This window comes from Barbus barbus, assembly GCF_936440315.1.
Source record: "Barbus barbus genome assembly, chromosome: 37".
In the NCBI taxonomy this organism is placed as follows: domain Eukaryota; kingdom Metazoa; phylum Chordata; class Actinopteri; order Cypriniformes; family Cyprinidae; genus Barbus; species Barbus barbus.
The window spans coordinates 27064674-27208852 of record NC_136715.1 but is presented as its reverse complement, the minus strand read 5'-3'; the positions used below and the strand labels follow the sequence as shown (position 1 = coordinate 27208852).

The 144179-nt window shown below is 40.3% G+C and overlaps 1 protein-coding gene across 8 annotated transcripts; it reads left to right on the top strand.

Moving 5' to 3' along the window:
* Positions 1 to 42000: 42000 nt before the first annotated feature.
* LOC306856995 (plasma membrane calcium-transporting ATPase 2-like) lies at positions 42001 to 120462 on the top strand (the record flags this gene model as incomplete). Of its 8 annotated transcripts, XM_079396595.1 has the most annotated exons (23): positions 42001 to 42578; positions 71382 to 71579; positions 78465 to 78722; positions 81996 to 82121; positions 83061 to 83186; positions 84255 to 84287; positions 84918 to 85010; positions 87419 to 87460; positions 89424 to 89588; positions 89696 to 89910; positions 91724 to 91966; positions 97934 to 98175; positions 98430 to 98664; positions 101805 to 101984; positions 104463 to 104550; positions 105592 to 105698; positions 106898 to 107089; positions 108649 to 108862; positions 109687 to 109898; positions 111342 to 111449; positions 112318 to 112500; positions 114282 to 114368; positions 120154 to 120462. In XM_079396595.1, 23 exons carry the CDS (start codon positions 42380 to 42382, stop codon positions 120460 to 120462), a joined length of 3855 nt encoding a protein of 1284 aa, XP_079252721.1. The 8 variants fall into 8 exon arrangements, with proteins under 8 accessions (XP_079252721.1, XP_079252722.1, XP_079252723.1 ...); XM_079396596.1 differs by lacking the exon at positions 114282 to 114368; XM_079396597.1 differs by lacking the exons at positions 84255 to 84287; positions 84918 to 85010 and having other exon boundaries at positions 42380 to 42578.
* Between the last annotated feature and the right edge of the window lie 23717 nt (positions 120463 to 144179).

The window sequence follows — 144179 nt, the reverse complement described above, 5'->3', positions numbered from 1 at the left end:
AGTTTTCGACCTTGGATTGTTACCCGACTGTGATTCTCTGCTACCTGCCTTTGTGACCCGATCTCTGAACTGCTGTTTATTTCCCCTGTCTGCCGCCTGCCTCGACTCAAGCCTGGTTATCGTTTATGGATTCTGATCTATCTCTGACACCCCTGTCGCTGTTGAATGGTCCCTGCCTGTTTTCTCTTATTATTAAAGCTGCAAATGGATCCCCGTGCCTCAGACCCATCATTACAATACATGACAAAAGCTAGTAGATCCAGTGGTGTGATGTAAACTGAGGTTAAACTGAGGTGACTCTGTGTGGTTGCTGTCACTAGATCAGAACTGTAACACTGGACTGTCCAATCAGAGGACAGGAGCACACTTTACATGCCTCCTGATGGACAGTCTCAGTTTACTCGGTCAAGCAAAGGAAACAGTGATTCTGCATCAGCAGACATCCTTCACATGGATTTCCCTCAAAGATGATCTGTTATCACTTCGCTCAGGGCTTAATGAGGGACAAGGTAGTCTCACATGCTGATGAAATCATTAAATGAATGGACAGATACAGATTTCAGACTAAGTACTGACCAGGTAACAATGTCACATGTATAACTCTGTATATGGATATTTAAAAGTACTCATATTTGTCAGTGAAGTCTAAAGGCCATTGCACACTGAGTCAGAAATTTTTGCATGTTTAGAAATAAAAACGACCTCACATTTAATCACGTTTACACACTGCCTTCGAAACTTTCGTCCGTCATAAGTAAATTCGGATCGGGTTCGCTTTTCGAATTATAGCTCGGGATTGGATGGACGCAATATTTCCTTTCTTTTTCTCTTTTGAAGAAGTGAGAGGACAACAAAATCACCCTCACTGCTTGAAGACTCCATTTAGTAGTTTTCCGAATTTTTTTTCCGCAACGGATTAATTAATATGCATCAGAATCAGTGTGCAAGGTGTCTGTGCATTCAGAAATTTTGGACTCAGTGTGCAAGGACCTTAAGTATGATGACAGATGCTGTATTTAGAGCGTCACCTGCAGTGATGGCAGGAGCTCTTTATATCTATCTCTGCACTGCTGTTCTCCACTCAAACATGCCCAGATGCAGATGTACAGTATGCTTGTGCATGCGATTATTGGCTTGATGTTGTGCCGCTGTGAGAGTCCCGGTTGAAATCTTTTCTCGAGCCGTGCCATGAGCATCATTCACTGTGCCAGCCTGGACGGTTGCTTAGCAACTGGATGTAGTTTTTTCATGCTCTGAACCTTTTCACCAGTGGAAATGTGTCAAACCCATGAATATAAGTTGGATGAAAAGCCCGCTGAGGACATTAGCTGTACATCTGTTACATGCTACATCAGCACACCAACCTTCACAGTTTATTTGTGCGTGTACTTGTTGTTGCAAACTCAACTCTTACATTGACACATTTGACAGACACTTCCATCCAAAGCAGCTTGCAATGCATTCAATCTACACATTTTATCAGGGTGCCATAAACTTAAGCCTCTAAAAAAAGCCTATATGTTGAATCTGTGTCTTGTCTGACCAAATAACTCGTAAAAGTAGTCCAGTTATACAACTGCCACAAAGTTCATGCTTTCCCTGTAAATGAATCCCCATGGCTTTGGCATTACTAGTGTCATGCTTTACTATTTGAGCTACATGGTCTTATTGCTTTGTTAGAGATGTTAGAAGCACTGGAACTGTACCGATTCAGTTCAGCTTACATGCATGAATGCATGAAGTACTTTAAGTTGAAGTAGTTTATACAGTTAAGTGTAAATACAATATTAGGTCCCATCAGGATTTTCTTTTTCTAATCATCTTTTTGCTTTCTCTGGCTTATTTGAGATGGTCCTATGGAGTGGCAAATTAATTTTTTTAAGGTTTCCCATGTAGTTTATCATCGAGCTCTTAAATCTGTTTGCATAGACATGTCAGAAGAGTTAGCGTTATGCCATAATGCTGTTTAAAATAGTTTTAGATTTAGAGTTTAGCATATCACAATGCTGGCCATGTCAACCCATTCACATTCATATTTAAGTGATATGAAAACTGATACTGAAAATATAGTGTTGTGATATTTCAATGGTATTGTTATGAATGTGTGCTTATTTGAGCAGAAGGAATTATATTGCTGATGAGAACTGTAGTGAATCAATAGAAGTTTCTGGTTATTAAGTGAAGTGACATATTGCCAAGTATGGTGACCCATACTCGGAATTTGTGCTCTGCATTTAACCCATCCAACGTGCACACACACAGCAGTGAACACACACACACAGCAGTGAACACACACACACACACACACACACACACAGCAGTGAACACACACACACACACACACACACACAGCAGTGAACACACACACACACACACACACAGCAGTGAACACACACACCGTGAACATGCACCCGGAGCAGTGGGCAGCCATTTATGCTGCGGCGCCCGGGGAGCAGTTGGGGGTTCGGTGTCTTGCTCAAGGGCACCTCAGTCGTGGTATTGAGGGTGGAGAGAGCGCTGGACATTCACTCCCCCCACCTACAATTCCTGCCGGCCCGAGACTCGAACCCGCAACCTTTGGATTACGAGTCCGATTCTCTAACCATTAGGCCATGACTTTCCCTTTTAGCAGTGTGCAGTGTATTAGCAGTGTGACAATGATATAAAAGGTCACATCTTCCGTGTTGGGTTCAGTCATTTCAGAGGAGTTTGCTGAAATAATTTACCTGTTTAAAACTCATCTCATACTGTCACACCACAGATTTGCATGATCAGACTGATAAAAAGATTCCTTTACTATTCTACCCTACTAGAACTGATGCAGTTGAAAGCTGCCGAGTGTCATTTTGTGTGCCATTTGTGGCTCCAAATGAAACGGCATTCACAGAATTCACAGAAATGACACAGGCAGCTTTAAATCCGTCAGGATTGTGATGAATTGTGGGTGACCTCTGCTTGGGATTGACCCTGTGATCCCTGACATGTCAGGACCTTCTGCAGTTGCTACCACCATCACCACCGAATGCACAAGTGTGGAAGAGAAGCCCACATCACTGGATTTATCTCCGTACCCAACAGTGGTCTGTATGTTATATGTTCATGCTTGAGAATCACATTCATTAATGGGTGAGTCTATAACCATGGGTAAAAGTTTGGGTTTTCTTTTTGAATAGCTAAAGAATGCACTGGGCTTTAGTGCAATCTTTATTAATTGATTTTATTCTTTGTGCCATGTCACTTCAGTGTTTTTTTAATCCATTATAGATATCATAATTGCAGAAACATATGTGCCAATGTTGAAAGACATTCAGTTCACATAATTTAATTAAGCCAACTAGAAATTCTCAATGCAATATCGACATACAGTAGAGTTTTGACCTTCAAAAACTTTTTAAAGAGTTAATGAATTGTAGGAAACATTTAATCTAGCATGTGAGCCTTTTTTTCGCTGTCATAAGCAATGTGTCATTTCACTGGATCAATGTAGTGCCTAAATGTTTCTTAATCAATGGAAAGCAAAAGAGTTGACAGCAGATCAGTAGTTTTTCCATGTGACCTCAGTGTGGACCACACGTTCCCAACAGGAACAACAGCTGCTGGCTCCCAGAATTCCTGGAGTGTGTCACAGCGAGGGTTAAAACCAAACACACTCTCTGACCGGAGCCGCTTGCAGTGCCTGTCCGACTCAACCCTCTTTTTATGTCTCAGTCTAAATTACATACACGCTGGTGTTTTAGGAAGCTAAACGAATTATTGGTTATTGGCATCCTTCTGTCTTGTAAGACAATGGAATCTGTGCCATATAACAATGACAGTAATATATATTGTAAAATAATTTACTGTAAAATAAATTAAAATTAATATTTCATAGGTATATCATTGTAATTTCCCTACACTATTGTAGGGAAATTACAATTCTTTTTTCCTAATTTCTACACTTGAAAGAGATATTTTGAATTTGGACTTCATTTAAACTGCAATTAATACTGCACTTCAACGTCCAGAAATGTAGCAAGGAGATCGTATAATAATCCATGTGACATCAGGGGTTCAACCATAATTTTACAAAGCTACGAGAACACTTTACTGTTAACCCTTTAAGCCATATTGTGCTTTCGGTTTTAGTTTGTTTGACAGATACTGTGCCAAAGCATAATGACCAAAAACACAATTTTAAAGACCTTTTATGTTAGAATAAGAAGTTTAAATATATTTAAAAAAATACACTTTTTGCCCGGAAGACCTATTGTCTCATTTCGTCATGTGACCACGATAATATCGAGACTTATTATCGATTTTCTATCACGATATTGATAATATCATTACATCCCTAACAGGTGATACTAAACAGGTGATATCTCTGATCCTGCTGTATTGAAAAATGCAGCTTTGTTTAGTAAGCAACTGCTGATATAATCAAATGTAAAACCTTTCGAAATCTCACTTTGCCAAATGTGACTCTGGAGCACAAAAGCAGTCTGAAGTCGCTGGGGTATATTTGTAGCAATAGTCAAATACATTGTGTGGGTCAAAATTATAGATCTTTCTTTTATGCCAAAAATCATTAGGATATTAAGTAAAGATCATGTTCCATGAAGATATTTTGTAAATTTACTACCATAAATATATCAAAACTTAATTGTTGTTGAGTAATATGCATTGCTAAGAACTTCATTTGGACAACTTTAAAGGCGATTTTCTCAATATTTAGATTTTTTTTTGCACCAGCGTCTGGAGACAGTCCAGGCCAGTACGGGTGGGCTGACGGCAGTGTCTCTATCAACTGTGGCATGCAGCAGTATTAAGCGGATTATTTTTAGCATATTGTTTACCGTCTAGATCTAAATCTACCCTAAGTCTACCTCCACATTTCGCCGCTATCCTCTATGTAAAGCGATTGTCAGCATGTAGGCGTGCAAACATTTTATAGTTTTACCGTGTGATTAAGAAGTTCCTGTGCGTTTAGGCCGAGCAGGAGGGAGGCTGTTCTGGTCATTCGTCAGATACTGAATGTGACAATTAGATACTGAAGCTTCACAAATGCAACAGAATGTAATGCCTGTACTTTGGCTGCCAAGATGTACCCAGCCTTCTGCATTTTGATCATTACAAATAATAGGGTCTCCTCAGGGTGAAATTAGCCCCACTGACAGGTTTGCAGAGATCTTGGGAAATGAGGCGTGCTAAAAGACTAATAGGTAGACGTCCGTGAAGCTAAAACTCATTGTTCTTTGTCTCTTAAGCTGTAGTTTTTCTGTTTCTAGCAGTAGCCTAAACTATACAGGACAGACTGTGTTGTAGAGCATGTATAATTTCCAGTCTCGTGCACAGAATGGTGAGAACCGGCTTGCTTGATTATTAATGTAAGCACCGAGCAAACCGATCCACGGTAGTCATGACAGCACCGATCAGTACAGACATTTCGCTATCAGTCATCAGTCTCTATTAATAATGACTTGCTTTTTCTGCAGTTATTTCACTTGCACATGTTTTGCAAAGCACAAGCTGTTTGTTGGTGCTCCATGCCTCATTTGGTCTCACATGTAGCGTGAGTTGAGAGCGCTGGGTGGTCTCACGGTGTCGAGAAAAGACATGGGTCATTATTGCTTTGCAAGTGAACCGTATGTTGAGCAATAGCTATTAGCTTGATGCTGGCCATAAAGCAAATACACTGTTCAGGATGATGAGTGATCAACATGCATCCGTGACAATAAGCATGTTTCAGAGAACTAGTTTGTCTAGCTAACTACACAACTCTTCATTTACAGTAAGAGTGAAACGGTGACGCAGTCTGGTGGTACGACCGACCGACCTGCTCGTAATCCTCGAGTGTGAACAGATCCTTATGGATGCATCAAAGTTCACAGCCAATATTTGCTTTTGGTATGAATGTTTTATGGTGTGCTGAGTCACAAGTCATCAGAATGACATCTGAAGTGGTGAGATCACGATGAGACGCAGCGGGGGGAAGGTGTCCATGATTTGTCTGTGTCACACAGATCATGCCAAGATTCAGAGTGCTGCGCTGCTCTTTAGTAAGTCTGGCGTCTTTCCATAAATGTGAAAAGTCAGCCAAGATAGGTACAGCTTGTCCAATGATCTTGCACAATTCAGCATCCAAGAATGAGACCATCAGAGATGGACGGCACACATGTAAATGTCCAGACAGCTTCCAGTGTGTTCTTGACATACTGTATTTGTGATGATGTGAAGACCTCAACTAACAACTGCTTTATTATCAGTTCTTCTGTTGATTACTTCTGTCAAATAATTGGATATTTCACATCTTACCCAGCGCTCTCCTTCAAACTATATATGCAGTATATGCACAAAATTTGTAGGCAGAAAAATGCTAAATAAATACACATAATATAAAGTTAAAGTCAATATGAAGTGGTGACAGATCCTTTTTACATATTGTAACGTACATCTGAGTGAAGTTGAGTATCAAAAAAGAAAAAAAATGTAATGTGGGGCTTGGTTCAATCCATCATTGGTTGTTGAGATGAGGGTATGGCGATTGTCATTGTTTGTAAGAAAAGAGAACTAAATGATTGGAGAAGTCCTGCATACGTCACCAGAGAGAAGACTGACCCTTCACTGGAAGATCCAGTTAGATTTACAAGGTCAAAACCTTTTCAAACAATGAAACACTAGATGGACGAATTGTTAACAATTACATCTGTAACGTGCATTTAACAAAAAGTAGAGGTAGAATGATCTGTAATCACTGTGATAAAGTTTATATGAATTAAGTTATTTTAAGTGACTGAATTAGTGATATGGTTTCAAGATGGGTTTCATTATTTCAGTTTCATGTCATTTCATACCACTGAGTCATAAGATTTTATTAGTGAATGAATGAACTGTTCACGAGTGATAGCACTTCATAGCATGCTTAAATGCTCATAGAGTAAAGCAGCAAAAAAAATATATATATATATTTAGCTTAAGCAAAAGTGGTAACCCAACACAATTTAACATTAAACTCAATCAAGTATCAAAACAATTAAAGAACAAAATCAATATTCACGTTTTATCGTCTTGCTGAAAAATGCATGAAATGATACTTAATTTCAAAATTTTTGCTAATCCCTATGCTAAGCATATTGGGAACTACAATTTCAGTAATGACAACAGAGAAATGAGTATTTGATTAGACTACATCTGCATAATTTAATCTAGTAGAAAAGCAAGTTTAGCTGAGGAACACAATTTTGTTTTGTATATCAGACAACCAGTGTTTGTTTATTGAGTACAGTATCATAATTCAATTTGCATATTGGATAGCACATTTTGAATATGGTTCAATAAACACTTACATGGCAGGTTTAACACATTTTATTTGTATCTAGTATTTTGGAAATGCTCGCATTATAAAAATGTATCAGTAAAATATATAAAGTATTTTTTCAGTACTTTGAAGTGGCGTCACCGACTACATTTCAGAGATGTCAGTAATTCAGTGCCAGTTACTTTCATTATGGCATTGCTGAATGGATGTCACAGTCTCAGATGCACATTTCGATCTAATTCCTCAGAATGATAGTCCACAGTCTTCTAAGACCAGACAGAAGAAGCTTCTTAACGAGGACCCGCATGTCACTCAAAGATAAAAGCTAGCGACCCATCGCCATCTCATTGTTAGAAAGGATGATAGTTTGACTAGCATGTGAAGTTAGCAGACGTCTCTGTGATCTATCAAGATGAGCCTTCTGTCATTCGCCAGTGAAGATTTCTTTATCATTTGGCTGACAGCTTCCCTTGAGACGGCAGATAAAATGGGCAATAGCGGTGGCAATCAAGTGCTGCAGAGAGAGAGAGAGAGAGAGAGAGAGAGAGAGAGGACATAGGGTCATTACACATTGATCACTGTGCTGTTTGGCATAAGCAACGCACCTGCACCAAAAGCCTCCTGATATTTTTCTAATGCAGTACAGAACAGACTGTTTATTTGCCACAAGCCCAGGGCCGAGGGAAATAGTTTCCACGACTTACAGTTTCCGTACACTGTACCGTAAACAACACGTCACCATAGCACAACACCATCTTAAATTACCGGGACAGTCCCCGTGGTGTAATCTGAGGTTAAGTGTCTTACTCCAGGGCATGATGCTGAAAGCTGTCATAACATCCCGATTTCGGTCTTCCATAACAATAGCTGTGAAATTTCATGGTTCTCCACACAGACTTACAAATCTATGAGCAGTTTAATTAAAACAATGGTACATAGTCTTCTAGTACTGGTTATTGTTTTTCATGTAAATATAAGGAAACAGTCTTGTTGTTCTTGTCAAGTGCTAATATTAACGAGTCCAGTAGGTCCATCAGGCAGAGTTATTACCTGCATGGGTCAGACCAAGAAGTGCATTATATTAGTGGTTCTCAAAAGCAGTCCTGGGGCTCCACTGCTCTCCAAATTGTTGTGTGTCTCTCTTATCTGACACACATTTGGTTCGGTTCATGGAGCCTCTCATGATGAGCAGATGACATGAATCAGGTGTGTTAAATAAGGAAGACATAATAAATGTTCAGATCACTGTATTAGATGCATTAGGATGTGTATTCTTGCAAATTTACACGTGAGCGCTGAAAAACAGCCGTCTGTCAATCAGTGTGGCCATAAAACAACAACAAAAGTTTATGTGTGATTTGTACCCAAGACTCCTGACTCTGTACCGTTAGACTAGATAAGTCCTAAAAATCCCTCGCCGCTTTTTAAAGCAAAGTTAGTGTTGATAGTATTTTGTACCTATATATATATATATATATATATATATATATATATATATATATATATCTTACCTATATATGAACTTGATACCAGTGAAGATTTTGTTATCTCTAGTTGCCTCTTGCAGGGTTTGAACTTTCTGTTTTTTGCTTATCACCATAGAATATTGACCACTAGACAAATTAGTTTTTTTTTCAAAACCAGTTAAGCACAGATCCTCCCTGCAGCTGATTTAGTGGTTAGTGGCAACCAGCTCTGACATGACCAGTGAAATCTTTACAGTCAGCTGTAGGGCAGAGTTTGTGTGCAACCGATTTGGAAAAAACTGCCTACTTTGAATGCTCAGGTCCACTGTTATTTATGTACTCTGGGTACATTCAAGGTCAGGAGTCAATAGAGCTTTGTCAGGGTAGAGGCTATATTGAATTGTCTGTGGATCAAAACAGGGTTATGAGGGACAGATTTACAGATTTTATAATAGTTCTAGATTGCATTATTTTGACACAACAAATTGAATGCACAGTAGTTCTGTCCCTCACAGCCTTGTTTTCATTCCTGTCAGAAAGTAAATATGGTGCTACCCTGACTAAGGCAGGGGTCTCCAGTCCTGCTCCTGGAGAGCTACTGTACTTTCCATGTCTCCTTAATCAAACACGCCAGATTCAGACCATCAGCTCTATAGCAGAGACCACAAGACCAGACAAAGGAGACATGCAAAATGTGTGTTGGGGGTATAGGAACAGTTTTTTTTCTGTTCTAGGTGTATTCTGGGTACATTCTATTCCTTAATTTGATGCAATTCTAAAACCAGTGCTGTTGCTGCAGAAATCATTTAGTTTGATTACACTCTACTACAAGCAGCTGTATCGGTTTTCAATACAGTGATTCTTCTAGCAGTGGAGTTTACTAAGGTTTGAGTGTGAAATTTAGTGATCGTATTCTTTCCCAGAGTAGAGGTGTCTGTGTTTGAACTGTTTCCAAACAAAACGCAAGTAGATTTTGACAAAGCACTGTCAAGATCAGTTTTTTAACAAGTCCTCTGTTTCCAATGAGAGTCTGCTGTGTTTACCATTCACAATTGCATACATTTGCTTACCATCTTTTGGTACAATTTTAAAACACAGTCTTTAGGTTTCCATTAAAGAAATGCGGATTTCCTCAGTGAACATTGGTGTTACTCAGTGATATGTGGATGTTCTGATTGTAAAGGAGGTTCTTGACCTAAATAACACTGAATGCAGCTAAATCGGTTGCCTCTGGAAGTTGCAGTGGTGTGTGTGTTTTCCTCTCAAGGTCTTTACTGTGCTAAAGGTGAAATTACACTCATAATCTCTCTGGACGCCCGCCATGCTTACCCAACACACTGTATTACAGCCGGCCAACGCAACAACATTCATCTATTCTAAGATTTCTAAAATTCATGTTGCTCATTGATCAAATTAAGATTTGGAATTAATAGGAGACTCTTTAAAACTAGTTGTTTTATTGGGTTTTCATTGCTCAATCATTTGAAAGCCCAGTGAAACTTGAGTACAGCATGTCCACGAGCTCTAATGCAAAGCACTAATCCAGAGCCCAGGGGCACCAGAGATTAGCTCAGATTTACAGTTTTCATGAAGGCAAAAATTACATTATGAATAGAAATTCATTGGCTAGATCAGCGTGCCGAGGGAGGATGGTGCAGCTGCACTGTATTTATATATCCCTCGCTTTAATGTTTCGCTCTTTGATGAACATACAGACAGTCCTCTGTTTTTCTGTTTTGCCGATGTGACGTCGCTGAGAGTAAAGGTACACTCGCTCCTGTAAGCTCTTTAAAAATGCTGGAATTATGAAAGTATTAGAGCCAACTCCACAAAACAATGCGATGACATCTGTGCTGCACTTCATTAGATGAAGACAATAACCACACATTCATAACAGTGCCACTGCTGAATAACGTATCACACAAACCCAAGGCTCTACGTAGCTCGTAGTATGTGAGAGCGCTCAGTTCAGTCAAAGGTCATTTGTTCTGTAATTGCGGTGGCATTTATAACCTGTCCGTCTGTAACAACTGGCCAGAATTCAAGAGAACGCAGAACCATCTGAGGCCCAGAAGCATTGTTTAACAGAGGAAGCACCAAGAGTTTATAATGCTGTCACATGATGGCTATTACTTTAGACAAGCTGTTAAGCAAAATTGTTCAGTAAATCGGCCTTATGCAGTTCCTGGAAGCCCCAAAGGAGCAGACGCACTGAAAGTAGCTTTTGTACCTGCTCACAGTGTGATTAGAGGCATTTTTTCAGAGGTCAGATGTAAAAATACTTCCGTTATGTCATTGATGGCTGGAGTCTGTGACTAACACAAATACAGGAGCTCTTTAGCTCCTATTATATGAATAATCCTCTGAAGTTATGAGTTTGCACTTTCTAGCCATAGCACAATGACGTGATTAAAGCAATACTTACAATGTGCCATATTTACACATATAAAATACTTCACTTTATGTACACGCCACAGGGATATTCTGTTGGTTGATTGCATTAATAACCACCATAATTCCTTATTTTTACTGTTCATAGGAGGACCTTTATAAGTAATTATTGAAAGGACATATAGTATTCGAATATTTATTATATTATTTGATGACCCAAGTAAATAGGGCTTAAATACATTGTTTTACGACCCTGCGCAAACTAATCCTTCCTCCTGAGGAATCTCCCTCCTCTGCTTCAGTCATCTATCTCTTTCTTCTTGAGCATTCATACAAACCTTTATCTATTACTACTGTTTGGGCTAAGGATCTTAATTAGATTAGATTAGATTAGATTCAACTTTATTGTCATTTATGCAGAGTACAAGTACAGAGCTAATGAAATGCAGTTAGCATCTAACCAGAAGTGCAAGAATATAGTGTTTTATATACATATAAGTGCAGAGTAAATGAAGATATGATTTACAGAATGTACAGTGGAATTGCTATATACAGTATTGTACAGTATTGAGCAGAGTATATACAGAATATAAATAGGAATGCAATGTAGGGATTGTATGTACATTATGAACAGAGCAATGTAGGATTATATACATTATGAACAGCAGAAACGTGGGAACAGTGGTAATAAATAAATACAGCTGGATGAGTGTGCAAAATATTGATAGGACAATGTATTCTATGCAAAATAGCAGTAGTGCAATATTTTATAGAAATAGTTTACTGTGCTTTGTGTAGTAACAACTTTATACAGTTTATAGTGTGATAACTTGTACAGTCTGTGCAAAATATGAGTAGTGCAAATGCATGTGTGTAAAGTACTGTGACCAGTGCAGTAATAAGCAGGTGCAGGTTAGATTGGTGGTGTGGCGTTCAGAAGTGTCACAGCCTCGGGGAAGAAGCTCTTCCTGAGCCTACTAGTGCGAGAGCGTAGGCACCTGTAACGCCTGCCGGATGGAAGGAGGGTGAAAAGTCCATGGTTAGGGTGAGAGGCATCCTTGATGATGTTTCTTGCCCTGCCCAGACAGCGCTTATAATAAATGTTCTCAATGGAAGTTAACTGGGTGCCGGTGATCCGTTGAGCAGTTTTCACCACCCGCTGGAGTGCTTTGCGGTCAGATGCGGAGCAATTGCTGTACCATACTGAGATGCAGTTCGTGATGGTTTAATGAGGATGTGCATGTTTTATTTTCCGATCAGGTATGGGGTATGTTTCGATTGTCTTCTAAAAACCCTAATCACCAAATGATTCATTGGAAATTGCTGCATAGGGTTTACTTGACTCCAATGAAACGTTTTTATATGAATCTGTCGTCTTCTCTTAAGTATAATCTCTGTTCCCAAGGAGTTTTAGGCATGTTTTTGCATTTTTTTTTTTGGGAGTGCCCCTCTCTCTCACCTTTTTGGACTCAGCTCTCACAGGATCATATTTGTTGGGTACTGAGATATGTTTGACTCTGCACCATTTTTTCATGAATGACTTGTGGAACTTCACCTTGTCCGTCCAACAAAGATCTTTACTGATAGCTGCTCTCACAGCAGCAAAATAACTGCTACTCAACCGCTGGAATCCTCCTCACACAATGGACAGATGAACCTGAACTGTGTATTTGTTGGACATTATCTCAATGGAACTCTTTACTTCTCGTATACATGGATCTAACGTGAAAACTGTAAATTCATGGCATTCAGCTTTTAATGTTGTGTCTTCTTTTTTAAAATATTTGTAAAAATTATTTTATTGTTATTTGTTTAGCTATTGATATTAATTAATGTGTTTATTATTATTATTATTTATTTTGTTATTTATTTATTTTCTAAGTCAACAAAGGGGTGGGTTTTTAAATTTGTGCAGTTGCTTTTTGTTTTGTACTACTGTTCCAAAAAATAATAAACAGTTGTTAGCAAAATACATTGTTTTATGTAGTGTTATAATTAAAATTTTCTTTGAAATATGGTTAAAGTGTAATGAAATGTACTGATGAGAATTTATGATAAACTAAAATGTATGTTAATTGGATTTCTGTTTAAACTTGAAACATGTCATGGATTAAAATATATTTGTAATTACACATTTGTAATGATAAAATAGCAATTTACTACATTTAAATTGTACAACTTTAAATGTAATATCAAATAACACACGGCAGTTAGAAATGATAATCAAGTACATGTGCTTTATTTTGTCAGTCAACACATCAAAAGCATGAATTAAAACATGATTTAAAATATATTTTAAAGTAAAACTCTTAGTTTGACATGATTGCAAACTGCGCTTTCTAAACACACTTTTAAAGAGCACAGTTTGTAAAGAGATAAAGTGTCTCTCTTTAAGTCACTTAAGTTGCTTTATATTTCATTAATATTAAATTATTTGCAAGTAAAGTTTTTTATACTTTTAAGACACAGTAAGTACACTACGAGTGCACATTCAGTACCTCTTTTTCACTTCTTGACTTCTTCAATGTCATGGAAGAAAGTGTGGCATAGAGTTTTGAACAACATGAATGTGAGAATTATTTCTAACACTTAATAAACTCATAAGAGGTCTGAGGCTCTCATTCATTCACAAATGTTTTTTACATACTACATAGATGATGCTTTTGAGAAAAATACAATAGAAAGCTACTTATTTACTTGAGCTTTGAGATGCTGTTGTCTGCAGATATCTCCAGAAAGGGTCAAGGCAGCTGAATGAAGTAACACTGCATCTTAAACTGTCCTTGTGAGCTAAATGAAGCCATCCATCTTGCGGTCATGTCTCTGGAGTCCTTGAAAGCGGTATGGTGTTTCTCCAGTCTGAATTAGTATGGCCAGAGGTCAAGTGCTACCAAAGTAAATGCTTGAGATAATTTTGTGTTTACAAACCTGACCCTCATCAATGCTATTTATCACAGAAATAAAACTGTCCTCACAGCGCAGGAGCGTGAATTTTAATTACTTTTTAAAATCAGAGAGTGATAGAAACTCATATAGATGTTGATGTTTTGTCAACAGCAGGTATGTTGTAAGTACATTTTAAATAATCGGTGTTATAAATACATATTAATTGTAATATATATTGTCTTGTAATTGTGACGCTTCCCATTGCTGTTGTGCTAAATCGTGCAGAATTTCTGGATCACTAAATGGTTGACTTTATATTCCTGATGCCTCATTTTGTTATTAATAATTTGATCAGTAAAAGCGTAATTCAAGGGCTGTCTCAGTAGATTCTAGTGCTTAACGTGCAATCCTGTGTGTGGGCAGGTGGTACAGGGTTCAGGGAAAGGTAACCATCTTTAGGACCCTCTCCAATTAAAGCACACTGGTGCTGCATGTCATCACATAATGTACTCCAAAGATGTGGTTGAGTTTGTTGTGTGTAAAAGGTTAATGGCTGCTGGTCATGACCCTGTGTAGCGGCTCTTCCGCACTGGCGTGTTGATGTCTTTAGTGCAAGCTACTTCTGTGGAGCTCAAATGGATTCATTTTAATAGGAAACAGCATGTGATAGATCAGTGATCAATGACGATTCCGCATTCAGAATAATGTCCCTGTGTGTGTGTGTGTGACATACACTGGATGGAGAGGCATACAAGGATGAGTAAGGTAAGAGCTTCTTTATTAAACAAACTGAAGGCAACCTCAACAGGTAAGTGCAATAACTCAGATTTCAATGAAGCTCAATAAACTGAGGAATCAATCATCCTTATAGTAGAATCAACTGGAGGAAGACATCCACGGAAACACAGGAATCCAGCAGGTAAGTGATAAGACAGATGAAGAGCTTGTAACCTCAAGACCAGACAATGAGGGTATAGATTGAGTGGAGTCTAAGGCCCCGTCCACACGAAGACGGGTTTCTCTGTATACGCATACATTTTTTACTGTATAGGCGTTTCGTCCACACGAAACCGGCGTTTTCGAAGAGTGAAACCGATCATTTTTGAAACCGGGTCCCAGGGTGGATAAATTTGAATCGTGTGGACGGCGAATCCCTATATTTTCTGAAACGATGACGTCATCAGCCCACGTCTCGCCCCTAATCAGACACCGTTACGTCACATAACAGCGACAACAACAACAACAATGTCAGACTACGTGCCTGTGTTTGTGCTGCAGAACCTACTGAGCTCATTAGTTTTATTAAAGCAAAATCTTCTGCTTTGTGTGTTAGTTTATATTCAGCGCGCAAGGTTTACGCACATGGTCCAAGTCTTCTTCTCTGTTTTTTTGTGTATCTCTGTGGCAGAATTACAGCGCCACATATTGGTCTGGCATGTGTACTACATCGTTTTCAGTCGGTTTCAGTGATTCCGTGTGGACGCAGATATTTCCTAAGACGACTCCGTGTTTACGGAATTTGAGGCAAAAAAAAAGATTGGATACGGAGAAACCCGTCTTCGTGTGGACGTAGCCTTATAGGGAGCTTGATTAGTGGCAACAGGTGAGGAGGATTCCCTGATGGAGGTCAGGTATGAGTGATTACAGATGGAGTGCAGGTGAGTGGCAAGAGGGATGCTGGGAATTGTAGTGCAGTTCGACTGGTGACTGTGATAGTTACTCCCTCCTCGAAGGAGCGGCTTCCAGACGCTCCAACAGAGGCGGAGCATATAAGGAAACAGGAGGATGGAGTGCCCGGTCCATGCTATGGATATCCATGGAGGGAGATAGAGTAGGAATCCAGCCAGGGTGGAGCAGATGAAGCCGAAGCCCACCAGGGCGATGCATACGAAGCCAAACAAGGCGGAGCAGGGCGCAGCGGAAACATAGGCCACAGACAGATTACCAATGACTACTACGGCTGTGACAGGGTAGGCCATAGGTTCACCGATGACCTCCCTGGTCATGGCGGGACATTCCAGGGGTTCCTGAATGGCCTCTTTGGCCTTTAGGATTTAAGTTAGCATTAGCACGAACTCAAGCACTAGAACTGGTTCTGGAGCAGAGATCTTGGAATTCGAGACCTTCCCTGGGCCAGTCTTACGAACAGGATGGCGCTCTAGAAGAGCGAGCGCTTGAAAAGCGGCGCTGGCTGAGACCAGTGAAGATGGAGGATTGGAATGAGGATCAGGTGTCCTTCCTGGGCTCAACGGGGAACTGGATTCCCTGGAACTGGGAACGGCACTCCTGGCCGTGGTTTGAGAACTGGATTCTTCGAGACTGGGAATGGCACTCCTGGCCGTGACTTGAGAACTGAATTCTCGGGGACTGGGAACAGCACTCCTGGCCGTGATTAGAAGCCTGGGTTCTCTGGGATTGAGAATGGCCACACTCTCGGGGGTAAACTTAAAAACTGGAATCTCCTCTGGGTTAAACTGCAGAACTGGAACCCTCCGTTGGCTGGACTCGCTAATGGGGTGGTGCTTACATGGAGCAGGCACTGGGAGGCATTTGCAAGGAGCGGGCTCTGGAGGGCGCTGTCAAGGAGCGGGCTCTGGAGGCACAGGCATGACAAAGCTCCTTCGAGGGGCCGGCACCGGAGGGCGCTCTAGATTTGAGTCAGTGGTGGCCGGCGGGCTTGAGTTCACCGCAGCTGGCAAGAGAGGCAGTAGAGTGACCGGCAGGTGTGGCGGAGAAGTCACCTGTGGGCTTTGTTCTGAAATGGGTGCTTGGTCTGGAAGCAGTTCTTGAATGGACATCAAGACTAAAGGTAGCCTTAACAGGGATTCGCCACCGAACTGGAGGTTGGAGACTGAAGCAGATTTGGGAGCTAGAATGGATTAATTGTGTTGATTGAGTGTGGATTTTGAACATGTCGCAGAGTGGAATTCATAGTTCATAATTCATAGAAATCATAGTTATTGTTGAAGTTATGGTCTGGTCTTCTGTCACACACTGGATGGAGAGGCATAAAAGAATGAGAAAGGTAAGAGCTTCTTTATTAAACAAACTGAAGGCAACCTCAACAGGTATAATAATGCAATAATGCAGATTTCAATGAAGCTCAATAAACTGAGGAATCAATCGTCCTTATCTTTCCCTTTAATAGAATCAACTGGAGGAAGACAGCAACAGGAATCCAGCAGGTAAGTGATAAGACAGATGAAGAGCTTGTAACCTCAAGACCAGACAATGAGGGTATAGATTGAGTGGAGTCTTATAGGGAGCTTGATTAGTGGCAACAGGTGAGGAGGATTCCCTGATGGAGGTCAGGTGTGAGTGATTGCAGATGCAGTGCAGGTGAGTGGCAAGAGGGATGCTGGGAATTGTAGTGCAGTCGACTGGTGACTGTGACAGTGTGTGTGTTATGTGTAATGCTGCTCAAAGTTTCATAACATATGTTCTTACTAAAAGTGCTGGGCTACATTTGTAACATTTTTCATGCTTTAATTAAGGATTGCATGCTTCTGTGAACGTTTGAGTTTTGAACCAGTGAACTGAAGTATTTGTACATTCCATGCATTTCGTGCATGCATTATTATTATTATTATTATTATTATTATTACTATTATTAATATTTTCTCTAACAGTTATTGGAGTCAAATGTGAGTGGTATAGCAGTATTGTGTGTTTGTTAGGATGCTATCCTTGGAAAACAGCTATGTAGGATTTTATTTTATTGCATCATATCAGTAATCAATCACACAGCTCTCTTAAGATTAGCATCAGCCATTGTAAAACCCATATCTGCTAATTGTGTAGGGGTTAGTGGACTAGGACTAGTTGTCATCCAGTCTTTATCTCAGTAAAGTCCAGTCTAATGTCTGTGGGTAACAAGTGAATACAATAAAACAGCGCTGACATACACTGAGAGCACAAAGAGGCACAATATCTAGAAAATAGATTTGAACAGAACGGATGAACGTTTTTTGTTTCTTTATTTACTTACATAAATATCTCCTTTTTTGTAAACATGACATTTTATTTTTCAGGATTCTTTAATGAATAGAAAGTTCAAGAGAACATATTGTCACATTATAAATGTCTTTAATCTCACTTTTGATTTCATGCATCCTTGCTGAATAAAAGTATTAACTTCTGGGGGAAAAACAAAAATCTTACTGACCCCAAACTTTTGAACAGTAGTATTACCTTTTACACTTGTGCTTTTTCATGCATTGTTTTGGTGTTTAAATTTATCTGAAAAGCCTGTAATTATTGTTATATTATTATTGTCTGTTATAATCTAATTTAATAGTTCCAAATAACCCCATAGAAGTATAATGTGACAACATGCATGTTGGTGCAGTCACAAAAGGTCAATGCTTGGGCTGTAAACTGTTTGTAGCATAAACCCCTTGAGCATTTCCTGAAAATAAGTGCTGAGTATTTTTTGAGCATCGGTCGGGATCGTACTTGAGCACATCTGGCTTGCGAGTGACCTTGGATTGAGCGTTTCTTGTGTTCAGCTCACAGCACACATCTCTGAATCCTTCACATGTGGGTGTGTTGTACAGGAAGATGTGAAGCTGAGCTTCCTAATTTAGCCCAGCGCTGTATGATTCAGCTGAAATGCGTGCGGAGCATCGAGGAGCAGCTGAAATCAGGCTCACGGTAAATAAAATACACCTCGCTCTCCAATAATAGCCTGTGACATGAGCAATATGTCATTGCTGAAGCCAGAGGCCATGGAACAAAGATAATTTGGATTAGTGGCTTTATAATTATTTTCCTATTGTGCTGTCAGAGAGCTAAATGATTTAATGTTAATGCCATTAATAACCTGCATTTAACGTAACATAATTAGCTGAGTGATGTGTGCTAGCGGGTGAGGCGGCGGGGTGACTCACAGCGGGAAGAGATGTGTGGGATTGTGGGATGGAGATGATTGGGTGGGTGAATGGACCCTTGGGCTTGATGACATCACTGGACTGACATACAGTATGTGTGTGTGTGTGTGTGTGAGAGAAAGAGAATATCCTTCCAAACTCATACAGTATTGTTCTTTTGTACAAGCTGCTCTTTTTCATACAGTAAAAGATGTAGATGGTGATTTTCACTACATTATCCTTCCATCCATCCACAGACGTGTATGTGAGTAAATGTTGACTTCTCAATGTTGGGAACCTTTGCTTAGTGCTAAACACATGTACAGACGGATGAGCTGTGGTGCTGACACTAGAGACATGGGTTGGAGTCTGTCCTGTGGTCTCTGTGCTGTGGGGTTTGCTGCACTGCAGCCCTGTGGTGCAGCGCTGATATGCGGGGGCCGTCCGATTCACAGGCACACACTCCATCTGTCCTGCAGCAGAACTCACACACACACTCACGCTGATCCCGTAGGTGGTGAGGGGTCATGAGGACATGATCAATTTCTTATGATGCTTAGACACATATATTGCCTGTAGAGCATTGCATTCTAGAACTTGACCCGATAAAGGCTCTCTGAATGATGCGCTAGAGTACTGTCGATTGAAAAAATTGTTATTGACATGATTGCTAATGAATCTATCACATTTTTAGTAATTTGTATCATTCAATATATATTGAAGATTTTACAGATTTTTATAAAGAATTTCTAATGCTTTTGAAAGAAGTATTTTCTGCTCACAAAGGCTGCATTTATTTGATCAGAATACAGAAAACTGTAATATTGTAAGACATTAAACAACACAATATTAGGCTATACAATATAAAACAACTGATTTCTACTGTAATATATGCTGAAAAGCTGAATTTCCAGCATCATTACTCCAGTTTTTAGTGTCACATGATCCTTCAGAAATCTTCTTCATCGTTCCCCCCATTGTTTTCTGATAGAGGGAATGGAGATGTTACAGTATGTCGAATGACATTAGGGGACTCACTTGGGAGCCCCAATCACCTCTGAGTAGAACAAACACAGCCAATGAGAACTGGCGAGTGGAATTTGCTTGCCAAGCCACTCCCCCAGACATATGGCTATATAAGATAGCAACTCAACATGCAGTTGTGGCCCAATGGTTAGAGAGTCAAACTTGTAACCCAAAGGTCTCTCTTCCACCTTCAATACCACGAATGAGGAGAGACCCTTGAGCAAAGCATCGAACCCCCAACTGCTCCCTGGGCGCTGCAACAAAAATTGGCTGCGCACTGCTCCGGGTGTGTGTTTGTTCATTACTCACTGCTGTGTGTGTGTGTGCACTTGGATGGGTGACATGCAGAGCACAAATTCTGAGCAACTTTTGTGAAGATGCGGGGAGACAGGGACAACCTTTAGAGGTGGAACATGTGCAGATATGCCCTACTCTTGAAAGCAAACTGAAGACTCTTTCCTGTTCCATGGATCCCGCAAGAAAGCAAAGTGTCCTCAAAATGCAAGCTCTTGGCCTGTTACAAAAGGAGGGGATGGGGAAGGAAGCGAGGAGGCACAGCATTGCTCACTGCCAGATTACACCCAGTGTGACCCAAAGACTGAGGAAATTGCTCTTTCATTAAAAATTTGGGCACCACTGGCCATTGAGCCAGTGGAAGAATGGAAACAAATAGAAACAAATGATTCTCCACCTGGCCCTCCTCTGGGGGAAGAAGTGGTACTATCACCACCTTCTGATCAACATTAGCTTTCCTCCATTTCTGGGTTGCCTGTCTCAGGACCGCTTTGCTGTCCAATTGGCAGGTTTGGCAGCTGGCGCCATCTACTGTTGGGGTACTTGGACTCAGATTTGGACTCATTTGTCAAGTCCAAAATGTCATTTTGGACACAAAAGTTTCCAGAGTACAGACAATTCCATGTTATGTGTTATTTCACTCAATCTTAATTGGTTAAAAACAACTCGACTTGGACTCATCACTACATCTATCAGCATCCAGTCCCTCTTCCAGAGCCCCGAAATGCTAGGGCCACCATGCGACGGGCCCACAATGTCTCTCAGAAGCTCGATGGCACACGATGTGCTGGAGGAATGGGACATCCATGTGGATTGACCTGGTGAATGAACGAATCAGTGTTAATCAGACCAGTGTACCATTACCTCAGACACCTGTAATTGATTGTGCAGGACTGGCTCATGCAGCACTTGTGGCCTGTGAGGATACATGCATGTGTGCTCCAAAACATCTATGAGTATGAATGAACCTGTGTTTGTGTACCAGTTTAAATATATTTTAGGGACAAATATGTATCCAGAAGTGACCTAAATATCTGGCAAAACCTCCTTTTGGGGATGTAAAACAATATAAAAATATATGTACCCCCACCCCCCTCCTTCCTGTTAGGTTAGGTTTAGGTTTTACAGTAGTATTCATAACTAGGTAAAACCCCACTAGGAATGGCCCCATTTAGGGTGTTATATAGCGACAGATCAGAAGTGTGCTCTAGGTAAGTTTATCTGTTTAGAAAGGGTTAATTCAGGAGGCAATGATAGATAGTCTGAATGGAGTCTTGCTGCTGTTGTCTCTCTGTCTCCAGGGATGTGCACTGTCACCAGAGAGAGAGAGAGAGAGAGAGACAGTGAGGAAGGGGCTCAGAGCAGCAAGATATATACCTGTATCCCTCTTTAATTAACATGTAGTGTATCTACAGTATTTTGTTCTTATGTTTTTTAATTAAGGTGTCTTACTGCAGATCGATTTCCATCCACCTGTAATAAATAAAATAAAATAATAGTAATAATAAAATTAAAAATGATTAACATTTGGATAAAAATACATAATGCTCGAAGGATTGATGAGCTGCTGGGTTAATGAATATTAATAACATTTTCTGCATTTGCTTGAACTGATTTGCTGAAATCAAAACAGGGATGGTAGTTGGTAAGTGCCAGCCAATGAGATTGGTGTTTGTTTATAAGTTCCACCAACTGCTGAAGGAATCATTTTCATTCTACTAATAATACCATTTTATGAATAATTCTAAATGAACTGCTAAAATATATTTCTGCATACCATTTTGACAGAAATATACAACAGAAAATATTATTTACATTTAGTGCATCAATTCTGCATGGTATGTTAGAGTATAACTCTCTCGTTCCCTCTATCTAACAAGTGTGAGAGAAACACTGAACACTTTCAGCCAAGCAACAGCAAGACAGGTACCTTCACACTAGACTTTACAGTGCATCAAATATTCTGCACACCTTCTGATAAGAATTCAAAAAGTGTGCTTTAATCTCAAGTGCACAGTCAGAGTGTTCAGCGAGTGATAATATATCTGTTAAACTTATACTTAACCTCTAACTCACAAACTGGTGAGTGAAATCTAACAATTTTTTAGCCAGTGAGTAATGTTATACATTATTTAGTCACTCAGCATTAAAATTTTGTCACATATGCAAGTGATTTATTCACATTGTAGAGGGTTGCAGATGCGAGTTTTCATGACAATGCAGAATATACGTGAGAGATAAATTTACTACTAGAATATTTAAATACAGATGATGATTGGATGATAATGGCAAGAGTGAGATGGAGCGGTGTAAAGCATGCTTACAGTGGACTCTAGTGCAGTGGAAACCTGCTCTGTGGAGTCATGAATCATGCCTCTCTGTTAGGCTGGCCGCACACTAGAGGATTTTAAGGCTGATTTTAAGATCAATTTGCACCCCCGAACGATTGGGGGGTGTGGCCCGATTTGCGGCTTGTCGCAAGCATTTTTTTGTCCAAAAATCCTCTATTGTGTGGTGTCATTACGATTATTTATCTGCTCCCGAGCATCCCAAACTCAAAAACATGTTTGATATTTACGACTCTTGATCCGGCTGCCTCTGACAGGGATACCCGTGATAGCCAATGAGAGCGAGCAAGCGTCACCTACCGGATGTTGTGTGCTTCTATAGCTGAAACTTGGCAGCCACAAACATGCCGTGAAAGCAGAGAACATCACCCATATTCTTTTCTATACTTTGTTTTTCATTGTGAAACAGAACGTGTGCTAGGAGAGCCAGCTGATAATGTTGATTGTCCTCTATTTGTTTTTCTTCTCTAGTCACGATCTCGCGAGTGTCCATGAGATCCCGTGTCACTGTGAAATTGTTCCTACAATTGACAAGTGTGCGGTTTCGCGGTCTGCTCGATTAATCTAGTGTGCGCATTCAGAGGATTTTAAGGCTAAAAATCGGTTGAACTGTGTTCATGTCTGAGATCTCCCATGGTTTTAAAATTGGTTAAGATTTGAAAATCGTCTAGTGTGCATCTAAGACAGTCTGATTTGTGAGTCTGGGTTTTCTGGATACCAGGAGAACGTTACCTGCTTGACTGCATCCTGACAACTGTTTGGGGAAGTTTGGAGGAGGAGGAGGGATAATGGTATGGGGCTGTTTTTGACTGTGTTCCAGTGCACAAATCAAAGTCCATAAAGATGAGTTCTATGTGGAAGAGCCTGACTGGCCCACACAGAGCCCCAACACCTTTGGGATGAACTGGTACAGAGATTGCGACCCTCTCATCCAACATCAGTGTCTGACATCAAAAAAAAAAAAAATAAATACTGAACAAATGGACAAAAATATCTATCTATCTATCTATCTATCTATCTATCTATCTATCTATCTATCTATCTATCTATCTATCTATCTATCTATCTATCTATCTATCTATCTATCTATCTATCTATCTATCTATCTATCTAATCTTGTTCCCATCTCTACATGTCTCTCTCTCTGTGTTCTGCGGGGTTCACTCCCTCACTCCACCTCTCCCTCTCTCTCTCTCTCTCTCTCTCTCTCTCTCTCTCTCTCTCCCTCTCTGTCAGTGTGTTGTGTAGTCTGGTTGAGGCTGTGTGTGTGCGTGTCTCTCGGTACAGATGCTGAAGGGTGATTTCTCTTCTCTGTGACTCACAGTGTTGTTGATTTGACATGATCGTCTGGTTCAGTAAGTAAAACTCACCTATGCTACTAGTGGCGCATCATTTTAAGGTTAATACATGTTTGCGGTGGCGATCCTCAATGCGGCGTGCCGGAACGTGGAGCAGCTGTGCTGAAATGCATGTGTGTGTCTCTGTCCTTCAAATGCAGAAGGCTGGCATGCTGGCAGGTGGGGACACATTAGGTTTCGCCCCGTGTCTCAAATGAGCTGGAGCTCCTGACCAGAGTCACGGCTGTTTTTTTCTCTCTCTCTGGAAGCTCCAGTTACAATTGAATGGGATTATGTCAAAGCTCTCCTGCATGGGTGCCCTCAGATACGCCTGAGCGCAGACAGATTTTGCTGCCAAGCTGCGACGGAGACAGTTCCTGATGCTGTTGAGTTAAACCACTTCAGAGTAAGTCAGGTGGTGTAAAGTTTGTCGTGTGGATGTAGATTTTTTACACGAGCAGGGAAAGATCGTCTTCAGGGGGTGTATGGCGGTGACCTCCAGAGTAGTTGCTTCACTGCGACAAACAAGTTTTTTTGGAAGTGGTGGATGGGCTAGGTAAGAACACGAGGGGGATCTCATCCGTACCAATGTCAGTGATATTGACAGAAGTACTGTGGATCATTATGTACTAAAATCTTAGGTGAAATGTACTATTACAGCAAACTTGTTATGAAGATAACATGCATGTTAAAAAATGTACTTGAAAACATTATATTGAGTTTTTATACAGCAATGTAATATCTGAACCTATTAAGCTGATTTTATAAGTTGTAGACAACTGCATGCTCAGCATTTTAGTCGTTTATTAGGTGTCATACGCGCAAGTGCTTCAGCTGTAAATGTGTATCTTCTGTAATTACTGCAGAAATTGACTTCTGCTGCTGCTGCTGTGGCTCGTCCTTCATTATGCCCGGCAGCGGGAGGCTCGCTCATTACTCGTGCGTGTGGGGGTGTATGATTGTATCTGTAGGGGATCAGGTTAGTGCATGTTGCATTCTGATGCGTCATCTCCGTGCACATGTCTCATGAGCCCACAGCTGGGCTATGACAGACAGAAGTGCAGCCTGTGGTGCCGGATCGTCTATCACATGGAGTGAACGCGCCACGGATGAGGTCAAATGGTTTGTGTTATCCTGGAGGGATCTTTTTCTCTTTTATTCACAGCTTGTCTTTGTGTTTGTGCACAGAGTACAGTATTAATCATTAGCTTAGGGACTGCAGGGTTTTGAGTAGGTGGGGGGCAGCTTTGTGATCTACCGCCATTCAGTGCAAATAAACCTGGCTAAAGCATGTGTCATTATTACAGGCCCATAATGAATGGGTGTGTTGCATCAGTACAATGCTGATCATTATACATTGTTTGAATTGTAAATAGAAATAGCAGACATACAATAATGTAGCTTTGTCGCTATTAGTGTTACAACCCGAATTTCGGAAATGTTGGGGACATTTTTTTAAATTTGAATAAAATGAAACCTAAAAGACTTTCAAATCACATGAGCCAATATTTTATTTTATTTTATTAATGTGATTTGAAAGTCTTTTAGTTTTCATTTTATTCTAATTTAAAAAACGTCCCAACATTTCTGGAATTCGGGTTGTAAACTTCAGCGTGTGTCATCCTGGGACCCTAGAAACCAGAACATCTCAGAGACTTTCATGCTGGATAGATTGAAAACACTTAAGCCTGAAGTATACTTCGACCATCTGCTTTGCACATACAACAGCGCATGTGCAAAGTGACCGGCAATATGCACAGTTGTGTTATACTGTACATTAGTTTAAGAAGAGTGCGATACAAAACAAGGCATTCAAATAGAAGAAGAGAAACACATAGCATATCTTTTGCTTAATTTTTTGTTCTAAATTTGCATTAAATTGCAGATTCTCTATTTTTCTTTTTCTGTCCTTTAGAGTGAATGTCCTGTGAATTACATTACTCAGTTCTGCCCTCTGATGTCTGGGAGAGTATAAAAAGCCATTGTACTGCGCATGTGTTGCAGAATGCAGAAAATTAAGTATACCTGGACCTTTAGAAACCACCTTAACAACAGCTAGCAACTAAAAGACCCTCAGAGCATATAGCCACCACATAACAACATCCTGGCAATGTATGTCCTGCATTTTTAGTCACATACACATTTCAGGATTTAACGGCAGTCTTTTGCAAGTGTTATTTTCATATCACCTCATCACAGCACAGCAGCAGATGTTTGGCAGCTTCTCCCCTCACGCACATCCCAAGATGCTGTTCTTCACATATCATCAACCTCAGAATCACGTGTTCAGCTGCAAACCTACATACACAGGGTTCCTGCTGATGCGTTCAGCTCTGGTTTGACACATGCATGTCATGTAGTTGTTGGAGTCTCATAGGCTCTGTGCCAAATGTTGCACTTGATCATGCGCTGTTACAGTGAACATCATGTCCCAGCAGGTTGCTCATGAGCGCCCCCTCACGTATCCAAGATTCAAGATTTTTTATTTGTCACATACACAATCCCGTAGTCGAGCCCTACAGCGATCCACTACTCCACAGCTATTACATCACCAAAGCGTGGCCTCGGAGGAGGACTTGGGGCCCGAGGGTTTAGAGCATTTAATTTAGTTTAATGGCAATGAAACAGACAGACAAATTGGTTTGACTTCTGTGAGTAAACCTATAGCAGAACTATTCATGCACAACTGAAAAATCATTTACTCATCATTTACTAATTTACTCTAAATCCAGACTTTAGCCAGCAGTGATGAAAGTGCAATACTATGAAAATAGTCAGTGCTGTTTGTCTGCACACACTGATCAGTAGAGAGACTGCTAACTAGCTGCATTGCTCAGTAGTGTGAGTGTAGTGGCTGGTTTTTTGTGGTAACAGGTTTGTTTTTCCAGGGAATGGTGGTTTAACATGGCATTGTTTTTGTCACAGTGCAGCTTTACAGCCAAACAAACGGAGTCTATAAAAACAAGCTTTCTTAAACTGTTCTCTCATTGAAAGTCTGATTCAATATGCACAGACCATTCATTTGAGCAAACTTTTTCATAGATTATCTTGTGACTTAGTGAGATACGGGTTCAGAGCAGCTTCTCACATGTACATTATCAGTATCAGTATCAGTAGTTGTCATGTTAGTCTGTAAAAGAACTGCATTGCAGCGCTGGAAATGGGCTAATCTCTCTTAAACTGTCATAAATCATCATTTATCATTTATAGTACATGACTCACTGAATGAAATATGATTCATGCAGCTGTTGTATAATACTTTATTAATGGCATCTGAACAGCTGTCCTTATTGTTAAGTCATTCTGCAGTGAGATGAAATGAAGTTATTCGAGTCATTAGTTGTCTGAAACCTTTACATTGCAAAAATTGTGCTTGTTTGTAAGTAAACAACATTGACTTTTATGCATTTGACAGATGTTTTTTACAGCACTGCAAAAAAATGCTTTTCTTACTTAGATTTTTTGTCTCGTTTCCAGGCAAAATATTAAAACATTCTTAAATCAAGAAGGATTTTCCAGACAAGTAAAAATAATTGTCGTGTTTTCAGAAAAAAAAAGTCAAAATTAAGTGAGTTTTTGCTTGAAACAAGCAAAATAATCTGCCAATGGGGTAAGAAAAATAATCTTATGTCAAACAGAAAACAAGATTATTTTCTTACCCCATTGGCAGATTATTTTGTTTGGTTCAAGCAAAAACTCACTTAATTTTGGAAAAAAAAAAATTCTGAAAACAAGACAATTATTTTTGCTTGTCTAGAAGATCCTTCTTGATTTAAGAATTTTTTGATATTTTGGCTGGAAACGAGATGAAAAATCTAAGAAAAGATTTTTCATTTTTTGCAGTGAATGCATTCAAGGTGTACATAACCAGTATGATCATTGGGATTCAGTTCAACTGCTTTTTGACACAAGCAAAGGGTGAATGTTTGCGGCTATTTTATAACGGCTTCAAAGGCATAGTTCACCCAAAAATGAAAATGAAATCATCATTTAAAGGGTATACGTGCCGCATGTGCTTGTCCATTTATTGGCAGTATATATGGTGATTAGCATGAGGCTTAAAAAAAAAGATGCAAAATAGATATCCCATGCGATGCATGCCATATTCCAAGTGTTCTGCCAGTATATGATAGTGTTTGGTGAGAAACAAATTGAAATTTAACATATTATTTAACAAATATCTTGACTTGGCCATCATAAGACTATTAGCGCTGCAGTTCACTCCAACTCGCCAAGGAGCTTCAAGCTTGTGAAAAATAAAAATGTGACATGAAATACAATCCATATGCATTTTACACTCTCAGAAAAATTTTACCTTTAGAGGTACAACATCTTGTCACTGGGGCAGTTCCCTTAAACTGACCATCTTTACCTCTAAGGGGTGCATAATAGTACCACAAGAGTGCAAATTACTATCTTAAGGGTACACATTAATACTCTAAGATGCTAATATTCATCCTTCGGGGGGAAAAGAAGGTACAAAGTTGTTTCTTTTGAGGTAACTGCCCAGTGACAAGCTGTTAGTACCCCTGAAGGTTTTTCTGACAGTGAATTAACAATTTCATTCTAAATATTAAATGTTTCATTATACAAATCAATATAAATAACTATAAAATTAAAATACAATAGCAAATACACAAAGGTAAATGTAACAAATCTCTAGTAGTGCAGCTTCTGAACTAAATGTGCAGATTCATGGAGTTAAATAGCGTGAGAGGATGAATTCTGTGGACCAGCTTGGACAACATATTTAATATTTCATGTGTTTTTCAGATCTGTGTGCACACTTTGACACGTTACAGGACATGAGGCAGAGAGCACAGATGAGTTTGCATAGTCCTTCTGAAGCTCTTCTGCTGTAGAGACGCTGGATCAATACGTCGGTCTTCAGATGCCTCGTCATGCTTTCCTATCTCATGTATTCTCAACAATGGAAAACAGTTTGGAAACAGTGAAAATTTTTGCAGTTCTTCGAGAAGCATTGAGGTTGCACACTTTATCTTTAACCAAGGCTCAACTGGGAGGAGAACAACTGACAGATGATTATTGACAAGTCTTGCTCACTTACTAAAACACCAGCTTCATTAACCAAAGAGACTCTCTGGTACATTTGACTTATTTCACTGCATTACCTGTATCAGTAATGCAGTGATTGCAATGCAAGTACTGCTCTTTCGGCAGTACTTGACTTCATCCTAAACAAAAAAAAAAAAAAAAAACTTTCCCTCTATCTTTCTCTCCACCTACTAGCTTGTACTTATTTGAACAATGACTGAGACTTGGTGTTACGAACACTTCCTCTGTCTGACTGCCTCTTCAAGATGAATCGCTTTTTGTATTCCCCAATTGTAAGTCGCTTTGGATAAAAGCGTCTGCCAAATGACTAAATGTAAATGTAATGTAAATGTATCAGGCAGGAACATGTCCTTGATACTTGTGTACTGTCCCAAATCAAAAGAGCCCACCTGAAGTCTCGGCAGAGCACACTGCACAGAATATCCCACAATGCAATTCAGGCCGACTTGATCTATTTCCAGGCTAGAACATAAACCAGAAATCATGATGCATTCCATTTCGTAACCGTGACTTGAAGGGTCATTCCAGTGAAAAGTTCCAACTGGGATCTCAGAGATTCCGACTTCCAAGTACAAATAGTAACTATTCTATTCTATTTTATTCTGTTATCTTAACTATTCACTTTTGTTATTTGAAAAGATTTTAAAAAGACATTTTACACAAATGAAATTTGACACATGCAGTGTAATTATCGTAGCATACTACTGTTTGAAACATGTACAGTATCTTTACAGCAGTCCATGTTAGAAACAGGTTTCCATAGTAGGCTTTAAAAAAAGAAAAAGGTGATTGGGACAGTTTATATCTCACTATTGCGACTTTTCCTATCTATCTATCTGTTATGGGGCTGACGAGACGTGAGACGTGCGGATCCATGTGCAAAGCTTTATTGTAAAACATGGTCATACAGGCAGGGTCGGGAGACAGCAAACAGGTATGGCAGAGGCAAGACAGAGCAATCCGTGGAGCAAGCGTGGGTCGACGATCGGCGAACAGTATCCAAACAGGGCAAGGCAGAGAGAATAATCCGGGAACACGGGCAGGAATCAAAACACAGGAAATCTAACTCGGGAAACAGAACGCTTTGTAAAGAGACTAGGCTAACAATACTCGGCCGTGAGCAAGAGCAAGTCCCAGGCTTAAATAGTGAGTGGTGGTGATTGTGAAATGATGATCAGGTGTGGGCGAGATAGAGAACAGCTGTGCATGTCGTCAGTGCAATGGATTGTGGGAAATGGAGTCCAATGTGTGTGAGTGAAAATAGTCACTGTGGTGAACGGGTGACCTCTAGTGGTGGTTAACCGGGAGAGCATGGACCAGATTCGTGACAGAGCCGGAGCCCACCAGTGTGGCGTAGACTGGGCAGAGGATCTCCACAGTAGAGCGGACTGGTCAGGAAGCCATGGCAGGGTCAGGGATCTCGGGAGAACAGAGACAGACACAACAGGGAGAGCGGAGACACACAACACAGGGAGAGCCTTCGTGGTCTCAGGAGCCGTGGCAGGGCAGGACGGGACCAGAGCACACCTGGGCAGAGCAGGAGACCCCCAGAGCCAGACAGCTGACCACCACCGCAGAGCAGACAGAACCAGAGCCCACCAGTGTGGAGTAGACAGGGCAGAGAATCTCCACGGTAGAGCAGACTGCTCAGGAAGCCATGGCAGGATCAGGGATCTGGGGGAAACAGAGACTGTTCCCCTGACCTCAGTGCTTCCCGTTATGGCGGTCGCCATTTTGAGTGTGTGGGCTGCACACTGTGCTCCTGAGGCCTCTCCTGTCCACGAGTCTGTTCCTGAGGTCTCTCCTGTTCACGAGTCTGCTCCAGTGCCTCCAGAGGTGGCGGCTTCCGCTGCAGAACCTCCCGAAATGGTGGCACCTACACCCGTATCCCGAGAATCCAGTTCTCAAGTCACGGCCAGGAGTACCGATCCCGTATCCCGAGAATCCAGTTCTCAAGCAACGGCCAGGAGTGCCGATCCCGAATCCAGTTCTCCAGTCACGGCCAGGAGTGCCGTTCCTGGCCCTCAAGTGCCCGCTCCTCCAGAGCGCCCTCAAGTGCCCGCTCCTCCAGGGCGCCCTCAGGTGCCCGCTGCTCCAGGGCGCCCTCAGGTGCCTGTTCACGAGTCGGTTGTCTCGTGAACAGGCACCTGAGGGCACCTGTTGTCAGTCCCTGTGGTGAGAACAGAGACTGACAACACACAGAGAGTCCCCATGGTCCCAGGGGCCGTGACCGGGCAGGTAGAGAGTTCATGGACGGTCTCTATGGCTGTGGCAGGGCAGGAGGAGAATACGCAGACGGCCTCCTTAGCCGTGACAGGACAGGACGAGGATTCACGGACGGCCTCCATAGCCGTGACTGGGCAGGACGAGGATTCACGGACGGCCTCTTTGGCCGTGACAGGACAGGGCGTGAGTTCACAGACGGCCTCTTTGGCCGTGACAGGACAGGGCGTAAGTTCACAGACAGCCTCTTTGGCCGTGACAGGACAGGGCGTGACTCGCACCGACATCAGTGGTGGGTCCATCAAACTGGATATCAGAACTCGAAGGACTGACCTTGAATCTGTGGTAACAGCCTCTGGCAGTTCGGCGGAGACGTGGTGTGACTCTGGCTGGGGCGCTGAGACGCGGAGTGACTCTGGCTGAGGCGCTGAGACGCGGAGTGACTCTGGCTAAGGCGCTGAGACGCGGAGTGACTCTGGCTGAGGAGCTGAGACGCGGAGTGACTCTGGCTGAGGAGCTGAGACGCGAAGTGACTCTGGCTGAGGAGCTGAGACGCGAAGTGACTCTGGCTGAGGAGCTGAGACGCGGAGTGACTCTGGCTGAGGCGCTGAGACGCGAAGTGACTCTGGCTGAGGAGCTGAGACGCGAAGTGACTCTGGCTGAGGAACTGAGACGCGAAGTGACTCTGGCTCTTTGACATAGGCTGGGACTTGACTTGGCTCTTTGACATAGGCTGGGACTTGACTTGGCTCTTTACAAGCAGCAATGACGCTATGAGGTGGTGTTATGGTTGCCATTTTGTGAACGTGCTCTAGCGCAGCTGTAATCAAACAATTGGGTGCGGTGTCTTTTTCCTCCTCGACCCCCACAGTTACATATTCAATGATGTAACACTCTAGTGATCGTGTACCCTGCTTGAGGGCCAATAATAAGATCGCTGCATCCATACCTGACCGATGTTCTTTGGGAAAGCCGATGGAATTGGGCCGAGTATTCTATCTATCTATCTATCTATCTATCTATCTATCTATCTATCTATCTATCTATCTATCTATCTATCTATCTATCTATCTATCTATCTATCTATCTATCTATCTATCAACAAGATTCACTTACTACTTAACAATAAATAAAATAATTAGACAGTCTAGTGTATATTACATTGTATATGATATTTTGATGAACTGTATTGGCAATTTTTGCTACGCAGCTGAAGTAATGTGTTCAGTATGGACTACTGTTATAATGCTCTTATGATGCTTTGTGTCCGTTTTGTTGCATCGTAAGTAAATGGAAAAGAGCGGCAGGCACATTATCCAAAACCTCTTGGGTTTCACAGAAGAACGAAAGTCATGTGTGTTTGAGGGATTTTTGAGTAAACTATCCCTTTAAGATGTGGATGCTTCCTCTGATCAGAGATGTTGCAGCATTGCAGTAGTTTATTCAGATGTTGCTCAGGACTTAATGCTGAACAGATTTGGAATTACTTGTACTCAAATAGATCATCTGTTCTTCCCATTTACTTCAATGATGGAAATCAGTCCATGCCAGCTGTGTTTTAGATGCATTTCGCATGTCGAATTGATTTTTCTGGCAAAGCCGAGAGACATTTCGCCCCCTCACAACACTGTGAGCGTCCTCCCATGCAGCCGTATCTGCAAAGCAAAGGTGACATCCTCTGCGGTAGATCAATATGCACCGTCAGCAGATAATGGAGCCCTGGGGACTCGCAGCGGTGGACTGCACACGGTGGACCTGCAGACGTGACATCTGAGAGGGCTTTCACTGAGCGCAGCCGCCGGAGGTCCCCTTACAGAGAGACTGAGGGCAGCGGGGAGTCGTGTGTGTGTGGCCAGGAAGTGACATGTCATCTGCTCTCTCTGAAACAGATCCCTCCCATTGCATTAAAGGGCAGCGCGCCGCGGCTCCGCTCTCACATCATCGTCAGGATGATGCTCTTCAGCTCATTGGAGCGTGCATCTTTACGCATTTGCATTCATTCCTGGTCTGGATGCTTTTTAAATAAAACTTAAAAAGAATGTTTGCCACACAAGACAAACTATTTTGAATCCTGTGTCAGTCCTTGCAGGTTATTCTAGTTATATATAATTTGCCTCTGTACTCACAAGATTCAACATTAACGCTCTTTAAAAGTCATTTAATAATTCTCAAGGAGAGCAGGCCTGCTCATATTTCACCCCCAAATCAAAAGAAAGACACTGAGATTAAATATGGTGAAGAAGTCTATTTTTAGGACCGTTAAGATTTTTCACATTATCTTCATGAGCACCCAGCTCTCCTTTCTTACTAGTCATGAACAAGCCTGTTATTTAAAATGGAAAAACTTAATTATTACGTATTTTGAAATTTTGTTGTTGTTCATTGTTAATTCATGTTAGAGAAAGCTTTAATATTAAAAATCAGTAGTATGTGTATAAAAGAACATTAAACATGATAAATAACTGTTGTATTTTTATTTATTATTATACACTACTGTTTAAAAGTTTGGGGTCTAATAATATTTTATTTATTTATTTATTGACACTTTTATTGGGCAAGGACACATGGAATTAATCAAAAGTGACAGTGAAGATGTTGATAATGTTAGAAAAAGGTTTCTATATAGCTTTATTTAAAAAAATGATCACAGTTTTTACAAAAATAGTCGTTGCAGTCGTCCGTGAGGGGCTGCTGCTTAACTTTTGTGTTTATTTTATTTATTAAAGAGTCTTTGGTCACTCGATACAACCGATCTTTTAAAAACACAAAATAAAGTCCAGGCCTGGTCCTCTCTCGTCTTCCACTGTCGTCACTCCTCCTTTTATCCTTCCGGAGCTCCTCCATGGGACTCGAGACCGGTGAGTGGTGCAGGTGTCGCTCATTATCATTAACTATGGCAGCTATCATTTATAGCAGCTGTGTAGTGAGTGGTGCGGGGCGGGGCAGTAAAATCAAACCTCACTGATCTGTCCAGATTTTTAGCCAGAGTAAAAATAAAGTTGTTAGTAAAATGCCAGCAATTTAGTATCTTTCGACTGAGATGATATTGAGTGATAGGTTCAGATTCATCCCAGAGCTGTTCAGTGGGGTTCAGCTCAGAGTGCTTCTGAAATACTGCAATAGAACAGCAGCTTCCACAAATGGCTGCAGTGAAGTTAGAAGCACCAAGTTCTCTAGAACCTCATGTGTAGCATTAGGATTCGTTGGCACAGGACTTACTGTTATTTCAGACACGAGCAGAAATGTGATTCTGGCTCCTGGAGCAGTAAGATCAGTGCTCTGCCCACCTTCACATGTTTGGGCAGCTCTTTCACCAGCGCTGGCATTGAGAGACAGGATGCATTAAGGTCTTGGCGGCAACAAAGGGCGATCTCTCAAGCCGTGGTTTGCGTGCAGTCATGTGAGAGACATAGCGTGTAATATCCAGCACTCTCAGCAAAGGCCTGACAACCCCGGAGCGATCCACGGTGTCATTCTTCAAAAGACCCTCTCTCACCATGGACAAAGGAGGACTCTTGGGAAGAAAAGGCAGCGTGGCTCGCAATCTCTTTACCCTTTACACCAAAGTGACTTTCAGTGGCACCCTTTCATCCACAGCTATTTGTTTCAAAAATAGCCCCGTCTGTAGGGAGATCTTCACATTCACAAGATCGCAGCACAATTAGAACTTGCCACACAGACAAAGAAAACCTTGAATTGTGTTTATGGAAATACTCAAAGTGTGTCTGAGAGAATGTGGTAGTGTGCTCTTTGTATTGCTAAAGAAATCGTTGAGCCAAAAATTACAATTCTGCCATCATTTACTCGCCTTCGTGTCGTTCCATAACTGTGCGACTTACTTTCTTCTGTTGAACATAAAAGAAAAAACGGTGAAGATGCGCTTTTCTAATTTAATGCGATTACACAACCCAGGCTCGTGTAGATAGATACACGAGCGCTTCACGTCACAAGTGTAATGCTGCACCGGGTGTGTTATCGAGCAAGTTTACTACATCAGAAAAGCTGATTATGTGATGCAAATTAATAAATGTATTAGTTTGCAAATCATGCATTACACTAAAAGTGTTTTGAGCTCATAACATAATATTGTGTAAGGAACCATATGAAAATAATTATTTATTAATTGATAATCTGCTCCGTGAACGTTTTTTTTTTTTTAAAGAAAAAAAAAAAAGATTCTGCATTTGTTGTTAATTTCTGCAGTGAGTTGCATGTATAACTAAGTTTTTGGAGTTTTGCAGAAATATAGGTAGAGGCATATTTTTCTAGTGAGCCTGTTCTTCTTATGACTCATGCATTATGTTTCAAGTCTTTATATTCCAAACTGTCATATGTCAACATTCATTGTAAATGCATGATAAGCAGTGGTCAGTACGATTCTCCAAATGTTAATAATTTTGGGGTAAAATATTCCCTCCATGTTCAGGCAGGAAGTGAAAGGAGCAGAATGTTCTAGTTTCTGTATGTTGACAGTGCAGTGTTGAAGAGTGCGCTGTGCTCTGTCTGATTCCTCACTCCCCTCTCCACTCGTCATTACCGCCATCATTAATGTCTCTCCTCATTTCACATGGTGCAGGGTGGGTCCTCACCGTCTCACTCTTTCTGCAGATCAGCAGGGATCGATGATGCTCCCGCGTTCTTGAGCAGTTGATACTGTACTGTACTGTACTTTCACTATACTGTATATCACCAGACCCAACATCATGATAATTTCAGCTACAACTCATCTAACTACTAACACTGACATTGAAGCCATATATATATATATATATATATATATATATATATATAGTTGTAGCTGACATCATCACTATGTTATGTAGTTGGGTCTGGTGATATACGGTAGAGTGATATATACTGTATATATATATACAGTATATATTTGTCCAAACACTTTAGAACAGTATGATTAACATATTGTATTTTGATGCATTTATTTATATTTAAACATAGTAATGATCAACACAATTTATCTAAAAATTACACACACACACACACACACACACAAATGTAAAAAAAAAAGCTAAAAAAGGTAGTATTTCCCATTTATATGATTTAAATACCTGAACAAACCAGCTGCCCTTACGAAAAAGAAGTTTATTCAAGTGTGCTATTAGTATACTACTTTTAAATAAATAATAAAAAAACAAATTATGTACTTCTCAGAAATAAACTTAAAATTACATTTAAGTATACTTGACTTATACTTAGAAAAAGTCTAAATATATTTGAACTATACTTGTGCTCCTAGGATCCGTGTTTTTATTGTTATACGGTAGGGGGTGCTAATATACATCTTCTGTACAGAATTTCCCAAAAAACACAAGCGAAGAAGAAACCGAAACAACAGTTGCTTGCAATTCACATGTAATCTAACATGATCATTACATAAAACAGCATCAAAACTGTGTAAAGTTATGGAATAAAATGTCGACCAATGAAGAGGTAATAATGACTGTCAAGCTTTGGGTGTTGATCGACTCCATCTACGTTTGGATTATCATTCTGAATCCAATTCATGGTCTTTTTTCAGCTTTTTGTTCAAAATGTTGTTTATTTCTTTATTTTTTATTAATAAAACTTGGTGTTTAAAAAAGAATGCATGAAGCTAGAATGAAATATTTTTGTTTATAAGCAGATACCCTGTTATTTCTTTTGATGTTTTGTATGTTCAGATATTCATATAACAAAATATTTACAAATTAATACCTAAACAGGGACATAGTAGTATCGTTAAAGTATGATGTAAAGTTCACATAAAGAAAGCGTACGAGTATGCTTGCAGTTTAAACTACTAAACTAGACTATACTTCAAAATATACTAAAAATGTAACTACAAGTATTTAATTATTAAACTATCAGTATAACTATAAGTTCACTTTTAGTACAGTTGCAGTACAAGCTAAAAAAACTTTGATGTAAACTAGTTGTGTACTCAAAGTTTACTACTGTTATACTTAAAGTATACTTAAAAGTTTACTTTATATACTAGAAAGTGGGTCAATTTAGTCCCAATGAGTATTTAAATAGAACACTTACATGTATACTACTAGTACACTGATAGTTGTATACTTACTATATAAAGTATACTTAAAAATCTACTTGAACTTTACTTAAGTATACTTAAGAAAATAAACTTGAAGTATACTACCTTTTTGGTAAGGGTGACTATGAGTTGCAGAGATTTTAGGTAAGTGTGCTTGATATTGCCTCACTTTGCTCGGCTGTTAAACTGTGTGAGCATTTTGTAATGGTAAGCCACTACTCACTGGAAAACATAGCTTTTTGTTATTTGGAACTAGTCTCCTTACTGACAAATGCAGTTAAAATAGTGCCGTTGTCCAACGCTGCAAAGTGCACAGACATCATAATGTATTTAAACTAACAATTACATCTTCATTTACAATTAAACGTGTCTCATTAAATAATTACAGGTCTACATTAATAATGAAAATGCCTGCACTTCCTCAGATTGCTGTAGCATGTCAACTATTATAGTACTCGTTTAAGGATGCTTAGGAAAGAGCAGCTATAGAGAAGAGATACTGGTCAAAGAGAGGAACCGAAAAGCACAGAGTGCTCCATAGACCTTAGTCAGGATAGCACCATATTTCATTTTTGAAAGGAACGAAAGCAAGGCTTTGAAGGACGGAAGTACAATGTGTTCAGTGGATTGTACTGTTCATCTTCCCAAAAACTCTCCAAAGACACTTTCAAAAATCTAACTTAAAACAGTTGTAAAGTTGTATGTTTTGAGATGATATCAAGTGTCTATATCTCTCACAGCCATATTTTCATCTGTGCACAGTTCAATGCTATCCTGATGAGTCTGCAGTTGGAAGGATGCTACTGTAAAGGCTGATTTTGTCTGATAGTCGTTGCCTTTTGGACGCTGCATGGGCTTTGGGCTTTGTCCCACACACAGAAATGTGTTTCAGCTCCTCTGACAGTAATCAGCGCATATGATTATGAAACTTTACTGTTTTAGATGCGTAAATCAGGACATTTCATCAGTGTAAATAATCCCTGTTCTATTAATAATTACATATTAAAGGTGATATTTGATCTTCAGCAGTACACCCTGTGCCCAACATACAGATAATTGCATCTCTCATTAAACTATATTGCTTTTTCAAAAGAACTCATATATAGTAGACCAATATTATATTATGGAAGTCACCAGTATCAAATAATAAATGAATTGTAATTAATAAACATGCTGAGCTATGTTCAATCATTTCAACATGTCATAGTCGAGAACCAGATGGTTATTTGAATAACTGCTAATCAAGGTAGCTTTTGAACGTTTTGAATGTGCTTTTATGTGTGAGCTGAGCTATATATGATTAGACTGCCGTACAGGTTTCTGTTCAGTCACAGATTGTCACATTAGAAGCTGTGGAGGCCTGGAAGAATCTCCCTGTACTGCATATTATTCCTAATAAAGGAAATAAAGCAGTCCTGATAAGACAACTTAGGTTTCTAGTGACACTCCTCGCGTTGCTTTGAAATTTCTTGCATAGAGGACTTTCTAAAGGTCTGAAGTTTCAACTTGTAACTTGTTTTGTGCCATGTTTATGTTTTGAACACATCATTTGTCTTCGTCAGTCTTTTTCTTTGCTTTCATAAATCAAAACATAATTAGACTCGGAGTGCAGGTGCCCTTTGGGATGGTTTGTCACCTCATTTACAGCGATAGCATCTTGTGCTGAGAGCAATATCTTCCAGAAAGCATTGTTGAAATATTGCGCATGGAGTTGTAGTGCTGTTGCGTAGTCTGTTCAGATTATGCACAGTGTTGTTTCACAGTGATGATGTGAGAGGATCTGTCAAAGCATCCAGATAGGAGCAGCTGCACCTGTATTATTACCTGTAGTAACCTTCTGGAGGACTTCATTATGCCTCCCTGAGAGATGCTACGTTAACGATCATTGGCACAGCTGGTGTTGGGAACAGGAGTGGATATTGATCAGTCCTGAAGGCCCATGGAAAGCAGGCCCATCCCATACAGGGCCATTCGTTTCCACCGTGATTTCAGCAAGAAACATGTCCTGCTTGGCAAAATCATCCTAGAGAGCTTCACTAATAAATGTTAGGACCGAAATGATGGTGCTCCATTCATAGAGGTGCTGTGTTAGGACTGATGCGATGAGCCATCCCCTAGTAAAAAGTCATATATTTACAATACATTTATTTCATACTAAGTATAGTTCAAATCTATTGACATATTTACTGACATATCGCTCAAGACTTACTGATATAAAAATTATAAGTAAACTTGGAATACTACTTGTGGACAATGTACATTTCTTATTATTTTGCCTAAAATGGTTTAATGTCAGTACTGAAGAGGATTGTATGATCTTTGAATATTGGTCTTTAAATGCAAGATATTTAAAGTGTACCTGAAGTATACTTCTGCACAATACAGTGCACAAAATTTTAGTTGTTCCAATTTAGTCGACTTGAACTTCACCAGTTTAGTATAGTACAAGTTCAACTGCAGGGTAATTTTTATTAAGTACAGTACCAGCTAAAAGTTTTTGAACAGTGATATTTTTAATGTATTTTAAAGAAGTCTCTTCTGCTCACCAAGCCTGCATTTATTTGATCCAAAATACAGCAAAAACAGTAACATTTTTTTACTATTTAAAATAACTGTATTCTATCATTACTCCAGTCTTCAGTGTCACATGATCCACCAGAAATCATTCTTCTTCTTCTTCTTCTTCTTCTTCTTCTTCTTCTTCTTCTTATTATTATTATTATTATTATTATTATTATTATTATTATTATGTTGAAAACAGCTGAGTAAATTTTTTTTGAGAAGAAATAAAAAAATTTTGTCTTTATCATCACTTTTGATAAATTTAAAGCAACCTCGCTAAATAAAAGTAGTGCTGTCAAATGATTAATCGCAATTAATCGCACCCAAAATAAAAGGTTTTTGTTTACATAATGTATGTGTGTATACTGTTTATATTTATTATACAAACACATGCATGTATATATATTTAAGAAAAATATATTATGTTTATATATTAAATATATTTATATAAAATATCAAATGTAAGAATATGAATATAGAAATGTATATATATATTTCAAAATATATACTGTATGTGTGTGTGTATATATATATATATATATATATAATATATAATATATATATAAATAAATATACACAGTACACATACATATAAAATGTAAACAAAAACTTTCATTTTGGATGCGATTAATTGTGATTAATTGTTTGACAGCACTAAATAAGACTATTAATTTCTATAATTTCTATTATTTTCTATTTAATTCTTCAAAAATCATTAAAAATCTTACTGTTCAAAAACTTTTGACTGGTAGTGTACATAAATATATGTAAATGTATTTGTAGTATACTTAGCATGGAATAAATGTATTTCAAATACATTTTTAGTATATTTATTTTTCACTAGGGCTCACTCATAAACACATCAAGCTGGAGTCTGGAAATACAGGCAAAGTGTTCTGACAAATGTTAATTTGCTCCTGACAAAGACATTCTCTGAGAAAAATGCAAATGTTTGCTTATTTTCTGTCCCAGCTGTTTAGCCTTTCACATAGATTCAGTCAATAATCGTATGTTTTCTGATGAATTATGGTTGGTTTAGGTTGTGTTGTTATACAGCTAGTGTGAGCTGTGTTAGGAAGCTACTTTAAAATGAACTGTATAAACTATATTTAGTAGATAGTCTAAAACTGTACATAAAGATACTTTTTTGAAAACGTAGTACAAGATACTAAACAAAATAAGCAAATTACTTGGAAGCTATTAAAGAGCTGTTAAATGCATTTATCTTCATATAACAGATGATACTTTTTAACTGGGCAGTTACAGCATTAATTAAAACATGTCAGTTGGGATGAATTAAAAACTGAACTTCATTTTGACTCATGGAAAGAGGACAGAGGGGCTACAATCTTTTATGTAAGCTCAGCTTGCTCTGTGGTAAAGCTATCGGCACAACAATATGATTCAAAATGCAGAAATGTAGTGTCTTGTCATGCTACACCGTTTTTAAGTTGGAAACAGTAGCTTATTACTGGAAAAGTGACACTATTTTAAAAACCACTGAGCTACTGTTACACTGCTGAAAAATGTAGCAAGCAGCGTCACTGCCTTCAGATCACTACTCCCCAACCATGCTTAGAAATGCTGCCTTTTGCAATGCATTTAACAAGTATTTGTGGCTCTGAGTGATTTCAGAAAGTGATAAATGTCAGAATTGCCCTACAGGATGTAGCAGGTTAGTTAGCTGGTATTCAAATGGTGCTCTATGCAGCACAAATGCATTAGCATGGATGAATTATATAATTCTTTACCATCGCTAGCTCCCCTCCAGCTAACCTTGCTGCAGTGTGGGATGCATTGCCCACATTTCTTGATAGCGTCATGCCCTTTGATGCGCTCCGCAGTCTCGTTCAGATCACACGAGCGGTGTAAACTCTCACATGTCCCTCCAGTATTTACATGGCTTTGTATTTAGTCAGAGAGCGATCAAAGCGCAGCATGCCGCAGCTATGCTTGTGAGGAGGAGAATCACAGGAATAGATGGACACCCCCCACCTCTGTGTGCGAGCGAAACGCAGATGCGTTGACGACACAATGTGCTTTCCTAGCCCCTCTCTCACTTTTGTGCTGCTCGCACCTCTGAGAAACACTCATGCTTATCTCTCTCTCCCTCCCTCCCTCTCTCTCTCTCTCCTCCCTCCCCTTCTGTCCTCCTCTCTCTCTGTCTCTCTCTGTCTCTGAAGGAGTAATGGAGCGGATCACCATGTAGACAGCAGCCGTCGGGAAGCAGGTAGAATGGGAAACCACGTATGGAGAGCAGTCGGTCTGCAGCCGTGGTGAGCGCAGACGTCCTCAGGACCTCAGCCAGGATCTCGCGGATGGCTGTCGCGTCCCCGCTCGCGTAACGCAGAGGAGCCTCCCGTCAACTGCGGACAGCGGAAAGGATCTGTTTTCTCCTTCATCCTCCTCTCTCACCTCCTGTTCTCTCCTGAATTGATCTCGTTTTTTTTGTAGACACCTGTTCTCCGACCGCACCAGGGACTCCTTCTCTGCCCGTGTGGCGTTTTCTACATTTTTTCTCATCCGCTTTGAAGAAAAGCTACCAAGCAATACTCAGCCACCATGGGGGACATGACAAACAGCGATTTTTACACCAAGAACCAAAGAAATGACAGCAACCATGCGGAGGGATTTGGATGCTCGCTCATGGAGCTGCGTTCCCTCATGGAGCTCAGAGGAACAGAGGCGGTGGTCAAAATTCAGGAGGACTACGGAGGTGTCGAGGGACTGTGCCAGAGGCTGAATACCTCGCCGACAGAGGGTGAGTGTGCGCTGTCTCATGCCACCGTCACACAATCATCCCGCATGAACTCGCTCCTGAACCGTGACACTCTTTCACATGATAATCATTTCCATTCCTGTATGCTGTGAGATCTCTCAGACAGGTTCTTCCCCCTCAGACCTGCTGCTGATGCTGGTTGGCTGTCTTGCAGAGTTATTAACTAGGATGTGTCTCCCAGGCAACAGCACAGGGGTCAAACTAAATTTGCTACTTTGTACAATACTATGCGTTGCTGGGTAGAAGAAACCGTGCATGCATGTCCATATGGTTTTAATTAGAGATGCAACGACTTCAGGATCCATTCTTGCGCATTTTCTCGCATCGAAAATCAACCGCATCACATTTAGAGCAGGAAGGCGCTTGCCCGCGTCCGTCAGTAAAATGGTGTGATTGGCATCTTCATTGTAGCATGATTTGTTATGGAGGACAGCATAATCTTGCCTTCTCTGCAAACTATGTGGTTGGTGTGAGTGTTATGAACATGTTTAGGAGCAGGCTGTTGCTCTGCTCTGCTGGAGTGACTTGTGCTGACACCCCAAGTGTGACATGATAATGAAGACAAATGGTCACATCTAGTCTTGTTAATAAGCTGAGCAGTTATGCCTTCTCTCTCAGGACGCAGTCACCACTACCCAGCAATGACCATTTAGCACTATCATACAGCACCACCTAAGATTCTTCCTTCCATTTTCACAGGTTCAGCCCATTTTGAGTCCACCTATGAAGCACTATCATACGAAAGATGCTTTAGAAAGTAATGTTTAGCAGCTTAAACCACTCACAGACATACTCCCCTCCAGTTAGTTTTAAAAGTAATGCATTACAATATTGCGTTACTCCATAAAAAGGTAACTAATTGCGTTACTAAGTTACTTTTTATGGCAAGTAATGCATTACGTTACTTTTGCATTACTTTTTGTCACCTGGGCTGGGCTTGCTTATTTATTTTTAATAACAGAAAACTGTAAAGGCCCTTTCACTCCAAGGGCCAGTTGCATAAACATAGGAACTATGTTAAGACTGTGTGTCTTAAGAACTAGTTTGATTAATTAGCAGTTAGTCAAGAGGTAATTAGTTTTACTTTTCTCATTCAAATTGGGCCAATCTATCTTTATGTAACTGGGTTTAAAAAGATATGACCAGTTTGAACAAAAACAAATTAGATGACTAATTTTTAAGACTAGTCAAAGTAGTTTATGCAGCTGGCCCCAAGAGTGAAATTAATAAGCCTCAGGTTGAAGAAAATGCCTCTATCTCTGCACTTACTCCCAGTTTCTCTTAACACGGGGACAGGGAAGGTGTCAGTGAATAAATAAGAACACTAAGTAACTGGTGTTACTTATTTGAAATAGTAACTCTGATATTTTCTTGTTAATTTAAAAGTAACACGTTACTTTACTAGTTACTTGAAAAAAAGTAATCTGATTACGTAACTTACATTACTTATAATGCGTCACCCCCAACAATGCTCCCCTCAAATCTAAAAATAGAATTTTCCCTTAATAGTTTGTCAGTTTTATGATTTTCAACATGACATGCACCTCCGCCAAACAAAAAGTACAAATGACCAGGACATGCAAGTTAACCAGGTCCCCACCAAATGATCTACCAGTCCAACAAAGTTGACATTGGCCCCTTCGGCTGGTCATTTTTCTGGACCATCTTGAACCAAATTCTGTCCAGATTTGACCAACTGGGATCCATGTAACAGCAGGCAGTTGTAGCTGCACAGTATTTTTCCACAGGGCGAGAGGCATCCAAACAGTGAACACACTCCAGGCACTAATGTGTAACTTTATCCCTCTTCGATTCCTTCAAGCGCTTCCATCAATACTTGTGCCTTTAATCTATGCTTACCCTACTCATACTACAATCAATGATGAACCAGGGCTGATGGTCTGTTCATCTCTGCTGAGTAAAGAAATTGCTCTGTAAGGACAACACGAGTCTCCCTGGATCCCCCTGTATGCGATACTACTTTACATTACGTGGGTAGTATTGAAGGCCCACTTTTCCCAAAGTTGTGGGTGTTGGCCACTCTCACAGAGAGAGTTCCTGGCAGATGATAGCTGAGCGAAATATGGAGGAGCCTGGCGACCTCCCAAAAAAAGAGAAAGCATCTCCTTTAAGTCCGCTTGCTTCAGATAATACTGCCGCTAGCGACCGCATGCAGGACGGATGCCACACGCCATCTGAAAGCCTGCAGGTCGAGGTACAGGTAACGAGGATTAATCAGAACCGGGGAAATCTTTGAAGGACGAGGGAAGGATTGCTATTTTTATACAGTACAATGAGCAGGAATGAATGACTAAGTCCATGCGTTCAGACAGCGGGAAAGACACTTCTGTCTTCGCTGCAACCACGGTAAACTATTTGCCGTAGAGGTGGGATAGGGCTTGACAATGCCAAGCAGCTATTGTATGCTAATGGTCTCAGCCTGCTGTGCCCTAGCACCAGCTGCAAGCCGTCCAGAAGTGTCTGTTCGCTCACCGTGACTGTCCTCCCCCATGCCTCCCTCTGTTCTCATTTCTGTTTCAGTCTGATGGCCCATCTCACTTCGACGCAGTGCACATCCTTGCCTGAATTAGCCTGTTTAAAAGTAACCAACATTTAGACTGTCTCGCTAATCTCTCCGTTCATGTTTCACACATCCTGATGTGTCACCTGACTAATTCATAATGAAATGAGAGGTAAAATATCTCCTGAGCCTGGCCCAGTGCAGCGGAGGTGTATTAAAGGCACAAATGTGAAACTTTTAACCTTGGAGCTTAATCATGACGCGAATGCTTCTGCCGCTGAGGAGAAAATGCTAAATGCTGCTAATAGCCAATTTTTGCAGCAATTAAAATGGAAAGAAACAGAAGGGCTATGAATATTGGGGGTGAGACACTCTATGTAATCCGATGCCGCATTTAAAAGGTAATAGGCACTAAAGATCAAAGCGAGCTGGCAAAACATCCCAGAGCCAAGCTGTAAACACAACATGACCGCAGTTCACACAATGACCATCAGTGGGCCAGCTCCACTTATCAGAGCCATCGCTTCACCTGAGCAATCCCTGGTGACGCTTTGACATTGCGCTGAAGGACCCGGTTCTGGAGCGATAACAACGGCTGTTGGCTACCGGGTCACGTGGCTGCTTAAACACTGTCCCACCTGTGCCCTCGTCCCATGCCCTTGAACGGCACGCTAATCTAGTCTGCCGGTCCGCGTTCTCATTCCCCTCTGACAAACCTATTTAGTCTAGGGTCCCATCAGGAATTGCTCAGAAGGAGTACAATCTCCTCTAATAAGGACAGTAGTGCTGCCCTGATTCCAGCAGCCATTCTTAAAAGGAGAAAGCACTTCCCTCAGAGGACAGATTATAAATAAGAGACCAGGCCACATTTCTCCTCTTCTGAGAGACAGATGCTCCTGAATGGATGACCTTGTAGGGTAGTTCGGTGATGTTGGCACAGAAATGTATGTGACGCATGTAACATGATCAGGGGCTTAAGAGTGATCTGAAAAGGGTCGGGGACACATCGCAAACCTTATTATCCTGGCTCATGAATATTAAGTAGTAACGTCAGTCAGTAGTTGCAACTCATTTGCTGAAATACAGCGAGTGCTAGGCGTGTTAGGATTACTGTTCACACGTTCATTCGTTTGATGCAACTGGTTGGAGTTGACTTAAATTTGGTCTTAAAGAGTGACTTTGCCAATTGTATATGTAAACGTTATAATAATTTGGGTCTCACTTTATTTTAAGGTCCAATTCTTGATATTAACAAAACATATACAATGACGTTTGCCCCAATAAACTCCTAATTCGCTGCTTATTAAAGGTAGTTGTTAAATTCAGGTGTTGGGTAGGATTAAGGATGTAGAATATAGTCATGCAGAATATGTGCTTATATATTAAAAATAAGCATGCTATTAAGCAACTACAGTAGTTAATAGTGAGAATTGATCCCTATAGTAAAGTGTTACCATAATTTGCATTCTTTCTTCATGCTACCTGCACCAATGTATCCCTGGTTATGTCAGTCCAATATCTTTAGTCTGGATACATATTATCCAGATACATTTAGTCTGGATACACCGAGCTCCCTGACCTGCAGGAGATCTACAGCAAGCGGTGCCTGACCAGGGCCAGGAAGATAGTGAAGGACCTCAGCCATCCCAACAATGGACTCTTTTCTCTGCTGCGTTCAGGGAGACGCTTCCGCTCCATGAAGGCAAACACAGAGAGAATGAGGAGGAGCTTCTTCCCGCAGGCCATTCGGAGTCTTAACCACTCTCCACTCTAAGCACATCACCCCACACTTCCACTTTGCACATTTTCAAATACAATCTGCACTAATTTGTAGAAGGTTACGTAAGGATAAATGAGTGGGACTTACATACCATTTGTCTTTTGTCTTTAGTATTCCTTTTACTCACTTATACACTTTACTGCACTGCACAGCACACGGACACTTTATCACTGACATACACTTTACTTTTTATAGAATCTATATAGAATCATATTCTATTTTTATTCTTCATATCTATTTTTATTCTCATATCTATTTTTTATTTTATTTTATTGTTAGTTTATTTCTGTATATATGTTTACTGTACTTTTTCTATTTGTATTTTTGTAAACTTGAGGTTTTTCTTAATTTTGTTGGACAATTTGTTGGACAGTCGTACAATACATTTCACTACATGTCGTACTATGTATGTATATGTATGTGACAAATAAAATTTGAATTTGAATTTGAAATTTGAATTTGATATCATATTGTGAAAATACATATTGCATTTTTGTATCCCTGATCGCAGACACTTATGGCTCGTTTCAGCTGAGTGGTACGGGTCAGTACCGTATAGTATGGTACTATTCGGGACCGAACACCCTGATCCAGCTTGCGTTTCCACCGCCAACAGTACCCTTACTTGATAGGCGTGATGTATACCGGAAAGTAGCGATCAAAGATAAAGCGAGACAATAAGCACAACTCTGCCTCTTTTTGGTAAATGTATTAAATATAAACAATAGTAGCCATTATAAAAGTATAAGTACAAAGTATAAGAGGAAATAAAGACAAAAGCAAACAATTCAATCAGACGTATGTAACAAAGTCAGCGGTGTACTATAGTAAAGTTCAAAATAAATATATAAAGTTAAACATAACTTTGTGCTCAGCCAAAACGATATGACCAGGAACAAATAATAGATTCACGAGACCATGGATTGCCTCTTAAATATACCCAAAACGAATTGTATCTCATGTTTAATCACTACAGAGGCATCAGACCCAGCGGGAAATATCGTAAGGACTAGCCTAGTGTAAGGCTGCTCGAGGCAGATACATGAGCACTGAGCGCCCGGTGATCGCCTGGAGCTCCAAAATCGGAATAGCAAATTTACAAATAGGCGTTATCTTCATAAACAAATGGCAGATTTGAGTTTTAAACAACTACATTCTCGCCTGAAAAACACAATTTCATTACACAATAACAGTAATATTTTGAAAATTACGAGGGTTTTTGGTCAATGACGTTTCACAAGTCCACAAGAACACATATTGCGAAACGGCTATTTTCTGTGTGAAAATATAAAATTATAAAATACACCGTTATATTTTTTTGTTTTTGCGCACTCTGATGTAACCCTTTTGGTACCCTTTGCTGTGCTAGGTACCCCAACGGAAGGGTAGCAAAAAAGTGGTACGGTACGGTTCGTTATTTTGCTACCATTCACATTGTTACAGCTTCTGACAATGGAGACGGATATAATTGCGTACCGTACTGTACTGTACTGTACTGAAATGTACCGCTCGGTGGAAATGAGCCATTAGATCAAGCCAGTGCAATATAGGTGTTGAAGTTTTCCTATATTTTTTGGTAGGGCAACAGCCCTTTTTTCTCAGTTTTCGCTAGTCGTGCAGCACCGATCTAAAAACAAAAAAATGCATAGACAGCTAAGTTTTCTCCATCTTGCCAGCAGTGAATTACCCCTTTAAAGCTGCTGCTTTATGTGCCCAGCACTGTTTTTCTATTTGCACTGCAGCCACACAAAACAAAGCTTTCTTCAATTTCTAAATGAACATAAGAATTTCTAAAAAGTTGCGACATGGTCGAGGGATCCCTGAATGATACACGCAAACCTCTGGACTCAGTAATGGTGTGTTCAGGGTCACGCACATGGCTTTTTTTGTCACATGTGTGTTTGAAGGAGTCGGCTGCTCTCATGACTCGGGCGAAGTGCGCTGACTCTCCGGATGGGTGAGTGAATCACACCCTGGGCCGCCCCATCCGTCATATCTGATGTCTGCCTAACACCGTTAACCAGAGCCAAGTCGCTTGCTGATGTGTTGCTTTTTCTTTTTGTCACCGTTTTGCTTGCCCTTTTGACCTCTACATCGATTTTGGCACCTGTGTGTGCGTCCTGTTGCGTTGATGCTATGTCATCCGTTCCCTTTCTCAACACTGAGCTTAGGTGTTGGCATATTCCAGCAAAGTGAGAGATATAGATGAGCGCGTTCTGGATTGTTTTCAGGGTGACCGCATTGCCACATGCAGAAAAAAAGCAAACAGACAGATTTCTGAATTTCACTTATATTGTCATTACCCTTTTTATACAGAGATAGTTCGTTCTTATTTTCAAGGAAAAAGTACCCAAACCTCTTTCAAACAAAATTACATTTCTTGACAAGCAAAATACAGTTTGTCGTAGGGGTAAGAATATATTCTCTAGAAACAGGTCGTAATATTTCACACAGTTAAATTTAGCTCAGTTTTAGGACTTTTGGATATTTCAGTAGAAAACAAGACAAATACTGATGACTGTCAGACCTCTGTTGTATGTGTCTTGTGTTTCCACGTGCTCCCTGTGTTTCCATGACCATATTTGGTTTGTTTCCTGTTCTTGTTAATGTGATTAGTAGTTTATTCTGTTCCAGGTGTGTGTTTGAGTTAATTATCCCTGGTATTTAAGTCCTGTCTGTGTTGTGGTATGTGGGCTGGTCTACTCGTTACTCCCCTGTGTTTGATGTCTGCCTTGCCTTTTCCTGCCCTGCCCTTTCCTGCCCTGCCCTGTCTTCATTAACGAAGGTTATTATTTGAGTTACGGCCTCGTATGTGTGTTCCTTGTTCCTCCCTGCTGTGTGCACCGTGACAGAAGACCAGACCAATACAGTAATCGTCGTCCCTTCACCTCGTTTTGTTTTGTTCAGTTTTTTCTAGTGTTTTTTTTGATGTTCCTGAGTTTTGCCCACCGGTCGCGGGAGTTACGGCGTGGTCCATGGGGAAAGCCCACCCACCGTCCGTGGCTCCCCCAAGTCATGCCGCCGTTCGCAGGAGTCAAGCCCGCCGGATCGCCGCTGACTCAATGCCGGCCGGAGCGCCGCTGACTCAAGCCCGCCGGATCGCCGCTGACTCAATGCCCGCCGGGGCGCCGCTGACTCAATGCCCGCCGGGGCGCCGCTGAGTTAAGCCCGCCGGATCTCCGCTGAGTCATGCCCGCCGGATCACCGCTGACTCATGCCCGCCGTTCGTGGGGTATCACGACGCCGTCCGCAGCTCACCAACCCCGCCGTTCGCGGGGTATCACGCCGCTGTCCGCGGCCCCTCTAGTTCGCTGTTTCGCGGGGAAGGCCAACCCGCCGTCTACGGTCACTCGGCCCGTCGCCGGCTGTGGCTTCCTCTAGCCCACCGGTCCCCGCCGTTGAGTGGTCAACCTGCCATGGCCTCCTGAGCTCCCTGCTCCACCTCGGCCTTCGGCTGTATGTTCCGCTCTGGAGGTCCCCATCTTGTGTCTGTCCTGAGGGGCCTCCAGAGTGCCCACCCCCCCTCCCTGGTAGTACTGTTTCGGCTCGGGACGAGCCTTTCATGAGGGGGGAGTTATGTCAGACCTCTGTTGTGTGTGTCTTGTGTTTCCACGTGCTCCCTGTGTTTCCCTGCCCATATTTGGTTTGTTTCCTGTCCTTGTTAATGTGATTAGTAGTTTATTCTGTTCCAGGTGTGTGTTTGAGTTAATTATCCCTGGTATTTAAGTCTGTGTTGTGGTATGTGGGTTGGTCTACTCGTTACTCCCTGGTGTTTGATGTCTGCCTTGCCTTTTCCTGCCCTGCCCTGTCTTCATTAAAGAAGGTTATTATTTGAGTTATGTCCTCGTATGCGTGTTCCTTGTTCCTCCCTGCTGTGTGCACCGTGAAAATGATACTGGTGAAGAGAGTGATTATTTCTCCTTTGCAGTCACACAAACAGCATCATAGTGTTTAATATGCACTTCTCTGAGTGTGTGATTGTGCTTGTCTTGTTACATCTTCTACTCAGTATAACAGTCAAATATCAGACTAGTGAGCTTTACTGTACAGCATCAAGTGTGGTAAAAATAGACAGAATCAATTAATTTAATTACTAATCATTTTTCAACCAAAAAATTTAACTTTTAGGTTACTCTTTTTTGTCAACATCACATTTAATGCGATTTACTTTCTAATTGAAGAAATAATTCAGAACTGAGCATAAATAGAATTTTTTTTTTTTTTTTTTTTACTTTAGACATTTTTATGTCCCTATAAAACTGTATTTTATCTCCTATATGACTTTTCCAGGCTTGGAAATCATACTTTTATAATTCATGGACACTGCTGGCCTGTTCATCACAGTGTAACAGGCTCTGCCTCTCAGTATAGTGTCTCTCACAAACTGCTAACCTACAATTGTTACCTTACAGAGGTATTTTTACCTGATTTAAACCACGACAATGTGGTTTTTGTTCAGTTTTTGTTTCATTTTATTATTAAAGGACCACCATTCTTCTGCACTTGAGTCCTCGCCTCATCTCTCTTCCAGAGCCATGAAAATATTTTTTTTTATATTTTTTTAATTTGAATAAAACCAGTTCATTTGGATTTTCAGGTTACCATTTGTTGTTCAGTGCAGATGAGTTTCCTTTCCAGCCGATGTCCAAACAAGCTCAATTATTCTTTAACAGCCTGTCTTACAGAGACACTTCGTTCCCTGTTTCTTCCCCCCTAGTTTAATATCCTTTTTCACTTGAGGAGACATTATGAAACTAAAATGGGTCAGTGCTGTTTGGTGTTGACTTGTGCTCATTTCATATATGTCAAGGAATTGCTTTCTCTCACAGTATCCTCAGTGTCATAGAAAAACTACTCGAATTCAGATGTATATGCAATATCGTCTTATATAACATCAAATATATGGAACATAAATAGTAAAAGAGAAATACATTAGGTTTACATTTGGTCTTCACTATGAAATTCAGCCATGCTACCCTGCATTATAGATATGATCGTGAGATGCTCTTACGATCAGCATGATTTCAGTACATGCTACGTAAAATGTGCCAGTGCTCACCAATGACACATACTGAAAATCAAGCTATACACGAAACAAAATATACACGAAATGTCCCTAGTAAAAAAGTCATACATTTATTATATTTAAATAACATTCCCGTCTAAAGTATATATTTTAAGATATTAAAATACATGTATTTCATACTTGCATACAGTTCAAATCTCTTAACATATTTACTGACACATCATATACATGAAATGATAATTAAACTTTATTTGGAGTACTACTTGTGCACAATACACATTTCTTATTATTAATCCTAAAATGTGGTTTAATGTCACTACTGATGAAGATTGTATGATCTCTGAATAATATCGCTTTTTAAATGCAAGATATTTAAAGTGTACCTGAAGTATACTTGCAATAGTTAAAGTGCATTAAGTACAAAATAACTAATTTTGTTCCAATTTAGCAGACTTTAAGTTTACCAGTTTAGTATACTAAACGTACAACTGCAGGGTATTTTTTATTAAGTACATAAATATGTAAATCTATTTGTAGTATGCTTAGCATGAAATAAATATATTTCAAATACATTTTAGTATATTTATTTTTCACTAGGTATTACATAGTACAGGGAAAGTTTTGGAAAGTGCTTTTCTATAGGCTGATGTCTCATATGTATTTCATGTGTTCAGGGGCTCCTGTGCATGTTAATGGGCAGCTTTGTGTTAGAGATTCATCTGAGCCTGCCATCAGCAACCTGACACTGACATCCCAGCTGAGAGAGAAAGGGAGAGGATGGTCACCAAACACACACACACACGCACGGACGCACACACACACACACACACACACACACACACACCGTGCTGCTGCCCACGGCTGCTCCGCTATCATTACTCCACACAGGAAGCATGTGAGCGTGGGTTTGAAGATCCGTAAGCCTGTTCTTCAGGGCTGCCGGTGGATTGGGGGTGTTCACGTATAAACAGACATCTCCTTACATCCACAGGCCTCCAGTCTGAACAGAAAAGCCCTTGTCAAAAACACGACTCCACAGCACAATGTCTAATTAAGTTGCCCTCAAACAGCAAGCGGCCATGTTAACCACAGCATCATGACAGATGTTAGAGATTCATAACGAAGTCCCACGCTGAAATTTCTCTGTCCACCTCCACAGGCAAGCTAAATTTATGTACTTTTGTAAATCACCATGTCAGCTCAAACCTTTCTCATTTGTAAGTCACCTTGACACCACCAAAGCAACATTGAACAGGGACAGAGGCATAACGCTACTGCGTATGAAATATGACTGCGCATGAATCACATTATTCCCTATTCTATAGCCTATATTGAATATACTGTTAGTAAAAAAAAACATTAATCGGAAACGGAAAGGTAAGGGCAGTTTACTGGACATTATTCTTTCAGTTCACAGACAAATAATATGGATAATTCCTAAATATTAACAGTACATTGGGCCTATTTCTTTATGAATGTTTATTTAGCTGTATAAGATGTGAAAGGCTGTGCTATATTCTGAATATTTTGTCAGAGCATGCAGCAGATTGTATTCACCAAGTGCCTTATTACTACATAATAATGTTGAGGCAAATATTGATAAAAATATGACACATAAGTATTACATTAGATTATATTCAAACCTTGTGGTTTTAAACAGTTGCTGCAATGTAACAACATTCTGACCGTGTCTGTGATAAGGTGTGTGATACGGTATATTTGAGTCCCAAATCAATTAAAACATAAAAGACTGTTCGGCTGAGAAACAATGCTGGTCATGGCTGATAAAGCTCAGTCATCAGTTCATGCAAATTTAAAGAGTGTTGGGCCAGAAAATTAATTTAGCATGCAACTATTACTTGTTTAAAAAAGGGCTGCAGTGGGTGATGCTTTCAGCCCGAAGGGCAGAATATATTTCTATTTAGAACATTTTAATAAAGATCCTTGACCTGCTGGGAAAATGACAAACATACACCCACTAAAGTCCACATAGTGTGCTGCCAGATGAACGTTCATGGAGAAATCTTGTGCTGGAGTGGTTGTTCTTTAAGTCTGCTTGTCTAGTCACAGCACTTTCTCTGTTATTTTATTAGTGAATATCCAGAGTTGTCACAGAATGTGACTCAGCAGTGAACTATAGGCTATTACACACCTCCATAACATAGATATATCAATTCGGCAAGATGCCATAGAAACTAGTTCTGGACAAAACACTGCATGCAAACAAATATTTCGCTCAAGTAGAAGTATTTGTTTATCATCACATGTGAGTGGGAATGTGGCGATAGACATAGAAAAACACTCATCGCTATAAAACAAATACCAGCAATGACCAGTTCATTTCACTGACACAAGCCATCTTCCCACAGTTTGTTGTCAGTCAGGTAACTGGTTGATTTGAGAGATGCTGTATACAAGCACAGTTAGCTTGGGATACTATTGGGAGACTACAGCAACACTTATTTTAAGGTGTCCTTGTTACACGTTACATGTACTTACTATTATAATAACAATTAATTATGCATAATTACATGCAAGTAACCCTAATCCTAACCCTAACCATATAGTAAGAACATGTAGCTAATTAATATTACGCAGTACTTAAATGTATAATTACACTGTAACAAGGACACCTTAAAATAAAGCATAATGACTACTAATCTTTGCATGTCTCTGTCTGTATTTTGGAAGCTGAATTGATGCCAATGTCAGTTAATTTGTCACTAATGACATAGGAATTCAGTGTGGGATGCAACTTTCCATGCAAACGTTACTGCGCTCTGTGCATATGTGTACTGATATTCTGTCCACTTTACAGCACAGTTTCATTTATTCATTTTGGATACCTTTTTGGTGCAGCACACTGCCTGTCTATTGCTCCAAGCTTCATTTTGATTCACATACAATTACATATATCATTTAGCCGTTGGGTGGCTGTAGTGATTGAGCATTGACGGAACGCAGTGACGTACAGATGTGCATCAATGCAGGTGTTCTCGTGTATTATGATCTGCATGTGCTGTAGTGCCCAGCCAATACCCACAGCGCTTTTTGTGTAGCGTTTCCATGGTGATCTATTTTTAGTGGAAAAGCTAAGCATTAAAATATGCAATATTGTAGGTCATCTCGCTCCCTCTCTCTTTTAAAAGGGTAATTTTTGAATATCGTATCAAGTGCATAAGCATATGCAAATATCTCCACTGAAAACTGATTCCAGCACAGTTTGAGCTGCATCTGAATAAATAGCACAGAGAAGATCGTCTCACACATTCACACAAAGTGCAGAAATCAATCTTTCGTCACTTTAAAGCACACTTATTCCCTGCTCTCCCTCTATATTTGTCCCACATATACGGCGCTGCGCGACGAGTGTGTATGTGTCCTGGTTTTACACCCTAATTAATATGATATTCAGTGGTGTCATGAGTCCCCAGAGCTCGTCGATTCACACTTGTTCAGTGAGTAATGAGGTCAGCTTCACTCCTTCATTCTTCACTCCATCGTTCGCTCTTTATCTTAATGCTGATTCCATTGTTTCGTAAACTCATCTAAGTATGCAGTGTGCTTTAAAATGCACCATCTTTAGCTTTAGAGGAAATAAACTGGTCATAGATCATTGTGAAACTCTGCCAGCATTTATTCATCAGTTGTTTCAAATACAAGCATGCGGTAAATATACAGTGAGCGGTATGGACAAAAACCAGCAGTCGTCCACTGGTCATGTGCGCTACATTCCCATCTAAGGCACTGAAGTCAGATGTGCTTTTGGTGAACTTCTTCCCCTCCCTTGTGAAAACAAGTACAGTTTAGCATACTTTAATATAGAGTACTTATTACAATATATCAAGTGAACTGAATCTAATGTTTTCAGACACTTAATGACACTTAATTGGCAATGGAATGAAAATGTGTTACAGTTATTTAAACATAAATGCAATTAGTTGAACTTAAGAGTGCTTTATTGACCCACTTTAGTCGGATTTAAATACAATGATATATGTAACTTCATAATTACTTATGTTTTCTAAAAATCACTGAAAAAAATGAAAGTGTCTTTTTTTAAGTACACTTGAGTGTCCTTTTATTTCTTGAATACTATATTTATCTGTGAGTACAGTTTTTTCATATAATTTTAAGATTTGAAGTCCATTATGAGTGCACATTCAGTACAGTATAATGCACTTATTTTTAACTATTTTTCTGCTGTGGCTTTAGATGTTCTGTGATATGCAGAATAAGCTATTTTTTACATTAGATTTGCAGGTATGCTCTTCTGTTGTACATGCATTGCTCTTATGGTATCAATAAAATAATATATAATAATGTATATATATATATATATATATATATGTGTGTGTGTGACCTTGGCCCACAAAACCAGTCTTAAGTGTCAATTTTTCAAAATTGAGATTTATGCATCATCTGAACGCTGAATAAATAATCTTTCCATTGATGTATGGTTTGTTATGATCAGACAATATTTGTCTGAGATACAACTATTAGAAAATCTGGAATCTGAGGGAGCAAAAAAATCTAAATATTGAGAAAATCTCCTTTAAAGTTGTTCAAATGAAGTTCATAGCAATGCATATTACTAATCAATAATGAAGTTTTGATATATTTACTGTAGGAAATTTACAAAATATCTTCATGGAACATGATCTTAATATCTGTCACAGATGCAGACGGACTCAGAAGGTAAGTGCAATAATGTGTCTTTATTTACAGGACTTGGGTGCTGGTGATCGTGAGACAAGGTGAGTAGCTTCTTGGTCGTGAATCTTGCAGGTGTTGGGTGATAGTGCTAATCGGGTCTTTCTGCCTAGCAGGCGGGTGGAGCGTGACCGGAGAGGAGTCGGATCCCAGACAGATGATCACACACAGACGGGTCTGAAGACTGAGAGGAAGACGGGACGGAGAACAGCAGGTTAGTACACAAGGTAAATAATCAGAGGTAATACTCATCGACTGGAGAGCTTCAGAGTAGAGTCCGGCAGGTAGCAACGAGATCGGACAACTGTGGTGGCTGGGGTGAGTGCTTATGAAGTGTCTGTGATGAGGGTGATGACGAGGTGCAGGTGTGCGTGATTAGAAGTCAGGTGAGGCAGATCTTGGGAGTTGAGTGACGGGGGAGCCTGGCCGTGCTGTTACAGTACCCCCCTCTCCACGGCCTGCTCCTGAAGGCCGACCCCGGCGTCGTGGTGGCCTACCCCGACCACGTGGGGCTGGGAGCTCCGGGTGAGCGGCATGGAAGTCCGACAGAAGGGTTGGATCGAGAACATCCTCTCTGGGTACCCAAGAGCGCTCCTCGGGGCCATAGCCCTCCCAATCTACAAGGTACTCCAACCTGCCACCACGGCGCCGGGAATGTAGGATCTCTCGCACCCTGTAGATGGCGCCTTCGTCTACGATGAGAGGGAGAGGGGGTTCCTCGACCGGACCAGGCTCTGGGGAGACAGAAGGGTAGAAGGGTTTTAGCAGGGACACGTGAAAAACAGGGTGAATTTTATACTGAGGGGGTAGTTGAAGTTTGTATGTTACTGGGTTGATCTGCTCTAGGATGGTAAAGGGGCCAACGAATCTGGGACTCAATTTCCGGCAAGGCAGGCGCAGGCGGATGTCCCGAGTGGACAGCCATACCTTTTGTCCGGGGCGGTAGGAGGGTGTGGCAGCGCGGCGGGCATCGGCTTGGATCTTCTGCCTGCGCACTGCCTGCTGCAGCTGGTGGTGTGCCGCGTCCCAGACCCTCTCGCTCTCCCGGAACCAGTGGTCTACTGCAGGAACATCCGAGGGAATACCCGTCCACGGGAACAATGGGGGCTGGTAGCCGAGTACGCACTGGAAGGGTGTAAGACCTGTAGAGCTTTGGCGTAGGGAGTTCTGCGCGTACTCGGCCCAGCCCAAGAACTGGTTCCAAGAGTTCTGGTGGCTATGGCAGAAGGTTCTTAGGAAACGGCCGATTTCTTGAATTTTTCGTTCAGTCTGTCCGTTAGACTGCGGATGGTAGCCGGATGTCAAGCTGACGGTCACACCTAGGAGAGTGAAGAAGGCCTTCCACACACGTGATATGAACTGGGGTCCCCTATCGGACACAATATCTTCTGGTATGCCATAGTGGCGGAATACATGATTGAAGAGTAGTTCGGCAGTCTGAAGAGCCGTGGGTAGGCCTGTGAGCGGGATTAGGCGGCAGAACTTGGAAAATCGATCTATGATGACAAGGATGCAGGTGAAAGTGTCCGAGACGGGCAGGTCGGTGATGAAATCCACTCCTAGGTGTGACCACGGGCGGTTAGGTGTGGGAAGTGGAACGAGTTTGCCAGAGGGGAGATGACGGGAGGTTTTGGAGATGGCACAGTCCGGACAGCCCTGAACGAACCTTCGTACGTCCCTGGCCATATTGGGCCACCAGAAGCGATCTTGTAGCAGCGAGAGGGTGGCGTTGGCCCCGGGGTGGCCAGTACCGAGGGAGGTATGCGACGAGAAGATGAGCGGGGTTCGTTGAGTTCTAGGTACATACTGGCGATCTGGAGGGCAGCCCGGCGGATTGGCAGGAGGGTTCTCTGAGGCGACTGGTGGGGAGGACCATTGGATGGGACTGATTAACATCTCCGTCGGCAGAATGCCCTCTGGCTCCTCCGGACCTTCCTCAGGGGCATGGACTCGGGAGAGAGCGTCTGCTTTCAAATTACGGGGCCCTGGGCGATAGGAAATCTTGAAGTTAAACCGGGTAAAGAATAGAGCCCATCTGGCTTGGCGGGGGTTCAGCCGTTTGGCCTCACGCAAGTACTGAAGATTTTTGTGGTCCGTCAGAACCAGGAAGGGATGAAGGGCCCCTTCCAACCAGTGCCTCCATTCCTCCAGGGCGAGCTTGATAGCTAACAATTCTCGATTCCCGATATCATAGTTCCTCTCCGCCGGGCTGAGTTTCCGGGAAAAGAAGGCACATGGATGGAGCTTGGGAGGCGTCCCCTGCTGCTGGGACAAAACCGCACCAACACCTGTGGTGGAGGCATCTACCTCCACGACGAATGGCAGATTCGGGTCAGGGTGAACTAGGAGTGGTGCGGTTGTGAAGGCTTTCTTTAGGTTCAGGAAAGCTGTTGTGGCGCTGGAGTTCCATGCAAGAGTTTTGGTTCCCCCTTTGAGGAGGTCTGTGAGAGGGCTGGTGATGGTACTGTACTGAGCAATGAAACGACGGTAGAAATTTGAAAACCCGAGAAAGCGTTGCAGTTCCTTGATGGTACCCGGTTGTGGCCAAGAGGTGATGGCCTCCACCTTCTTTCTGTCCATGCGGACACCACCCTTTTCTATAATATAGCCCAGGAAGTGGACGCGGGTTTGGTGAAAGGTACATTTTTCGGCCTTGAGGTAGAGATGGAACCTCCGCAGCTGTTGAAGGACCTCCGCAACGTGTTGGCGGTGTTCGGCCAGGCTCCGGGAGTAAATCAAAATATCGTCAATATAGACGATGACGAAACGATGGAGGTACTCCCGGAGCACCTCATTCATGAATCCCTGGAAGACCGAGGGAGCGTTGACGAGTCCATAGGGCATAACCCTATATTCATAGTGGCCGGTGGGCGTGACAAAAGCGGTCTTCCACTCGTCTCCCTCTCGGATCCGAATGAGATTGTAGGCGCTGCGGAGGTCCAGCTTGGTAAAGATAGTTGCGCCGCGGAGTTGTTCCAGGGCCGTAGGGACAAGAGGAAGAGGGTACCGATACTTGACTGTGATGTCATTGAGCTTACGGTAGTCGATGCATGGGCGAAGGCCACCATCCTTCTTGGCCACGAAGAAAAAGCTGGACGCAGCAGGGGAGGTAGATGGTGTGATGTAACCTTGTCGCAATGCCTCCTCGATGTACTCCTCCATGGCCTTCTGCTCTGGTAGTGACAAAGGATAAATCCTTCCCCGCGGTACTGACTCACCCGGTAGCAGATCAATTGCACAGTCCCATGGCCGATGCGGTGGTAGCTGAGAAGCCCTTTTTGGGCAGAAGACGTCCTGAAATTGGCTGTATTCGGCTGGGATGTCGACAGACTGCTGGGCGACAGGGCTCTCTATGGAGGTGGAGTAGAGGGGAAGTGAAGCTTGGGTCTCAGCGGTGGGCGACGGCAATGATGGGAAACATCTTGGGAAACAGCAACTACCCCATTTTAAAACCTCACCGGTACTCCAGGACAACGTCGGGTTATGTTGAATGAACCAGGGGAGACCCAAGATGATGTCCACCCGTGACTCCTCTATCACCAGCAAATGAATTTCTTCCTGATGCAGGCTGCCCACTTGTAGTAGTAAAGGCCCCACACAGTGTTTCACCAGACGACGGGAAAGGGCTTTACCTGTTATGGTTTCGATTTGGTAAGTTGTCTCGGTGTTGATGGTCTGGAGCTGGAGCTGCTTGCAGAGGAGACCAGAGATGAAGTTCCCCGAAGAGCCGGTGTCGAGGAGGACGGTGACTGACAGGGAAAAGGAATCGGTGATTAGCTGAGCCTGAGTGGTAAGAGGTTGCATCTTCGGGAAGGTAGGTCGGAGTCCACTCACCGTCAGCCGTGAGGGACGAAGAGGGCAATCCAGGATGAGGTGAGAGTTGCTTCCACAATATAGGCACAAACCCCCTTGTAGACGTCTTCGGCGTTCTCCGGGAGTGAGGTGATAGGAATCAGTGATCATAGGCTCAGGTGGGTTACTTTCAGACGAGGGCAGCGTGGATGTAGTGCGGGGGTTATTGGTCTGGTGGGACTCAGGGCTGCAGGCTCGCATTCTGTTAGAGCAGCGTACTGCCAGCTGGATAAACTTCTCCAGGCCGAAAGTGTCATCGTAAGCTGCAAGTTGTAAGCGCACCGAGGGGTTTAAGCCCTGGCGGAAGGCAGTCAGAAGCGAGGGCTCGTTCCATCCGCTCGCAGCCGCGAGGGTACGGAACTTGAGGGAATACTCACGGGTGGATAAAGAGCCCTGCCGCAGCCGATACAGCTGTTCGCCAACTGTGGAGTCGCCTGGTGAGTGGCTGAAAACTTCGCGAAAATGGCTCATAAACTGGGAGAAGGAGTGAGTCGCGGGACCAGCTTGAGACATAATAGTTTCTGCCCACTTGAGCGCTGGACCGGTGAGTGAGGAGATGATGAACGCTATCTTGGATTTATCTGAGGTGAACATTTGTGGGTGAAGATCGATAGTGAAATTACACTGCAAAATGAAACCATTGCATTCTTCTGGTTCACCTGAGTAGGGCGCTGGTCTGGCCATGGGACTGGCGAACATTACCGGAGAAGGAGAGCTGATGGCTGGTGGATTCAGTGGAACGGGGGGTGGTGAAGAGGTGGTAGCTGGTGTGAGGAGCCTCTTCACTAAGTCGACTAGCTCTTGGAAGGGATCAGGCGTGCTCATGTTGTTACCGGTCTAGGTCCGATCTTCTGTCACAGATGCAGACGGACTCAGAAGGTAAGTGCAATAATGTGTCTTTATTTACAGGACTTGGGTGCTGGTGATCGTGAGACAAGGTGAGTAGCTTCTTGGTCGTGAATCTTGCAGGTGTTGGGTGATAGTGCTAATCGGGTCTTTCTGCCTAGCAGGCGGGTGGAGCGTGACCGGAGAGGAGTCGGATCCCAGACAGATGATCACACACAGACGGGTCTGAAGACTGAGAGGAAGACGGGACGGAGAACAGCAGGTTAGTACACAAGGTAAATAATCAGAGGTAATACTCATCGACTGGAGAGCTTCAGAGTAGAGTCCGGCAGGTAGCAACGAGATCGGACAACTGTGGTGGCTGGGGTGAGTGCTTATGAAGTGTCTGTGATGAGGGTGATGACGAGGTGCAGGTGTGCGTGATTAGAAGTCAGGTGAGGCAGATCTTGGGAGTTGAGTGACGGGGGAGCCTGGCCGTGCTGTTACAATATCCTAATGATTTTTGGCATAAAAGCAAAATGGATCATTTTGACCCATACAATGTATTGTTGTCTATTGCTACAAATATACCCCAGCGACTTCAGACTGCTTTTGTGCTCCAGGGTCACATATATATATATATATATATATATATATATATATATGTGTGTGTGTGTGTATATATATATGTATACAGTTTGTTTTTGTTTTCAAGGAAAGCTATAAATAGAGGCATAAACAATGAACATGATTGACAGATTTATGTGCTCTTTTACATTCACAGGCTTTCTCAGAGTCTAATAATTGAAGACTCTGAAGTGCATGAGGCACCTATTTGTGTCGCACAAGCAGTGATTTATTGTCTTCTGACTGTGGTTTTTATCACTGCAGCATGTTTGAGCCATTTGCTGACACCTGCTAATGGCTGTGTTTATGACTCGCAGTCTAAACCGCATGAAACACTAACATATTTATATCTCCCCATGCTGTCTTCCTGTTCCTTTTAATAAAGCTTTAATGGCCTGATCACGTGATGACAGGCGTGCTCTGAGACCGGGTTCGCTGAAGTACATGCATGCGGTCGGGCGATCACAGGAGCTGGGCTAGCGTTCACGCCGGGTGGGACGGATGCTCCAGAGATCCCTCCACACACACACACACACACACACACACACACACTCTCAATTAAGATGGAATGTGTAATGAGTTTATTTTTAGCACACTGTGCTATTTGCAACCTGTGCATTGTTTCCCAGCGGCCGCCTTCCCCTCCTCGTGTCACACACTGCTTCCTTCTCTTGCTCTCTCTGAAATACAGTCTCTGGCTTTCTCTGGGCCGCTCTGCTTCGTGTTCCCATGGAAGCAGCCACCATCTTATTTCTCGCTGCTTTAGCTCGGTGTCGATTTTGTTTGATGATAATTCTGCAGTCAGCTGAAGGATGTTTTTCCTCCGACCACAGGAGCGGCTGGCATCACCGCCTTAAATTTATGCGGAAAATCTCAAGGTCAAATATCATACATGAAGAAACGCCAGTATGTATTTTTGACATTATTTTGTGGGTGTCACATTCTTGCATTCAAAAACAGCTAGGTGGGATTCAGAGGTCTGAAGACGTGTTTATAGACAGTTCACTTCTTTTGGCATGACACAGTGTCTTAAAAACACAGCACTTGTTGTGTTTGTGCTATTTGTAGTATTTGGAACTAAAAGTAGCAACGCTACTCAATCAGAATTAGATAAAGTTTGCATTATATTTTTTGTGCAGTGATTAAAACCAATCTGAAGTGGACTGTATTTTGAGAAGTTTAAGATATAGCTGGAGACTGCCCCAACAGTCATAAAACAACACCAGAAAATTGCAGAATTTTTCTTTTATTAGCTGAAAGCAAGGCGCGCTGAATTCCCGTGGAGGCTTCAGTCTGTTGCAGAAAAGCAGAGGCTGACAACGAGCGAAAATGAGCAGAAATATTTGCACGCTATCACGGGAGTTTGCGAGTTATGGGGAGTTTAATACATGAATTTGTATCGTAGCCTACCACTGAAATGACCTGAGCAGTTGAATTAACTTTCTAAAAAACCCGCTCATTCAATAACGTGCATTCGTTGCATGGATGGGGCAAGAACATAATATAAGCGTCTAAAATGCATGTAGGCTGTACAGTTCAGTTGAAAGCTTACTCCTTTTGACTTGCTGTTAATACTGAATGGAAGAATGGAAACTGAAAGTAAACAACACTGAAATAAGAGCTTGTGTGATGAAAGTTGAGTTCGTTACTATAGCAACAGTCGGCTCGACTGTAACGTAGCGTTCCCCTTCTATGATGTAAACGACCAACAACATCCAGTGATGCAAACTATTCAACTTTTTTGGGTCAAATTCCGCTGTTTTGAATTGAAAGTAGGTCTGTCATTTACGTGATTCATGTCATTCATAATTGATAATTTTTTTGTTTTGCGTTTTCAACAATACAACTAAAATTGAATGGGTGCATATTTTAAAATAAAAATATTATTTGCAGTTCAGATTGATTACTTAACAAAGATTCTTATTCTTGTTCTTGTTCTTTTACTGTTCTTTTTTCTTCTTTTAATTTATTCTCAATTTACATCCTTTATTTATTTAGTTTCTTTAAATAAATACCATTACCCTGGGGTCTGGTCTTTCTATTTTCCTCCAAACGATTGGTCCCCCCAATGTTCTAGACATGAATATGACCTTGTTTGGTATAAATTAAAAAGTTAGTTGTAAAAAAAATCACCAGTGTGAAAAAATAACCACTTTTCTTTTTTACTAACAAAAGTTTTTGTAGTGAAAGTGCATGGTATTGCTCTTTTATCAGTGTATATAATATCTACAGTATAAATATCTAAACTGTATCCCCCTGCAATAAACCCCCCCACCCAAAAACAATGCCCACCCAGGATATCTGCCGGCCCTCCCATCTATAGCTCTTAAGAACCGGGCCTGGTCAGTAAGATTTTTTATTTTATTTTTTTTATTCAGCGAAGATGCATTAAATTGATCAAAAGTGCCAGTAACGACATTCATAATGTTACAAAAGATTCTATTTCAAATAAATGCTGTTCTTTTTTAACTTTATGTGTCCCTGCAGCACAAAAGCAGTCATCGGTAGCACAGGTATATTTGTAGCAATAAACAACAATACACTCTATGGCTCAAAATTATACATTGTTCTTGTATGAAAGTTAAGATCATGCTCCATGAAGATATTTTGTAAATTTCCTACCATAAATATATCAAAACTTAATTTTTGATCAGTAATATGCATTGCTAAGAACTTCATTTGATCAACTTTAAAGGAGATTTTCTTAATATTTAGATTTTTTCCACCCTCAGATTCCAGATTTTCATACCCTTATGACTGTATCACATGAAAATGTATCACAGTTTCCACAAAAATACTGAACATTGGTAATAATCAGAAATGTTTCTTGAGCAGCAAATCAGCATATTAGAATGATTTCTGAAGGATCATGAAGATACTTCCCTCTTGTTTTTTTTTTTTTTTTTTTTTGTTAATTTACTTGGTTAACTGATATTTTGCTTAAATATCTTAAATCTTAAATTCTACCTGTTCCATTAGCTTGTAGCTTAGCACACTTCAGTGTAAGGACACTGCTGATATTGTGTGTGTCGGAGTGTATGACAGCTGATAGAGCAGCGTTCAGTAACAGAGACACACGCGGTCACAGAGCGAGGGCAGCTGCCGCTGACAGCGGGCCAGACTCTGAATCAGCGCAGCACAGCTGGATCCACAAACCGACTGAACAAACCCTGTTCATCATGGACCCTGGAAAACAAGCCCATCAGGTTTGTCCAGCTGCCGCTGCCAGCTCAGAGCCGAGCTCCTGAACAAGTGTGGAGATCCGCCACAGCTCCAGTCTGATCACTGATCACTCAAGCTTTCTGAAGATCCTGCTTCCACACGCCAGACTTTAAGACTGGATCGCACAGGGTTTTTGAGTTTTCCCAGCTCATTGTACTTTGATTTCTCACCAAATGCCATTACTTTTTTATTCTTGTCAGTTGCATTTTTATCAAAGTTATGTATGTCTTTCCAATATCATAGTGCATACTGGTTGACCTTTTTCTGCTTGATTCCTCTGTTGGTAAAGCATCTCAAACACGTTATGAAGGAATTCCCCATGATTCCCAGTCCTAGTGTCCCTAGTTTGGGGGTGGTTAGAATTTGTTAATGTTTTTGAAAGAAATCTGATCATCTCCTGATTATCAAGGCTATCAATTTTATCATTTTTTTTTAAATAACTGTTTTCTATGTGAATATATTGTAAAATGTAATTTATTAAACATTTTTACTTAATTTTCAGCCTGATTACATTACTGCAGTTCTAATTCTAATATGCTAAATATCTCCTCAAGAGTCATTTCTTCTTATTATTAATATGAACAACTATTGAAAATAATCAGACAAAACTAATTCTTATGTGGCCATGATTTAATAAAATGAAGGAATAAATTCTTAATCTGTGGGCACAAGTTTACTAAAATTGGAAAAAATAAACATATTTAGGAACAAATTGTTCATTTGTGAGCACAACATATTATTTAATTTTTATTTTATTTATTTTTTTTACAAAGAAAACAGTTGTGCTGCTTAATATTTTTGTGAAAACTGTAAAACAAAAATGTCTTTTGTAAGCAGCAAATGGCTGGAATACGCTACATGCTTTCAGCTTCAGAATCTGAGTCCATCCAGCCGGAGGAGATCAAACTTGTTTGATTTTTTTAGAAACGGTTTAGAAACCTTGCCCCTAAAGTTTGGGACACGGAGAAACAAAACCCGGTCAAAAAGAGGAAGTAATCTCATGAAAGCGAAACCGATCTTACTCCAAAAACACCCGTTAACCTTGTAACTGCAAACAATTACATTATTATTTTTTATGTATATTAAATACTGGTAAATATAAGGAAACCTTTACAAACATAAACATTATTTAGCCGATATGTGAGCCTGGAGCACAAAAGCAGTCATGAGTAGCACAGGTATATCTGTAGCAATAGACAACAATACATTGTATGAATCAAAATTATACATTTCTCTTTTATGCCAAAAATCATTAGGATATTAAGATCATGTTCCATGAAGATATTTTGTAAATTTCCTACCGTAAATATATCAAAACTTAATTTTTGATTAGTAATATGCATTACTAAGAACTTAATTTGAACAACTTTAAAGGAGATTTTCTCAATATTTAGATTTTTTTGCTCCCTCAGATTCCAGATTTTCAAATAGTTGTATCTCAGACAAATATTGTCTGATCATAACAAACCATACATCAATGGAAAGATTAGCTTTCAGTATTCAGATGATGCATAAATCTCAATTTCAGAAAATTGACACTTAAGACTGGTTTTGTGGTCCAGGGTCACATTTAGTTCCTTTCACTCCGCAACAACACTTTACATTTAACGATATTACAGAACAAGAATAACAAAAAAAGCTGCTATAATTTATATATTAAACTGTAATATAAAACAATCACACTATAAGCTAGTGGCTTTTATTATAAACAGCACACAAACGTCAAGCGAAGCTGAAACGTCAGTGTGCTCATGAGCCTCTCTCATTCAACCAGAATCCAAATGTTTACATTTTTGCCATATTTGTATTATTTGGTTGTTAAAGTATTATTTATTATGTAGCCTAAACATGATTTTATATTTAATTTATGTTCCAATATCCGCGTAAAATCCTTCACATGTGTAAAAATGTTTGTTTGGCACTGCACACTGATTTCACAGAGGACCTTTTAAAATAAACAGTGTAACTTTTATATTTGGTTGACTGCGTTTTAGTTTGATGATGAATAGCTCAAATGTCAAGCAACGCTAGAACTAATGTTGTTTGTGTGCATGTGAGGCGCCTGTGCGATCAGATGGGTTTAATCAAACAAAAATATAAAGAAATAAAATGCATTAAGAGTGTCACAAAAAGGAGCGTAGCCTATAGGAATATATTTTGTGTAGTCCTAATTATTTGATTCCTTTTGTAGACTTAATTTCAGTTTTTCTCCGTGCACAGAAGCGCTGCAGGTGCATGATGCAACAATGTGTGACTCCTCATGGTCAAAAAATATTCTAATCTACTGGTTACCGATCGACTAATGAGCATCGGTTGTCATTCAGGAAAATAATCGAAATGAACAAAATGCCGGTATTATACAATTCTCCAGCAGATTTACTATGCTGCATGCAAGGTCGGGTAACTCAAAAACTTGCTGAGACCATACATCAGATTTGATCGAAGCCACCACTCACGTCCATATTGATCAATTCCAAGTTTTGCGTAGAAACGACCATACGGCCAATTTTCTGTCGTACGTTCGTTTCGTAAATGAGGCCCATATTGTTTTCATTTGTCATGTGTCTCCTAGCAACACGGCACAGTTCCTGCCTGAGTTTGTTATGATTGAAGCGATTTTAAAGTCTGGTAGTGTTTGATCCTCAGTCGTTTAGTGTATGTTGCCTGGTGTTTAAAAATCTGTTCAGATTGTAAAAGTCGTGTAGTGTATTACGTGTAGTGCTTTACGAACTGCATCTTGTCAGAGTTTGGAGAACTGAAAGCAGTCTAATTATACAGAACTTGCTTCAGATCAGTTGACTAGTTGCCGAGGCAGCTCCCTGACTAGTGTGCGTCTGTGAAGCTGCGCTGCTGCTCTGAGTGATAATGCAGAAGGGCTTTATGTAAGCGTGTAGATCAGCCTGTGCTGTGAGTCAGCAGGGTAATTGGAGACTGTGGGTGACATGAGGGCCAAATATTACACAGAGAGATGGATTGCTCATTTTCCATTCGTGGGCACTGGATGTAAAGCCTTTTTCTGCCGCAGCGAAGAGAGACGTTACATCTCTGAACTGATGCTGCATGGGGACTGAGACGCTCATCAGACTTGGTCATCAGTAGTCAGTTCCACACTAAATAAAAACTAACTAAATAAAAATAATTTAATTTGTTACAAGCTAACTTATTCTTTTTTACAGTATATACGTTTTTTTTATTTAATATTAATAAAATGAAAAAAAAAAAATCTTATGGGAAAGACAAAGAACTCGTACACAGAAAAAAAGTTGTTTTTTATTATAAAGACTATATACCATACTTAACGCTTTCCCTGCCAGCGTTTTTGAAAAAACGTTGCCAGCCCGCCAGTGTTTTTGCTGATTTTCACTAAAATGTCTTGGCCCCCAGAATATTTTGTTGTATGAATATCTGAACATGTAATACATCAAAATAAAGATCAGACCCTCTACTTAATTTTTTTTTTTTTAAATCAGTTTTATTCTACGTTCAAGCATTTTTTTTTTTTTTTTATCAACATTTGAGTGTAGGTAGGTTTCAGTAAAACAGCAACATTTTGAGCAAAAAGCTGAGGAAATCGCATTTTTGACAAATATCTGGATCATATTCAGTAATATTATCAAAGCAAAGATGCAGTAGATGTCTTCCATCAGTATCTCAAAGCTTGCACAGGCCTTTAACACTTTATAGATCGACATTTCACTCGTTAACATTAGGCAGTTTTCATTTATATGCAGTTAGTGTTGATGATCGCATTATTTTTCATGTGCATATGCTTACATATGAGATTGCTGGTTTCTGCGTCTTCCTCGTCTGTGTTTTTGATCGGCACTTTCTAGACTCGTTCAGGAGATGCATAATAGCGCCCCCTAGCATATAACAGGGAAAATACAGAAACCCAGATAATTCTGTGTTTGGAGGCGAAAGAGTTAATATATTTTAGTTCAATATAATCATTTTTAGGCTTTTTTTGTTAGTTAGTATTTAGTTTATTTAGCTTATTTTACTTTTCAGAAGACCTTGATGTTTATTATGATGTCTTTTTAAAATAGGCATCATATTTTCATGTGCTATTTTTTCAATGCAAAAACAAGATGATTATCAATTTGACCAATATAAAATGCACTTTACGTATATGACATTTCAATTTAGTGCGCCAATCGCATATTGTATAAATACACTGTATTACAGTTGCATGCGAAAGTTTGGGAACCCCTTGCAGAATCTGTGAAAATGTGGATAATTTTACCAAAATAAGAGAGATCATACAAAATGCATGTTATTTTTATTTAGTACTGTCCTGAGTAAGATATTTTCCATAAAAGATGTTTACATATAGTCCACAAGACAAAAAAAATAGCTGAAATTATTAAAATAACCCCATTCAAAAGTTTGGGAACCCTTGGTTCTTAATACTGTGTGTGGTTACCTGGATGATCTACGACTGTTTTTTTGTTTTGTGATGGTTGTTCATGAGTCCCTTGTTTGTTCTGAACAGTTAAACTGAGCACTGTTCTTCAGATAAATCCTCCAGGTCCTGCAGAATCTTCAGTTTTCCAGCATCTTTTGCATATTTGAACCCTTTCCAGCAGTAACTGTATGATTTTGAGATCCATTTTTTCACGCTGAGGATGATTGAGGGACTCAAACACAACAATTAAAAAAGGTTCAAACATCCACTGATGCTCCTGAAGGAAACACGATGCATTAAGAGCCGGGGGTGAAAACTTTTTGAATTTGAAGATCAAGGTAAATTGTACTTAATTTGTCTTCCAGGAAACATGCAAGTAGCTTCTGTTGCTTCCGAAGGGCAGAACTAAATGGAAAAAAAATATATATTTCTACAAAATAAGAAAAATTTGGACATCTTCATTCTGTTCAAAAGTTTTCACCCCCGGCTCTTAATGCATCGTGTTTCCTTCTGGAGCATCAGTGAATGTTTGAACCTTTTTTAATTGTTGTGTTTGAGTCCCTCAATCATCCTCAGTGTGAAAAGAACACTTTTTCTGAAGAACAGTGCTCAGTTTAATTGTTCAGAACAAACAAGGGACTCATGAATAACCATCACAAAACATCGTAGATCATCCAGGTAACCACACACAGTATTAAGAACCAAGGGTTCCCAAACTTTTGAATGGGGTTATTTTAATAATTTCAGCTATTTTTTTGTCCTGAGTGTCTATTTACACTAAGTGCAAATAGCTCATCTTGTTGGCAAAGGCTATTTACACTAACTCCGCCCACTAACGTGTGATTGGGTTAGATGGTAAGGCGCATGCTTTTTGAAGCGATCGACCCGAGTTCAAGCCCACCTTTTGCCAAACATTTTTTTCTCCCTTTTCAAATCTCATATCGCATCAGAAAGGCATTTATTTTCAATAAAAATGAAGGAAATGATCAAAAAGTTGAAAATAAAGTATTAGGGTAAATGTAGGGAGGGCTTTATTGTCCCAATAAGGTGGCATCCATTTAATAAATTTGAATTAAAATGATAATTTACACTCAGTACGTTATTATTGCGTACTGTTTTATAATGTACTACAATACTGAGGTGCAGATAATTGCCACTATTTGCAATAAGTAGTATAAATAGCAGAAAATCTTACTATTTTAACAGTGTAAATAGAATCCATCGCTATTTGCACTTAGTGTAAATAGCATCTGTCACTAAAAAATATATGCTATTTGCACTTAGTGCAAATAGCCACTGCCTTTTTTGTCTTGTGGACTATATGTAAACATCTTTTATGGAAAATATCTTACTCAGGACAGTACTAATTAAAAAATAACATGCATTTTGCATGATCTCTTATTTTGTTAAAAATATTCACATTTTCACAGATTCTGCAAGGGGTTCCCAAACTTTCGCATGCAACTGTATATTATTGTTATATAGTATAATAAATTTAGTTAGTCTGATGTTCTACACTTTGAACTGTGTATAATAAAACAACATTTTAGCAATATACGTGTTTCTTGCGAGAATTTGATTTCGCCACACTCAAGCGAGCATCAGAAGAGAAAACTGCATTTTAGGAGTGTTGTAGTCACAGTGTCAACCAGCAGGGGCCAACAGGTCAGATGCCCTGTTGCCATGGTTACAAGTGACCCTTTGACCTCATTCACACTGAGAGCCACGCCGGTATCAGACGGACTGTATGTGAAGCTGCTCTTCTCATGTTTCCTGCTGATTTGTAACGTTTGTCTTTGCTTTTTTCCCCACAGGTTTGGATGGAGTTGCCACAGATCTAGATAAAAGAAAAGAAGTCTTCGGGCAAAATCTTATACCTCCAAAGAAGCCAAAAACTTTTTTACAGTTAGTGTGGGAAGCATTACAAGATGTGACCCTCATTATCCTGGAGATTGCAGCGCTGATCTCTCTGGGACTGTCCTTTTATCAGCCGCCTGGAGAGGGCAGCGAGTGTGAGTATCTTTGAAGCTGTCATAGACTTCTCCTATTCTACAACAAATGATTTGCAAATAAATATATAGGCCTATATATAGATGTGCACTTCTTATTAATTTATAAATGTAACCAAGGCCCCACAGGGTTTTCTAGGCCCCCGCAATCCAGTTATCCTCCTTTATTGTTGCTCTAAACCTATATGGCTTTATGTGTTCTGTTCGATGTGAAAAACATCCCAGTGCTTTTCATCCATGCAGTGAGAGTCAATGGGGTCTGAAAATAAATAGAAAAATATCTTCTTTTAGTCAGAATTTATAGACAGAACATGTCACTTTAATGTTGAGGTTAGTTCATATTAACCAGTAGTTTAACAGCTGCTTTTGTACTGTAGGTACATGTATGCTGCAGAAGTTTGATGTAATACTTATGTTACTGCATAAGTTCACAGTTGCCCCAAAATGTATGTTGTCACGTCAGCCACATTTTGTATTACGTTATATTGCACACATACCAAACCAGTGGTTTGCACTCAAACACTGCACAAGCTTTTCTCACGTCTAACTTCACTGACTGAGCCATTTTTACATTGACTTCTAACCAACTGATGTCGAGGTGGTTTATAATGGATGTCAATTCCCAAACATTCCCTCTGGGCACAAAATCTGGTGCTCATGGCATCTTATTCTGGCCAAGTACCGAGAAAAGTGTCTGTCTGACTTGTAAAACAATCAACAGCAGTTAGTTTAGTTTTGACGTGCTGCTGTTTAGAAACAGAGTTACCTGAAATACACACTACCACAATATCAGAGCAGCTATTTGAAACAGTGCAAACTACTTTTTTGTTTGAGGTTTTGATGAAATGTGTGTTTGTGCATCTATCTTCACTATAAATGATTTTACATGCATTGAGTTTCAGACATTTTTAAGCGTGGCTGAAGTGTCCATATACACTAAAAATGGTAATCTAAAAGTGGTAGCATCTGAATTAACTGAATCCATCACTATATACACCTAAATACTATACCAACAAAACTCATTTTATACATTTAATCAGATTAAAATAGCTCGTTGAGGTAACAGTTACAGTTTACTATTACACTCTTAAAAATAAAGGTGCTTCACGATGCCAAAGAAGAACCTTTTTGTCTAAATAGTTCCATAAAGAACCTTTAACATCTGAAGAACCTTTCTGTTTGACAAAAGCTTCTTTGTGGCGGAAGAAGGTTCTTCAGATTTTAAAAAGGTAAGAAAGAGAACCTTTGACTGAATGCTTCTTCCTATGGCATCGCTGTGAAGAACATTTTAAGCACCTTTATTTTTAAGAGTGTATAATATATAAGTTATATATATAATATGCAAACCTGTTTTGATTGCTGGACATCTGATGGTTGAAGCGGTGCTCAAGCAGCTCTTGTCAGCGAGCATGACTGTGCATTCAGAGTGAGGGAATCCAGTGAAAGAACGCTTTCCAGGTCTCTAGACTTAATGAAGCGTGCACTGGAAGAATAACCTTTAGGTGAAGGCCATACATCAAGCCACTGGGCCATAAAATGTGCATGGAACTCAAAAACATTAAGGCAGCATAATGCTGAGCAAGCATTATCAATCACTATAATGCTCAAGGATTCAATTACTCCAGGAATGGAAAATTATCTTTTATTGAAAATGATCATAGTGCTGGAATGGACAATTCATTCTAGTCAGTGGGTTTGTTTGGACAGATCATTTAAATGAAGTTTGCATTTTAGGTCTTCTTTTTTGATAAGAACACTTAAATGAAATGCTGCTGCTGTTTTGGACTAGTTCCTGAACCAGGAAAGCTCTGCTTAAATGACTAATTCTATTATAGTGTTTTATATGTTTATAATGAAATTGTTCCCTTGAGAAACTTCATGCAGTTAACTACATTCTGTAGCTTAATTACTTTCTAAGAAGCTTAAAGTTTCCCTCACATGGTTCATTATAAGCATTGTTATGCAAATTTCACGTTAATATGCATAATACATCTTCGGTGGACTTTTAAAGATCAGTAAGAGTGCGGCGATAGAGAAGAGAGTCTGCAGATGAAGCGTCCGCACAAACATGAGCTCCGCTGGCATCCACCCTGCCACTGATTCTGAGATTTGTGACACTTGTTCTTGTTTTAATGGAGAACGGCGCTGTCTGTGTCTCTTAAGGAAGATGAATTGCACTGCTGCTCCGTGTGTCCAGACATGGCTGCCGTTCAGGCTGAATTATGCCCGTACAGACCTTCAAGCTGCAGCTCCCGCATGAAGAGAGGCATAGGCACTGTACAGATCGATGCAGGCAAACTCTCACTTTCCAGCCCAAGAGCTGGCAGCAGCACATTACACCTCAAGAAGGATCTGTCGCTTAAAATACATCACGAAGGTCATTTGTTCACATAAACCTCAGGCTGGTCCAAACCTGAGTTTTTTCATGCAGTTCATAAATATAAAAAAAAAAAAAAAAAAAAAAAAGTAAAGATCATGTTCCATAAAGATATTTTGTAAATTTCCTACTATAAATACATCAAAACTTAATTTCTGATTAGTAATATGCATTGCTAAGAACTTCATTTGAACAACTTTAAAGGTGATTTTCTCAATATTTAGATTTTTTTGCTCCCTCAGATTCCAGATTTTCAAATAGTTGTATCTCAGACAAATATTGTCTGATCATAACAAACCATACACCAATGGAAAGATTATTTATTCAGCTTTTAGATAAATCTCAATTTTCAATGTCGAAAACTTGACCCTTATGACTGGTTTTGTGGTCCACGGTCAAATATATGTGTGTATATTGTGTGTATTTATTAGGTATATATAAATACAAACACATGCATGTATATATTTAACAAAAACATTTTATGTTTATATATTAAATATATTTCCATATAATGTAAAATATAAGAATATAAATATATAAATGTATATACATGTAAATATTTTTACTATATATACACTCACCTAAAGGATTATTAGGAACACCTGTTCAATTTCTCATTAATGCAATTATCTAATCAACCAATCACATGGCAGTTGCTTCAATGCATTTAGGGGTGTGGTCCTGGTCAAGACAATCTCCTGAACTCCAAACTGAATGTCAGAATGGGAAAGAAAGGTGATTTAAGCAATTTTGAGCGTGGCATGGTTGTTGGTCCCAGACGGGCCGGTCTGAGTATTTCACAATCTGCTCAGTTACTGGGATTTTCACGCACAACCATTTCTAGGGTTTACAAAGAATGGTGTGAAAAGGGAAAAACATCCAGTATGCGGCAGTCCTGTGGGCGAAAATGCCTTGTTGATGCTAGAGGTCAGAGGAGAATGGGCCGACTGATTCAAGCTGATAGAAGAGCAACTTTGACTGAAATAACCACTCGTTACAACCGAGGTATGCAGCAAAGCATTTGTGAAGCCACAACACACACAACCTTGAGGCGGATGGGCTACAACAGCAGAAGACCCCACCGGGTACCACTCATCTCCACTACAAATAGGAAAAAGAGGCTACAATTTGCACGAGCTCACCAAAATTGGACGGTTGAAGACTGGAAAAATGTTGCCTGGTCTGATGAGTCTCGATTTCTGTTGAGACATTCAGATGGTAGAGTCAGAATTTGGCGTAAACAGAATGAGAACATGGATCCATCATGCCTTGTTACCACTGTGCAGGCTGGTGGTGGTGGTGTAATGGTGTGGGGGATGTTTTCTTGGCACACTTTAGGCCCCTTAGTGCCAATTGGGCATCGTTTAAATGCCACGGCCTACCTGAGCATTGTTTCTGACCATGTCCATCCCTTTATGACCACCATGTACCCATCCTCTGATGGCTACTTCCAGCAGGATAATGCACCATGTCACAAAGCTCGAATCATTTCAAATTGGTTTCTTGAACATGACAATGAGTTCACTGTACTAAAATGGCCCCCACAGTCACCAGATCTCAACCCAATAGAGCATCTTTGGGATGTGGTGGAACTATATATATATAGTTAATATAATATAGAAAAAAAAAAAATCATTTAGACACTATACAACTTAAGTTTCTTATTTTTATTTATTTTTTTGTTGTTTAAAAAGGAAAGACTCAAAATGATTTTCTTTGGTGATCATCATTATGCTGAACTATCAAATGAGCTTAAACCGGAATGCCAGAAATAGGTCAGAAACATGTATTTGTCTAACTCTGACAGAATTCTGATCAAATAAGCGCTAACTGTGTGTGTGGTTTGGTGAAGTGTCAGAGTCACGAGCTGTTATCTAACGTTGCTCAGCACCGCGGACAGCTCCACACATCCTGCACAGAATGAAGCAGTGTGAAAGTCCAATGAAAGAGATGCACCGCCATCAAGAGATTCCTTACTGCACAGCCTAAAAATAGACATCTGAAACCCACACACAGCAATATTCATCAGAAGGCGGGGACATGATTTAAAGGGATAGATCACCTCATAAATTACACCCCATCTTGTTCCAAAACCATTCAACTTTTGATTTTCTTCTTCCAATTCAAGATATGTATGGATTGGTATAATTTTATTAGAAGTTCTGATCACATTTTCTTTAAACTTTTCACTTTTATCTTCTCTAGTTCATTTGGAATGGTGTATGTATAAAGAAAAACGACTAAATCAGTTTGAAAATTACAAACATTCAACTCAATTAAAATGAATGTGTTAGAATCATTAAAATAAAGTCTAGAAACAGCTTTTTTTGGCATGTCACAAGTCATGTCAATATTCACTCGTCGGTCATTTATTTTTCTATTTTTGCAACCATTCATTACATTTATTTGTTTATATATATCAATGATTGTATTGCTGTATTTATTTCAGTATTTATTCATTTCCATTTCATCATTCCTATAGCACGTATGTGGAAAAAACTACAAGCTACTAACAGAAATGACCTACCTGTAATTTACATTGACGCTAGTTAGGAGAGGAATGTATCTTTAAAAATAAAAGAAATAAAGATAATAATAATAATAATAATTCAATGACACACTTGAAACACAGAAACAACAATAAAAATCAGAAAGTATTTAAAATAAATAAATAAATAGTTTTACAAAATCCACAGTATCCATCAAACATGCTCCGAAATGCTCTCTACTACAGATCTCTACTTTTCTTTTCTTTTTCTGACATTTAAATTTACAGAGTTTGCATTTTAGATCTACTTTATGTATAGCAGACGATTTAGTGAAATGCTGTAAAGGTCTACTTAAATGATGTATTGCTGTGTTTTATGCTCATAGTGACATTGTTCCCTTTAGAAGCTTAATGTAGTTAATTAAGGATAGCTTGATTACTTTCTAAGTAGCTTGCAGCTTTCCTCACATGGATTTGTCAAAAACATTAGTATGCAAATTACACGGTAATATGCATTATACACCTGCAGTGGACTTTTAATGATCACTAACAGCGCGGCGGTAGAGATGTGCTGAGACGAGTCTGTGGACACCAAGATGTAGCGGCTGATCATTTACTATTTTAATGTATTCCTTAAATCAGTCCAGTGTAGGGACGTTTCTAATGACAGGAGGAGGAGCATGCTATCATTTAGAGCCAGCAGAAGAAAAACTCTCACCTTGATTGATTTGAGTGCGAAGGAGAGTTGCTGAAGAATAAGAGAGCCAGCCAAACAAAAAGTGCAAGATGTCAAATGTTGGAAACAGTGTGTGTGTTTGCAGTTTTCCTGAAGCAGACGGTATGTCCTGGTGTATTCAGTGGACAGTGCGTACTAGTGATTTCCAGCAATCAGGGTGTTCCTGTGCTTGCAGTCAATGCGTCTGCTGTTTTCTCCTGCACAGCTGGAGCAGGACTGGCCTCTGCTGCAGACAGACCCCCAGCGGAGTCACTGCAACCCTCACACTACATCACTCCAGCAGAAAATCATTGGAAATAATTAGACATGACCTGAATGTGTGTACATCATAAAACGGATTGATTTCTAGATGAATTTCTTCATCAGTGTGTGGTTTATAGTTATTTAGCCGTGAATACGTTACCCAGTTCAGATATGGGATTTGTCAGAATCTTTTTCAGTGTTTATCTAACATTATTCTGGTGTTATATAAAATGCGCTCAATGCATACGCAGTAATCACAGTTATTATGAATCATTGTGTTCGTGCAATATTCTGCATGGAGTGCCATATTTAATCACATTCATGTGATTCACTCCAAGTGAAAATACTTTGGTAAATATGAAAATGTGGCCTTTACATTTCAGCTTAATGAAAATAAATGTCATTAACCAGATCCATCATCTATCAGGAATATCATTAGCAAATATATGTACGTCCTGTGCCCTTATAAACCTAATGTTTTAAGCAAAACATTTTTTTTTTTTTATTTGAAAAATAATTTATGTGTCTTGTGTGTTTTTATGTGTCTGTCTTTGTTTGTGATTTTGTTTATCAGAAATGGCTCCTTTAGCTTTCCATTTTACATTATAATGCAAAAATATGCAGAGACGTGATGTGAGAAGTGACACTTTCTATGAATAGTGTACAAATTAGAGCCTGAAACTCTTTAAAAGATTTAATATTTTAATATTCAAACAAAAGCGTTATATGAGAACAAAAATTATTATTATTATCAAAAGCATGGGTAAAAGGGTTGCAAGTTTTAATTTCACCTCCACCTCTTTCAGATAAAACTGAAGGCATGTTTGGTACCACTCGCTGGATATTTCACTTTAAAAGTGTTTCAAGGTGCACATTTTAACAATAAGTCTGGTCTGGGAATTATTCGCTTAAAATTGTAAATTTACTTTGCTGATTTTTAATAGACTACCAGAATTGTATCCCTTTCTTCTGATGGCTGTTTGTTATGGTTAACGGGATTTGTTTCCATCAGCATGTTTAAAACTGGCCTTCCTCTTTCTGCAGCCTGTGGGGCGACGAATGCAGGTGCGGAGGACGAGGGGGAAGCGGAGGCCGGTTGGATCGAAGGGGCTGCTATCTTACTCTCAGTGGTCTGTGTTGTTCTGGTCACGGCCTTCAACGACTGGAGCAAAGAGAAACAGTTCAGGGGTTTACAGAGCCGCATCGAACAGGAACAGAAATTCCAGGTGGTGCGAGGAGGGCAGGTCATCCAACTTCCTGTAGCAGATATTCTGGTTGGCGATATTGCACAAATCAAGTATGGTATGTGTCCTCATTTTTTATTTTTTAAAACTTATCAGGTGTTTAGAATTGGATGGCACAGGCTGAGTTATAGGTCCTTTACATGCAGTCCGCTAGCAGTCACATGGCACTACATGGCACAAGCTGATTGGCCTACACTGATTCTGCAGCCAGTGATCGGCTAGCTCAATATTTAAATACTTAGTTTAGCGTTGACTGTAAGGCCTTGTTTACACTGGTATTAAGATGTGTTTTTGTCGATAAGATCACAAGCATACCAGGCAGACTCATTCCCGTTTACATCTGCTGTTTTAATCTGCTCTTTTGTCTAATTTCTTATAAGTCTATAAGTGGGTGTATGCATGGGCCTTTTCTGATCTTTTGATCTAATGTTGCAAAATAAGCTCATGAAATTTACACACAAATGTTAAAAGAGCCAACAGAAAACAATATGGAGAGCAGCAACTTTTGGTGTTGTCCACTTTTGATCGGATCAACAACAATGCATCTTAATACCAGGTGTAAAGTTGGGCCTCCAGCACACTATCAGAGTTCCTACGAAATCCTCCACCTCCCCCAGCTCCACCTATTTGTTAGATTTGCTACATGGTTTATGTACACCTATTATGCAGCAGCAGCATGAACTCCATTAACAACCAACTACATTAACATTGTCATATTTTATATTACCATGTTAAAACTATCCCAAGTACTGTAATGACTGAAGTAGCTAATATATATAGTATATAGTATTTCAAGTTCAAGTCCAAGTTTATTTGTATAGCGCTTTTTACGATACAAATCGTTGCAAAGCAGCTCTACAGGAAATTAAGTTTCCACAATATATTTATATATTGCAGAACCTTAATATATTTAACTTATGGCAAAATTTGGTAATTCTGTATGTTGTCTGAGCGTTGGCATCCTCTGAGGTCCTCTGAGGGGTTGGCATCATCTTTTCTCAGGTGTTCGGTCATCTCAGATCATTTAAGGGTTGGATCCAGACTGAAGCTTCTGTAATTCCTAGTTACCACGGGATGTTAATCAACAGAGAAACAAATAGAGACATAATTAGCGTAGCTGCTGTTCCATCTAAGCAAAAATGATTTGTTCAACCCAAGCTAAAGAATAATAATAATGTACATTTGATCAGATATAACTGCAGTACAACATTATAAGATGCATTATGTGAATGCTTGGCTAAAGAGATGTGTCTTTAATCTAGATTTAAACAGAGAGAGTGTGTCTGAACCGTTATAGTACAGTATATATGGGTGATTCTTCAATGTTTCTGTCTTCTAGGATAATTTTTTAAAAAACATTTTGTGTGGTGTTACATGCTAAACTCGTAAATTTTAAATAGTATTGAGCTCAATCTTTTTAAATCATCATTCACAGCTTTTATGAGCTCATATTGAGAGACTACAGTACATACAATGTTTAAACTACAATTCATGTCAAACTACAAAACCATTTAAATGATTTATTGAAGACATGAAGGTGATGAAAAATGGTTAAAAACATTCTAAGAAATACATATACATTCTAATCTACATATACACATTGTCCTTAAATCTTGATAATAAAAAAATTATAACATTTATTAAAGTTAATTTTTCAAGATTGAAGGTTCACCCATATGTAATCTGAAGTCCACTAATTAAGTGGTGCATTATCAAGAGAGCTTTTACACATGACTGGACATCATTGCTGTGCAAGGAAGCAAGACTGATCTGTGTCATTAATTACAGTTTGATTATGAGAGTTGGTGAAGCAGATCAAGACTTTTTATCGAACAAAAGGGCTGTGCTGGTTCTGCAGTGTTGGAGAGGTTCCGGTTATTATTTCGGATCTCCTGAACAAGTGGGAGGCAGATAATGTAGCTGTTGACAGTGATGGAGCGATCCTGTGGGTGAGAGCGTTTGGCAGGCTGGAAGAGAGGTTCCATCTCCTTGACTAGTACAGTGATGGTTAGCAGTCTCAGGTTTACCGTTATTTTTGAATATGTGTGGGAGTTGATATGTTGCTTTGCAAAGATGTAAAATGAAAGCAAAATTAGCTCTGAACGAAATTACATTCTCTTGATACATAAAACAACAGAAGGGCCAAATACCAAACCCTGGGGAACACCTACAATATAGTGTTGCCTTATTGAGCACAACATACTGCAGGCCTTGTCATTTTCATATTGACTCAGTTAGGGCTGTAAACTCAGAAATATTGGAGAGAGATTCTGTTGCGAAATGCTTGACAAGTGCCATCTTAGAGGATCAACTTTGGAATTCTTCGGAGACAGCAATATTGATCCAGACTTGTTGTTTGGAGAAACTGAAGGGATTATTGAAAGGAGCACAATGGCGCTATGCAGAGCTTTTGAGATTAGATTCTGAAATATGCTCCATTCCTGACTGGCTGCCTGTGTTCAGAAACAGTTTTGCCCTTAACCATTAGATTTAACAAGTTAAGCTAAAGAAAGACTAAGGTGTGCTTGCTTTAGGTCACTTTGAATATCATGCACATGATCACATTTCCCCCCTTTTAATGAGGAATACTAACCCTAACACTAATATGAATATACATGTACAGTTTGGTTAATAGCTAAATAATTCTTCAATATAGAACTTTAAGACATTTGATTGACAGAGTTTTTTTATCCTGCTGTTCACTCATAAAGCTAGTAGCCTGTTAATCACTTCATCGCCTTGCCAATATAAATTGGAGATCATTTAAAGACATTAAAGAAAAATGAAGATCATTTCATTTTATGTGAAATGATTACATTCATTTGTATGTGACAAATAAAAATCTTGAATCTCTTGAATCTTTAAAGACATTATTGTGACACCACTGATAAACAGTAGCTCTAAAAAAATATATTGTTAGTTTTATCATTGATATCAACATTAGTCTGTGTCTGAGTTACAGTAGCAGTCAGTCGTTCTACTGCATACATTTTTAAATGTTTAATCTATGTGTGTTAGACAAACATATTTGGTTGTTGTGTCCCATATTGCTGTTTTTTTCAGCACCTCACACCATGAGTACTGTACTTTTAAGATGCTGTTGTGTTTTATTCTGTTGCACTCTTCCATCCAGCTGTTTCATTAAGCAGTTCTGTGTGGATGTCTCCTCATTCATTTTGTGCTGTTGCTCTTATTAAGTGTGGTTTGGTGAGTGTATATGTTATGGATCAGAGTGCATGGCTAAATGCATTGTTTTGCATTTGATTCTTCTAAATTGACAGCCCTAATCATTTTGAATTTTCATGAACTAATGCTGAATTTCTGTGTTCAGGTGACCTGCTTCCAGCTGATGGGGTCTTGATACAAGGCAATGATCTGAAGATTGATGAGAGTTCTCTGACAGGGGAATCTGACCATGTGCGCAAATCTGCAGATAAAGACCCCATGCTTCTCTCTGGTGAATGCCCACTTTACTGCTATATTTATTCGAATGTTGTGAGCTTCTGCACATAATACATATTGATGGTCTACATGTACTATAGTGAATTAAATATCAATTCAACAGATTATGTAAGAGTGAAGACGTTCTGTTAAATCTTATTGGTTTAACACAGTCAATATGGTCAAGACCTCTGAGATAGGACTGAACAAAACCTGGGACAGTCATGCTGTCATTCATGTGTTTGAACTAGCAACTAGCTTCAGTATAGGATAATGTTATCCAATAGTTTATTAAATGTATCTATTAAAAACATATAATGACACACCAAAATATAGGGCCAGATTTACTAACAGCTTACGCCAGCGTAAACCATCTTTTGGCGTTAAAATAGTACTGTCAGGATTTACTAAAGAAGCGCAGTGAAGAATTAGCGCTGAAAAGGCATGGACACAGTTATTTTTGCACCTGACCTTATTGAATATCAATTTGTAGAAATTCCCCTTTCTGTTTATTTGCGACTACGCTAATTTGCGCTGCACTTGGTATATTACTTTGGTCGATATGTAAATGAGATGTTGCGTCTGTGTTCTTTAATTTGCACGTTGTCAGTAAATCACCGACATAAATTTCCACACCAATTAGGCTCTCACACTAATTTGCCCCGTTTAGTAAATCTGGCCCATAATCTATTCAGTGCCAACTGCACCATTTATTGCTATGCAGTTTTATAAGAGAACACTTTTAATGTATTTTGATTCTACAACTTTTATCGAACTTTTATCTGTGTTAGCTTCTTGGCCAGCCAGGTGAGCATGAGGGATGGATGTTGACAGACAGCAGTCTGTGGTGTCCGTGTATGACATCACACACTGTGTTATTTGTGCTGAGGTCAGAGCGGCCTGCTATTATTTACAGTTTCTCCATGACTTACTGCTCGGTTAACTGAATCACCAGGCACCCATGTGATGGAGGGCTCGGGTCGAATGCTGGTCATGGCTGTCGGAGTGAACTCTCAGACTGGGATCATCTTCACTTTGCTCGGTGCTGGAGGAGAGGAGGAAGAGAAAAAAGAGAAGAAAGGTGCGTAACTAAAGCTCAGCATGACAAAACCTCAACAGAGCTGCGTTACATCTGCCCAGGACACTTCTGTACATGTGATTCCTGTCAACTGATAAGCAGCTGTTATTGTATTAAAAATATTTAGGCTTAAATTGAATTTACATCTGTTTACATTCTGTTTAGACCGTTTTAACATACAGTATATAACATACAAACTAATATGATGTATGTTTGCCAATTTGTAAATGAAACGGGTGACATTTCTGTCCAAAAACCATGCCAAAGTTTATTATCAGCTTTTTGCATCTATATGCTTTTATTTAAATCATAAAATCGTATTTAAAAATGACACTTATTCAAATTTATTAGAATTGACATAAATGTGTTTATTGTAAAAACAAAATTTATTCAGTAAACAAGTAATATGGTGAAAATATGGCTAGCTGTGGAACAAGCAATATTCAGTTAGTTAAAATGTATAAGATTGAAACTAACCTTTTTTTTATAAATATGTCTGGTTATTGTGTAGTTATATCACAGATTCAGTTTATTAGTAAACTTCATTTATGTATGACTGACAAATACGCATCACATGCATCTCAAGTTTATTAGTATGTTAATGTTCAAACACTGTGATTCTAAAAGTTGGAAATTGTATAGACGCAATTGATAAAACTCTCCCCGTGTTGTCAGAACATTTCAAGTGAAAAGTAAATGTATTTACTGTTGCTCATCATTGAAAGAATTAAACTATGGTGCGTAGCTCATCCCACAGGTTAGATACCTCAGATTGAGGAGTGTGAGCCGTTTCGATTAGACTTAAGAAAACCCCAGCAGCATCCTGCTAAACACCCAAGTGGCGATGAGTTTTGCACAGCAGAGAAAAGTTTTATATAAAAAAAAAAACAATTCTCCCAATTTGTCCCAATCAGAGACTGCTTTTGAGTCGAACATGTTACTGTCGTTTTCCCAGCGGCTGCTTCAGATTGACACTTGAAAATGTGCTGTTTCTGGTTGGGTAGCATGTGCTGCCCGCACCGTTTGTCAGCATAAGGCCTTATGTGTGTGTTATTCTGCAAACCGCCACAGGTCAGGCTCTGGAGGATGGCCATCAGCTGGCAGGTAGAGTATGAATCTCTGTACCTGGGGATATCTGCAGTAATGCTCAATTATTACCCCACTAAATCCGCTCTGCCCTCCCGAGCCCTGCTTTAGTAACCGCGATCTTTCACTTAAAAAGATGCCCTTTTTAAGTATTTACAGAAATGCATTTCATCCATGATCCTGCATAGATGATGATCAGGAGGTTGTGATATAACCCCGGCTTATTCCCTCAAGAGCGGATAAATTGATTGCGGTTTCGTAGCCTTGTAGTCTGATACCCTACAGCTTGTAGCGTGTTGTGATTGAAGCACTTGGATTTGATTTGGAAGCATGTGTTTATTTGGTTGTTTTATTTTTTGAATCACCTGTTCGTATTTACTTGGTAGTGAACATAGCAATTGGAATTTTCTCTCAAATGACGGGTATCTGTCAATGCCAGATATTTGTGCCATTGATCATTGTGTCGTTTTGTGCCTCGACTTTGTTTTGTCTACCATATTATGTGTAACCTGTTTTATGTTGCAGTGTTTTTTTCCATCGATGTCATTCTTTTAAAGTCGCCTTTCAGTTGACAGCAGTATATTGAGAGATACTAATCGTGGTAACGACGCTCTTAACCATGCTACTTTTGTTCATTATTACGGCTAGACTGCTCCCATCCCTCCTCACACCCCATCGCAACTATAGCTACCGATGGTGCGGCAAGCGCAAATACCCCTGGTAATACCAGCCTAGTCAATGGTAGGTTGAGCAGCCCTCCGCTGTCCGTCCCTCACTGGCTCCGCCTCTCCTCCTCTTCCTCCTCCAGTTGTCTTGATCTTCCTCTCCTGCTGACTGTGCGTTCCTCTCAGTGCATGTCACCTCTAATCACTCACTCCTTTTCTGTTCTCCTCCCTATTCTACCCTTTTCCCTTCTGTTATTTTATATGTATGCCAACAACAGATTGGTTGAAATAAGCTCCATTGGTTATTTATTGGTAAATAACATCCATTGGTTGAAATAAGCTGTTTAGCTATTACCAGAATAGTCGAAAACTTAAGCATCAATAAAATAAGAACTGCACCTCAACTGATTTTAAATTTCAGTCATTTGAGTTTTACAGAAGTGTGGATTGTAATATGGTTTGATGTGAAATATAATTGAAATTTGTGATGTTACAACATGATTAGTTTTCATTTGTTAAACTGTAGAATGCATATACTGTACTGTTCAAAAGTTTGGAGTCAGTATTATTTTTTTTGGTAACACTTTATTTTTGATAGTCCATTTTAGACATTCTACTAACAGCAAGTAACTTTGCAACTACAGTACATGTCAACTAGCAGTCAGAGTATTAGTAGACTGTCTGCTTAATATCTTCTAACACTTTATTTTGATGGGTCCACAACATACAACATACTGACTATCAGAAACATTGCAAGTATATGCCAACTTTATTCTACTAACCTTCTACCTAATCTAACAGTCTATTCTGAGAGTTAGTAGACATGTAGTTGTAAATTTATGAGAATAAGTTGACATGTAGTTACAACGTTACTTATAGTTAGTAGAATGTCTAAAGTGGACTATCAAAATAAAGTGTAACCTTTTTTTAGCTAATACTTTAACTCTGCAAGGATTAGTTAAATTGATCAAATGTGGCAACAAAAACTTTAACACTGATACAAAATATTTCAATTTCAAATAAATAAACTTTCAATTAATCGAAAAATTATGAAAGAACTAATGTGTCCATAAAAATATTAATTAACTGTTTTCAGCATTGATAATAATCAGAAATGTTTGTTGAGCAGTAAATCAGTATATTATTATGATTTCTGAAGATCATGTGACTCTGAAGACTGGAGTAATGATGCTGAAAATACAGCTGCAGATCACAGAAATAAATCATATTTTAACAGATACACAAACACACACGTTTTTGTGAAAAGTGGGTTCATCCCATAGGCGTAATGGTTTTTATACTGTACAAACTGTATGTGCTATTGCCCTACACCTACCTTACACATAGACTTAGCCCTCACAGGAGACTGCATTTCTACTTTCCCAAAAAAACTCACTCTGTATGATTTATAAGTGTTTTGAAAAGTGTGAACATGGGTCAATGTCCTGAAAAGTCACCTTCACCTTGTAATACCTGTCATACCTGTGTCATTATACACATTTATGTCCTCATTTGTCACAAAAACGTGCACACACACACACACACACACACACACACACACACACACACACACACACATGCACATGCACACGGTTATTTTTAAATTGCAAAAGTATTTTACAATATTACTGTTTTTTGATCAAATAAATGCAGTATTTACGAGCAGAAGAGACTTCTGTAAAAAAAAAAAAAAAAAAAACATTAAAAAAATTACACTGACTGCAAACTTTTGAACAATAGTGTACAAAATGAATACTGTAGTATATTATTACTGTAGTACAGCTCTGAATAAGAATCAGTTCGTAACTTCCAGATAGATAGACAGACAGAGATTGGTTTTGCGTGTTTGGTTGCTCTTGTTCTTGTGGTGAAGTGGCTCTCCTCTCTGCTCTCTGGTGTTGCATGGCTCTTTCTCCTGCATGTCCACTAGACTTGTGCTGTTCCTCTAGTCCTCATTGTGTTGAGTGTTTCTCCTCCATTTCTCCTCCATGGAATATCTGAATGATTACTACATAGTACTTCCACTATGACAAATCATAGTGACAAACCTAGAAATGACTACCAAGTGTTTAAAATGTTGTGTAGATTCTACACATATTAGATATTCCATAGCATTCCTGTCAAAAAACCAACATGAAAACATACAGCTGAACTACTTTTGTCTGAACAAACACATACTGCATATACTTCAATATCAAATACATGTATTCAAGAAAGCAATGATTTGTAACATAACATTTATACCTTACTCAGCTGATATTTGATGTCACTGGTCAATCTGATTTGGCCAAACCCATAATGCACCTCAGAGCTTCATTATGAAACAACTCTGTGTTATGTATGTGACTCACAATGATGTTGATAAATTACTCATTCTCTGTCTTCCTTTTTTAATTTGATTTCACTGTAATGTCCATGTGATGAATGTTTTATCGTCTGCTTTCTGTTATTTTTGTCCTGTGTCTGTTGATGCCTTCATCTTAGGTAAAATGCAGGATGGAAATATGGAGAACAACCAGACCAAAGGTAACCTGCTTTCACTTTACCGCTGGTTTGAGCGCTCACCATTCCTTTGAGTAGGTTCAAATGTCAGCTCGTCTGTTTGTGCTGCTTCTCATGTGTGCGTCAGGGTCTCTCGGAAACTTCACACTTTCTGTCTGTGTCCAAATCTCGGACCGTCTGAATTCTTAAAGGAGTTTTTTGTGATCTGTAGCCTAGCTGTATATGCTCTTTGGTTATTCATCATATGGATAAAAGTATCCAGAGGTGTTTGTATATTTCAAATAATGGTGAAAATAAATTAGTCTATGCAAATATCGACCATATTAAATACTTAGCATTTACATTTGTCAGTAAAGTTTATTTTCATGATACAGTCTGGTTAAGGCATTGTGCCATCAAGTTTCTGATCATTTTCAGGTCTCCAGAGTTGCATGTATTTAAAAGGTTTTACATTTTATAATTAGTCCATGTGTTGATATTCCCAACATGAAAAACAGTTTGTATAAACTTTATGTATGTAGATTGTGAGCTCCATTTGCAGTATGTGGAGCTATATAGCTGGGGTTGCATTGAACATCTTTAAAATGTGGCAAGAAATCCACAAGAAACTTCAAGCAGTTTGTCTTTTGTCCTAAAGGAATAGGCCGGGGAAGTCGTGGCCTAATGGTTAGAGAGTCGGACTCGTAATCGAAAGGTTGCGGGTTCGAGTCCCCGGCCGGCAGGGATTGTAGGTGGGGGGAGTGAATGTACAGCGCTCTCTCCACCCTCAATACCACGACTGAGGTGCCCTTGAGCAAGGCACCGAACCCCCAATTGCTCCCCGGGCGCCGCAGCATGGCTGCCCACTGCTCCGGGTGTGTGTTCACGGTGTGTGTGTGTGTGTGTGTGTGCATTTGTTCACTACTCACTGCTGTGTGTGTGCACTTGGATGGGTTAAACGCAGAGCACCAATTTCGAGTATGGGTCACCATACTTGACAATACGTCAATACTTTATACTTTACTTTATATAATAGTTCACCCAAAAGTAAAAACGAGCATCTCTTTCCATTCAGTTACAGGGAATCATTCATTTAGTTTGCAGCACCTACGTTCTATGATGCAGTTAAATAAGACTTGCCCTACATTTTTTCCCGTTCAACAGCCATTTCACTAGTATATATGTCAAAATAAGCAAGTCGGTCCCAATTTCCATATCATGCCGTTTTAAGTTATTATACACTAAAAATCTTGACATCTGTCCTAGATCTTCTTGGTGCATTTGAAGGAGTTATAGCCTACAAGTCATATGTCTGTTTTTTGTTGTTGTTTTTTTAACGTGAAAATCCCATTAATTGTAATTGTGTGGAAAAGAGTAACCAGTAAACCTCTTTAAGATTTCTACTTGTGTGTTCTGCAGAAGAAAGAAAGTTATACAGCTTTGAAGCAAATTGAGGGTGAATGATGGCAGCTTTATTTTTGGGTGACCTATCCCTTTAAATAAAGGGAGTTCAAGATCCTTTGTCCCATATAAACTTGATACGGAGTGTCTGCCATCAGATCCCACGAAAAGGTTTTTCAGTAGAGCAGACGTGTCTCAGTCATGTAATGATACCATGATTGACCTTTAATTGAGTTCCTGGATAAATGTGAAATTCATTCACCGGCTTGCGTTCCCTTTGAGACAGATCAGTGTAGACATACAAAATAACATATTAATTTGCTGGTTTGGTGATAACGTATTGCCTGAAGATGAATAATTCTATTGAAATATTGAAAAAAGTGGTGGCTTGTAGCTCAGAATGGTCATTCATACATCATGTTTAGTCACCAACATTTCCAAGTTTTAATATACAAACAAACCCAACAGTAGAGTTTAAACTATGGTTCTTCTGTGATTCTCTCACAATGACTACATGTCCAGTACGGTCAAGGTCCAGCTTTAGCTGTAGAAGTGAGCAAAGGTCAGACGCTCCATAACCCACATGTGTTGCCTGTGATCATTACAGTGAAGAAGCAGGACGGTGCTGCAGCAATGGAGATGCAGCCCTTGAAGAGTGCAGAGGGTGGAGAGACCGATGACAAAGAGAAGAAGAAAGCCAATGTCTCCAAGAAAGAGAAATCCGTTCTGCAGGGAAAACTGACCAAGCTGGCCGTGCAGATCGGCAAAGCAGGTGCTATGTGTGTTTAGGTTGTTTGGAGGATCAGGGCTCGAGGCTTTTTTATCATTGCAGTGGAGCGCCATGCACTAATGCAGTGTTTGGTGTGATCTGGTCCTTAGGTTTGGTGATGTCTGCCATTACAGTCATCATCCTGGTGCTTTACTTTGCAATCGATAACTTTGTGCTTCAGAAGAGGCTGTGGCTGCCGGAGTGTACGCCGATCTACATTCAGTATTTTGTCAAATTCTTCATCATTGGCGTTACAGTGCTGGTGGTGGCCGTTCCTGAAGGCCTTCCGCTGGCTGTCACCATCTCTCTGGCCTACTCGGTGAAGGTAAACTTGTTCCACATGAAGAACATTTAGACTGTACCATATTTAGGTCTAGTTTAGTACTTTGATATTACATGAACCTAATGAACCCACACTGTAAAAAAAAAAAAAAAAAAACAGTAGTTTTTACAAAATAATTTTGAGAGCTTCTATAAACACATATGCAGAACAAACAGTATAGAACTGTAATTTACAAATATGGTAACACACGTCACTTAAATAATTCAATAATCATTAAACAACAGAAGATGTAACATAAAACCCAAATGCACATAACTGATATCAAAGACTATTAAGAAACATGATTATCTAAACAAAATGCTCTAAATGTGGAGTGTCACGCAGGGGATTCTGGAAATGTCAGTTTACAATTTTTGACTAAATTATATGTTGATTTGTGCTTTTTTACTTCTAAAAATTGTACAATTAATAGCATTTTACAGTAAAATTACATAAATTGTCTGGTTAGATCTTCTACAGTTTTTCACTGTATGTAGTACGATAACTTGTTTTCCCATTGTGTTTTTACAATATTTTACAGTTAAAATGACACTCATTTTCTTACAGTGCAGACAGCAATTTTGGACATAATAGAATCACTTTTAATAGTTTTAAAATGCTTTATTTGTTTTTATTTTGGGAAAATGACATGAATGAGATGATTATTTTCAATGAACCTTTTAAACAAGTTGATGATTAAATCACACTGGACAACTCGTTTGAGGTTTTTATAAATGTTTATCTCATTTCTACTTGCCTCCAGCAGAAATTGACTCCCACATACTGTGCATGCTCACTTTAAAGTCAGCATAAAATGAAAACTGATTTTAGACTTATTTTATTTGTGCATGTTGTATTTATTTATTTTTAAAAATATTTGACTTTGTTGTTTTGGTTACACTTTATTTTAAGGTGTCCTTGTTACAGTGTAATTATACATTTAAATACTGAGTAATATTAATTAACTACATGTTCTTACTATATGGTTAGGGTTAGGATTAGGGTTTGGCTTAGTGTTACTTGCATGCAATTATGCATAATTTATTGTTATTATAATAGTAAGTACATGTAACGTGTAACAAGGACACCTTAAAATAAAGTGTTACCCTTGTTTTTAATAAAATTTCATTACTTGTCACTTCCAGTCAAAATGTTAGGCAGTGCAATTCCCACATTTCAAAATCCAATGAACAACCAGTGTATAGAACTGCGAGCAATATGCTGTTCATGTTGAAATTACCATCATTTTGTGCTTTTTGACTTCACATTGTATAATTACAAATGGGAAATACTGAATTTCATGAACGCTCCGAAATCTCTCCTTTGATGTTTGCGGTGTCGCATAAAAACGACCAAAATGGCAGGAACCTCAACAGGTAAAAGTCACTAGGTGGCTATTTTGCATACACAGGTGTATTTGATTACCAACAAAGCCGCCTATGTAAATATATTGGTATAATGCCAAAAATGGCAATATAAATGATTTTAGAAATAAATGTTTTCTGTCTGGCTGTGTGAACAGCTTACAGCACAGTAATTCCAACATGTTGTGAACACATCCTCATCCTCAAAAAAATAAAATAAATAAATAAATAAAAAAGCAGCCTTTTTGTGTCCTGTTTCAGTTAGAAGGTTATTTATGTCGAAAGGTACTCATACAGTATAGGTAGCGGACAGTGGAGTTTTTAGATGCTTTTAGAAGATGCTGTATTGGCTATGTATCTGTATCAGTCATGTGGTTACATCAAATTTAAATATGGCTTTTTTACACATTTTCACATTTTAAATACACATTTTCTTTTGTATGTGCTGATAGAAAATGATGAAGGATAACAATTTGGTACGCCATCTGGATGCTTGTGAGACCATGGGCAATGCCACAGCAATCTGCTCAGACAAGACTGGCACACTGACCACCAACCGAATGACAGCAGTGCAATGCTATGTGAGCGATGTCCATTACAAGGAGATACCAGACCCCAGCTCCATCCCACCCAAAACTCTGGAAATACTGGTCAACGCTATATCCCTCAACAGCGCCTACACTACTAAAATACTGGTAAGACATAGAAACCTTCAGCTCTTTGGCTAACACTGGTGTTATTTCAGCAACAACTGCTTTGAAGCAATAGATTTTAATGTTGACGTATAAGCACAAGCTATTACTTATATAGACTGCCTGGCCAAAACGTTGCACATTAATATTTATTGGACTTCCTTTGTCTTTGATTGCACTGTGCATTAATTGTAGCATTTTTTTGGACAGCCTTATGCAACAAATCATGTTCCCTGAACAACTCTTTCACATTTTGTGTCTGAATAAATTTTGGTTTGAAGTTAAAAAACTAACATTATACATACAATTGGTTTGTGTACCCAGTATTTAAAAAAATGTACAAATACAATGAAAATATCGGTATTGGTACTCTATATCAACAAGTACAACAAATTAAAGTATCGGTATCGGGCGCGTACTGGAAAAAGTGGTATCGGTGCATCCCTAGACAATAGTATCACTTTTTAGCTCAAGTCAGTTTAGTGTTGGATTCAGTGTTAATCACTGCAATAATGGTCAATCATAGACTCTTAAGTGTTTCCTTATGTAATCTAAACAATGGCTTTTTTGACCAGTCAGTGCAATACACTAGGGTCAGCAGAAACACATGAAACCTCACCCTCATGTCAGAAAAATCATCCTAGACGATGGCTTTCTTTCTTTTGTGGAACTCAAAAGAAGATGTTTAGCAGAATGTGCATTCTACTCATCCTCTAAAAAGAAAATAAAAACACCATAATAGCATCACAAAAGTGACAGCATTAGGTAGAGTGCTGCCTACACCTATTTGGCAAATGATCATTGAAGTGAATGAAGGCGTTCAGGGTCTACATTGAATCAGTGTGTGTTTACTCTAGTAACTGAATCAATGATGTGATGCCATGCTCACTAGTTGAGCTACAGCCATATTAGCATGTTTTTCCTTCTTCTTTACTACCAACATCAATTTTCAAGATGGCTAAACTCATTGCTGTTTGAATTGCAGTAGTAAGTATGGTTGTTTCAGTTTTATATAAATTGAACAATCACATTCAGCATACAATAGGAAAGTAATATCTTTGAATAATTTGAAAAATTCACAAACCTTCAGTGTTTGTTCAAAAGTAAAAAAGATTGCTCCAATTAAACAGAAATTACTGAAGATGTCCTACATAGGGTAACCCAACGATGAAATCCTGTCTTATTGGAATCAGGACTGTGTTTGCTTTAGGCCTTCTCATGTGTATGTTTCCATATGTGCTGTGTGTTCTTTGAGGACCAAGAACGCTGCAGAATAATCACTGTGTATTTTGGAGCTCCAGTTTGGGTTAGTTTTCAAAAGTGAGCAGTCTGCAAGGATACAGTTGAGACAACGAATTATGGAAAAAAAACACAACATGTGAGTTATTCTTGATTCTGGGGGCTGGAATCAGATCTGTTCTCTATCTTAGTTTAAGAAGCATAGGAACCCCTTGAATGCTGGAGCACATTAACACTACTTACAGAACCCGTCCCTGGAGACCAGTACTGAGAGCTTTCATAACCATACAAAGAAAGACTTGGATAAGCATATCATTCCAGACGTCTTGTTTTAACACAAACTGAAATGAGCAGAACTCTTTATCCCTGGAGAGATCCCCCAAGCTACTGTGTTTTGCTGCTCCATTATGTAATTAATGCATGAACTTCTCCTCACCCAACACTCGAGAGCTCCTTCAGCAAACTTTCCAAAGTCTCCTTCCAATCTCAGTGCTTCTAGATTTACGTTAAAGGTGCCATAGAATGAAAAACTGTATTTACCTTGGAATAGTTGAACAAGAAGAGTTCTGTACATGGAAATGACATACCATGAGCCTCAAACACCATTGTTTCCTTCTTATTTAAATCTCGCGTTTGCAGAAGACCACTGAAAAAGAGGCGAATCCCAACATTACACCGACTGTGACATTACAGTCAGAATCATTAATGTTTACGCCCCCAACATTTGCACAACATATGCCAGCCCATGTTCTAGGCCAGCCGGACCTGCACAGCTGAATCATCGATGCAGTGTTGCCAGATATTGCTATTAAAACAAACAAAGTCCAATAAATAAATAAAAATAAACCGAAATTAATCAATGCTTATAACAGCTGGATCTGGCAACACAGAGGCTGTGTCCGTGCCCTCACTCGCAACTCTCTCTCAAGCCTCATTCACTCCACCAGCTTCTCGCAGCGATCATGTTCATACCACGGACGCTAAACATTCTTGCAAAATCTCTCAAAATCTGTATCTTCATCTGATACGGTCTCAGACATATCAGGTTGGATGTATAATCTTTCCATCGTTCACGCCGGACAGTAGAAATTTGCTGTGTGAGCTACTGAAATAAGCCATGCTGTGAAACAGCCAACCAGAGCAGAGCTCTTCATTGAGCCGCACTGTGAAACAGCCAATCAGAGCAGAGCTCAACATTATTATTCATGACCATTCCAAATAAGGTAATAACAGACCATTTCATTCTAGGGAGAAATCCTAGGGTTGTAAATGGACATGTAAAACCGTCTCTGGAGAATGTTTGCCCTTTTCTAAGCCACATACCTTCTATGTAGACATCAGAGAACAATTTAAAATATTGTATCAAAGCATTCTATGGCACATTTAAATCGGAATATCGTGCTTTTAGGTGCAATGGCTTATCTGCACAGTTTTACCAACAAACTTTTACCAGTATTTGATATAGATTTAGCATTCATAATTTCGAGTGGTTATGAAGCGTGTCTCAGTAGTACGAGCAGCTGGTGCTCAGCCACGAAAGAGTTAGTGTAATCCTGAAACCGGAGTAGGACACACAGTACAGGTGATGCTGCTGGCATGTACACTGATACTTCAGCCGGTAGTCTGAGCTCTGCGGAGACTTCCTGTCGCTCTGATCTCAGGTTGCTTCTACCACCTGTTCCGTCAGACCTTCTGGCCCTCTGATTGGAGAGGTCGGGTCTGACACTGATGTCATGTTCCTGGGCTCCCATCAATTCTTGATTGGAGGTTACATGTCCGAATGCGGCGGCGTGTGTGTGTGTGTGTGTGATTGAGGACTGTTCAGTAGGTCATCGGCTGTAGGCTTTGGATTCTTAGTTACACCAATGACAGATGCAGTTAGCCTTTCTTGCATCTTTTTCAAAGGTTTGTTTGAGCACAGAATATCGGTTAGCGATTAACACATTGTTGCATGTGTTTTATTCATGCTTGATGTGTTTTTAATTGGCTTCTGCTTAGTATTCTGGGAACGGGTCCATTCAGTGACTCCACACAGGCACTCTGGTTTCTGTCATCCAGATGATGAACGACTCTATGAATAGAACCATATGATCCCATTCAAATGCCTGTTACCTGCAGTATAAAGCTATCATGGTACATGAATATGGACACCATTCAGTACTGTGGTAAGACATGTTCAAGGATGTCATTTTATGGTCCTGTCAAACTCTCAGCCAGAACAAACCGGAATGGCTTTTAGTCAAGACCGACTTGGTAAAATCACGGCCTCTTCCATAATGTATATTAAGGATGGGAGACTTTACTGTCTTATAGAGTTTAGTTCCATTCCCAATCAAAGACACCTGCCTGGAATTTTCAAGCAATCCTGAAGACTTATCTCAGGTGTGTTTGATTAGGAATTTTGTTAAAAAGAGTGGCCCTCCAGGACTAGAGTTCTCGACCCCTAGTTTTACTATCTGATACCATCGTTAAACCATGGTTTTCTGAGGGTTATGCTTAGACAAAATGTCTGCCACTAGTCATATGTAAAGTTTGGGTACTTGATGCCGGACTCGGAACCAAGTCTGGACACGAGTGCAATTATGAATGAATTCTAATGACTCAGAACGTATTCAGGTAAATTTAAACTCAAACTTGGACTCGTATGTTTTGGACATGAAAGATAAAAATAAGAAACTACATACATTTAAGACAACAACATTAATAAAGGCCACTTTTGGCAAGGACTTGGACCCAACACTAGTCTATATGCAGGAAAGAATACTGCCCTCTGTGACTTCTCTGCTATTTTGGGAGCAGTTTTTTCATCGTGCACATGACAAGGTGAAATATCTTGCTGTCTCGTGTTTGATAAGTTGTGACTCATTTTGGGCAAAGTCGTTTGTCCGGCTGCAGCCGCTCCATGTGGCTCAGGGTCTCTGCCAAAGTCTCTCTGCGATGCCTCGGGCTGCCACTCATTCATTTAAGCCAATCAGCTTTGGCAAAGAGCTCACCTCACGGTCTGGGACAGGGGCTGTCACTGTCAGTGTAGGTAACGCTGTGAAATCAAAGAGGTGCTATGAAAATGACCTTCTAGGGGACACAAGAGGGCGTCCACAGCCCCTGCAGTGAGAAGGAGAATAGATCGAGGGAGCGCAGGAGCCGTGTGGAGCGCAGGAGCCGAATAGGGCCGTAAAGAGGAAGTAGTGCTGCCAGTGCATGTTTTGCCATATGCCGTGGTTTGTAGGAGTGCGTGCTGACCAGGGAGAAGACAGCTGTTCAGGAGAGCTTTGTGTGCCAGAGCCTCTCCGAGGGGTGCTATGAAATCCGCATCAAATGCATGAGCAGTCTTGAATGACCCAGGTGAGCAAACACGAGATACGTTTTTAATGTAATTTCTTCCCCTGAGGTACACTTAGTGAAGTTAGTGAAGTTCTTGTGGCAAAAACGTAATTTAGCTTTAGTTATAATTCCATTTTTCCACACTTTCTGTCTGCCCTGGGAATTAAATGGTCCAGTTTTGATTACCCAGTAGGCCATAGACATGTAAACAAGCCAGTCACAGTCTGATGCCAGAAAGTTGTAAGACATAAATCAAAATGTGTAACCTGTACACAGGCTTTGTTTGCTGAAATTTCTGAATTTCTCCGTTACATCTTACAGAAATTCCAGTGATACATATTGGATCCTATCAAGCCTAGTTATGAGAAATGCTTGAAAAGTAAATCAGAAATTTAACTCACAATCAAAGTCTCTATGAGCATTTCAGCATTTCTTCTCATCAATAAATAAACAGATCATGAAATCAAATTCCCTGGAGTAATTCTAGCTGGGTAGTGTTTGCTGGATTTTGTTCAAGCAAGCTGAGGATGAGATTTGAATTGGTTTTGTGGTCTGAAATTATTATGGACCTTTTGTTTCTTTTAAGCTTTTTCAGACTTTCATACTGTATGTATATGCAGACACTTATTCTTTGAAAGACAATTTTGGATCACATGTAGATGTTTTAAGAGATGTTTGTGAGACCCGTTGTGGAGTGGGATTGCAGACAAGTTATTAAATACCAGTGATTGATAGCAGGAAAGATGCAGTGTTGAACTTATGAAGACCCATCTTGCTCAACACGGGTTCTGTTTTCTGTTGGACACAATGCATCTTGGGAGCATCAAGTAAGTTGAAAATGAAGGCAAGAAGGTAGAGGCCATTTGCAATTCAACATGCTTGAAACATAGACCAAGACCAAGCTGACCTTAGTTAAAATATATTTTACAAGTTCACTTTGAACTCCCAGTGACAATAAGAGATTGCCATGCTTCAGAGTTTGAAAGGAGTCCAAAAAGTGAACGTTAAGAATCGGCAGAAGATTAACACTTTAGTGTTTGAGATTTATAACAAACGTTAACCAGAATGACAGGAATATTAAAACTGAGCTGCTGCACAAAATAAAAAAATAAATAAAAAAAATCACCTGTTCTCCTTCTGCATCCAAGCTGTTTATACGGCTATAATGAATTGCAAAGACACTTTGTAAATGACCTCAGCAAATTTACCAAAAGGAATTTTTGCGCTCCATGCAGCATAGCCCACCATGAGTGCATGTCATTAAGCAATGGTTGCCGTTACCTGTAGACAGGTGGTCAGTTGTGCGACACTTAACGATCGTCAGCATTCACAGAATAGAACAGAGTTCACTATTTAGCTTGTTACCATGCAGCAGGTATCTAAATCCTCTCTGCCTTTCTTCCATTCCAGCCTCCAGATAAGGAAGGAGGTCTTCCCAAACAAGTGGGCAACAAAACTGAGTGCGGCCTGCTGGGTCTGGTCCTGGACCTGAAACGAGACTACCAGACCGTCCGGAACCAGATCCCAGAGGAGAAACTCTACAAGGTGTACACCTTCAACTCTGTGAGGAAGTCCATGAGCACCGTCATCAAGCTTCCAGATCGCAGCTTCAGAATGTACAGCAAAGGAGCATCCGAAATCGTCCTTAAAAAGTGAGTGCCTTTCATCTGATTTCTGATGCTTCAGCTCTCGCACCTGCAATTGGTCATAAAAGCATTTTGGTGTCTCAATAGCAGATGGAGGGACATTATGTTGAATTACTGTAGCTTCATGTGCCTGAAATCATTTAGATGTGCTCTTTGTAGAATTACATAATGAAGAAATTTCCTCAGAGAGTCAGAAATTTCTGTAATGAAGGGAATGTGCATACGGCGTTGTTTTATCAATGTGAATGTGTCGGCTTCAGGTGTTCTCGCATTCTGAACGAGACGGGCGAACCCCGCGTCTTCAGACCGAGGGACAGGGATGAGATGGTGAAGAAAGTAATTGAACCCATGGCCTGCGAAGGGCTCAGAACCATCTGCGTGGGCTACCGCGACTTTCCTGCAGACCCGGAGCCCAACTGGGAGGACGAGAACAACATTTTGACTGAGCTGACAGCAATATGTGTTGTTGGAATTGAGGATCCTGTCAGACCTGAGGTGAGAAATGTCTTCACGTTTCATCATGTCGAATTTCACGATTTTAATTTCAATTTTTATATAATGTATTGCATCAGGAGAGCACACCTATAATGTGACCTCTGCCTCATCATTTGTGGCCCTGGCCCACAAAACCAGTCATAAGGTTCAATTTTTCAAAATTGAGATTTATACATCGTCTGAAAGCTCAATAAATAATCTTTCCATTGATGTATGGTTTGTTAGGATAGGACAATATTTGGCTGAGATACAACTATTTTAAAATAATGAGAAAATCTCCTTTAAAGTTGTCCAAATGAAGTTCTTAGCAATGCATATTACTAATCAAAAATTACGTTTTGATATATTTACGGTAGTAAATTTACAAAATATCTTCATGGAACATGATCTTTACTTAATATCCTAATGATTTTTGGCATAAAAGAAAAATAATTTTGACCCATACAATGTATTGTTGGCTATTGCAACAAATATACCTGTGCTACTGGTGACTGCTTTTGTGCTCCAGGTTCACATATGCTGATTTTGCTAAGGATGTGCAAAGCCATGCATTTTCAAAACTGACTGTTTGAACAACTAGTTTTAGCTTCTTCTGTCCCTGATCGGACACGTTCCTCAGAGGGATCCTTTAATTCTGATGCATGATTGTTTAAAAATCAGATTAAATGCTGGTTTTGTTTTGTTCTTAACCCATCTTAATCCTATAAAGTCTGACATATGAAATAATCTGAAAAATAACATTTTATGGAACTTTTATACAAAATATAAAGTTTTGCTTGTGTAAATAACCTATAGTAAACTTTAAAGGGCTAAAAGAGCAAGCAGAGTCTTTAAAACACACGTGAGACACCAATGCTTTATTTAAGGACAAGAGATCTGTCCTGTGCAAACTGTTTTAACAGATAAAGCACAACACACTAATCAACACAGCTGAAGCACTAAAACACTAGAAGCAAGAATCTAGATAAACGGGATCTGTGGAAGGTACCTAAAAACAAACCGAGACCACTATTAACATTTAAAGGTTTTGCAATCCAATTCAATGCCTGGGTCCTGGGGACTCCACAGTTCACACTTCACCTCATATCATCGCTTTTATACATCTGTATCTAGTTGCTGTTAAAATATGTACATTGCAAGGTGCTTTTGTGCAGGACTCACTGGCCCAGGTGCTCTGAGATTACAGGAAAATACTGGGAATTGGAGGAGCTGTTGCATTAGATACACATGCGAGGATGTGAAAGAGAGGCATGCTTTAAAAACACATCCTCAAATGATCATACCTCTTCACGCAGAAGGGACAGAAGAAGCGTTTATACTGCTGCATTATTTAACCTCCTCCTTTTATCCCGCTGTTTCTTTGCTCTGGCGTGCGTTCTCTGTCTCTGGAGCCACGCTCTGTAATTGTCAGTTTGTTGAAGGCTTCTTACAGAAAGCAACATCTGCGATAAAACAGAAAAACAGCACGAATGGAGGAACATTCGTGAACTTCTGACTGCAGAATCAACCCGCTGTCGTCCTTCTCTGGAACTGCAGAAATGCCATTTTGAACCTAAGAATCCGTAAACAAATCCATTAGTCTTAAATGTCTAATGTTACCACGTCACCTTCCTCTGCCGTGGGGATTTATTGATGAGGCTCTTCCTCCCCTCCTGATGAGTTAAGTGAGACTGGGCTGTCTTTGCGTTTCTCAGAAATATTGGACGTCTAGTCGAGCAGATATCATCTCTCGCTTTAGTGTCTAGACCGGCCCCCATTTCCATAACATCTGTGATTGTGTCGGATTCACTCTCCTGCCAAGACCCTAGTGCAAACCAAGTGTGCGTCATGAAACGTTATCAAAAAGTCTTTAAGTTGCTCATGAAAAACATAGCAATAGCTTGAAAATCCCTGAGACTGATTAACCTGCTTTGCTGAAGCGAAGTATGCCTTATTTTGTGCTCTACTAGGGTCGCACAAAAATGGTTTGCATTTCACCGAAAAATACGTTGAAATACGGAAATTATATGGAGCATAAGCAAAATAAAACCTCTTTTTTTCAGTTGTTTTTTGCATAAATAATTTTTGTTTTATTTTATGAATAAATTGAATGTTTTATAATTTTTTATCATCACACTAATTTTCGCCAAGTCTCATTACTGTAATAAGGAGAACTATAATAATATATGTGTGTGTAGATATATATTATTTTAATAGAAAAAAAGGAAGATTGAATATGTATAATTGTTATAAATATAATACTATGTTGATTTCATTGATTTTTTAAAATGTTTTATATATGTATGTATATATGGATGGATGGCATTTATTTATTTATTTATTTATTTATTGGTAAATGTACTTGGCACAATTTAAACCATTATTATATTTTGGGGAAAATTAGCTTAACTGACATGACATTAATGTAATGAAAATATGCACAATACAACCAACAAAATAAATAAAATAAAATTGATATACATTTTTATATATATATACGTATATATATATATATATATATATATATATATATATATATATATATACACACATACACTGTATGTATGTGTGTAAATATATATAATATATAAATATTATATTAATATATAAATATATATATACATATATTTATATATTAATTTACATCCCACTATAGCTCCAAATACCTTACATTACCTGATGGTGCAACATAACTTTGAATCAAGCTGACCATAAAACTCTGCTGAATAAAGCTGCTTCATTTTTCCTCTAGACTTTGCCGGTCTTAGGCAGTCTATTGGCTGGTTTTAGGAGGGTGTAGGCACTTTTCAGCTGGTCAGTTTGAACCTGGCCAGATTTTTCAACAGGAAAATTAAACCTTCATATGAATAATTTTGTCTTTTGTTGCATGAGAAATCATCTTCACCACCGCATAATTACCGCAGGGGCCCTTTGAATTCCCCATAATGAGCTCTCACTTGTTTCACTGGAGCATCTGATCACCACAAAGAGAGAGATTAGAGGAATCAGGAGAGCTGACCGAATCCCGTGTGTTTTGCGGTGGTGTTCTCATTTACTGCTGCAATGGGCTGCAGGCGTGGGCTTGTGGTTTGCAGAGGCGTCTGCGCTAACCCTTCCTCTGGAGCGGAGCGAGGTGGATTAATGCAGTCCTGTGTCCGCAGGTGCCTGACGCCATCCTGAAATGCCAGCGTGCTGGAATCACTGTGCGTATGGTGACAGGAGACAACATCAACACGGCACGAGCCATCGCTATCAAATGTGGCATCATCCAACCCGGAGAAGACTTCCTGTGCATCGACGGGAAGGAGTTCAACAGGAGGATCAGGAACGAGAAAGGAGAGGTACAGTACTGCATGCTTTGTACAGGACACTGAGTATACAGCAAATAGTATCAGCATTTGTGGCATAATATCAAGAAAATGAGTTTGACTGGTCCAGTGCAATAAATGTTAAAATACTTTCAAAAATACCTAACATTTATATTAAACATCCCATTAAATGGCTTACAAGAAAAGTTTCCTCTGTTCAAAAGTTTGGGTACAGTAACATTTTTATAATGTTTTTGAACGAAGTCTCTTCTGTTCACCAAGACTGCGTTTATTTGATCAAACATACAATAAAAACTGTAATAATCTGAAATCTTATTACAATTTCAAATAACTGTTTTCTATGTGAATAAATACACATTTCTGGCATGAAACTCTAGATGACGTAGACTGATAGGTTCTTATTCGATCTAATGTAATCACATCATTATTCACACGGTGCAGCTGTTTGGTTCTCTCCCGTATCAGTAGCCAATGAGCTCGCTGCTCAACATTCAAATACTCGGCTAGTGTTTCCTGTAGCAGTTCAGTGCGTTTCAGAAACCCTCCACCTCCCCAGCTCCACCTGTATAGATCTGCTAAAGGGTTATTTCATATATGTTACATGTGCAGCCGCAGTATTTCCTACATGCTCTCAGCAGCATGTCTGTAGATATATTGGCAGTAGCTAGTCTCGGTTCTACTGCTCAGATCTATTCCGACCACACCAAACACATTAACTTTGTCATGTACATTACTATGCTAAACTCTCAGAGAGTTGTCATGATTGATATGATCAGAGCTGTATTTTCAGCATCATTACTCCAGTCTTCAGAGTCACATGATCTTCAGAAATCATAATAATATACTGATTTACTGCTCAACAAACATTTCTGATTATTATCAATGTTGAAAACAGTCGTGCTGCCCATTGTTTCTGGAAACTGTGATACATTTTATTTTCCAGGATTCTTTGATGAACAGAAAAAAAACCAGCATTTATTTGACAAAGATCATTTTGCTGTTGTTTCGATCTTTCTCTATTTAATGCATTCTATAAATTTCTTAAGAATAATAATAATAACAATAATCTTTCTGACCCCAAACTTTTAAACAGTACTACATTTCCATATGAAACCAATATGCTTTATTTATGTCAGTTATGGCGCATGAGTTGATGCATCCACAGTATCTGGTGGCAGCTGGTATTTTTGGGAGATGAACAGAAATCTGTGTACTGCAGGATTAGTCAGCAGTGTTTTTCCTGTTTTTCTAGAAGAGAAAGACAGTGTCACATCACACATGAGTTGAATGCAATTTTACTGCATAGCAAACTACAGTTTGAGAGAATCATTCCTCATAGTCACATATGATGTTTTAATAGGTTAGGAGCTATGCATGCTAGTAGGGTGTGAGAACAAACCCTTCTCCTGACAGCTGCTCATCATGCGTCGCTGAGACCGAGATTCAGATCAAGACAGCAGTTCTTGTGCTCTTCAAATCCATTTTGCCAGCGATGAAATCTCACCATTTGCATTTGTTGCTGTTGACTTTCAGGAAACAAAAGTCACTGCTATCAGAGTTTTTTGGTATTTCTTAAGGTCCTAAGCATTTTACTCACTACAATGGCGACCTTGTGCAAGTTACAACATTAAGGGAAAAGAGATCACACATTTGGTTGAGTAGGGTCACATTAAGAAATCTGTTTTTCAAAGTCTTACGTTGACCTCGAAATAAACACATTTTTAAGATTTTGAAAAGTCCCAAAAAATGTTAAGGAAAAACAAAGCAGAGATATTTAGGAGACTGCACTATTTCAGTGGAACATGGATTCATCAGGTTACTGAAATTGTTGAATTGTTTGATGGGAGAATATTGCTTAAAATCAGGGTTTTCTCTGCTGGTTTGAAATGTGTCTTATGCATTATTTTGATTATGTCTAAGTTTTATGAAGTCTGTAACTATCTGTAAATCAGACCTCACTCACAGACATTACAGTAGATCAAGTAGATCTTAAAGTAGATTTTAAAGCCGTTCATTGAAATGCATTACTGCACATGATTTTTGCATTAAAGAACGAGCTGAGATGATTGTCCAAAGCATTGCTTCATATAACTGTCTGTACTCTGATCATTTATGGTTTTTTTATGATGTTGTGATTACATTAGTTGCATGTGTACTCTCTGCTGGCAATGCACTGCTGTTATTGATGTGGACAGTTATTGAACACATTTGAGAGCTGGCCATTCTAACAAACACCCCACATGTGAATGATGGACGCCGTGTGATTTAATACACAGTCAAATCATTTATATGTAAATGCAATGTCTTTTCTGATGAATGTTTACACTCATTACAAAAAGAAAGATATCTTAGAGCCGGATTAGATATTTTCACGTTATATACTCGTAGCTGTTTTCTGGATTCCATCAGATGGGTGTATATTCACTTTTTGGCAGCTGTAATGAGCGTCTTTGTCGTGATGGATGGATGTCTGTCTCATGTCTCTGGCAGGTTGAGCAGGAGCGCATTGATAAAGTGTGGCCTAAACTGCGAGTGCTTGCCAGATCCTCACCGACGGACAAACACACGCTGGTCAAAGGTGAGGAAACCTGCATGAGACACTGGACACCAAACCACAGACTTACAGTGTCATCAGAACCAAAGACATCACTTAAACAAGCACTGCTTTCTTCACATATTTACATACTTCCTTGAAAGTTGTGAAGGGACATATCTGGAGACCTGAACATCACACAAAAATTATTATTACTCTAACATACACTGAAAAAATCTTGAAGTTTAGAGTATACTTTACAAGAAAATGTATAATTATAAATATATAACCACATTTTAATGGAGACTGTGATCTAAAACTATTACAAAACGTCAAATTAGCTGATGAACAAGGACCACCATTTTTAGTTGAACAATCTGCTAGTCATATTTGAGTTCCTGTCCATTTACACACAGCAGCAGAGTGTGTTAGTAAAGCGCTCTGGAATCAGATCTGTGTTACATAAGACTGAACATCATTGCTGAAGTTACAGGATAATTAACATACTGTAAGTAAATGTTGCGCTGTAATTACATCACTAGTGTATTTAATTAGTTATTTCCAGGTCGTTATTGCTTGATTGTCCCTGATGTTTTGCTATCACATAGCTTTAATGCTGGCTACATATGGTTGTTCATTATTAGTGTTAAATGAGTCATTCCAGTAAAGGAGTAGCATTTGTGTCCACAACATTTGATGGAGTGCACTAAACACACAATTTTGCTGTTAAGTAATTTGCAAGCTTGAATATATATATATTTAAACTGAATGTATTGCTTATTCAATTATATAAAATTAAATTATATAAAATAATAATACTTATAATATTAATAATTATTATTAATACTGCACACACACACACACATGTATGTGTGTGTCTATATATATGTATATATATATATACAGTATATATATAATTAATTATTATTACTAATTGTAATTATATTTTATATAACTCTTCATACTGCACAGTTAAGCAGTTCGTTGTCTGATAAAATGTCTCAGATCTGTTCTTCTATGTACAATAAATGGAAAAGGCAGCGTTCACAGAATGACTCAGTAGTGTGTGATGATCTTGTCTGTCAGGGATTATTGACAGCACCCTGGTGGACCAGCGGCAGGTGGTTGCTGTAACTGGTGATGGAACCAACGACGGCCCGGCCCTCAAGAAGGCAGATGTCGGTTTTGCCATGGTGAGAACCGATCGAACCGCATCTTAATTCCAGTCTCTGAGCTACTCAAACACAGGATGTCCTCATTTCAGCAGCACATTATAACGCAGGCCCAGAGTGCCCCCTAGTGTGAGCCGGTGCCTCTTACTCCTGTTTTTTGACATCTGTCAGTTGACTTGCATGAGGTAAAATCAGCTTGTGTCAGCAGCGCCCTGCCATTTCTATTTTCATAAGTTCAGCCGTGTCGGAGGAGAGCATATTCTTGTGTTCCTGCTCATCAAACTGACAGCAGCTGCCTGCGGGCGGCTTCCTCTCTGTCATATTTACCATGATTTTACTGTCAGACGTGTCTTAAGGGAGAACAGTCCCTCAGGCTAGTCTTTAAAAAAAATACAAACACAGTGTGAGCCGAAACAGCTTCTCTTTACCCAGACACCAACAAGATTTTACCATTTATGCCCAGTCACTGTCCACATGAAGGTGCGATCCCACTTCAGTGTAAACAGAACGTGAATGTGCTTATATGTCATGAAAATAATGTCAACAATGCTTAAAAGGTCCTATAATGTTTTCTTCATGAAAAATCTAATTTCTTTCTTTCTTTTTTTCTTGTTTTTTTTGAGGCTACTCTAAAAATATGTGACCCTGGAGCACAAAACCAGTCTTAAGTCTCTGGGGTATATTTGTAGCAATATCCAAAAATACATTGTATGGGTCAAAATTATTGATTTTTCTTTTATGACAAAAATCATTAGGACATTAAGTACAGATCACGTTCCATGAAGATATTTTGTAAATTTCCTATTGTAACTTCATTTTTGATGAGTAATATGCATTGCTAAGAACTTAATTTGAACAACTTTAAAGGAGATTTTCTCAATATTTAGATTTTTTTGCTCCCTCAGATTCCAGATTTTCAAATAGTTGTATCTCAGACAAATATTGTCCGATCATAACAAACCATACATCAATGGAGAGATTATTTATTCAGCTTTAATCTCAATTTCGGAAAATTGACCCTGGCTTTGTAGTCCAGGGTCACATATGACCTTCACAGATTTTATGAACATATTTGTAATTTTAGTAATGCATAACGTATATCGTTCTGCTTATGCCAATCACAGTGATTTTAATGAATGAATAAATTATTTAGATTTTATGGACATATTTGGCACTTGATGCAATTTGAAGCAAAGGATTTATGTGAAATGTCTTGACAGGGAATCGCAGGGACAGATGTGGCTAAAGAGGCGTCTGACATCATCCTCACGGATGATAACTTCTCCAGCATCGTGAAGGCCGTGATGTGGGGACGCAATGTCTACGACAGCATCTCGAAGTTCCTCCAGTTCCAGCTGACCGTTAATGTGGTGGCTGTGATCGTTGCCTTTACCGGAGCCTGTATTACCCAGGTTTGTGCCTCAGTGTTCACACGCAGGTGCTCACAGTGAGCCTTTAAATGAGCATTCACTGTATTGTTGAGTGTGCAGTGCTGTTTGCTAAAGCACCTGGCATGAGCGATTCGAGCAAGCCTCTAAACTTGAGTAATACATTTCAGCAACTATTTCCAAGGATGCATTACATTTATCAAAAGTGATGGTAAAGACATGTTACAAAATGTTTCAATGTTTAATTTATTATTTAAAACATTCTGTTCAAAGAATCCTGTATTCCACAAAAATACTTGGGAAATGTTTCTTGAGCAGTAAATCAGTATATTATTATGATTTCTGAAGATCATGTGACTCTGAAGACTGGAGTAATGATGCTGAAAATACAGCGCTGCTACAGTTTAACATATTCACATAGACAACAGCTGTTTTACATTCTAATAATATTTCACAATATTACTGTTTTCACTGTATTTTTGATCAAATAAATGCAGCCCTTCTATCAAAAACTTACTGACTCTGAACCTTTGAACTGCAGTATAACTCATCCAGCACCGTTTGTGTTGAGGGCATGAATAATCCATCAAAGCGTCTCACTTTTTTACCTGACAGTTGATAAAGCAGGTGAAAGATTCCCCAGATTTACATTAAAAGGAGGGGCCTGAGCCATATCTAGAGACCAGAAGATCACAGAGACTTGAGGGTGGAATCAGAACACCTTAGCAACCTCATACTAACGCCCTGGCAACCATCCAACACACTAGCATTGTAGCAGTGAGTTTTGTACAGGCCTCTCACATTTTCTTCATGAAATACACAAAACTAGTTACTAATTTAAAACCTAAAACCACTGCTACCATATACGAGATGTCTCGTGTGTGTGTGTGTATATATATATATATATATATATATACATATATACATACATATACACTTGACCCTCTAACACTTATACTTCGATTTCTATTCTACTTTTTAAAAAAATAAAAGATGACCCTCTAACACTAGCATTCTCTATCCTTTTTCTATTCTAGCTACTTGTTTTCTTTTTATTTATTTTATATATATATAAAACCCTTGCGTATTGTGTTAGGCTAACCTAGACTTGTCACAGCACATATTATTGTTCTTTTGTTGGTTTTGTTTGTTTCTGTTGTCTTCATATTAAGGCGCTTTGGATAAAAGCATCTGCTAAATGACTAAATGTAAATGTCTTTTATGAGATGATAGATCTGACCTACTATGAAATCTCAAAATAGACTACGCAGAGACATGTGCTAATGGCAAAGAATCCATATTAGATTACTAGGCCAAGGCCAAAGACTTCATCCCTGTGATCTAAAATAGCATTGTTTAATTTCCTAGAGGATCTCTGACCTAATAAATGATGCAGCACTTCTGAGAGAAAGAGGCTAGACTGTGTGAAGTTACCGTCGTGAGAAATGAACATCCAGAGAGCTTTAGATGAACGAGGGCACTCAATCGTGCACTGAGTTAATGAGTTTCAGGGTCTTCTTAAAATTTTGATTAAAGAGTTGTGATGAGAAAGTCCAGTTTAACCAGACTGTTTCTTCTTCCAGGATTCTCCTCTGAAAGCCGTGCAGATGTTGTGGGTGAACCTGATCATGGACACGTTTGCATCTCTGGCGCTGGCCACTGAACCGCCCACCGAGTCTCTGTTGATGAGGAAACCCTACGGCCGAAACAAACCCCTGATCTCCAGCACCATGACCAAGAACATCATGGGCCATGCCGTGTTCCAGCTCATCATCATCTTCACGCTGCTGTTTGCGGGTGAGTTCTCTTAAACTGTACACTGCAAAAAATAGCTTATCTTACTTAGTATTTTTGTCTTGTTTCTAGTCAATAAATCTAAAAATGCTTAAATCAAGACACTTTTTACTAGATAAGCAAAATGACTTAAGATATTTAGTCTTGTTTCCAGGGGAAAGATTAAATGCATTTTGTTTAAAACAAGTACAATTTTCTGCCAGTGGGGTAAGTAATATATTCTTAAAACAATAATATTTTACTTACCCCACTGGCAGATCATTTTACTTGTTTTAATCAAAATGCACTTAATTTAGTTTTTTTTCCCCCTGGAAGCCATTTTTCTTATCTAGTAAAAGTATCTTGATTTAATAATTTTTAGATAAGTAAGATAATTTTTAGATAATAAGATAAGCCATGTTTTGCGGTGTAGATCTGCGACGCATGCTAAGCAAATACGTTTATGCTTTTATGCCTGGAAAATGCCTATTAAATCGATTTTTTAAAACTGTTTTACACAAATAGTTGAAGAAACATTGGTAACACTTTATGTATAATGCATTATAAAAGTAGTTGTTATGCATTAATTATGGCTTGTAATGCATTGTACAATCTTATGAATAATTGTAACCACAGTTAATACATTATAACACTTATCAATTCATACACTATGCATTTTAAATTCAGTTATAATTATTTACGGAAAGAAATAATGTATTACAACGCACATTATAAATAATTATAATGCATTATACCCTTTAATAACCCGTTAGTATGCATTATACACAAAGGTTTTCAGTAAAGTATTACCAAAACATGTAGGATCTTACGCTATGTTTGTGATCCAGGCGAGCAGATCTTTGACATTGACAGTGGCAGGAACGCGCCGCTGCATTCTCCTCCATCTGAGCACTACACCATCATCTTCAACACCTTCGTCATGATGCAGCTCTTCAACGAGATCAATGCACGCAAAATCCACGGAGAGAGGAACGTGTTTGATGGCATTTTCAGAAATCCCATCTTCTGCTCCATCGTTCTGGGCACTTTCGCCATTCAGGTACCAAAAAATAGAAAGTTGATGGGAGTTATGTTTCCCAGCGGTGTATTTTGGAGCTACAGCTCAGAAGCACAGTTTCTTTAGTATGACAAGTGGACTTGAGTAGATCATGCTCTTGGGGGAAAAACAAGCCAGAATGCAGAACCATCTGTTTTTGTCATTCCATATATAATTATACAAATATACAAATGCAGCCCTCTGATTTAATTTGCTGCTGATCCACTACAGTAGAGTAATATTACATCATATTATATCACATTACATTACATCACTGAATATGTATTGTGTCGTGGTGTGAGAATAGCTGGGTGATAAGATGTAAATGTTGCACAACTAACAGGATTCAAAATGTCTGCACAATCAGTGGTATATACCTCTCAAGTTAACCTCTTAAGGTTCTCTGCGACCTCATATGAGGATTATTATTTTTAGTGAATTTCTCTGAGACTTTCCATGCCAGAGTTTTAAGTCTGGATGTCCTGTAAAGAGCACATTCAGGGCTTTTCAGAGATAGCAAATGATTGGATGTTTCACCATGACCACTCCCTCTCCTTGGTCTTCAAAAATGGCTGATATTAAATTAGTTAGACACTCTTCTGGAAATATAATATTTTGTAATTATTTAAATCTGTCTAATTTTTAAACTGTGTCAAATCAACATCTCAGGAAAATGTTATGGGGTTTCAAATCAAAATATGACTTTCTGTTAGAAACGAGACGTTGATTTCACACATGTCAAAATATGAGGACACCGGGACTAAAAGAAGCATGTTTATTATGCATTTTGGGAGACACTTTTATTATTATTAAAATTGTGTCAATTATTACTCCCATTATTACACTTATTTTTTCATTATATGTTGCCCCAAAAACACATTGATATGCCAATTAGATATAGTTTATAGATACATTGTATGTAATGAGAAAATCCGTTTATGGTAATTTTACACACATTTTGCAGAAAGAAAAATGGTATATCAAATCATTCTGTTATAACATAGTTGAGAATCATCTTTATACAGAACAATCCTGAAAACTAAAAATGTATTGGGGATTTAAAAAAATAAATAAAAAAATCAATTGTATTTGCCTATGTATGTTCATTCATGCCTTTTTTTTTTTTTTTTTTGAAAGAAATTGAGTCCCGATGTCCTCTACTGAGGGCATAGCATAACTTAAGAAATGTAATTTTTTATGATTTTTTTAATGCTCTAAACAATGTAAACTAATTTTTCCCAAAACCTTTTTCTCGGGTCTCAGGAGGTTAAGTTTCAAGTTTGTTCAAATCTGTATTTATTAATTTATTTTGAGATATTTGACCTAGTTTAATAATTAAGTCTTCATTAAAAGGTTATGCATGATTTGATTGAAGTGTAGTTATAAATATAATGCACCCAGCACATCTGTATGTCCTTACGTTTCCATTTTGACATTTCGTTTCAGATCGTGATTGTTCAGTTTGGAGGGAAACCGTTCAGTTGTACTCCTCTGGACCTGGAGAAATGGATGTGGTGTGTGTTCCTGGGTTTGGGAGAGCTGGTCTGGGGACAGGTAATGCAACTCTTTTCTTTCTCATTTCCTTCGAGGTCTTCATTAAAGGGATAGTTCACATTATCATTCTGTCATTACTCCCACTTATGTTGTTCCAAACCTGTGTCTGTATGACTTTCTTTCTTCCATTAAACACAAAAGATGTGGTTTTGAAAAGCATCTCAAGGTTTTTCTTAGGGTCAGTGAGGACTACTGTTGTTTTGTACCCTCTTGATATTTATTGAATAGACAAAAACAGTTAAACATTCTATAAATATCTTCTTTGTGTTCTATAAAAAAAAAAGTTTGGAACAACATGAAGGAGAGTAAATAATGACAAAATGTTAATTTTTGGGTTGAATCCCTTTAATCACTGTAGAATTATAAAATAAATGCAATTTACCATTGGCTAGCATGCTCTTTTGTCAATGCTGAGAGGCTGACAGATTGCTTTGCTGAATCAGTTCTTAAGAACAGGAAGTTGATTTTAGTATCACTTATTTGGGAGTATTTTCAAAATGCACAGCATAAATGGCACACCAGGGTTACAGCCAAAATATCGCCTTCAGAGATTTACATATTTTCCGAGGATGAAATCAAAAAAATCCTTCAAAGAGTTTCAGATTTTCCATGGATGAAAAATAGTAACATGGAAAACTCACTGTTTGGTCAGTGTCTATATGAAGGAATTGTGAGTAATATACTGTGTATCTCATTGATAGTTGTGAACAGTATCTGCCAGCATACTATACAGCTGTCCTGATGTTCTACAAACAGTACACTGGGCTTGTTCCTCACCTGGATCTTTGAGGATGGAGCTCTGAAATGGCTCTGTTTTGTGTGCTATCACGTTCTGATATCCATACACGTGTGTCATGCTCTGGGTCAGGTTATCTCAACGATCCCAAACAGCAAGCTGAGGTTCCTCAAAGGGGCTGGCCAGCTGTCGCAGAAGGATGAAATGCCCGAGGAGGACCAGAACGAGGACCAGGAGGAGATCGATCATGCTGAGAGAGAGCTGCGGCGAGGCCAGATCCTCTGGTTCAGAGGCCTCAACAGAATCCAGACTCAGGTTAGAACCTCTGACAGTCTTTGGGAAGCTATGGCTGCTTGAAATATTCAGCATGAATTCTGCACTGAAATGGCATCTGTAGGAAGTAACCATACTTATGCTGGTATATCAATTGTGTTTGTAATTATGTACTTGAGATTCACCATCTGCACGGCTGGCAGAGTGTTTTACGGCCAGATTTAGAACAGTGCGGAGGTTGAACCGCAGCTCGGCTCTGCCAAATGCCATTACTGGCACAAACATCAGCGCTGATCGCAAGACTTCAGAACTGGGCTGGGCTTCATTAATCATGGGCTGTCAGTACACCTTTCATCAAAAACACTTTTATATTCCAACCGAACAGTCATTTATTGAATAGCGTTTTGCATAATTAGATCTAAATTACAATGAAAACCTCAAGATAAAATTTAAGTACGATTCTGGGTGCTGTAAATTTTAGCAACAACATAATTGCATTTCTAAACCCGTTCATACACTGGAACCATTGAAACTGTAGTCATGAAATAGATCAAACACTTACATTTTTCAAAATGTGCAGTACATTGCAGAGCACACTGCACAGAATACTGTAAAGTGTTTAAAGTCTATCACTCCAGTCCTAGTGTGGTTTCTAGTGTGAACTGCAAGTAATGTAGAATATATTTTTCTTGTCAGACGTTAATGCATTGTTACTCAAATGGTAATAAAGCATTTATTTCAAATGCAATAACTACACGTGTCTTTTTGAAACATTTATTGTTGTAAAATGACTACTCAAATAGTACTTTTAACAGATGGTAAGTAGTAGAATTACCAGTATAATTCCACAGCACTCTATTGCAAATATAGCCTTACTATGGTTAGTGTCTAACCAATTGTATACACATTTTTTAAAAGTAACTTAGAACTACTTTTTCACTGAGCAAATCCAATATGTTTACATCGCCCTCTTCCCCCACTCAGATCATTCATATGCCATTACTGCAATAATATTTCACTCCAGTCTAAAATCATGTCCTTAAGCAATATCAGAATCACAAGTGCGTTGTTGTTCTGAATAGCATCACGGCAGTGATTTGGGCATGAAGCCTGATATTCAGACCAATAGCACCATTGTGAGTGTCATGATGGTTTTATACAACAGTTCAGTGACGTTTGAGACAAAGTTGTCCAGTTTATTACATTGTTGAAAATGGTCTCAACCATCTAGTCATCAAGCAACACAGAGACTGGATTGGTGTATATGAGTGGAGTGACAGAGATTTCCCTTACTTCCCTTGTAACTCCACTGTTGAAGCGCCACTGCTTCTCGGTCCTGGCAAAATCGCACAACTGCACTCACATACTCTGATCTGGAACGCTATGAACGCAGACAAGCAGCGAACAGAGAAAAACCTCCCATATTCTAAATATCTGCACTACCGGAATGCCGTCTGTCCAATCAGATTAGAGCAGCACTAACTGTTGTATAATGCACCGCATGCGACATAGTTTTGGTAGTGGCATGCAGATCATTTACGGTGAATTGCTGTGGCCTGTTGTTTGTCATGTGATATGATAACAGTGCTCTTCTAGGCGTAATGATGCAGTCCTGCGGCAAGGCTCTTGAGGGTCTCTGGGCGTTCATCATGACTGCTGTCAAAGCTGCAGCAGCGGGGAGGAGGACTCTTCTAAAGCCATCAAAGCCTCAGTGCTAATTTCAGATGAAGTGTTTAATGTGTGATGAGGGCCTGTCATAGTCTTCTAAACCGTGTCCATGTGATGAAGCATTGCTCCATGTATTTCTCTCCCCCTTCCTGCAGATCGAGGTAGTGAACACGTTCAAGAGCGGGACTTCCTTTCAGGGGGCTCTGAGACGCCAGTCCTCCACCACCAGTCAAAATCAGGATGTAACCAATATTTCTAGTCCTAGTCACGTGTCCTTGTGCAATGCTCTTTCCTCTCCTACCAGCACTGCTGCTGCTCCCTCTGGGCGTGAGTGACACTCTTCTTTGGGTGTTTGTCAGGGATGCCCTTGGACTCTAGACCTGAAGTGGGCCAATCATAACGAAACCAAAAAATTACTCGATGCAAAGAGATTTGAACTCTTTTTAGAACAATTATGTCCCTGTTGAAAAAACCAGCATATGCTGATTAGGTATGTTTTGAAGCATGGCTGCTGGTTTGAGCTGATGTAAGCTTGTCCTTAGTTGGCCATGAGCTAGTTTAAGCTGGTTTTACGCTGGTCCTTAGTTGGTCATGAGCTGGTTTAAGGTGGTTTTAAGCTGGTTATGAGCTGGTCCTCAGCAGGAGTTATTTGCTTAGGACCAGCACATGACCAGCTTAAACCAGCTCATAACCAGCTCAGGACCGGCTTAATCCAGAGCAAACCAGCTACCATGCTTCAAAACATACCTAAGCATATGTTGATTTTGTCAACAGGGGCATCACAAATCTGGAGCCAGCACATTGCAAAATATAAGCTCACAAATCTAATGGATATATCCATGTAGGTCATGAAAGTTCAAAGTGCTAAGTATTACATTTCAGACTGAACACTGAACAGTAAACATTATGAAAAAAGCATCACAGGGAAGCTGCTCTGCAGCAGAGATTCTAGAAAGAAGCTCTGTTCCGCAATCTGTTGCAAATATAATGCTGCATTATGCTTATGTGAGGGTTAGCATAATTACGAGACAACAACTACTCAGAGCTGTTCATATTCTCTGAGTCAGAAATGATTTGTTTCTATGGCAACACCAAAATGGATCCATGTAAAGCTTTGTTATTGACAACAAAATCCTAAAAGCAAATGCAAAATTCACTTTTATGTTGTATTTGCATATAAATGTGTCTTAGCAGTGTGTGGACACAACCACCCTACGATGATAAAAATCCATTCACTCCTTTTTTTTTAATCCCCCAAAAACCTAAACAGTCTCAATTATTAAGCCGTTTTGATTTTCTGAGCAGTATGACGTCATACTGCTCAGGCCCCGCCCATAACCACTGACAGACTGTCCTGTATTAGCATATTTCCGCCCTCAGCCATGTCTCATAGGCAATGCAGGTGTTTCGTAGTTGCATGTAAAAGTGAACATAAGAGTCTTCATTTTCTCCCGACATATCAGCCACTGAGGACACGGTTAATTTTGTTTTTGATGGTAATGTGCCACTGAATACACAACAAGCGAAAGAGAGGAGCGGGTGAGCAGTAGCTCATTAACATTTGAAGAGACATGCACCGAAACAGGTTGCCGTATACAGAACTATTAATGACAAGGTAAAAAGGTTATTGTTTTACACATCCATTAAGGAATTTTAACTAAAGTATTTTGCAGACATTTCATGAATATCCTAAAGGATCATTACCGACTTGTGGAAAACGGCTCTTATGAAAATTATCCATAGTTTTACTACTAATAATACCCCCCAAAAACATGGTTACTACAGTTAAACTATGGTAACTACAAATTAACCATGGTTTTGCTTCACTAACCATAGTTTAATTATGGTATTTGTAGTAAAACTGTTGTTATACAAATGGTAATCAATACGCCAAAAAAAAAATTTTTTTTTACTATGTTTAATTTTCGTAAGGGGGCATCTGATGTCCCTTTTAATCACATGAATTCAACTCGATACACTATTAAAAAGTAAATGAAAAACAAGGCACACACCACATTATGACTTGTAATAAAACACCATAGAATATCCCCCGTTTCAAATGTACAAGCTTTCGATAAAGGCGTTTACAGGTCCAATTATGAAGTATGAATACATTTAGTGAGCCATTTCATTATGTTAATTGTGAGTTTTAAAGAACTACTGCACACTCTGGCCAGATTTGTGCTCAGGGTTCAGATAAGGGATGATAACTGGCCTCAAAAACCTCCATTTCAACCAAGGGTGATAATACTATAAAATTTGTATAGTATAATATGTTATTTTTGGAGGCTCTTAAAAAGGTGAAATTGACTTAATTTGTAGTCCTACACTCAATATGATGGATAGATGGATAGATATATATTTTTTTTACTTTCAATAGGACTTCACGAGTTCACACTTACATATATTTAGCAGGAGTTACGTAATGCGTATTTGGCGAGTATGGTAATACATAGTTGGCGTGCTGTACTGGGGAAGGGCTCTGAGCTCGGGAATGGCCCGAACCCAGAGTATCCCCCCGTGGTATGGTGAGAACTTAGTGATATTGGTGGAGAAGGGGTGGTGGAGGGATGCTGATAGACCGTCAAATGAGTGGAGGTATATCAGCTGTATTTAGGTCCGTGAGTTGATTGACTTGATTACGTACCACTTGTGTTTAATTAGGCTAAGTATCTGATGTGCTCCTCCCGAACTTTATTAATAAAACATCATATTGTGTCCATATGTCAGAGCACTGGCCACAGGGCTATGGCTCCGGCAGCTACAGTGGGAGGATCTGACAGACATTTCTAACCAGGCATTACCCATTGGGTCCAGTGGAGATTTGGCATTACACCGGGGCTCTCAAACAATTTCTTATTGTTTAGATATAGACAATTAGTGTAAAGTATTGTCAAAGGGCATCCCTGAAAATCTGCTTTACTTCTGATTTCCTCTTACTCTTCATGTCACTGTTTATCAGATCATCTTTAACCCACTTCTCAGAAGAATATGTGTTTCAATGTACCATGTGTTTGTTTTCCCCAGAGTGCTAAGAGCCCTGGACTAAGGGTGCAGCCTACGAAGTGAATTTCAGGTTGTGAGTCCCTCCATTGTCCGTCGCAAAATTGATGTGAACTAATATTCCACCAACAAACTCACCAGGCTGGGTAAACATTCAAGTATAGCCAACTGTACCATTCCCCACTCAGCTGTAGCCTGACATGTTCTTCAAAGTGCTCTAGGCTGCATTGTTGAAGTTACTCTATTGATCACAGGAGGATGTTTTGTTCCCTTTTTTTTTACTTTTTTCTCTCCACACAGCTACGGAGACGTGTGAAGAGAGTGGCGCTTCCTCCCCATAGTCTTGTGTTATTTGTCGTCTGTGTGATGTAGATCCGAGGTCCACAGCCACCCATTATGTCTCGTGGCTTTAGTCTGTTGGTCATGTAGTCTGCTGTGTTATGCTGACAGCTGCAGAATCTCACTAGGCCAGTCTTCATCTATGTGATTCCTTCTGACATTTGTTTTCATCTGTCATTCAGACCTGTTTGTTTTGGCTTTGTAAGTTTGCTCTTTGCTAGGTTGAAAGCATGCTATTTGCATCGAGTTGCATAGAGAATCGAGTTTGATGGTCGTTAGAGATAGTTTGCTGATTTCGATCATTTTATGTTCAGCAGTTGGTGGTATGATAGAGGCTCTGTTCCAAACCCTATCGAGCTCCTAACCTTTGCTCTGGCATCTTCCTCCAAGAGAGTGGTTTACACGGACAGTGGCAAAGGCTGCAAGTTACTCATTTTCAGTTGGGGCAGTTCATAGACACGGGTATACAGTTTGAGTAGGAGCATCTGCTAGTAACCAACAGTATAGACACTTAGGGCCAGTTTTACTATAAGCTTGTTTCAGCGCAAAATAGTACTGTCAGGTTTTACTAAATGGCTTCAATTGTTGTTGCTAGGACAAGGCACAGAGAACTGAGAGCACGTGTAGAAGGTAGAGGATTTTTCCACACATATTAATTTATTTGGAATGCCAGAAGAACACATTATCCGAACATATCGTTTGGCAAGCCATGTTATTTTTAATTTGTTTCAGGAAATAAAAGATGACTTGGAACCCTCAACTAGGAGTCATGCAATACCAAGTTAATCAAAATTTCTTGCAACCCTATATTTTTTGGCCTCCGGTTCTTTTCAGCTTACTGTGGGTTATTTATTTCTTTATTCTTTATTTGCAACTACGCAAATTTGTGCTGTGCTTGTATTTAGCATCGGTTGATATGTAAATGAGATGTTGCGTTTGTGTTCTTTAATTTGCGTGATGTTAGTAAATCCCCCGCAGAAATTTCCACGCCCCTCGGCGCTGTTTTGGAATTGCGATCTCACGCTAATTTGCCCTATTTAGTAAAACTGGCCCTTAGAAACATGATTTTTTTCCCACCTACCCCTTATGGCAGGGCTGTCCAATCCAATGTCCTTGAGAGTTTAGCTTCAACTTGTCCCCAACACACTTGCCTGGAAGTCTCTGGTCATCCTGAAAACCTTGATTAGCTTTGTTAACTGGACCTGGAGCTAAACTCTGCAGGACAGTGGCACTTCAGGTGCAGGACTGGACACCCCTGCTTTAAGGTAGCATCATAAGCCAAACAGAATCTCCTAAGTGACTGATATAAAACGTTGTACAGTGAACTCTGATTACTCACTTCAAGAAGAATTGATCACAATGCTAGTCTGACATTAGTGTGTTGCTAAGCTAACAACTCAACACTTTCCAAAAGTTTTTCTGGAGGGCCACTGTCCTGCAGAGTTTAGCTCCAAACCCTGATTAATCAGCTAAACTCAGCAAGGCTCCAGGGACATGTTTGGATACCCTTGCTCTAATACGCAGGCAAGACAGATATTGGCTATTAACTTTTTGTCAATGCTCTGAACAACTGAATAACATACAAAAAAATTCTCAACCAACATCTTGGATGAAAATGAACACCAAGCTTGTTGCAGTGCATTCTGGGATTGCCTTGTCTGTGTGAAGGACCTTAGAATTCGACAGAATAATTTGACATCTTGCTGTCTAGGTAGGTAGTTCATGAGGTTATGTAACAGGACCATTGACTGTATGCATCATTAGTTTAGTGTGAGAATTATGTCTAGATTTTTGTACTTGCTTGTTCGTAATTGTAACCTTGGAAGCAGAATATTTGCTACTCCCAAGTAGCACAGTCAAATATTTCTAGGAAGTCTCAGTTCCTCTCAGTAACAACTGATTAAGTGATTCTCCTATTTTTTAAGTGTAGTTCTGTGAATCTGAACAAAACTCTTTGGCCTATACTTGAGTGTTTACACAGAGACGCATGGAGTTGTTGAAAGAACAGACTTGTGTTTGTTCTCATCTCTTTTCTTATTCCACAGTCTGTGTGCCTGTGTTCATCTCCACATGGTGTTGTCCCGAGCTGCATGTTGTGTGTAGTCGTTGAGTTGGCTTGTCAAGCTTTTGGTTCGCTTCCATCATCGTGTTGTGACTCTATGCTCTCGAAGCATAGACTCTTCCTGTCCCTGTCATCCTCTATCTGAGTCTTTGTAGATGACTTCTCTTTTGTTTGCCTTTGACTTTGTGTTTACCTTGAAACTCATCCCGGATCTCAATATCTAATCTACTCCTCTTACCAACTTTCTACGAGATGTGTTCAACTTGCATGACATTTTGGTTTTCCTTTGTTTTTTACTTCTTTTGTTCCATTTTTGTTGAATTAACAATGCTTGTCTCTAGGTATACAACACTTTGGACCGTACACTGTAAACTGTATTGTGTACTGTACGGGACATAAGAGCATTGCCTGTTTTCCTTTCCAGTCTCTTTAGTTTACCATGAGTTTGAGTTATGTTCTTTTCGATGCAATCCTTAAAATGTGCACGGTAGGGATGCTTTCCAAATGTTTTTGGTGGTTCCACGGCCTTTCCTTCCTCCGGTTGTCACTGTGCCACTGGGGGGGGGGGGGGTATTCTGAGCTCACTTTCCAAGCCTTTGACAGCGATCTCTTTCCTCACGCAGATACGTGTTGTGAACGCATTTCGTAGCTCCCTCTACGAAGGCTTGGAAAAACCCGAATCCAGAACCTCCATCCACAATTTCATGACTCATCCAGAGTTTAGAATAGAGGACTCCACACCTCACATTCCTCTCATAGACGACACCGACATTGACGACGAGGCAGCCAGGAAGAACTCCAGTCTGCCCTCATCTCCCAACAAGAACAACAATGCCATCGACAGCGGCATAAACCTGACGACCGACACGAGTAAGTCTGCTGCTTCCTCCAGTCCCGGGAGCCCTCTTCATAGTCTGGAGACATCGCTTTAGCCACCTCAGATGGGAGACCGCTCAAGAATCATCTTAGACTCTACGTTTAAAAGCGCTCCGGGGTGCACACGAACGCAGATCGTGTACTGTTGACTGTACGTATTTATGGTCGCGCGACATTGTTTTATCGAACGCATGAACGACGACTGACTCGGACGATCGCGGAGCGACTCGAGAAACAATACAAGAGCGCACCGCTCCCAGTCCCTGAGGAAACGACAGACTATTACGAGTAATTTAAATCAAATTCAGCTATTATCGTTGCTCCTGCATGAATGTACATTACCCAGGTTTTTATTTGGAAACCTTTATTTTTATTTAAACGGTTTTGATTTGATTTGATTTGATGGGATGTGCGGTGGACTGCTATTTTAAGACAGCTTCTCTGATTCACTGATCTGTGAGTATTGTATGTGGCATGTATCTAACTGTATAGATTTATTTGGTTATTGATTAAGGTGTATCCAGGTCGCAGGACTCTGAACTTGCACAGTAGATTTGGACCTGTCGGAAAAAGAGAAACCCATGGAAATTAGAATTTATTAAGCGTACATATATATTTATAGACATATTATAAATATATATTTACAGAGTTTATCTTTATTTGTTGGCATGTTGCCTTGTTCTGCTTCAATAACTACTTTAACTTATTTATGTCCTAAAGAGAATGTAATTTGTTTACAAACCTGTAGATATGTCCTGGTTCCTTTGTAGGGTTTAAAACTTCTTTGTAGGGTTCAAAACCACGCAGCAGACGTAGTTGGAACAGCTGACGTTGTTCAGTACTCCTGTAATATCGGACTCTAGATGTTTTATTTCCAATTGTGTGCTGGACTTGCCTGCTATTTTGTCATATAATGTAGATATTTTTAGAAGATAACAAAAGAAACCAAAATATAGTGGGATATATCATCGAAGTATTAAACGAGTGTCGGGATCGATGGCTCCGAACACCCTGAAAACATCCAATCGGTTTGGCAGGCTTTGGCGATGAACTTGTGGTCGGCCTCAAACGTGAGCAGATATATCAGGTTGGATTTAAATATCTTCTTTAGAAGTACATACTATTTAACATAAAATAGTTTCAGTTCCGTGTGACCATCAGAAGCTGCGATGGGTTTTATGTTGGAAACATGTAAACTAAGTTATATCTGGCATCTCTGTATGGAAATCAAAATTGTGTTCAAATATTGTGATTTATTGTGTTGATTCTTCTTTTTGACATTTAATTTGTAGATTTATTTTGGTGAAAGGAAATGAACCCAGCTGCTGAGCTGACGACACTTTGAACAACTGAATTATGTCATGTAACGAAACAAAAAGAAGGAATGTTGCTTTTCACTCTTTTCTTAAAAAAAAGAAAAAAAAGAAAAACCCAAACCAACAAAAAAAACAACAACAACAACAAAAAAATATATCTATATATATATACACATTTATGATCCTTTTCTGCACTATCCGGATATGAATGAATTTCTGTGGTGTAAATTTAGATGTGCTTCTGTGTTCAAATCAAGCTTGTCTTCCTGCAGTCAGTAAATATACTCTAGCATCTCAACAGTATTCACTAGTCGTTAACTATTTATTGTACTCTAGAAGCGAAAGGACAAATGGGGGTCTGTCGGAAGGTACACTTATGAAGTCACCCATGTATTCATTGATATTTTTTGGAATTGGAAAGGCATGATGTCATACACTTAATATGCAACTCATTTTTCTCCATCGTTCTTAAATTGAACTTTTTTGACAGTTTTACTCATCCAGATAAGGTGCACAAGCTTTAACTGTTAGCTCAGGCATACTCAACGAGATAAATATATATATATATGGAAAACTGAGACAGATTTTTAGTTTTTTCCCCAGAAATCGTTTGCCCTTTATCGTGTTAAAGGGATAGTTTACTCACCTTCACGCCGTTCCAAAAGCACCACGAAAGCTTCACAGAAGTGAGCCGCATGACTTCTAGTCTGCTGAAGACATATGAAAGCAGATTAAAATAAAGGTATTATCTACAGAAAATCACAACCTCCCCTCATTAGAGAGCTAATGATGAACAAACTGATCTTTTCAATTGATCGGCTGATGAGTGAGCTATCACCTTAACACATGTCAAAGCCTCATTCACAATCATTCTGTACACTGACCAAAAGAATCACTTCTGACACGTTGAAAGGCCCCGCAGGGGAGATTGTCTGAAATGTGCGTGGACTGCAGTGACTCCAGATGAGATCTTTTACGTACGACTGGCCACTTCAGTTGAATTCAGTTTAGTTCTGCGCCCTGTGTTGACGGGCCTAATAACGGATGCAGTTTAAAATGTTTAACCAATAAATCGGAAGGATGGCAGCGTTCTAATAATCACGAATAATAATATTTCTTGCAATACATCAGCTTCTATGTACTGTACTTAGCAGCATGCGTTTTGTGGAACAAAGAGCATACGACGCCACAGGTACTTTTGGCGCACTAGCAATTTATGGGTAAATGAAAAGTGTTCATCCATCTTGTTTTTATGAATTTTATAATCTATACAATAATTGTAAATAAAAAACTCAATGTCTTTGTTCATTTAATACTATGCAAAAAGTCAAGCTTTCTGATTGTTTCTCATCTACCCTAGAGTGTGTTGCTGGAATGTTTGTGGTCTCCAAGTTAGTAAAACAACAACAACAACAACAAAATTGTGATGTAAATGATGTTCTAGCCTGAGAACATGAACTGACTCTTGTTGCTTCACTGTCCATACCACCATTCCAGACAGGAGCGCAAGTGATACAAATGAAAAACAAGCACTTAATAAATTCCCCGAGGAGCATGAACCTGTGTCCCGTGAGCAGTGTGCGTGTGCGTGTGCGTGTGTGTGTGTGTGTCTGTGATTTTTCATCTCTAGCACACGCTTCGATGTGCTGGGTTAGGTGCAGATGTTTCAGAACTACAGCATCATTATAGTAAATGTTAAAGCTAAAGTACATGCTTTAGTCTGTCTGCTTTAATTCATTGGGATTTCTCCATGATATCATGTGACTCCATAAGCTGAAAAGGTCTCCAAACACTGTGTAGCCGTATATACCAAGTACCAAAGCTAAGATATTTTTGTTGTCTTTATTAGGGCACTATTGTAATTATATTTGTCATCATATTCAGTTGAGCCACTCTTAAAAGTACATCTTATTAAATTGTATGAATGCACTATTTAACCTAATATTAAACCAACTCATACAGCACGCATTGCAGTTTTGAGATGCTAAAACTGTAGATTTGGATCTAGTGAGCCAGTTTCATTTCAGTATCATGAAGATACTAACTGAACTTGTTTTAATTGTTAGATTTTCTGCTTTCATTTTCATTTTAGTTAAAGTTTTAGTAATTTTGTTGTGTTTTGTCATTTTATTAGTTCTTAATATTTATTAGTTTTATTATTATTATTACTCCTATTTAAAATTTGTCTGTAGTTTTAGTTTGGGTTATTTTAGCACATAAAATAAAATAAAGTTCTTTTTTTTTTCTTTAGTTTAAGTAAACTATAATAACTCAGATTCAGATGTGCCAGATTAATTTCATTTTTAGCAAAGGTTGTACTGTTTGGCTCTTATATCAAATTTCCCATAGACATAATTGCTACTAACCTTAAGTCTAACCACATTCAACCCCACCTCAATAAGTTTGCAATGCATATAATTAGAATAAAGTAAATTCACTCAGTTTCAGTGTACCTCAAAATAAATTATGCATTATAATTAATAAAAGAAGAAAATATTCAGAATCAGAATCAGAATCAGAAAGAGCTTTATTGCCAAGTGTGTTTGCACACACAAGGAATTCGTCTTGGTGTTATGAGCTTCCAGTACAGAAAGTACAAACATAGTGCAGACAACATATAATTAATGTGATAAAGAACACTAATGAAGAGAATATACAATAATTAAGGATAACAATAGTAATAAAAATAAAAATATACAGAAAAGAGACATGACCATAGACAGAACTGTGAATGTGCATGTGTCCTATGTACAGATGAAGGTTTGATGAGTTATTTACAGATGTACAGTACCGGGGTGTGTTATGTGTTGTTCAGGTGGGATACGGCCTGGGGGAAAAAACTGTTCTTGTGTCTGGCTGTTCTGGTGCTCAGTGATCTGTAGCGCCGGCCAGAGGGCAACAGTACAAAGAGAGAGTGAGCTGGGTGTGAGGGGTCCAGAGTGACTTTCTTAGCCCTTTTCCTCACTCTGGAGGTGTAAAGTTCTTGGAGGCTGGGCAGAGGGGCACCGATAATTCTCTCAGCAGTCCTAACTGTCCGTTGTAGTCTTCTGATGTCTGTTTTGGTAGCTGAACCAAACCAAACAGTTATAGAAGAACATAGGACAGACTCGATGATTGCAGAGTAGAACTGTTTTATTGACAAAAAATTATAATAAACATTTCTGTATATAGTACTATAGCAGTCCTGAATGAAAGCCCAGCGATATTTTATCCATTCCTTCTCCAAACCACTTCTCCTCTGTAGACTCCCAGCATCTGAGGCCACAGACGCATGATCCATGGGCCAGATGGTTTATGGGTCATTCCACGAAATCAGTGCCTTGAAATCAACTTTTTTTTTTTTAATTTCCATGAAACGAAGACACCTTAAAATGGCAAGAAATTGTTTTGTGCCATCTCTGGCTATGTAATTTATTATTTTATGACCCTGTTACAGACACAAGTGTTACTATATACTATAGTTTTAATTAGAATTATGTGGTCATTTTCACATATATGAGCAGCATTTTAGTTCCTCTTTTCACTGGGATTGTTTCACATTTTTTTTTTTTTTTTTTTTAATATATATTTTTAAATTTGTCATTAAGATGACCAATAACATCCTAATTTTGGACGGTGACAATGTCAATCAAGAAAATAATAATAATAATTTTATATAATAATAAATAATATATAATTTTTATTATTATATAAAATAATAATTAAATAATAATACATTTTTTACAAAAGAGATGTTAAAAAAGGCATTTTTCCAAAATAAAAAGTTACAATGGACAAACCTGAAAGTCTGTATTAAATATATATATATATATATATATATATATTATCATTTTTACGAAATTAGTGACAGTAACATATTATATTAATTCTATGTTTTATTATTTCTTAGGGACTCAAAAGGCACCGATTTCATGGAATGATCCTTATATAGTTTATTTTGCATTACATGAAAAAAAAAAAAAAACCCTCAGTAGTTGATATGACAGTAAAGCCTGTTCCACACTGTCTGATTCCACAGTCTAAGAGAATGACTGATGGTAGAGACAGAACTTGTCGTCTTCCCAGCCTCTCCAACTGTACAGCAAAATTCACCCATCCAGCTGGAATCATCAACAGTAATCCCAACCACATCATCCAGAAACCACTGGCTAATCTATGCTGACCAGCGGACAACACAGTTATGCAAGATTGATCAGGTAATTGTGATCAGGCCCTTCCTGACCGAGCAGACTGCACAACTCCTCCAGGCCCCGCTCGTTTCTAGTCTGGATTACTGCAAAGCTCTTCTGACCTTCTAGCCCTGCCTGGACAGCAGAATACAATTTTAAACAGTCTAATGTTAATGCCTCCCTAAGATGCATTGCTTTGTTGTATTGCTCATTTGCAAGTTACTTTGGTTAATTTAAGCTTAAAAATAAATGCAAGTAAACGTAAGGAAATAAGCTGTAACATTTATTTTATTGTCAGTAGTCACTTATCAGTGGCTGTTTGTGATGAATTTTAGCCTCTGACAAAAAGTGTAATGTGTGACTGTTGCTACAACACACATCTCAGAAAGAACCAATCAGAAAACAGCAACTGATGATGTTGGTGTGTGTGTGTAAGAGAGAAAAGACTTTCAGTTTAAAATGTTCATACTGTCTCTATGATACGATCTGTTTCTTCACATTATACTTAAACTATGAAATAATTTCAAGTATGCCCTCCAGAATGCCATCAATGATTCCCAGCATCAGTGCAAAGCTTGTGTAAACGAGGATGAATGGACAGAGACTGCACAGTCAACATAGCATTCATAACCAAACTTAACCTAGAATTTGACATAAAGTCCACTGATGTCTTGCATTCTGTCTGGATCCCTCCAGATGCATATGCTTCAATGGGATAATTATAAAGAACACCATTTTTTCAGGTATTTGAGCATTATGTATGACTCATTTTATATGTCTCGTTTATCTGACATCTGACACACGCAGTTCAGTTCATGGATCGCTCTCCTAACGAACTGATGATCTGAATCAGGTGTTACAGTAAATAAGGGACACATTAAGAATCACTGAATCACATATAGTATATATAATTTCACTGATGTCATGTGACACTGTTGTTATTCATATTAAAAGCAATAGAGGGCAGAGTTGAGTATAAAACAACATTATCAGTGACTCTTCACAGCAAATATTAACATGCAGGTATGATGTTAATAAATATGAAAAATTATGCATGTGAAGTCAGGTGACAAGCTCTGTAAGCAGGTCTGCACTCTCTGTCAATCAAATGTATGATGTGAGCATTATGACATAAATGTGTTTTACTTGGCACCTTAAAGATAGCTTTATGATATGAATGAAAGCACAGTTAAGAGGTGTTGGAAATTACAGTTTCTTTGTAGCCCTCAACAAAAGCCACATAATATCGCAATTACATGATGATGAGGACGAGGTTCAGGCTAAAACAGGAACCCAAGCAGCATCATCCTGACGCTCTACTTTAGTGCACCACTACCTCTCGAGAAGGGATGTATTGTTCTTGGAAATATATTTGTTGACTTTCTTGGAAGTCATTTGTTCCTCATTTACATTTTCTTTAAATATATTCTCATATATTTGAAAGGAAATTCTTGTGGTGAATTTCTGAAGTCACCTGGGTATGTCTTTGATTTGTTTTTTTATACATCAAAGTAATATATCAATTAAGTATTTACACTCTCATATGGCAAGTGTAATTTTGTTTCGATTAATGGAAAAATTTGCTTTTGGCCAACTTTTTTTTGTGATAACTTAATTATCACACTCAGGAATTCTGTCAATTTTGTGTCCTTCATTATTAGTTGTTTAAAGGTCATATTCATGGTCTGTTTATCCTTGCCCTGTCATATACGAAGATATGCATTTTTCTATCATAACACAGTATCACTTCTAAACATCCTTATACTGTAATGACTGGCTGTTTTTCCACTTTGTCTCACTTCATGTTATCTGAATGCTGATGACAGTTAACAATATTATTTACATAAACACAATGTAATCTTTTTATTTATTTTTTGTTTTTTTGTTGTTACCATAGCTATGTTGGCCCAAAGTCGGCCCAGACATAGGTGGTCAGGGGGATGAGGGAATGGTCCAAGCTTTGTGTACATATAGTGCTGTGGGACATCCCGAGTTTGATTCCTTTCCCAATCCCATATACTCTGCTATGGATTCCTGTCTCTTCTTCTTCTTCTGACTGTCCAATCATACAAAGCCAGAAAATATAACAGAGAAAGAAAAAAGAGAACCACAAAGACATGCATGCCAAAGGAGGCTGTTCTGCAACAGAGTTTCGGCTGTGACACAGTGATCTATAACCAGCATAAGCCAGGCTAAAACATTCAACATTACAGAAGGGAAAGGGGCACAGATGCTGGTCCAGGGTTGGGCAGTTCTGCATGAAGTGAAGTAGAGCTGTAGACATGAAACTGTAGCTGGCTCAGGTGACCTAGGAGGAGGCTGAGATCTAATTGACAGATTTCCAGAACCAGGCAGCGCACAGTGTCCTCCCCAGTTCCATCTCGAAGCGGAGCAAAGTGCTAAGAAAGTGTCTACTTTTTGGGAGTAACCAGGGCTAGGATCCAGGGGCCTCATTTATAAAGCGTGCATACACACAGATTTGATCGTTGAGTGTGCATAAGCTTAAATCCACGCCAACGCTCATATTTGTAAAACATGTCTTTGACGTGGAAAGTGCCTAGCGTCACATCAGGGTCTGAGCAGACGTGCACACTTTTTCTTGTCAGAGTACTGCAGGTTTTTGAAAATATTAATTCTATGAATCACACGTACGCATATTCAAGAGATGATCGTAAGATACATTTTCGGATGGTTTCTGTGCAACATTTTATAAATGAGGCCCCAGATTACTTCCAGAGAATCTTACATCCAGGCTAAACTGGCAGCTCTCTTTGAACCTGAGAAGCGACTCAAGTTCCAGCAGCATATCCTCAAGACTAATTTGAGGCTAGTCATACTTCTCTTTTAGTCAAATAAGATCATCCTACTTGTAAAGGAATCCTCCTTGGGAGGAGTGTTGGGAGGTCACCCATGAAAGGAAGAGGGCCAAGTATGGAGGTGTGGCCAGCGATTGTCAGGGTTTGAAACAGTATAAGCCAACTGAGGTCGGGTGTAGCGTTTCTTGCAGGAGTCAATGCCAACTGCAACCTAACCAGTGAAAAATCCTCAAGGTGACAGCAGAGTGCCACTTGAACACTGGAAGAGTCTGATCAACCACCACTATAGGGTCGAGCAAGCAGTGGGAAGCTATGTAACAAAACTAGACGAAGAGATATATTTTTTACAACATTAATACAGAAGCATAGTTGTTGCATGCAAACTGTGTTCAGGAACTTTCTTAAAAATGATTTCAGCCAAGCTTCTGCAATGTTAGAATCCTAAAGAAGGCATTGCTGGATGCTGGTTAGCAAAAGGCAGCACAATGTTTGCAGTATTATAATAGAAAAACAAAAGATTCTTATCTACTTCATGTTTGCTGAATAAAAGCACTAAATCAAGAATGTTGAAAACAATGTTGAAAAAGGTCCCTGAATGTACCTTGCTGTATGTAAGAATAGTGCCTGTCCTGTTCTCTCCTTACAACTTCACCTGCTCGGTGCCAGTGAAGGGCAAAAGAAGCAATGATGTAAATGTAGGCATTGATGTGCTGCTATGGAGGAACTCATGCCCTGATGCTTTCATCTAAGTGACACAATATAAATGTAAAAAAACGAGTCATTTTGCTGATCAGTAAGATTTTTAATGTTTTTAAGGAAGTCTCTTCTGCTCATCAAGGCTGTATTTATTCGATCAAAAATACAGAAAAAAACAGTAATACTGTGAAATCTTATTGTAATTTCTAATATTGGTTTCTTATTTTAATATACTTTAAAATATAATTTCTTTCTGTGATGCAGCGCTGAATTTTTAGCATCATTACTCCAGTCTTCAGTGTCACGTTCCTTCAGAAATCATTCTAATATTCTGATTTATTATGTGTTGAAACTGTTGTGCTGCTTCATTTACTTAAAAAAAAAAAAAAAAAGGGGGAAGTCGTTGGAATGGTTAGAGAGTCGGACTCGTAATCCAAAGGTTGTGGGTTCGAGTCTCGGGCCGGCAGGGATTGTAGGTGGGGGGAGTGAATGTCCAGCGCTCTCTCCACCCTCAATACCACGACTGAGGTGCCCTTGAGCAAGACACCGAACCCCCAACTGCTCCCCGGGCGCCGCAGCATAAATGCTGCCCACTGCTCCGGGTGTGTGTGTGTGTGTGTGCGCGCATTTGTTCACTACTCACTGCTGTGTGTGTGCACTTGGATGGGTTAAACGCAGAGCACCAATTTCGAGTATGGGTCACCATACTTGACAATACGTCACGACTTTTACTTTTTACATTGTCAGACCAAAGACTGTTTGTTGTGCTTAGTTATTGTTTGGCCATATTTGGTTCTGAAAAAGGAAAGTACCTTAAAAAAGGAAAAATTAGTATACCCCTCGTGTTTTCCCCATTTATTTCCTCGTTTTTGTAAGTTTTTGGTTTACTTTATGGATTATTACACCTCCTCGAACTGTCAGCCTGTCCTGAAACCATCTGCTCCACCTTGGCCCTCCAGATCCTCCCCGCCACCCTGGCTCATTGGCTCTCCGTCTCCGCCTCGGGCTCCACCACCACCGGCTCTGCCAATGTCGGTCGTTCACCGTGGGTTGCTATCATGGCTGTGGCCTGGGTCCCTCCTGGCTCCTGCTGCTCCCGCCTGTCTCCTCCCTGGCTTCTCCCTCCATCAGCACCACCCTGGACTGTGTGGATCGTCCTCCTCCTGCCTTCCTTCTGGGAGGGGGGTGAACTGTCAGACCCAACGACTGTTTGTTGCGTTTAGTTCTTGTTTGCCTATATTTGGTTCTGTTCCTGTTCTCATTAGTTCCTTGGTCTATTTTAGCGTACGCATACAAAAACTAAGTATACTTTGGCCTTAAAAGTATAAATTTCTTTAAAAAAAAAGAAAGAAAAAAATTACCTGTCACAGGTTGATGAGGCACAATCACACGAAGATGAAGGAAGGAAGTAAATAAAAGGTGTTTTAATTAGTAAATCCAGGAAACAGGCAAGTATAACAGCATCATATGGACAAGAACGGACGAAGACTAAGGGAGAACTGAGGACTTATAAAGCATGACCCAAACAAAGGAAACTAATGAGATAATTAAGACAACAGGTGAACTGAATGACTAATTAAACAGAATGGGTAAAACTAGGTCAAGGAGAAACAGAAAACCACAGACATATAACGGTACTGACCCCAAATTTAGAATAGTATTGTATATTGTAATACAACATTTCTTATTTACATAAATGCTGTTTTTATTTGAACTTTTTATTAATCAGAGAATCCTAAAAAAATATCACAGGTCCCAAAAAAATAAATAAAATATAATAATAATAAAAAATGAAGCAGCACAACGATTTCCAACATTGATTATGAATCATGTGACACTGAAGACTGGAGTAATGATGCTGAAAATTCAGCTTTGATCACAGAAATAAATTATATTTTAAAGTATATTAAAATAGAAAACTTATTTTAAATTGCAATAATATTTCACAAAATAATTTTTTTTCTGTATTTTTGATCAAATAGATACAGCCTTGATAAGCAGAAGAAACTTCTTTAAAAAACATAAAAAATCTTACTGATCCCAAACTTTTGAGTGGCGGTGTATCCCCTTCAGTTTAATTTTATCACTATTTTATCAAATCACTTTTTGTCTCACTACATCTAAAACAGTGTGTCCACAGAGAAGGGTTCAATCATTCATATGCTATAAAATGGATATAAATATTTTTAATGATGAAAAAGAGCTTGTTTTAAGCAACACTTAATTATATCTCGTATTAAAGCAAGGTTGTTAAGCTTTCTTAAGATGGCGCCGGTGAGATCGGCTGCCGTCACGACTGCTCCGACCAAACTTTGTCTTTTTTTGTTATTTTTCCGTATTGTTAACTATAAACACCGGTTTCTTTTTGTAAGATGGCCATTCTTACATACGACAGGGCCACTCTTATTTCTATTGGTGCACAATGCACTAACCTTTCGCCGATTCTGAACCCGGACCCATCCTGGCCAAGCGAGATCCTGAGGAGGAACAAAGGACGCGACCCGTACCGGCGTCCTCGAGGGAAACGAGCCGGCGTCAGGAACAGGCTGAGGGCTCGCGCACACCGCGCTCCCTTACCAAGTGTGCTGCTCGCCAATGTCCAGTCGCTGGATAACAAACTCGATGACCTCAGGGCAAGAGTCAGGTTCCAGAGGGACATTCGGGACTGCAACCTTCTCTGCTTCACCGAGACATGGCTGAACCCAGCGGTACCAGACCACGCCATCCAGCCGGCCGAGTTCTTCTCGGTTTACCGCATGGACAGAACGCTGGACTCGGGGAAGACTAGGGGAGGTGGAGTATGTCTGATGGTGAACGAACACTGGTGCGACAGCGCGAGCATTGTTCCCCTCTCACGCTCCTGCACACCGAATCTTGAACTTCTGACCATCAAATGTCGCCCTTTTTATCTCCCTCGGGAATTTAGCTCGGTCATCGTCAGTGCCGTTTATATTCCACCTCAAGCGGACACGGACACTGCGATATGGGATTTACATGAAACACTACACCTTCACCAGACACAGCACCGGGACGCCGCATTCATTGTTTTGGGAGATTTCAACAGTGCCAACCTCAAGCGTGCACTGCCGAACTTCCATCAGCACATCAGCTGCCCCACCAGGGGCGAAAGGACATTAGATCACTGTTACACCCCATATAAGAACGGCTACAAGGCACAGTCACAACCACCGTTTGGGAAATCGGACCACGCCGCCATCTTCCTCATGCCTGTTTACAAACAGAGGCTGAAACAGGAAGCCCCGGTGCAGAGGGAGGTCCAACGCTGGACGGACCAATCGGTGGCCGCTCTGCAGGACGCGCTAGATGACGCAGACTGGGACATGTTCCGGCGCAGCTCTGATGACGTCAGCTTGTTTACGGAAGCGGTTGTGGGATTTATAGAGAAACTAATGGATGATACGGTGCAGAAAACCATCATCAGGACGTTTCCCAACCAGAAGCCGTGGGTGGATAAAACCATCCGCGACGCCCTGAGATCCCGCTCCGCTGCCTACAACACAGGGCTCATCACCGGAAACATGGATGATTACAAGGCTGCATCTTACAGCGTGCGCAGATCGGTGAAGGAGGCGAAGCAGCGCTACGGGAGGAAACTAGAGTCGCAATTCCAACATGGCGACTCTAGGAGCCTGTGGCAGGGACTTAGAACCATCACGGACTATAAAACACCACCCTCCAGATCGGGGAATGCGGACGCCTCTCTGGCTGACGAGCTGAACACTTTTTATGCTCGCTTCGAGGCTGCAGCTAATCTCGCTAATGGCGCTAGCAGTGTTAACTGCATGCACGCTGAGGAAGCCGGTGAGGACAACGTATTCACCATCACGGAGCATGACGTGAGGAGAGCATTCAAGAGAGTGAACATCAGGAAGGCAGCAGGACCAGATGGCATCACAGGTCGGGTTCTGAAGGCCTGCGCTGACCAGCTAGCACCGGTGTTCACCGAGATCTTCAACCTCTCCCTGGAACAGTCCATAGTCCCCTCATGCTTTAAGCAGTCCACCATTGTTCCTGTCCCCAAGAAACCGCAGCCCACCTGCCTAAACGACTATCGCCCTGTAGCCCTCACATCAGTGGTGATGAAGTGCTTTGAGAGACTGGTCAGAGACTTCATCATTGCATCACTACCAGACACACTGGATCCACTACAGTTTGCATACAGACATAACCGCTCCACGGAGGATGCCATCTCACACCTCCTCCACACCACAACAAGTCACCTGGACTGCAGAAAAGGGAATTATGTAAAAATGCTGTTTGTGGACTACAGTTCAGCGTTTAACACCATAATTCCCTCCACACTCACCTCCAAGTTGGAGGTCCTTGGTCTCAGCACATCCTTGTGCCAATGGATCTCCAGCTTCCTGAAGGACAGACAGCAAGCCGTACGGATGGGTAAACACACCTCATCCTCCATCACCCTAAGCACTGGAGCCCCTCAAGGTTGTGTTCTGAGCCCCCTGCTGTACTCACTGTACACTTATGACTGTGTGGCCACTTCCAACTCCACCACCATCATTAAGTTTGCTGATGACACTGTTGTGTTGGGCCTGATCTCAGACAACGACGAGACGGCCTACATACAGGAGATTAAGAACCTGGAGAGTTGGTGCCAGGTGAATAGTCTACACCTGAACATCAGCAAAACTAAGGAGCTGATAGTGGACTTCAGTACGAAGCAGGAGCGGTCGTACCAGCCGATCACGATCAGCGGGACTCCAGTGGAGAGAGTGGACAGCTTCAGATACCTGGGTGTTCACATCACGCAGGACTTGACTTGGTCCTGTCATACCAGCACCCTGGTGAAGAAGGCAAGGCAGCGTCTGTACCATCTGAGACGCTTAAAGGACTTTAGACTTCCCTCTCGGGTGCTTAAGACTTTTTACACCTGCACCATCGAGAGCGTCCTGACGGGCAGCATCACTTCCTGGTTCGGGAACTGCACTATGCAGGACAGACGAGCCCTCCAGAGGGTGGTGCGTTCAGCGGAACGTACCATTCACACCGAGCTCCCTAACCTGCAGGACATCTACAGCAAGCGGTGCCTGACCAGGGCCAGGAAGATAGTGAAGGACCTCAGCCATCCCAACAATGGACTCTTTTCTCTGCTGCGTTCAGGGAGACGCTTCCGCTCCATGAAGGCGAACACTGAGAGAATGAGGAGGAGCTTCTTCCCGCAGGCCATTCGGAGTCTAAACCACTCTCCACTCTAATCACATCACCCCACACTTCCACTTTGCACATTTTTCAAGTACAATCTGCACTAATTTGTAGAAGGTTACGAAAGGATAAATGAGTGGGACTTACATACCATTTGTCTTTGTCTTTAGTATCCTTTTACTCACTTATACACTTTACTGCACTGCACAGCACAGCACACGGACACTTTATCACTGACATACACTTTACTTTTTATAGAATCTATATAGAATCATATTCTATTTTTTATTCTCATATCTATTTGTTATTTTATTTTATTGCTAGTTTATTCTGTATATATGTTTACTGTACTTTTTCTATTTGTATTTTTGTAAACTTGAGATTTTTCTTAATTTTGTTGGACAATTTGTTGGACAGTCGTACAATACATTTCACTACATGTCGTACTACGTATGTATATGTATGTGACAAATAAAATTTGAATTTGAATTTGAATTTTGTTTTTCAGTGACGTGTGTTTCATAAGATTTCAAAGTTGTATCCCCACTTTTTGTCAACACCGTCAGACATATCAGAATATGAGGGGCAGCTGTGACTCTAAAGGACCCCCTTGCCACATTCCTCCTCTGCAGAGTACATCACTGTCAGACAGGCTCTGGTCAGTTTTATAGTTTTAGAATATTTTAAATCCTAATGTTAATATTTCCTTTGTCACAACCATGATATGTCAACACCATCTTACAAATTCTGAGGAAAGTATTTGAAATATTTAGATAATTTTACTCTCCTGAAGCAGGCTCTACTAGCATCTAGCATCAAAAAAAAAAAAAAAAAGGCTACTACATGAACTCCATTTGTTTTGTGAAAAAAATGCCAAATTTGTCAACACCGTAAGATTTTCTGTCTGATGGTGGTGACGGGCCAATTATGCCAGATGCACAGCAGACATACTGTTTTGAGATGAGAGAAAATAGATCATTTGTGTTCCAATGATATATCAAAATACTTAAATACGAATCTTGAATAAAAGCTTTATAAACAATAACATACTCACTGCTCGTTGTGTACACAGTAATCGCGTTTGGTCTCATCTTGTCAGTGTGTGCACTTGCTTGGCCATTTTTAGTGATAAATAGGAAAGTGGGTTCAGCTGTATTCAAATAGTGATTTGTTAGACGGGTTTAAAAAAAGGTTATTATACTGCGGCAGCGGTCGCAGCAGCCGTCGTGTAAAACCCGCCTCGTGTGCAGACCGAAGAGCGTAAAGACCATCGACTCTACCGTGCGACTCCACCGGACAGGGACACCGGCAGAGGACATAAGTATCGACTTTTAATTATCCTCATTCCTACTACTTGTTTCACTTCTGTTTTAGTTTATATAACCTATTCTTACTATGTGTTTCCAGATCAATAGTATCACTACCACTCGCAAGCCACGCATCACACACTGCACTGTAGACAGCGCAATCCTATCAACCTGCGCACTTTGCCTATGTCTGCTAATACATTATTTTCTTTTTCTATTGGTCTCTGGAATTGTCAGTCTGCTGTCAACAAAGCTGATTTCATTACTTCCATTACTAGTCATTCAAGGTTAAACCTCATGGCCCTGACAGAGACCTGGATCAAACCAGAAGACAATGTTACACCTGCAGCACTCTCCAATAATTTCTCCTTTTCCCGTTACTCCACTGCACACCTCATATCACTTCCTCCTCACTCCTAACCTCAACATGATTCCTGACACATCACATACCCCTCCACATGTCACTTTTCGACATAACTTGCGTTCACTCTCACCCTCCCGGGTATCTGCTATGGTTTCATCTTCAATTCCTCCCCCTAAACAGTTATCCTCTCTTGATGCTAACAGTGCTACTGATACTTTCTGTTCCACTCTGACGTCTTGTTTAAATACTTTCTGCCCCTTAGCATCCTGATGATCCGATGATAGCTGCTCGCATCTCAGCATGTCTAACAGTCATTTCTTGCTGGATGATGGACCATCACCTTCAACTCAACCTAGCTAAGACAGAACTGCTTGTAGTTTCAACTAACCCATCGCTTCATCACAATCTCAGCTTCCAGTTAGGCTCATCTACCATAACTCCTTCAAAAACATCCAGAAACCTTGGAGTTGTGATTTATGATAAGCTGAATTTCTCAGACCACACTGCTAAAACTGCCCGGTCCTGCAGATTTGCATTATACAATATTAAGAAGATCAGGCCCTTTCTCTCGGAACATGCAACACAACTCCTTGTTCAGGCTCTTGTTCTGTCCAGACTTGACTATTGACTGAGATCACACACACACACACACACAGGGCCTTGCCCTTTTCGCCTTTTTTGTTTTGTTTTTTCTAACGTGATCCCGTTTGCCACTGAACCTGCTTTAACGACGACAGTGGGGCTTGATTGCCTTAGTCAAACGGGTTGGCGCGTTTGGTCGGGTTGTTAGTTAGTGCGCTATATTGAACCGTTTGCCACTGAACCTGCATTAACGACGACAGTGGGGCTTCGATTGCCTTAGTCAAACGGCTTTTCTATAACGTATGAATATATCCACTATAGCGTTCTATAACAAATCCGATCAGAGCGCCTGTTTATCACTAGTTTTATTCTGATTCTCGAATCTGCTATTAGCTTATAGCCCGTTAGCATCGGCAGCGTGGCAACCGCTAATCTCGCTTACATTGCAAATCCTCTATTCACACATATTACTATCGTTTCACTGTTACTTGCTTAAATGGCGGATTTGTGTCTACCTCTGAGTGCAGGTGAGGACACGTTCGAGCTGCATTCGGTGCAGCTGGAGCTGGAGGCCGTGGAGAAACAGATCCGCGACCTGCTGGAGAAAAAGGCCCAGCTGAAGGAACGGAGAGCCGCGCTGGAAACATCCCGGGCTGACGCTCACAAGTCCGGGGTAAGTATACAGCACGCTGCTAACACTCCCACCACCTCTACTCCGTGTGTTTCTCTGCACAGACCCTGTGCACCCAGGACTCGATCTTCCCAGATGTCCTTCACTCCGGCGCCAGGACGCCACGGACCCTGGGTGCTGCAGCAGCGGAGGACGCGAGCCAGGCCTCGGGTGACGACTTCCCCCCCCCCTGTCTTCGAGATCTCCACTAGGAACAAATTCGCCCCCCTCCACGAGACAGAACGCGACATTGTGATCGTTGGAGACTCCATTGTCCGGCACGTCCGTGCTACGCTAGCTGAAGGTAAAGTACACGCTTCTAACATCCCCACCACCCCTACTCCGTGTGTTTCTTTGCACAGACCCTGTGCACCCAGAACGCGATCTTCCCAGATGTCCTTCATCTCCACCCGGAACCGCTTCGCCCCCCTCCGCGAGACGGAACACGATGCTGTTGTCGTGGGAAGCTCCATCGTCCGGCACGTCCGTGCTACGTCAGCTGAAGGTAAAGTGCACACTCACTGTTTCCCCGGTGCACGTGTTCTCGATGTTTCTGCGCAGATACCTGCGATCCTGAAGGGCAACGAGAACATCGGTGCTGTCGTGCTGCACGCGGGGGCCAACGACATCAAGCTGCGGCAGACGGAGACACTGAAGAGGGACTACAAGAGCCTGATCGAGACGGTACGCAGCACATCGCCCGCGGCGACGATCATCGTGTCAGGACCGCTTCCCACGTATCGACAAGGAAACGAAAGGTTCAGTAGACTTTTTGCTTTAAACGAATGGTTATCGTCATGGTGTAAAGAACAGAAACTGCTCTTTGTTAATAATTGGAATCTTTTCTGGGAGCGTCCTAGGCTTTTCCGTGCTGATGGCCTGCACCCCAGCAGAGTCGGAGCGGAACTCCTGTCGGACAACATCTCCAGGATGCTACGCTCCATCTGACTAGTAAGCCAACTCTCAAATAACTGCCATGATGACTTTTGTTCAACCCACTTAAAAAATAGAAGTAATTGCGTTGTCCAATCTATAAAGACTGTGTCTGTTCCCCGAATAGCGAGATCAAAATATAAATTCAATGCAGGATCTAGAAAAAATCTGACCGTGATCAAACCAGAAAAACGCAAAATAAATGAACAAAAACAATTTTTAAAACTTGGACTCTTAAACATTAGATCACTCGCACCCAAAGCAGTTATTGTAAATGAAATGATCACAGATAATCATTTTGATGTACTCTGCCTAACTGAAACCTGGCTTAAACCAAATGAATATTTTGGTCTAAATGAGTCTACTCCACCAAGCTACTGTTATAAACATGAGCCCCGTCAGACTGGTCGTGGCGGCGGTGTCACGGTTCGCGCATCCATTGTGTCCTCTTTGTCCCGTGTACTGTCATGTGTGTGCGTGCCGTACGTGTGTGGGCGTGGCCGAGCATTCACCACTCACTCCTCTCAGCTGTGCCTCATCAGCAGCGGCAGCTGCAGCCCATTTCCCGCACACATAAATAATCACCAGATTCTCTTCTCATTGTCAGATCGTTTTGGATGTCTTCCCGTGCTGGTCTGTCTCCAGTTCCCGTGTGTTCTCGTCAGTTCTGGTTCCCGGTGTCAAGGTCTGTCCGTGTAGTCGTGTGTTCGTCGTTCCTGTACTGGATTCCCACACCACCTTGGACACTCTTCACCTCACCGGCCGTGCAGCCCATCCATTCCTGCGTCACCGATCATCATTCCATCCTGTGTCTGTATATTCAGTTTCTGGACAATAAATCATTTCTTTACCTGCAACTTGCTTCCTCATCTGTACAGTATCATGACAGAACGATCTGACCATCCCATGGAAGCAGCGGGCGCCTCAGCCACATCTCTGGAGGATTTCATCACCCAAAGCATTGAACGCATGAACTCTCAAGAGGCGAGCCTGAATACCACTGGTCGGGTTATTCAGGCTCTGGTGACGCAGGTATCCGAGCTCACCCAACAGCTCCAACAACTACGAGTTCCCATTGCGCCACCCACACCGCCAGCTCCCCCCACTCCATCGGGACCCCCCTTCCAGTTGGAACCGCGGCTACCCGTTCCTGAGCCATACTCAGGTGAGCCACAATTTTGCAGGGCATTCCTGACGCAATGCTCTATGCATTTTGCCCTGCAACCCAGAACCTTTTTTTCAGAACAGAGCAAGGTGGCTTTTGTTCTCACGTTGCTGACTGGAAGGGCGGCACTATGGGGAACAGCGGTGTGGGAGAATCAAGATCCATGCTGCACCTCGTTCCTGACTTTATCCGAAGAAATGAAGCGAGTATTCGATCGAGCCGTCGCCGGAAGAGAGGCGGCCAGAATACTCGCCGATCTCCGCCAGGGTGAAAGATCTGTATCGGACTATTCCATCGAGTTCCGGACCCTGGCGGCAGAATGTCGCTGGAACGAGGAGGCGCAGTGGGACATGTTCCTGCATGGGCTAGCTGACCACGTCCAGAAGGAGATCTACGTCCTGGACCTCCCCACCACACTCAACGGACTGATTGACCTGGCCCTCAGGGTGGACGCACGGCTCACTAGAGCGGAGCGACGCGTCCAGGCCAGCCGAGTCCCTGGTGGGTTTGAGAGTCACCGTACCAACGACGTGGACGTGGTCAGCTCCGTCAACGATCTCGAACCCATGCAGGTAGGGCGAGCTCGGCTTTCCCGGGAGGAGAAGGAGAGGCGGAGATCCCAGGGGCTCTGCCTTTACTGCGGAGGGGCAGGACACTCAGTCTCGAGATGCCCGGTAGTAAACTTGAGGCTACTATCGGGTGGGATCTCCGCAGAGAAGACCTCATCTACATCATCGACCCTCCTCCCGGTGAAACTGAGATGGGCTACACGTGCCATCACCTGTCAGGCGTTACTGGATTCTGGTGCAGAGGGTAATTTTTTGGACTTTTCGTTTGCTCACAAGTATCACATCCCCATCAAACCTCTCACGCACAAGATCTCTGTCCATGCCCTGAACGGTCACCAGCTACCCCCCATTGCCTTCACCACCGAGCCCATCACTCTCACCACGTCAGGCAACCACACAGAGACTATATCCTTTTTGATCATGGACACCCCCTTCGCACCGGTCGTGCTCGGCCACCCCTGGCTCATCAATCACAACCCTAAAATAGACTGGCATCATAAATCCGTCATAGCTTGGAGCAATAACTGTCATGAGTCCTGTCTTGTGTCTGCCTGTCCGTTGGTTTCTGTTTCTGTGTTTCAGGAGGAGGCGATGGATCTGTCTAACGTGCCCGCGGAGTATCAGGACCTGAAGGAAGTGTTCAGTAAGTCTCGAGCTGCTTCTCTCCCTCCCCATCGTCCTTACGACTGTGCCATAGATTTACTGCCAGGTACGTCTCCGCCTAAGGGCAAGTTATATTCACTTTCTGTTCCAGAAAGGGAGGCTATGGAGAAATATATTTCTGATTCTCTAGCTTCTGGGTTCATCCGCCCTTCCTCTTCTCCGGCGGGGGCGGGGTTCTTTTTTGTGGGGAAGAAGGACGGGTCCCTGCGTCCTTGTATTGATTACCGAGGGTTGAACAACATCACGGTAAAGAATACGTATCCTTTGCCGTTGATGTCTTCAGCCTTCGAGAGGTTGCAGGGAGCGTCCATTTTCACAAAATTGGATTTGCGCAATGCCTATCATTTGGTCCGCATAAGGAAGGGGGATGAGTGGAAGACTGCTTTTAACACCCCTAGGGGGCACTTTGAATACTTGGTCATGCCCTTCGGGCTGTCCAACTCCCCAGCAGTCTTCCAGGCACTCGTCAATGACGTGCTGCGAGATATGGTAGATCAGTTCATATATGTCTACCTGGATGACATACTGATTTTTTCTTCGTCTCTCCAGGAACATGTGCAGCACGTCCGGCGAGTGCTTCAGAGGTTGTTAGAGAATGGGCTTTTTGTCAAGGCGGAGAAATGCGCTTTTCATGCACAGTCAGTTCCTTTCCTAGGGTACATTGTGTCGTCCGAGGGAATGCGCATGGACCCTGAGAAGGTTAAGGCTGTGGTGGAGTGGCCAAGTCCTGATTCCCGTAAGGCCCTGCAGAGGTTTCTGGGCTTCGCCAACTTCTACCGGCGTTTTATTCGCAACTTCAGCCAACTAGCCGCGCCTCTGACTGCCTTGACCTCCCCCAGGACTGCGTTCAGGTGGTCTAACACAGCCGAGGCTGTGTTTGCCAAACTCAAGGACCGCTTTGTTTCGGCCCCCATTCTCATAGCCCCTGATCCCTCACGTCAGTTTGTGGTGGAGGTCGACGCGTCAGAGGTGGGGGTAGGCGCAGTGTTGTCCCAGCGCTCTTCCGCGGACGGCAAGATGCATCCCTGCGCGTTTTTGTCCCATCGTTTATCCCCAGCCGAGCGTAATTACGACATTGGTAACCGAGAGTTGTTGGCAGTCAAGTTAGCGTTGGAGGAATGGCGTCACTGGTTGGAAGGGTCAGGGGTACCTTTTATCGTCTGGACCGATCATAGGAATCTAGAATACATTGGAACGGCTAAAAGACTGAACTCCAGGCAGGCTCGGTGGGCACTTTTTTTCGGACGTTTTGATTTCTCTCTCTCGTACCGCCCGGGTTCCAAAAACATCAAACCCGACTCTTTATCTCGCGTTTTTGACAATTCCGAACGCCCGTCTACTCCCGAGTGCATTTTACCTGAGACTCTTTTTGTCTCCACACTCACATGGGAGATCGAGTCGAAGGTCAAAGCGGCCTTAGAAGGGGTAATACCTCCGCCCGGTTGCCCACCGAATCGGTTATTTGTGCCGGAGAGGTTACGGTCCGACGTTATCCAGTGGGGGCATTGTTCCAACGTGGCTTGTCATCCAGGAGTCAATCGAACTAGGTTTTTGGTTAAGCAACGATTCTGGTGGCCACGTATGGCTCACGACATTCACAGTTTTGTTTTGGCTTGCTCGGTCTGTGCCACTGGTAAGACTTCCAATCGACCCCCAGATGGGTTACTCCAACCGCTGCCGGTCCCTTCGAGACCCTGGTCCCACATCGCTCTAGATTTTATTACCGCCCTCCCGCCCTCTCAGGGCAACACGGTCGTTTTGACTGTGGTGGACCGATTCTCGAAGGCGGCCCATTTCATTCCCTTGCCCAAATTACCCTCAGCCAAGGAGACAGCATTGACAGTCGTGAACCACGTCTTTCGTTTACATGGCCTCCCGATAGACGTGGTTTCCGACAGGGGACCCCAATTTGTGTCCAAATTTTGGCAAGAGTTTTGTAAATTGCTGGGAGCGACTGTCAGTCTGTCCTCTGGGTTTCACCCCCAGAGCAATGGCCAAACCGAGAGAGCCAACCAAGATTTGGAGAGGGTGTTGCGATGTCTGGTCTCCAAGAATCCTTCCTCTTGGAGCCAACAACTCTCTATGGTGGAGTACGCCCACAATGCGTTGCCAGTGTCGTCCACGGGCCTATCTCCGTTTGAATGTAGTTTAGGTTACCAGCCACCAGTTTTTCCCAGTCTGGAATCCGAAGTCGCGGTCCCCTCCGCTCACGCCTTTGTCCAGAGGTGTCACCGCACATGGACTAGAGCCCGTGAGACTCTACTCCAAGTGGGGGCGCGCACCAAGGCTAAAGCCGATCGCCACCGGTCTAAGCCCCCCGTTTACGTCGTTGGTCAAAAAGTGTGGCTTTCAACCAAGAACATTCCTCTCCACTCCGTTTCTAATAAGCTCGCTCCCAAATTTATTGGCCCGTTCACTGTCACCAAGATCATTAGTCCGGTGGCAGTCCGCCTCAACCTTCCTCCGGTGTACAGGAGGATTCACCCCGTCTTTCACGTATCCAAAATTAAACCCGTGTTTCATTCTCCCATTAATCCGCCAGCCCCGGTTCCCCCCCCGCCGCGACTCGTAGACGGGGAACCCACATTTTCGGTAAACCGTATACTGGACTCTAGACGGAGGGGACGCGGATTTCAGTACTTGGTGGACTGGGAGGGTTACGGTCCGGAGGAGAGAAGTTGGGTACCTGCGAGAGACATACTGGATCACTCCCTTATCGATGACTACAATCGACAGGTAGGGAAACCTGGGAACGCCAGGAGGCGTTCTTAGGGGAAGGGTACTGTCACGGTTCGCGCATCCATTGTGTCCTCTTTGTCCCGTGTACTGTCATGTGTGTGCGTGCCGTACGTGTGTGGGCGTGGCCGAGCATTCACCACTCACTCCTCTCAGCTGTGCCTCATCAGCAGCGGCAGCTGCAGCCCATTTCCCGCACACATAAATAATCACCAGATTCTCTTCTCATTGTCAGATCGTTTTGGATGTCTTCCCGTGCTGGTCTGTCTCCAGTTCCCGTGTGTTCTCGTCAGTTCTGGTTCCCGGTGTCAAGGTCTGTCCGTGTAGTCGTGTGTTCGTCGTTCCTGTACTGGATTCCCACACCACCTTGGACACTCTTCACCTCACCGGCCGTGCAGCCCATCCATTCCTGCGTCACCGATCATCATTCCATCCTGTGTCTGTATATTCAGTTTCTGGACAATAAATCATTTCTTTACCTGCAACTTGCTTCCTCATCTGTACAGTATCATGACAGGCGGTGTTGCAACAATATATAGTGATATTCTCAATGTTACTCAGAAAACAGGATACAGGAGGTTTAACTCATTCGAACTACTTCTGCTT